The sequence below is a fragment of the Drosophila hydei genome, unplaced genomic scaffold, assembly GCF_003285905.1.
Source record: "Drosophila hydei strain 15085-1641.00,03,60 unplaced genomic scaffold, DhydRS2 tig00000149-arrow-pilon, whole genome shotgun sequence".
Taxonomy (NCBI): domain Eukaryota; kingdom Metazoa; phylum Arthropoda; class Insecta; order Diptera; family Drosophilidae; genus Drosophila; species Drosophila hydei.
Window position 1 is genome coordinate 4,458,918 of NW_022045678.1, and position 141,339 is coordinate 4,600,256.

Genomic DNA, 141,339 nt, shown 5'->3' on the forward strand with positions numbered 1-141,339 from the left:
TGCAGTTGCTCAACTCGCTTAGCATGCAAAATATTATTGTTGAATATTATAAAAGTTGGCATAACTAAGTTTAGCCTACCAATACATATGCCATTAAAGTTTAGCTTGAATTCAGACTGGAATTCTTACGTTTGCAGCTGCTGCAAGTATTTTGAGTTTAGTTTCTTTAATATTTCGCGTTTCGCTTGTGCAACTCTTGGCAACATTATTGGCACAAAAATATTTTTAATCTTAATTAAATTGCATTCTCTGGCAGTCTCATCCGAGTACAGCTCGACATTTGCCGCCCGGGGCTAACATCCCACTTGGAATTTCAGTTAATCAAACGCAGCGTTCTGCATGAAAATGCTTAATTGTATTATTACATAACTTTGCTTTGAGATGTCGGCTCTGAAGCTAGAGATGGGCGCAGACCAAATCAAGACTCACGAGCGTAGAGATGAACGTGCGTTCGTGCGCAAACAAATGGAGCTATTAATATTTGCTATCTATCTTTATCTCTCAATCAACTTAAAAGTTATTCATCTATTTTACACTAAATTGTATTCATAACGAGTCACAGTTCGATTTGAATTGGGCACAGTCCAAGCTAAGCTTAGATTTTATTATATGACTAGACAAATTAGTGGATAATTTAGGTGGATTTACTTCAGTATATGGTAAGCTGCTTTATAGTTGGAGATCTCTATTTAATTTAATTAAGGCACACAACAAATCAGACCTTAACACAAATAATTCCAATGCGACGCGGTCTCCGAGGATTTAACATTCAAAATTTAGCAAAAAATTAAGCTAATTAATCATAATCACATTTTAAGTAAAAATAAAGAAATTGAGAAATTTTTTTAAAAATGTATATATTTTATATTAACTAGTTTTTTATTCGTGTCACGCACACATCTCCAGAACCAAGTGAAGTCAAGTTCTCTGTCAGCATTTCCAACTGCCATAATTCATTTGGCACTCGATACAAAAGTCTTGAGCAATTAATTCACGCGCTCGCTATTGATAAATCAATGTGAGAATCGTTTTCAAAGGATAATTAATGCGTTGCACAGCAACGCGGCCTGCCTGTGACAGCATGTGTGTGCGAGTGTGCGCGAATGTGAGTGTGTGCGAGTGTGTGTATGTGCGTTGCCTAGTTTTGGGAGCACATAAACAACCAATTAACGTGTATAATATTTCTGTATAATATTTCATGGAAAACACTTTCCGTTTTAGCAAATATTTTAGCGGAGAAAATTACTTTTAAATCCATTATGCTTTCATTTGAAATATATAATATTATATAGAGAATGTAGTATTATGTGTATGCTTTATAGAGCATGTGCATTCTCATTTGTGCGCAGGCAAAGCCTTGAACAAATTTCGTTTGAGCGCATTAAGGATGTGCTCAAACAGAGGCATCCACATGTGGGCGGGGCGGTGCTGGGTGCTCGGTGGACATGTGGAGACAAGCTTTTGTAATTAAATTAGCATTAATGTTGTCGCTGGGATTGTGGACTGCCAGCACTGGCTCGTTACCATTGTCGTCATCAACGTCTGTTCTCCTTGTGCGACTTCATTAAAGATCGCTCATACGTCATGTGGCCCAAGTGTGCCTGTCCATGAACGTAGTTCAGCAAAGTAAGGACGCACCTCCTGTCTCGCTCTTCACTGTTATTACGTCTTTAATTTTATTTCGATAACAATTGAAAGAAAATTATTTACTCAATTGCCTACTGCAGAGTCAATTCAAAAATTTGACTATAAATAAACACCAACTACAGTAAAAACAGAAGCAGATGCACTCGAAGTGTCCATGAAACTTTTCCTCAACTGTGCTGCAAGACTTTATGTGCTGTTCGCAGCACGCAAAGAGGTATATTAGCTCTCCTCTCTGTGCGCCCATGTGAACATCAGCTAATCTATTTGGGATCAACTTTGAAGACATCTAAAGCAATATTTACTTTTTCAAAATAAATTTGTTTGAAAACTAAATTTGCAGGCTCCCCTAGTGAAGAGCTGAGAGCAGTGTATTGAGCAGTCGAATCATTTATTTTAGTTTTGTCGATGGCAAATGATAAAAGCAGTGAAGCAAAAAGTTGAAGCTTAAGTTAAACAAAGTTTTCTATATAACAACAAATGCAAAACGAAAATTAAGTCAAGTCAAATATGAATAAGCTTAACGCAAAAACTATTCATATTTCCTGTTTGAATTTTCAATACGTAAAAAAAAGATAAACAAGTTTTTACGCAAACATATTGAACAGGCAGAAAGGCAGCCAATACTAGATATATATATATATATATATATATATATATGTATATATGTACATACATATAGTGCAAAGCTTTGATGCTTGTTAGAGAGAAGATGTCCAAGTCTTGAAGTTTAGCTCTCGACTTACACAGGTCATGAATAGGAAAGAAGAGCAACCCTGCGTATAATCCATATGTGAAACGTGTTCATGTGTGAGTACAGAGTACCTTCTAGTCAGGCAGACTTAGCAATTTGATAAAATAGAAATGTTCCTCTTATTTATTTTATTTAACTATTTTCAAATTTACTTTTCTTTACAACTTCAAAATAACTGTAAAATATTTTTGCAATGTTTGTACATAAATAATACAAGCTAAACAAACCATTGCTGGATATCATTCAGAAATGTTTCTAAGCCAAAGGACCTAGTTAGAAAGCGAATCAGAGTCTGCAATGAAAATTCCAATAAAATGAAAATATGTTTTGGCTAATAAAGAAATTCGTGTTATTTGTTAAGGAAATAACATTTTGTACATTATTATTACAAGGTTCACATTACAAAATATATTTTATGTGCCAGCTGTTACACAGCAGAAGCGAAAGTGTCTGTTGGAGCCAAGCAAAAACTCAAGACACTTCCGCCGGATGTATGTAACTAGCGCCTAAGCAATACTTGTGTATGTATGTGTGTATCTATGTGTGTGCAGAAGGCTTGCCAGTCTTTATGTTGCTTAAAAACTTTGTGAGTGTTCTTTAAGCAAATTGCCAGTGTAAATATTGCAGCAACCAGCAGCAGCAGCATCAGCAGCAGCAACGGCCAGCAATAACAACAAATGCGACCCTTGTCGCAGCTGTGTAAACAGCGCCAACAACAATCTAATATTACTGACGTCAGAAGACGCACACACACACACGCACACACAACACACTAATACACAGCCAAACACAGTCAAACAAAATGCAGTTAGCTTGCCTCGGCTTCTGCCTAACTAACGCTCGCCCCTTGAACAACTCAGTCGGGCGCTTTTGCTGTTTTATGCAGACAGCTCAACGCAACTGAACCGAACTCAATGGCAGCAGGCGACTAACCAAAATGGCCGCACCGGAAGTAGCTGGTCGCCATTCGCTTTGCTGCTGCCGCACGCGCGATTCCATTTGATCTGATTTTATTGCTGTTGCTGTGGCCATTATTGCTGTTGCTATAGCCGTAGCTGTTGCTGCTGCTGCTGCTGCTGCCATTGTTGGCTGTATTTAGTGTAGTTTATATTTAAGTATTTAGTGTATGTATTTCGGTCTCGGTTTGTTTGTCTCTGGCAAACGATGCACACAAATCATTAGCTGCTCCATTAGAGAAACCAATGAGCGAAATGGCCAACAAGGATTTGCATTAGCCACTTTGCGCTTAATCTAGTTTCCTTATTCAATTTTATTGTGCTCTGTGGCTTTGCCAAACGAGAGTAATCCAGAAATAATTGTAAAAACAAAAAACGAATATGCCTATACTACGTATTAGCCACGCTAAGACATTGATACTTAAATTAAGACTTTTTTAAGCATAGACAAATTACACAATAATTTCATCGAATTCAGTAGTTGTCGTTACTTAGAAATCATAATCATGTGGCTTAGTAGCAAATCGATTGAGATGACAAAGGGGAAAGACTTAGATATTCGAAATATCAATTAATTGTCATTGAGAGTATATAACAGGCATGACTTTATAAGAATTTAACTACCCGATTGGAGTAGGTCTAAAAAGGTGTTTATTCATGTTAAGCTGAGTAACATTTGAAATCATCAGAGACAGTTTTGGTGATGAGAAGCGCAGTTAAGACATCTGATTCGTCTGCCTCTCACTCACTCAACAGTCAGTCAATTACTTTCAGCCCATCGCGTTTAATTTCAATTATCGATAGGTAGCAAAAACAGCACAGGTGCTTAAAGCATACCTAACACATAACTCATAAGTCTTGAAGTGCAAAAGTTGCAGACATTGAAGTTAGTTGCGTATCACAAACACATAAAAACTCTTCAATCATATATACATATAATCATTCAATACATTAATCTTCAGCTCTGCAGTGCAACTCGGATTAAGGTCCATTAATGATCCCCTTTGAAGAGAGACTTAGCTGCCTTAAGGGATTCTTATCACAAGTTGTGTTATTACGAGTTGTGTGTACCCTTCTGCACTTGCTTACTTCTATGCATATTCTCATTACTCTAATTGAAGCTGGGCGGCAGTAAGCTCTAAGAACTGTGATACTTTTGAAGACATTGCTTAGGAATTCATTAAAAAGACGTTGAATTGAAGCCAGCAGCTTTAGAAGTTGTCTGTTTGCATCAGGTAACTAATTCGAGGAATATTTGTATACTCAACAAGCGCCTGAAGTGGCAATTGAAAGCCACACGGCGTATACTTAATACCCGTCTAATTAGTGCCCTAATAGGCTGTCGCGTTGCTGCATACGCAGCTGGCGACGACATGTGAGCAGCACTTGACTTAGAGCCCGGTTTGTCACTTGTTCTACTTGCAGCTATAACTGGATTTGTAAGAGCGACAGAAACCGCAACCGCAGCAACAGATAGAGCTGAAGCAAACCGCAGCAACACTTGTTAAGTGTGGTAGGTGCGAGGCAAAGTAAACAGCAACGCCTTCACATTGGATTACGCGCAGTTTTACTTTAGACCGGAGCCAATTAGTGGCCAACAGCAACAACAGCGACTACAGCAGCAGCTAGCGCAACAACAGACGCAACAGACGCAACAACAGCTGCAGCTGCAGCGACAGCAACAGCAGCAAGTGCAGCAGCAATTGCTCGCCCAACAGCAGCAGCAACTGCAGATCCAACAACTTCAACAGCAACTGCTGCTGCAACGGCTAGAGCGTGAGTTGCAGCAGCAACACCACCAACAGCAGCTAGCCCAACAGCAGCAGCAAATCCTCTACCATCAGCGACAACACTACGGACGACATCGTTGGCTCTCAGGCGGCAACCACTACAATTACACGCCGCTACACCAACAACAGCACCACCACCACCAGCAGCAGCAGCAGCAGCAGCAGCAGCAACAACAACAGCAGCAACAACAGTACAGCTATTACTTCAGTCGAGGCAGCAGTAGCAGCAGCGGGCTGGGTCTAGGCCTGGGCTTGGGCTTGGGCTTCGGTTTGGGCAGCAGTAATCTAGCCAGCTGGTACCATCTACCATCGACGTCGGCTCACATCTACATTGGCAGCAGCAGCACTGGCGGCGCTCCATATCCCTATCGGCTAGGCTACAGCGGCGGGGGCTATCCAGCAGCAGCGTTGATTAACTTTGACACGTCGCCCACACCGCTGCTATCGTCTACAGGCAGCTCGCCTGGGTATTTGCCGCCACTGCCGGCTCCGGCATTGCCACCACCACCACCGGCGCCCAGCGTAGCGACCGATTACTACTTTAGCAGCAGCAGTAGCAGCCGGGCGCCCGCAATAGTTAGAGCCGAGCCGTTTCAGGAGTACGCAGCGGCGGCAGTTGCAGCGGCGGAAGAGGAGCTACAAGCTGGCGGCTATCGTTACAAGGCAACGCCACGCCGGCGCTACGACGCCTACGACAACTACGGCTATCTGCCGGGCCTTGCCAGCACCACCGAGGACGAGGACGATCTGCTTGAGGAGTGCCTCCCGGCGGCCTTGCTATCCACGGACTGCGAAAGTCTCGAGGACGTACGCTTTCTCGAATACAATAGCAACCACCACCCAGAGTACTACGACGACGACGACGAAGAGGCCCAGCTGGCGCACATACTCGATCTTGATCTGCCCGATTTTCTGCGCCCTTACAGCAGCAGCAGCGGCGGCGGCGGCGGTAGCAGAAACAGCCACAAAACGCCGCCACAACACGAATATCAAACGGAGCACGGCAGCGCAGCCGGAGCAGTGGCAAGCGGCGGCGGCAGCGGCGGTGGCGACGGCGGCGGAGGGAGAGGCAGCGCAGCAGCAGCTAGTGGCAATCAATCGCATCGCGAGACGGAACAGCAACGCTACCATCACTACCAGCAACAACAGCAGCAGCAGCAGCAGCAACACCAACAACAGCAACAGCAGCAGCAGCAGCAAAGCCAATATCCACACCAACATCAACATCAACACCAACAACAGCAGCAGCTGCAATCGCAGCAGCAACAGGCCTATCAGTCCTACCAATACCCCTCGCACGACAGCTGTGAGGGCTTCAATCAATTTGCCAACGACGCCAGCAGCTGCCTGGGCAATCAAAGAATGATGGTTAGCAAGTTGTGGAATAGCTGCTTTCCGGAGTTTACGCCGGATCACGTACATCGGCATAACTTTTATCTGTGCCAGGTGAGCGAAATGGCACCAACAGCCAAACTCAGCATGTAAAAGACCACAAGATACCCTGTAAATCTATTCAATTAAATAAAATTAGCTTACATACATTGTCAGTAGATACGACTGTTAGGCATATATATATTCAGTCTCAGGATCAGCACTCGACTCAAGCTGATCGTACCGATCGCTCGTCCTTCTGTCCTCTAAAGATAGGCTCTCTTTTAAACCTTGTACCTCTAATTTGGTATAAATTATAGCCAAATATCGACTAGGCCCTATGTCTCATGGCCGCTGTTCATCTTGACACAGGTCTCTGGATATCTGCTAGTCGGGAATGCCCAACTAGCGACAGCTGTAGTAAAGCTAATTTAATCAAATATTGTAATATGAAGCCAGGTGCTCTGGCAGGCAGGCAGGCAAAATTTCAGTTTCAGCGCCTATTTCAAGAGTTATTGAACAAATATTATTAAGACACTTCTCTACAGAGAACGAGTTAAAAGATAGACAGAACTTAAGAACTGGCCAAGCTGTATTTGTGGCTGTAGTGCTCTACGCGTTTCACACAAGACCTCAATTTAGAAAATATATTATCAAAAGGCTTAATTGAGTATTTAATTTAACACAATTTAACGTATTTTCATATACTTTCTTATCCCACAATGATCAACTCCGCAGTGGCAACGCAACACTCAGGTGCGCATTGTGTATCTGTTCTATCGCTGGATAACGGCGATAACCTGTTTGGCGGCCTTAGTGTGCTCGTTGCTGGATATTGGGCGCACCGATGAGCACTTCGAGCATCACTATGCCAAATGGTGGATCTATCTGACCCACTGGGGGCTGCTATTTTGCACTGTCCAGGCATGGCTGGCCGCCTGGATAGTCACCCAGGGCATGATGGTCGAGCGCGAGGATTTCGAGATTGTGCGCCAGGCGAAGAAGAGCCGCTTGCACCATCTCTACTGGGTGCTGTACACCTGTGCCACCGTCTACGCCTTTATTGTTACAATGTGCTACTGGCTGCTCGTCCACAATCCCGGTAAGTAAATAGTTATCCAAATCAATATAAACAGATAAATAAACAAAAATAGTAAGTGACAACTGTTTGATTCGACTGGACTCAATTCCCTGCTTCATATGTCAGACTAAGGGATTCCTTATCACAAAACACCAAAGACATGCATCTCTTAATCTCAATGGACTCGTGGGCGATGTGACTCACAACAACCAGACCGCCCACAGTGCAGCCAAAGGTGATAAACATTTTGGCCGCCTGCCTCAGGTAGCTGCATCTCCAGTAGCTGTCCCGGAGATCGCCGTGCAAATGAAACGCATTATACATGGTCCAGGGCCCGAAAAGCATTAGGCAAATGACCAGCGGAACATATAAGTGCATGGCGAGGCTAGTGACCAGAGCCACGGTACTTGTGACAAGCACACTGATGCTTAAGAATACCAGTATCCAGAGATTGACGGTAAGAAAGGCTGGCAGCCAGAGACCCAACAGCGTGTATATCAACAATATGACTACGCTGACCACAATGAAGTGCCAGGTCAGTTCCATGTCGTACGTGCAGATACACATGACAAGCAGAGTGAGACTCTCGAATATGCACACGAACACAATCCAGTTGATGGGCGATGTCATCTGTAGACGGCGAAAGCCGAAAAAGGCCAATGTCAGATTTAGCCAGATCAAGAACAACACCAGCACATGGAAATTACGCTCCGGGCCACTCATTCGCACTCGCATTCGATAGGTGGCCACCAGCCACTGGAGCGTGGACATGCCCACCTGGATGATCAGCAGCACATAGACCTGGGCGAGGTACCCGATGCGCGACGGCTTACTCCTGAAAATGTCCGACCCGGACTCGAACGGTGGTATATACTGAGTATTTGTGCTTGTGTCATGCGATATGGAAGTGTCCTCCACTAATATACTGGTGTTCGATTGCGGGGCCTTTGGTGTTTTCGTGTCTGTTTGCGTTTCCGCTGACCGTACGTAAAGTTCCGGCGCTGACGCATATTTGTTAGACAAGTTGCTTGTCAAATAACACAGCTCCATTTCCCAGACTTGACTGACAAATGGTTACAAAAATCTACACTTTGATGTAAATAAAATTAAAAAAAAAAAAAAAAAACAACAACAATAGCAGCATTAATCAGCTAAACACAATACATAACTTGATGAGCGATCCGCCGCGTGGATTGCCGCAGAGCTTGCTCAGCTTTTATCTGCAACTATTTGGAGCTGCTTCCGCATATATAGTATCGGCCGTATTAATGCTTCAAGTCGTTTACCTATCGTATTATCAGACCACCGAACGGAATGGACTAGTTGCATTACTCTTATACGTAACTGGTCTGATCTGCTTATGCATTTACGTGAACATACTTTGGCTCCGACGCAAGTATCCGCACAATTGGGTCATTTGCTCTACCATAGCCGCGTTGCTTGGCTTGGGCAATGCCTTTCTGTTGACCGGACAGGATTCGGAAAAATTACTCGGTGTGCTGGAAGTTATAGCTCTGATGTGCATCTACCTATCTATGGGAGTTTGGCTGCCGAAACGTTTAACTCCCGTTCGTTATGTTACTGCCGTGTTCGTCATGGTGGTAGTACTTACAGTCGGTGCTCTATTACTTCTGTGGAATTTTTCTGATCAACATACCGACCTAATATTGTACAGCGTACATGGCATACTGATAATAGTGATGTGTCCCTTAATGATATTCCAAATGCAAGTGTTCAGCGGCATAATTTGGGACTTCGCACCAATTCTGGACATACCGCTCTGCTCTGTTATCCTGCTGATTGACTTTTTGGCCTGTTATTCCTTTGTCGATGCTGACGTTGATATTGCGCGGACTTTAGAATTACTCTCCGAACGCAACCGTCGAATGTTTAATCAAATGTCCAATATGTAACCCCCTTAAGTACTTATTTTTGTAATGTAACGAAAACCAAATCACATAAAAGTAAATCGGGCACCAGAAATGAATTGTGTTAGTTACACTAAACTGCAAGAATGAGCTTGAGAACAAAGATAGGTAAGCAGACACCCAATGTTATGGATTAACTCATGCTTGTAGTCTTCCTTAGTACATACTCAATCGGCGGACTGATGCAATCAAAATTTATATCTAATCAATATGTCAACAAAATTATAAATTCAAACCATTTAAGAAAGGCAAACAGACGCTCAGTGATGTTTACAAAGCCTATATTTTTAGTAGATTGGGAAATGTCTTCTTTGGGCCTACTTATAAAAGCCTCCATGTTGGATGAGTGTAGAAAGCCTTTGTACTTATGGCTGAGATCTAATAGAAATGGTCAAGTTTGTGAAAGTGAGCAGAATGTTGGGCTTCTTACCTTTAAGATATTTACTCAATACAGACTCACCCTTTTAGACAAAAATGAATTTACTCCATTTCAGATTGACATTTTCGTATACTTTTGATTAATTTTGTATATTTGAATTTGTAAATGTTTTAATGAACGTATTTACATTTTACCTGCCATTCCGCCCGACTCTCTATAGATATCCACAAAATTGACGCCTTGAACATCATGGTCCACGTATTGAACACCATCATAATGCTCATCGATCTGGCTATTGTGGGACATCCGATTAAGATGAGTCACGCCTACTTTACCACTGGTATTGGCCTGGCATATGCCATTTTTACGGGCATTTACTTCTTGGCCGGCGGCACAGACAGGTAAGCGTATGAGAAATGCCAATTGCCAATATGTCTATAGAAATATTATTTGTTTGAAGGAAAAATCAAACTGCCATCTATCCGATGATGGACTGGACCAAGCCGGGCAAGGCCATCATTGTGACAGCGTGTGCCATAATTTTCACGTTCTTCGTGCACTTCTGCTGCTATCTGCTCTACCGTGGACGCGTCTGGCTGTTCACCAAGCTCTGCATACGCGGTCGCCATAATCGCGATGGTGAGATGGGCGAGGGCCTCAATGATGATTCTGGCTCGCGTATGGGTGGAGGCGGCGGTGGTGTTGGTGGTGCAGCTACTGTAGTTGGCGGCGGCGGCAGCAGCCAGGACTATGCACATCAGCAGCAGTATCCCATTGCGCACACGGAGCAGCCGCGGGCCATTTCACAGCAGCCGCCAGCCAGCTACCAGCTGCCTCCACAATATTCGGGCTATCTGCAACAGCCCGTTGTGGCCGGTGTCAATGTGGGCGTGGTCAGTGCTGATGGCGTCTATCAACCAATTGGCACTGATTCGGGCCGCACGAGCGGAGGCGGCGCTGTGGATGGCGCCAGCAAGCACAAGAGCTCTAACTCTGGTGCTGGCGTCGGCTCCGGTTCCGGCACTGGCTCGGCTTTGACACGTACGGTCGCCCATTTGGACGCGGCACAGCGGGAGCAGTTCCTCAATCCCAATAAGATCGTCGAGTATAAGATGTAAAGGCGTTGTACCCGGCACCGGTATACGTTCCGCTTGTCCATGAAGTTTCTGGAGAAGCACTGTGCACAATGCGAGGCGGCACGTCAGGCCGTCAGCGAGGAGCAGCGCCACCTGGCGGCGGCCGAAGCGCATGCGCACAGTGGTTAGTTTAAGATTTGCTTCTGCTGTTTAATTTCCAAGCCAGCCTGCCCAGCCAGGCAGGCGTTGGCATTGTGTAGCCTGTATTTGGTATTCTTAGACTGTAAATGTAGTTTCGTAATTTTGTAAAAGCTTTGCCAGTTTTAGTAAGCTGCAGCTACAGTAGTAATTCGTTTTGTGCGCCAGCGCCCACAACTGCGTTAGCTGGCTGCTAAAGAAACTTATATATATCTTTTAACTATAGATGTATGTAGTTGTCGTATCCTGTATAGAGTATAGACAGACTCATCGATTTAGAGCGATTTCAGATCTTTTCAATGGACTAAGTTGAACATTCTTATGTTCCAACTACACACACACGCACCCAAAAAGCCAAAGAAAAAAACACTTTCCCTAATTTAATTAAAAGCAAATTGTGTTCAGCAAATATGTAGGCGACTATATAAACACACAGCGTCCATTAATTAATAATTTTGTTGGCTAAGCTATTCACAGCAAAAAAAAAACAACGCATACTGCCTAAAGACCTGGCACACACACACTTACACACACACACACACACACACTCACACTCTCACACAACTTCAATTTTCTAAATTTTCTGGTAATTTTTTAGTTTCTGCTTGATTTGAAAAAATCTTATTTATGTATCGGTGCAGGAGTACAACAACAGCAAGCGCAAGCTGAGTGTTCCAAGTAGTTTTTCGTTTGGCATTTGCTCGCATTGAGGACACTGTGCGCGTGCCTAATAAGTTTTTATCATCAGTATTTCGTGGTGCATGGCAAAAAAAAAATAACTTTTTTATTATATAAACAAAAGTAAGCTTTAGGAGATGCTTGACACTGCTTAGGAGTTTACCAAAGAAAAGAGAGAATAAAAAAATAACAGAAAAGAAAAATATATATAAATTAATTACCGAGTAAAATTAAAACAAAAAGAAGAGTATTTCAAAGCAATCTCACATGCTGCATACAAAATATGAAAATATGAAAAGAAAAATAAATAAATGAGTAAAATCAAATGAATAATAAGTGCACGGTATTAAGAATTATAAACAGTTATCTAAATCAAATATTAAAAACCTTTCAAAATTGAAAAACTAGCTTGTACGATGTTAACCGTAAAACACACAAATTAAAACAGTATTAAACCGAGTTATAAATTGCTCAGAAAACCAAAAAAAAAAAAAAACAAAAACAAAATATGAATAAAATTAGAAAACATAGTTGTACGATAGACTTAAAATATTGAAATAATTAATGGGCCTACCTTGTACCACAATTCACAATGACCTGAACACCTGGACAACAATATGAAACACCTGCAAGAATAATAAATGAACTCAATAATACTTATACATATGTATTATAAATACTTACGTCTATGTAAATATTTGTGTTTCAATGCGTTCTATATATGCATATATGTACATATATGCTGTATATGTATATAAATATATATATATACATACCTATATTAAATCAATGTTGAGAATATAAATCAAAAAGCCTAGTAAATACTACGTGAAATGTTGCAATACAAAACAAAATTGAAAAACGACCGAAAAACCGAAGAAAACAAAAATCAAATGCAATGAATAAAACTCGTCAAGAGGAATGTGTTAACAAACAAATAGATACAAAAGATATTTAACTACACACACACACAGATACACAGACACATACACACATATACATAGTATATATATATACAATAAATGCAAATGAAAAATGAAAAATGAAAAACAATAAATAATGGCATAGTAGTATATCATACACAATGTCTCTTAGATATACGAAATATGTGTAATTTACAATTAATTTTCGATAGATTTACATAAAACCCACAATATAAATAGACGGCACATACATAAGCATACACAGCCTATAAAGCAAAAATAATAATAAAATATAAATAAAAAGAGAACAGTTGAAATACATTTTAAAAACATAGTAAGTGTATATGTTAGGAGTTTTAACGCAGTTTTTCGTTGAAATTTGTCTTCTTAAATACCCTGTGGATTTTGTAGCTGATATGTGAAGTGAATATTAAAGTGGTTTCTCGGCTAACATATAGTTCTACTGATTGTCCATCCGATTACAGCCTGAAGTCGTGTAAGTGACCTTCTCTCCTCGAATATCCTCAATATGCGAATGATTCTAGATTTTTCTTTTATTGACGGTATCAGCTCGAATCCCAATCCGATTTGAATCCGATTAGTACACACAATTAGCTTTGGCAGTTACTCTTTGAGTCTGCATGGGTATTGCATAATCTCGGTGCTCCGAAGATTTATTTTTTATGATTTGTATTTTTAATCATGTTCTTTTTTAGCATATATATATTCGATTGATTTTCTGTTTTTGTCGGGGTTTTAGCAGAACTGAAAATATGCTTCATATTTTTGCTTTGCGACCTTTAGCATATATGTATAAATGTATGTTTATATAGACTGAATATTATTAAAAAAAATATATAAATAAAAACATCAGAACAAAATATAAAGTAAATGAAATAAATTAACAAAATTTAAACCAGTTTTTCGGATATTAATACAAACAGTTTCGGATTGTGTAATATATATAAAGCAAATTGTATTAGCCACAGCAACAAACAAAAAAAAAAAAACAATAAGCACATATCAATAATTAAAAGGAAACAAAAATTATAAATGAAAAAAAAATTAAAAATAAAATATTAAAATTATATTCTTCAAAAGAAAACTCAAAGTTGCATATTCTAAAACCAAAAACCAAATCAATGTTGACCTCATCAAAACAAAAACAAACACATAACAGTAACTCTTAAAAACAAAAACCAAAAAACAAAAAAAAACATAATATATGTTAAACAATCATTATAATATGTATACACATGTATGTATAATATACGCAATTAAGTTTAAGAGAGGAAATTTAAATATTATATTTTGTAGATTTTTAGTAAAGTAGCCAAAATGTCAAGATATACTTATATATCTACTATATATACCTACTATAACCACGCATACATAACATACATTAATGATCATCTCATCTGGAGTCGAGATGCAGAATCTGTAATTGTATTTGAAATGAAATGTTCAAGCAACAAACGAGAAATGGCAAAGCTTTAAGATACTAGAACTGTTGGACGGAAACCTTTTACAACTGGATAAATGTGACAAATGTTTCAATTTTCAGTTTTCAGTTTTCACTTTTCAGTTAGTCAGTTTTTAGCAACAGTTGTTAGCTCATCTACTACATGTATTTGATAGTGTAGTACGCATATCCCATAAATTGCTCAGCAGGCGACATATTAGCAGTTAGTGACTAAATCTATAGTTAAAACCAACATCCAAAGCTTATTAAAGGAAACAAAAACAAAAATTAATTACAATTTTAAAGACCCAAAACTTGAAAGAAATGCATACGCGTATACACAGCTGCTATACGTTTAAAAATATATTTAATTGTGAAGTTTAACAAAAGCTACATACAAAGAAATAAATTAGATCTAAAGCCAAGTGTTTACCTTTAAAGTATTTCTCCGCATTTAAGCAAAACGAATAAAAAACTTTATGAAATTGAATGAATAATAAACAAGAAAACAAAACTGTTCAAAATTATAGCACCAATTGCAAACACCTCTCAATTGTGTTTAAAATTAAAAGAACAAAAATGAAAACAACTTACAAAGCATATTTCAAACAAAGGTTTTTAAAACAGAAACACTACACACGAAGAAGAAGAAGAAAAATAAATTTTGATTGTTGATTGATCATCGATGAATGAGAAACACACTAAGGATAAGCTTACCGAATGGAGAACTACATCTATTATTACAACAAGAAGAAGAATAACAACAATATATACACACATATATTACTATATATATGTATAAAAATAAACAAATGAACAAATAAACCCATACAAATACCCATATATATACTATATATATGAATATATATACTTTAATAATATAAAGTATGAATACCTATTATTATGTATTTGAAAGCAAACCATTGTGAATTAGTATTAAAACAACCAAACAACAAACAAGAAAGGTGGTAAATAAAGATTGTAAACGAAATCAATAAAAATGTGTAGAAATCATGTTTTTGCTATAAGCAATGATCTCCGACCCCATTGATTCTAATTTATTTTTACAGATCAAGCTCTATCAGAGCTCGGCGTACATGGATTCCACCTTCGGCCTATTTTGTGTGACATTTAATTTGGCAATGTAAGCCATCTTTGCTCTAGAGATCTGTAGAAACGGAAAGAGTTCCTTAGCCAAAATCAGTTTACTACTCATCATACTGATTATATTTAGAGGAAAGATGTTGAGGAGAAATTATTATATTAAATATTAAATAAATAATTTATATATATATACATAAATATATATATATATATATATATATATATATATATATATATATATATATATATATATATATATATATATATATATATATATATATATATATATATATATATTTTATATATATATACATACTTCACTTCTCTTTCAGTTTATCCTCTACATCTTTCCAAAACACCCGCTTACATAATAGTTTTATTACTCTCGTTCAAGAAGTGTAAGAAGTGTGCTGTCCGTCCGCCTCTCTGTACATAGAAGCATATACTCTTTAGAACTTTCGTCTTCAAATCTGTTAAGATTTCCTCCTCATGTCTTTTAGTTTATACGTCCATTTATTTATTTTATATATAGTTTATACGTCCATTGCATGCGTCATAAATCGGAAACGATACACTTTTAACATCCTTTATTGATTTACCAAGCATGATAATTGTCTTTTGGGAGCATGGCAAATCAGAAGAAAGAATTTTCTTTGTTAGAACTAGAGCTAGATCTAGAGCTAGAGCATTTGGGTTAATGAACCCATTTGAGATTTTCCAAAAACGATTGAACTGCAGTATTATTCAGTCGGTGCCACCCGACTATTACGTTCTATAAATCTGATCCATTCGGCCACCACTTTTAAATTTGATTTCGGATTTCATCAACTAGCAACAATGTCGATATATGTTTCTTAACTTCACCAGATATAAAGTTGTGGGAAGGAAATATTCCAATCTTTCTACGATTATTTTGTACATACATTACACATAACATATATACAGGCATGCATAACCGCGCGTCTGGGCGTATGGGCCTTACTATAGGAATTTAATTACTGGATAACTATTGTTCGATTCGAGATAGGATTTTTGCAAATTGTTGAATACGAGAGGAAGTTATCAAAAAGAAACCAGTTAAACCAGTTTCGACTCGCAAGGCGCATTAAATTGGTTCGATTCAGCGGCTTTTATTTTGTATATATCTGTTTCTTTTTCTTTATGCATCACGAGGTTTTTTTACCTTTTGTGTTTCCAGTTTTTACGTTTCGTCTTTGGTTTGATTAACAGTAGCATCCATATTGCTCATCACCTTTCCTTGACGAACAGAACGGCTAATTTTTTTACATATATATACTGAAAAATAGAAGCCATATGCACCCCAGGCAAGTATACCATTATAATTAACAGTAATTTCTGAATTTATACATTTAAAAAGCTTGCGGACCGCATTTAACTGATGTAATTTAACTGAAGTAAACTAAATCCTGCAATGTCGCCTCATGGTCTAGAAAAGTTGAGAAGTTTCAGAATTCTAGGTGGATTTAGTATTATTATATAATCAGTATCGTTTAAAATCTCGTATAAATTGTAGTTTTAGCTTACATTATTTAAATATAGTTCCAATCAACACAGAATTTAGTTTTCATCAAATTTATTAATATATGCGGGGTCTAATACTTAATACAAAATCTATTTGTCGTTTTCTTTATTTTCACACAGTTATAATTGATTTCGGTTTTAGTTATAGATACATTTAGTTTTACATTTACTTTTACTTTATTATTAAATAATTAGTAACATAATTTGGTTTACTGCGACTTAAACATTAATCATCGTTTAAATGTATACATAATCACTTTATTTTCCATTCACTTCGCTTTACTTTTGTGTAATGCAACAAATCGTAGAAACAAATACATATAGGGAGACTGCGAAAGTTAAGTTATTACACTTTATATCACGTATGGGGATGGGCCTTTCTCTTGTTGGCAGAACTTGGACAAAATAACAAAATCTTATGCGAAAACAATATAAAAGCCGTTTTAGTAAGTCATACAAAATAAGTGCAAATAATTTAAGAAAATTAATTTTGTAACTGAAAAATTCGTCGCTATCTCGGTGTTCTTCGTATCTAAGAGAGTTTCAAATAGGATGGCGGCGAGCACTTCTTGCGCAAGAATTTGATTATGTACAGGGGCAAGCAGGAGACAACTGTAATAAGTGATACCTTCCAGAGAAAATCGTAAGACCAAATGAATTCCCAATCTGAAAAAATAAACAAATAATATAAGAAAACGGTTATAACAGTTATAAATCATTAGTATGCTCACCGAAATAATCGTGTAGCACCGCCAGCGAGATGAGATATAAAGCCAAGCTGAATAGTTCCGCCAAGACCATGAGCCTACGACAAATCAGAAGATAAATAAAGCTTTCGAAAGTCATAAAAGTTTGAAGTGGTCTAACCTGTGCCAGGTGCGCACCGTCAATGCCACCATGATAAGCTCTGTCATAATAAGCGCTGAGAAACTGATTGCTACAATGTGTATAAACTCATCCACGAAGAGTATCAGCGCGCCATACATGATAACGCCACCCTGGTAGATGCTGATCAGCACCCAGATGAAGAATGTCTTATAGCTAAGACTGCGCCCCTTTGACAGATCCTTGTAGAGCTCCGGATATGTGACAGCTGTCTCTGATGTAATGTCCTGATCTAGAACCAGCGAGAACACAGGAAACATGGTGTACACCGTGGAATAGCCCACCATCAAAAAGCCCTGATACAGAGCCACAGAGCTCAAATAAAATACCGCCGAGAAAACAGCTTGCAGTGTGGTAATTATTAATCCACGATGAATGACGAACTGGGAAAGAGCTGCTGAGCGTTTATAACTGCGTCGCCCATGGATCAGCAGCAGCTTGGCAATGTGCGAGAATTGTGGAATGCTAAAGTCTCCAGCCAACGATGCCTGACGGCCTTCGCGTCCCTCGATTCCCACACCTGCATCCGCTTGCTGAATCATGCTTACATCGTTACCACCATCGCCCACGGCACACGTACGCTTGCGTGTGTGCTTCTGGATGAGAGACACCACCTGTGCCTTTTGGGTGGGCGAGCAGCGGCAACAGACGACCGCTGGCGAAGCGGTGGCCAGCTCCAAAAACTCTAGTCGATAATACTGTAGGCACACCTCCAGTGATTCGCCGGATATAACCAGTGCGTGCCCTTGCTTGCGCCGGAACTGATTTAGCTCCTGGTGCGCTTCCGTTCGTGTCTTGACAGAACGCAACACATGTAAGCCTTGATTACGGCCAATAAGCTGCGATGATTTTGCAATACAACATGCGGTCTCCAGCTTATCGCCCGTTAACATCCAGACACGTACGCCAGCATTGCGCAACAGTTCAAGCGTGGGACGCACGTTTTCTTGCAAGCGATCCTCGACTCCCGTGAGACACAGCAGCTCCATTTCACGTTCTAGAGACTCAGTAACGGCGGCCACCTTGGCAACACGATCCGTAATGCTAAGCCGTGCGGCATTGTAACGCATCTCAAAATCGTTATACTGCTCATCGCTCAACACTTTTTTTGCGACGACGAGCGTGCGTAGACCCTCACGCGCCATGTTGCCGGACTCTTCGCTGAGCCAGTCGTTGTACTGGACAATCGTGGACATGACCACATCGGCACCCTTCAAATAAAACGTTATCTGACCCGACTTGGTCTCACGTACAATGATACCCATACGCTTGCTTTCGCTCGTAAATGGAAACAGCTGCAATATCTGGTACTGCAATAGTATGTCATCTAAAAAATAATTAATGTTAGTTATGAAATCGTTATTGATATTGTTACGTTTGCGCTTACTCTCATCAGAGGCGGTCTTCACCTGAAGGGTCATGGTATTTAAATCTCGTGCGATCAGTGTTAGGCCCACCTGTTCGGTCCACTTGACCAAGGCTATCTCATCTGGTGAGGCGGCCTGATATTGATGCTCTGTGTCAGTGCTGCCTGGTGCCTCAATGTTTATCACAGATTTTGTGGGCGAATTATTTCCGCCAGTCACCGTCGATGCAGTGGATACCGAATGACTGTCGTCATCATCGCTCACCGGCGTCACATTGTGGCACAAGGCTAAAGCACGCACCGCTTCCCATTCGCGCCAACCTTCGGGACGACGCATACGATTACCAGCAAACATGATTGGTTTAATTGATTCGCCGGCGCTGCTGGAGCTGGAGAGGCTGCCTTGTTGCTGCTGTTGCTGCAGTATATTTCCCGACAGTTTCTGTATTATCTGACCAATGTGGTGGAAAGTATCCGCATCGTGTGATACTATTCCTAGATGTATCTTCTTAAAGACCATTTCGTTTTGGGTTAACGTGCCCGTCTTGTCGGTTAGCACATACGAGATGCGGCCAAGCTCCTCGGGTATGGTGGTGGAACGTACAACGGTACCTTTAATATTGTCATCATTTTGCATTTGCCACGAATAGAAGGCCTTGCCCATATCGAGATTCACGCGCAGACTGATCGGTATAATGTATGAGAAGAGCAGAACAAAACGGAACATATAACGATACCAAGGACCACCAAATCCCTTAAGCATCATCATAACCAAAGAGAGTCCCAGGACGGCACAAAATAGCACCTGTTAAATTGGAAAAAAAACGGTCATTATAAAAGTATTTAACAGTCATGCCAATATGTATCTACCTTGGTCAGCCCGTTTATCTCAGTGTCAAGCAGTCCCACTTTGGAACGAGGTTGAGAGTTATTCATCACACTGCGTGTCTCACAGCCTGTGTAGATGACAATTCCTGTGGCGGTGCCAGCGGCGACAACTGTATTAGCCCAGAGAGTGTTCTCCACGCTTAGGCCGGTGTCTTCACTGCCATCAGTCACACAAAAGGTGGCAATAAAACTGTGTATATCATTCTGCGGCTTCTCCACATAGAAACTTGCGTCGATATTGTACAGATCTGCGTCCCGACACAGTTTTTGGGTGTAGGGCACTGCTAAGCGTGGTTTCCAGTCTGTCTCACCGTCCAGTTGATCGGTGCGAACAAAAACGGAGCCGCTGCGATCGCTGGTGCGCAACAAGATAAGATCCGCAGGCACTCGCTCGTTCTTCTCCACAATGATCACATCGCCCACTTTAAGCTTAGAGCTGGGCACCATCTCGTAGCCATTACCATGCGCAGCCGAAAGACGTTTGTATTTCTGCGAGTTGACCTCACGATCGCGCTGATGCCGACGCAGATCATCCACCCCCTCCCTGCAAATGGTGACCATCAGCACAAAGCCAAGCGGACCCCAGTAGGTGTACGGATAGCCAATGCGGATGTCCGGATATAATTGCGAAAGCGCCATCAACAGAAAGTACAAGTTGAGAAAGAAACGAAACTGTTCGAACAACACCAGCGGCAGGAACGTGATGAAATTGTACTTCTGGTTGCGTATCTCATTTGGCGGAAACTTCTCTGTATTTGGCCTGCCCAAGTTGACCGTCCGGGCTCGTAGCTCTCGTGGCCTGAACCATTTCTTCCAGCAGCTGTAAGAAAATCACAATTTAATCAATATATAGATAAACGTAAAACCACCCAGTTAAATGTTAAGTTGTCCTCTTGCTAACAAATCTTATCTGATGCGTACGTTTTTTTGGGCCGGATCTGAGTTTGGCCCGAGCTTAAATCAAGCAAGCAAGGCGACGCTTGCATTCGGAGTTAACCAAATTGTGGCATTTATGAAGGCTTTTGTGGAAATTTTTGATTAACGTGAATCGGAAAATAATTCAAATGAGGCGAAAATACTTTGCTGTAAATAAACATTCTTTACTATTTTAAAATGTTAAAACTCTTTAAATTCTTTTTTAAATAAATATGTATTTAAAGGGAAATCTAAAGAAAATATTATTTGTAATTATAGGGTAAAAGACAGTAGCTATTGTGCTTGGTTTTTATAAGTTTAGTTGCATATATTTGCAGCAACATTAGAAAATTAATTCAAATCACATTTCAAATTATTTTGGAGGTAAACTTCAATGCCAACTAAACATTAGTTCAAGAGGTATCTCGAAAATTGGCATTATCTTATTCCAATAAATATTTGCTCACTGATGTGATATAACCCATAAAAATATCTTTAAATAATTTAAAAAATTGAAACAAATTAATTACAAAAAAAATGTATATATGAGTTTTAAAACATTATTTGTTTGATAAAAAAGAAAGAAAAAGCAAAACTAAAATTAACATCATACAATATTCGAAATGTGTAACGGTTTTTATTATTTTTTTTATCAGTTCCACTTAAGCAGTATAGGAACTCAGCTGATTCCGTCTAATCTTAGCTTTGAGCAAAATGAAAAATAACATGCAGTTCCGCAGAACTAGATAATACATTCATTGCTTTATAAACTGTGAACACAGCTTTAAATTTCAGAAAGAAAAGTGACCTTGGCAAAAAAAAATCAATAATATTAAATCTAATGTGCATGTGTATATGAAACCACAAAGAATAAAGTACACGCAACCAAATCATTCATATCTACATATATATACATGTATATATTAAAAACTGACATACAAATGCGTGGGGAGTCAGTAGATAGGTTGTCACAAAGAGAGTGACAAGCGGGAGAGTAAAGAACATTGCTATTAACTGCAACGGCGCTCTGCAACATGATTGTCTCTCATGCGGAGCGAAGGCGGGGAATCAAATGCTGATAAACCAGATTCGCCGTTAGGCGAAACTGGGGGTCATGGATGTTATGATGATTCACCTGAACGAATACCAACGATTGCGATGTCGGTTCAGCAGTGGAATATTCTCTCTGGTCATAGGTGCCGCAGCAGAAATTTGTGAAGTGCCGTCATCCATTTTACCCGATTTTTGTAAATAACAATTCTTTGCCGAATTTTTTATAGTTTTTATAAACGGGGGCTGAGCTGCCTTAGCGCTTTGTTCTGGCAGCAGCAGCAGCTGGGTAGTTGTTTGTTTTTGTTTTTGTATCGCTTTACACAATAATATGCATAGTGCATGGTACACGTTTCACAAAATGCATCTACATGCCAATCTAATTAAATCGAATCACACTTCAGTCGTTAAGTGCAGCCACTAAAAAATTCTTATGCACAAATTAACCCAAACGAAAAATTCCGTGTCAAAACTACGTTGTCTGGCATTTGTTTAACAACCCTGTTTCCTAACGAAAAGAGAAATCAATACAACGACCGTACACATGCGTGTGAGTGAATGCACACTATCTCCATGCGCGTGATTGGTGTTGAAAGAGCGCAGCTATGTTTTATGTCTTAAACAGTCTGGCAGCATTATTCTAATTATGGCGCGCATTTAAAGTGGCCTAACGTTATGAAATTGCATAACGTAAGCAATTCAGCTGATTGCGCACATCGCTGCGTTCGCATAGACATGTTAATTAAATAAGCTTCGTCAGGCTTTCGTTTCAGCAATATAAACAACTTAGAGCATACGACTCCGCTAACTGCTTATTTGCTTTTGCTCTCTGCGTAAACTTGTTTCTGACTTTATGGGGCAAATTATGGTGACTCGAGTAGCGGGCGTTGGGCGTGTCAACGTATTTGCCGTCTATACATATATTATTCATCTTAAAAAAATAAACTTTTGTCAATAGTGGCGTTGCGTTTATGGCTTATGATCTCATACTCAAAAGTTGTCCACGGTACAAAAAAAACCATAAAACTAAAGAACGAGAAATACCATCATGAATAACGACAACAAAAACAATTACCATTCAACATTGGCAATAAACCATCAAAAAGTGAAAAAGGTTCAATGACATCAACGTGCTTAATACTGTAAAAAATTCCAAAAATTGAGAAATGACCAAAGACAAAGATCTCGACCAGGCCAACACCGAGACAAAGGGTCTACCCTCTGTTGTAAAAGTCAACTGGAGAACGTTCACACAAATCTCTCTCTCTCTCTCTCTCTCTCTCTCTGTGTCTGAATCTATATCTCATTTGGGTCTGAGTCACAGACTGCAAATATCACTTCAAAACGCTGAGCCGCTATATTGTCACCGTTCCATTTCCTTAGCTCGTGCCCAGATAGTTTTATATATATAGTTTCTTATTTTCTGCTTCGTTGTGTTGCTGTTGTGCTTACTCACAATTGCTTAGCCAAGCCAAAAACGTAAACAACAATTATAAAACATGTTTTATTTGGCATTTCCTTACCCTCGACTAATTGCAAAATGCGAAATGCATTCGCTGCATTTTACTTTCAGAGATATTACAGCACGTCCCAGAATTACGAATACACATATCTCTATACGAAGATGTACATGTAGACAGATATATGCGAAACGTTTTCAGAACTGCTAACAATTAATATCATTGTTGTTGAAGCTCAAACATGAATTTTGCCGTTGTTAAATTGTTACACAATTGTATTTACTTTTCCCATTGATATGACTATAAAATATCCCACTGTTAAATATCATTACTGAGGCAACTTCATTTCTAGATCAGTCAATTCGATAAAAAGCTCGGCCCGATCTGTTGCACATTTTATAAATATATATCATAGGAATCATTAGTCTAATAGTAAATTATTTATATATCAATAGATTTAACATACGGCTACTAGGAGAAAAGCTGGTCAAGTTTGTTGAAATATTTTCTGCTTTATTTTATTGCGAAAAACATTTCTATTTTAGGTAATTGGGATTCGAAAAAAATAAATATTTTCTAATATTTTAAACGAGGTACTAAAGAAATTGGATAACAAATTCAGATACTTTAGCTGTGTTGTCGTAAAATGAATTTGTCTATCTATCTTAAAACACGGCTCAGATTCGGATTAGGCACTTTAAAGGCCTTTGGAAAAGTTTTCCATTCTGGGCTAATACATTTTATTACATGTTGTTTCGTCTATGTTGCATTATTTTTATAAAGATATATAAAGTTTGACTTCGCTAAGATAATATATACTTTCTTTTCTTTGATAATCTAATTGATTTTTTCATCGTCTTATAGGCCGGTTTATCTTTGGCTAAATATTGAACAACAAACTAGTTTAAATTTAATTTGAAGCTAAATCATTTGAAAGGCAGCGAGACTAAGCTGTCGAGACTAAGTTCTCGGGGCTTTAGTTTATATAACCAGATAAGGTAACTTTTTCACGTTTAATTGCATATTTTTGTGTATACTAGAGACCAAAGCGCAGCTAATGACATTTAAAAAGATATGAATTGGTGAGGTATATGGATTTCCAGCAACTACTAAAAGTCTTATGTATTATGTGTATATAAGCACTATGTGAGAAGTCGGCCAATTGTATGGCGATTGCCAGCTGGCAACATAGTTTTCCCAAGCTTTTTCTGTTTCTGTTTTCATTTTACTTTTGCTGTCGCCGGATCGCATGCAAAACAGCCCCCATGCCCAGTTGCAGGTACAGTTCCAGTGCCATTTCCAGGGCCCGTCAATGGCAACCGTTAATGTTATTATTTGTTGGCCACAACTTGGAAAAAGAGTTGGCAAAGAAACAACAATGGTTTCACCCACTGCTTGCAATGTGGGTTAATAAACAAGTCAACCAGCAGCGTACCTATTTATAGCGTCTAGTTCGTAGAACTTAACATCGCGCTACTTATCATGGCCGCTCGCCTATTTGCACAGAAATCAGCCGAGCGACTCGATTCCGGGCGTGTCGAGGCGGCCCAGAGCACCGCAGGCTAGCTGCCGGGCAGGCAGGCAGCCCGCTTGTTGACACACAAATTGAAAATTAGCCGGAGTGAGGAGTCCCTGCTTTCCCTCCCCGCTCCTAACGGTTGGTTAGTGGTTACCGACAGGTGGATAAGTGGCGCATAAATTATGTGCCACAGTCGAGCGGTCCATCAGTCAGCCAATAGCTCATTGTCTGCTCTGAAATTAATTCCTTTGACGCGACTCGCTTCTTTAGAAACATATAAAAACAAGTGAGACAACTCCAGTCGGACTTGCCCGACTAATAGATACCCTGTTTTCCATAGCTTGAATCGATCATTAAAAAAAGACAAATAAAAAATATATAACAAAAATTTGCATTGTATAAAATATACAATAAATACTACATTTGGCGACTCTAGCTCTTAAGCCGTACGAGGTATAAATTAATAATTGCATTTCCATGTTTTTAATCGATACCAATCAAACGGGAACAGTTATCGATTATTTGTCGACGCGTTCACGCGTACAGACAGACGGACAGAGCTAAACCCAAAAATATATATACTTTTTGGGGTCTGCCACGCCTCCTTCTGCCTGTTACATACATTTTAACAAAACCATTATACCCTGATATCTCATTTTTCAATGGGTTCAGGGTATAACAAGTGACAATGCTACCATAGGGTACAATCGACTGCAAGATAAACGGGCACCGTTTAAAAACATTAAAAAAAATTTAATTTGAACCATATTTTATATAGATCTAACTCTAACTGATCTCAAATTACGCGCGGTCTGGCTGTGGATACATACCTTTAAGTCGATTTATTGGGAAGCGCAACTTGTGAGGTATTTAAAACCGAGATACTCTCTTTCACTTCGTGAGCGAGTATAAATAGCAGCAAGAAAAAATTCTCCAGTGTCTCGACACTTTTGCGGTATTTACGAGTTTGTTGTGTTCGTGATTTCCAGCCAACAACAATTCTTACTTTCCATTTATCCATTGTTGTGTTTCACATAATATTTTCAGCGCAAAGAAATGCTGCTTATGTAGGCTAGGTGAATGCAGTATACAGAAACTCATAGTGAAAATGACAAAAGTAAATGATATGGAAACATATTTCTAGACAGATCAAATACGTCTCTATAAATACACTAAAAATCTAAATCAAAGCTAAGCAATTTAGAGATTAGCTGTTATATTCACCTCTTATTTACTGTGATTTTAGTTAATCTAAGAAATAGAATAACATTCTTTTTATACTTTTTATAAGTAATCCTCTGACTTTTCTAGCTGTCATAATTTTACATCTTTTTGTGAATGACAAAATATACAATAAGTAATAATGGTAATAGAGATTAAAAAGTAAGTTTTTAAGTAAGGAAGTCTTTATAGAACAGTATGAAATATATGTATAGATCAAAGGATTGCATATTTGTGCAATTGCCAAATAGTTTCCATTTATATATTACTATGAAGTAAATAAAATGACAAAAGATAAAGATATTCCAATCTTTTCCTTGCATGATTTTTAGACTGTAAATTTCTCCCAGAGACCAGTGCTTTTAGATATGATGCGTTGCTTTAAACGTGTATGGCCTTAGCCCTCACATACGCTTTAACCTAATCTTCAATAGAGCGGAAACTAAGCTCACAATTAAAACCGCGTCATGTCAAATATCTGAGCGTTATCGCTGAAAGCATTGCTTAGTTAGTTTTTGAGCTAATGGAAAATATTTCGACTAATGCCCGCAATTAGATCATTACCCCGTTTAACAAACAAAAAAAGAAAAAGCCAAACGGCAGGCAGCTAAGCGACACGTTGGTTACACAACGTTTGCTTTACCTGAAACCAAATTGCAATTCTAATCGGCCGAAATCTTTGAGACTCATATAACAGGCAACGCTTCGAGTTAAGCCGTAGACGAACAAAGAAAACAAAAGCCAAAGCGCTGTAGTTGTAGTTGGGCACCAACCAAAAGTGAGCCACAGCAACAAGACCTTCAAAGCCAACGCAAAGTGCGTTAGACTGTCGAAAAAGAGAGCTATTTCAGGCAAGGGAGCCATGGGCGCTACAAAAACTACGAAGCGCAAATAAAGTAAGCTCAGGGTCAGCAATTGAAGAGTTTGCTACAGTTTGAATACGACTTCATATTATATGAATTAAACAAAAAAAAAAGTTTCTTCATTGCAATTAAAGTTTTTAAAAAATATATTTCGAAAAGAAAATTTGGAAATTATTTTTTGCTACGATATTTTTAAATACGATCCACTTATGTAGATATAATAATAACGCCGCTATACTTCTCTTATAGGGTTTGTTTTAAAAATATCAGAGTATCGATCATCTCCCGGAAATGCGTCAAAATACCGCAAATACCACGAAGAATGAGTTATTTTTGGTCATTATTGAGTCTTTAAGTGTGCGGATCACACTGATCCAATGTTTGATTTTATAAAATGTATATGAATATTTCCAAGTTAGCAAGACTTTAAGACTTGTTAACAAAAAAGAGGGGATAAATAAATAAGTGTATATTGAAGTGGGGTATGTTTACTTAAATAATAAAAACTTCAATGTGAAGCTGAATTCCGGCACTTTTATTTGAAATTCGGTTTTTGAAATGAATTGCACTTTTAACTATATAGTTAATTAGGAACTAAGTTCAGTTGACAGCACAATTGCTGATAAGAGTTCAATTAGCTTAATGTTAGACAAGCCCCTTTAGCTTAATTTCTGATAAGAATTCAATTATTTTAATAATAGTTGATAACAGTGGTTTGATCACTTATGCAATTCTCAGACGCCACTCATTTCGGGCTTTACATAATGCAATCGCAGCAAATGCATATTACGAAGTCTGCCGCATAATATTTGTTCCACATGCCCGAACAATGGGGCTCCATTCTCAGGCCCAGGCCTCTTGGCTACAGTCAGAGAGTGTTATATATGCTTGGAAATGCATCTATCATGCGCTGTTTCATTTTGTGGGCAATACCCAATTTGAAATCTCTAGTCGAGCTATGCGACGCGTTGCGGCTTTTTGCATTCATTTTTGCCCTCTCAGACGGGGCAGCAGGCAGCCCGAACGCTTGACCTCCTTCTGATAAGCCACGAGGGCACATAACTTTCAATTTTTGGACATGAACAGAGCAAAGCATGAAGTCTAAGCGTGTGAGAGTCACCTAGCCGGGAGTGAACAACCAGATGATACTCCGTAACCAATGGCTATGGAATTGATAATTGTATACGAAGGATGCTTCCTGATCTCAAATAAGTCAACCAAATTTATTTACCAAACAAACATTTTATATGTACTCTGAGAGTTTTATGCAAATTGAAATAGATAGCACTGATGTCTATAATGTACACTGTTACGGGAGACATATGCACATATTCCTTATCAGTTTATGCCTAAGTGATTCGCATATTACAGAGATTGTTTAATTAATCATAGCTTTTACACCATCTGCCTGTTGCATATTTATCCAAAGAACCATCACACACTCTATATACGACATAAAAGAGTATAGGCTATAAAAAGCACACCAAAAAGAAATATAACTGGCTGGATGCGACTTTTGTTGCAGAACTCGTTTGTGTTTTAGAAACCTTGAAAAAAAAACCTATCTAAGCAAACTGGTTTCGAATTTCTGTAGTTCAGTGTTCGCTTCTTCTAAGTTGAGCAGCTGACGACACCAGAAAAACAAAACAAAAACAACAACAAAAGCGAGTTGCCTTTATTTCTTTTTTAGGAGGAGTTGCACGCCGAAAATCGATTACAAATGCAAATTCTGCGCTAGGGTCTGAGCTGTGCTACAATTGGAGTCTTGCGGCACGTGAAGGTCTCAGCATTTTTGTCACTGGTCGAAATATTGCACCACTTTGCTGTATGTGGGTGTTACACTTTGTTGTACGTTTCCATTTGGATTTCGATTTTCGCTTTTCGCTGGAATGAATGTCAGGCGGACATACGTACACACATACATACATAGACATACTGTGATGTACACTTTGGCATAAACAGAACCACTGACGCTTCCCGTACTTGTGGATCACGTTTATCGATTTCGATTTCGTCGCAAATGGCAAAAAAAAAAAAACAAAAAAAAATGTTTTGGTTCTTTATTTATTTTTGCCGGCGGCATTCTCTGTGCGCTCTTTCTCCATTTATTTTCGTCTTGTTTTTCTTCTAATTAAGCAAATTAAAAATATATTTTATGTCTACAAACATATGAGTATATATTTAGGTGTGTATCTGTGCTTTGTGCTATGTCGAAACTATATGTACATATAATAGACCTATATAGATACACATGTATATACATACATATATACTATATTCGTCTACAATTTTACTCGCGTTTCAAAACGCCAACTTTTCTTCGAAACGTCTCGACTATAATTTTGTCTGACTTTGCAATTTACTTTTTTGTATCTTTGTCTCATGAAGTTTACTATATATATATATAGTATATATATATGTACTCTCAGTCGGTCTGTCAGGTTCGAAGATCTACACAAACAGATTTATGTTTAAGCCAATTTAAACCACGCTGTTCAGAGATCGATAAATAACGATTTTTTGTTCTTTAACCTATCTCTGAGGTTTTCACTTATTGAAAGCTATCAAAGAACACGGCTTTTCCAGCTCAACTTTTCCAATATAAAATTGAAAAATTAACTCATAAGCACTCGAAGTATAGCTTGATAAAGCGATGAAATACTATAGTTTATACACTTCAAAGAGATCGTGACTTAAAGCCATAAACTGTCAAGAAATCATATATATATCAATATATATATATATATATATATATATATATAAATATGGTATAGAATTATAGGGCACTTGCTAGTCGAGCACTGTCTGCTAGATCCCCAACTTGCTTCTTGGTTGCTTTTGTGCTTTTTTCGCTTAGTTCGTTGTATTTCTGTTGAACATTTTGAAATGTTTCCATTTGGTAGTTTGAATTTCAACGATTTGTTGTTGCTGCCCAGCGCAGGCGTCATAAAAGCAAAAAAAAAAAGCGATAATAAATAAAGTCAGTGGAGCATAACTTGTTACCAAGAAAGGTTTCAAGATGCGAGCACCAAGTCTGAGATAAAAAAAAAACAATATTCCGTCATGTGGCAAACGGGAAGTTTAACCAAACGAGAGGAAGTTATTTCTCAGATCAAACAGAACCCAAATTGATTTCCATGATACTTAGATTTTGTATGTACACCTTGGCAGATAAATGCCAAATAAGCAATATAGCATATAGGGTACATCACTTATGCATATATATACCACAATATATACATATTGGATTTTTCAGTTACATTTTGAGATATTTTGATTGGCCAAATAATTTGTGAATTATTGCGCCGATCTGGCTGACTGCTACTGCTCGCAGGCTTTTGTGGGCAGGTGTCCAAATTAGAGAGACTCTAGTTTACTGTACTGTCAGAAGAGAACAACAGTACTATAGACATCTAGAATATATAATCTTTATAGATAATGTCTTCGACAATTAATTATATATGCCTTGACCCACATTGCTAGCAACAATTTGAATATTTGTTAGCATCTACACCCAGTTTGTCACCTGCAGTACGCACTGTACATACGTAAGCATTTCTGTTCGTGAATAATTGAAGAAGTATTCGAAGCGCGTTAATTTAGAAAAAATAAATAAATAACATTTATGAGAGAGCAGCTGTTTTTCATGTTTTTTTTTTGCTATTTTCTGTTTTTGGGAACACAAAAGTTTTAGTTGTTGTCTTCAATAGGCAACAGTTGGCGGGCTGTGATTATTGACAGCAAATTTTGAGACGTAGAACATCGCGTATACGCACCGATGGATAGACCAAAAAAAACAAATGTGTCGCCAAGCGATAAATATGTCAATACACATTTGAGTGACTGATGTATGTATATAATATATATGTGTACGCACCTACAGAAACACATTTTACAAACATTGCCGATGCTGCGACTTTTGCTGCGCCTGCGATTGTTTTGATAGAAGACCGTGGAGGAGCCGTTGTCCGGATCGATCACTGTGTGGGCGCCAATACCGTTAGCCGCATTGATGTCTGTGGCCACATGTGTGGCATGTGGCGCGGAACTATCGACGCCAGTGGCGCCCGTCTGTGTTAGTTGCGCCAGTTTCGCTGCACTAGCGCCAATTGTATGGTCGGACGTAAGGTCGCGCGAGGCGCTGCCGCTGCTGCTAATATTCGAGTGTTTGGCGCGCTCGCGGCTCCGCTCATTTCTATAACGTATCTGGCCGGCGGCTGAGCCAAGACTGAATAGATTGCCCAGAAAGCTGCCGCCGCCGACGCCGCCGCTGATGGGACTACCAATGCCGCCGATGCCGCCGTAACCAGTTGAGCTTTTGCGTCGCCTTTGCCCATTGTTGACGCTGCTGTTGCTTTTGCTTTTGCTTTTACTTTTGCTGTTGCTATTGACAATAGCTGCGTCAACGCTGCTGCCTGTGTGGCGTATGAGCAATTCTGTTTCCGAATCAGTCTCTTCGCTCTCTTCGTCAAAGTCACGTAGTGGCAGCTCGTTATCAGTCATGGCGTAAGAGAGCGTTCTATATATATATATAAATACGATTTATGTGTATTTGCTGGGTAAGAGAGAGAGCTAGTGAGCATGTGAGTGTGAAAGAGCGCTTTACAGGTGTGCCGTAGTTTGTATTTTGTCTAAACTTGTATAAAATCGCTCAGTGCAGTTTTGCAGCTGTTGTCTTGTATGTATTTCCGCTTTCCTTTTATGCGCTCCTTCATATGGAACTTTATCAAGCGTTTGCTTGCCACGTTTTCGGTGAACTTCACTGCAGCAGCTGCCGCATACGATTTCGATTGCGACTGCAGCCACAAATTTGACAGCAATTTTTTTCGAGCAAACAAAACGTGTGGCTGCTGGCTTATCAACGGTCTTTATTTGGGCGCGTAAATATTTATAGAACACTTAAGAGTATCAGAAGCCGGGAGAATTAGCAAACACGTCTATTTAAATTGAGCTCACACATACAAGCACACGGGCGTTCCCCGTCGACGTCATCTAGTGGATCCGTAAATCGAACGCCTCATGCTCACTTTTATAAATGCCAATTGATAATAATTGTTTATCAATTATGTCGGGTAGCAGTCTGATCGGTATCACAATATATACTATAAAAAATCAACAATAACAACGCGGCACTTGCAAGTTTTATTACCAATGGCCCGGACCTCACAATTACGCACACACACACGCACGGACGCACACACTAAACACTAAAACACATGCAATTATAATTTTCAACTCTTCACTATTTTGATTAAAAGCTCGATAATTTTTGCTGCACTTGTGTAGAAATATTGGAATAAAACTAGAAAATATTTATAAATAATTTAGCACATGTTTGAGCACGTTTCAGTGTATTTATGTTAAATGTGTTGCCAGTGGCCACTGGCCAATTGTATAAATTTAGCCAAACTGCCGAGCAGCTGTTTTTGCAGTGTTGGTAAAGGCTGAAATGCTTGCGTGTTACGATGCGTTGAGCGCCAACTTAAATTTTTTTAACAATTAATCTAATCATAACTAATTAAATAAAAAATAAATAAAATAAATTCTTGATAAGCAGTCAAATTGCGAAATCTATGTCCCGACGTCTGCACGGCTATTGATTTGCCTGGGCTTTTATGCCAATCCTTCGCAGAGTCGTCTCTGATTGTATAATTCCAATTGGGGCGAACATATGTATATTATAATATTCTAGTTTGATTTGTTTGTGACCTATTTTTAGTATGACACAAATGAAGTAAAAATGAATGAAGGTCTGTCGATTTTATTAGATTTAATTTTATTTTATAAAATTTTATATATGTATCATTGTTCTTTTATCTGTCTTAATAGTTTACGATATAAACATAGAACGGGAATTTACAACGAGATCTTAATCAAAGAAACAACTAAATATGCACACATTAAACCAGTTTGTTTTGTCGCTCATCAAAAGTGTCTATAATTTAAAAATACATACACGAGTGTTCCAAGTACATAATACGTTTAAAGCGGTCTAATGAAAATAAAATTTTGCTAAAACGCAACGCAACGCAACGGTTATATATGTTGCTTTGATTTTCTTGAGGGCTTTACGTTAGTTTACATAAATATATATATTTGCATTATTATGTATACGTATTATATTTATTATATGGTTATATTGCTCCGCAGCATAAACTGCGTATTCTATCTGCGCTCCGTTTGAAGTGTTATGTTTGAGTCTGAATTTGAATAGTTCTGTTCCAATCTGGGATGAAAATCTTCCTCGCCATCTGAATAGGAACCCACAGAGCGGCAGATGCTGTAAGTAGTAAACAGAATGGAATATAAATAGGCTAAATAATGTAAACATAGAGCATAAATATCTTAGTATTTGTTAATCACCCTATCAGCACTGACTCACAAAACGTTTTAAGTTAAAATATAAACTTGTTATTCTAGTTTCAAAATGCTAATGAACAATGTACAAATTGTAAATCTAAGCCAAAAATACGTTTCAACGCATATTTAATTTGTCATACCGCTGCGTTGACGCATATCCCTCGATAGCCAGAGCTTGACTCACGCCCGAAGGCAGCAAATGCTGTAGTAATGCTTCTTTGGCTGCATTTGCCGTTGTTGGCAGTGGAACATGATTCATGTCCACTGATGAATGCGATTGCGATAGCTGTGAGTTAGCCACAGCAGCGGTCAAGCCATTTACATGTCTACCCGCACTCGTGGATAGTTTCTCGCCGTTATCAATTTCATCGCGTTGGGTACGCTCAATGTGGCGCAGCGTATCGAATAGCTCCAGCAGATTACCAAATGTGTTGCGCATATCACAGCGGCCCGTAATATCATAGCACAGCTGTGAAATGTTCTGCCGCAGCAAATAGATGGCGTACTTGGTTTGTTGAGATGGCAGAATAGAACGCGTATACAAAGGAAATCTGCAATTGAAATAGAAAGCATTAATATATGCCTGGAATTATTCAGATATTTAATTGAACAGCTCACTCTCGAGTTGCATAGGTGAGCTCTTTGATTTCGTCGACAATGCGAGCACGCGACGGCTCATAAAATATGGGATTGCGTAGCGGGCGATCCATAATGAAGGCCAACATCTGTACTAGATGTGCCACATAGCCAAGCGCCGCGCTCACCGCCAGCGGTGAGGTATTGCCCAACAGTTGCGCATTGGCTGCCTGTCGGGATTCACTTATATACTGTTCCATGTGGGGGAAGGCAATACCACAAATGCTAAACTGTTGCACACCCAAGCTCTTGATATTATAGATCTCTTGTAGTTCTAGCACCAATGTGGACATGCGGCGCTCCACCTGTTTAATATATTAAGCGAAAATGAATACATTTTAAGTCTTGCTTTCCTATTATACTTGCCTGCAGTGTGACTTGACGCTTCTGCTCACGCTGGGTATGCTGCTGTGGCAGCTGTGTGCGGAACTCCAGACGCTCTTGCTCCAATCGTAGTCGCTGATTATGCAGCTTTCTCTGTAGTTCCTCTCGCTGCTCCCGCAGTAGCTGTAAGCTCTCTTGCTGTCCTGCATTGCGCTCTTTGCAGGAAGAGCGTTCAGTCTGTAGCAAACGGTGTTTGCAGCGCAATGTCTCGATCTGCTGCATCAGTTGCTGAGCACTGTAGAGCGTTATGGGCGATATCTCATGTTGCTCGGCCAGCAGCACGCTAAGCGCCCGCCCCATGGAATGATTATTATATTGCGAATGGAGACTGCCATACGACGAGCCGGAGATTGAAGTGGTACGTGGCTTCAGCCTTAGCTCGTTACGAGTTATACATCGTACGCTGAGCCGTGCGATTTCAGTGTTCAGTTCCGCCAAGTCACCCAGCTTCTTGAGCTGATCTCGCTGTCGCCGCTGCAGCATCAACAGATTCTCCAAATTATAACTGCGTCGCATGTTCGCCTGATGGCAGCCCAGCTGGACGTAGCGCATCGTGCTCATACGCAGCACAGGGCTGCTGCTGCGACTCACAGGCGGCGAATTAATGCCATCAGTGCTCGAACTCCGTTCATTATTGTCATAGTCGGCATAGCGTTGGTATTGCATATGCAGCTGAGCGTGCAGACCTTGCTCGCTAATCAGCGCTGGAGAGGTAAAGTGCTCGCCGTTAAGATAAAAAATCAAACAGTTGGCTTTGCAATTGGCAAACGCCAACGGGGCCAGCGGTATTAATCCGGAGAAGTAAACACCCCAGCTAAATAATAACTCCGGTGGTCGTGGCAGCGTGTGAGGCGTTAACTGCACATTGGCCAAGCGCTGCGTCAGCTGCGCACTGCAAAATTAGACATATTGAGATATAAACAATAAGCTAAATTCGACACAGCGATATATGATCCAATTCAACTCATTCATACCCTGGCGTCGACTCCGTTGTCTGCTCAGTCTCGTTTAGGCCATTTGGCCACTGGGCGGTCGGCTGATACTGTGCCCAGACTTTGACACAGACACATTGCGCATTGGATTTGCGCCAGACGGCGTCACCCGCACAGATTTCCGCCCACTTTTGCTGTTGGTGACGCTGCGGCAATGCCTCGCTGGTGTAGAACGCTTCAGTAGTCTTATCAGCATGCAGTGTGTAGTAGACAAGCAGTTCATAGTCCTCCGTGGCAATGTCCTCGCCGGCATCGAGGCTGCACTCAATGTTTACTCCTTGGATGCGCGCCAGGTTGCGGAGTCGCAATTGTTGCGTTGCCAGCGGCAGCCATTCGCGGCAACGCGGTCGCAAATGCATTGCGGCTTCCGTTGAGCGTTACGCTGCGTAATAGGCGTTGGACATAGTAAAACTACACTAAATTATTTTTAAATTTACTGCAAAAAATTTACTTTGAACAACACTTTGGGAAAAACAGCTGATTTTGTCTGAACAACGGCAAATGGTGTGACCGTATTCCATCAATTTACAACTAACTGGCAGCACCAACAGTGAATTGGGCTCTTAGTGATGCGTAATGGCGCATTGAAAAAACCTAGCTTTTTAAAATTCATTCAGTTTTAGCTGATGTACTATGTTAATGAAACTTAAAAACTGTTTTAACTTTTTCTTTTAATTCATTATGTATTTAACATTAAGTCGTTAGTGAGCACCATAGTTTTATTAAATCTGGCTAAGCTAGCCTTTAAATATAAATTTCGCAGAACTGTCGTTGATGGTTAAACTGCACCACACTGGCAACGCTGTCAAAAAAGTTTATATTCGTGCGCGTAAAAGGCAGCTTGTTGCAAGGTTTTTCCAAACAAAGTATTATTGTATTCGAATACTCGAAATCAAAGTGAAAAAAACTAACAAGCTTATTAATTTTAGATGCTTAACTACATTAAGGAAACAATTATGGCACCGTCCACACGCAGCAGCTGCAGCAAAGCGGACCAAGCTCTAGACAAGGATCCAGATAAACATAAAAACCTAAAAGCTCCTGCCAAAATGCTGGGCTATAAGATAACAGACAATGAACGCACACGAAAATACGGCATAGGTGCCAATTCATTAGAAATGCTGCTGGCGAAAGCACAGCTCAAATTTCCGGTAAGTGGTTTAAATTTTTTTGGCAAATTGCGTTGCTACACAATAAAAAAAAGTACTTCAGCCCACACCCACGCACATTTGACTCTGCCCCTCCCCTCGTCCCTGGCCATGAAATTTCAAGGCCAATGCTTCCTTTGGTTGGCTTCCGCCTTGTTTGGCGCTCTACACGCTTCAATGTCAGAAAATTCTCGTGCACACAATGCGCATGCCTCAAAAAAGGCAAACAAATCACAAGCAGGGCACCTGTTGCTACCACAAGTTCCCCTTAGGTCAGGGCCTAGTTTATTACAAGTCAAGGACAGCTTTTTCATGGCCTTTATGTTTGATTATATTGTAGCTGCAGGAGTTGCACGTTTATCTAGCCATTGATGGCTTTGAAGTCTCCGACGATGAGTATTTCAACAGCTTGCCAGCCCAAACTCTTTTCATTGTGGCTGGACCCGATGCAGTCATCACAACGGGTGACCTACTATACCATAAAATACATTGTTTCATTTAAATAACCTATATACTATTTGAAAACAGATGGAGATTTTGAATTCGAGAAAATGCGGCAACAGTCGCCGCTTTTGAAGGTCGCAGACATTTTCTACGACTTTATCGAGCAGCATCCGGACAAGTTTCGACGCATGATTACGGAATATGAGCAGCAAAAACAGCGACGAGCCTTGGACAATACCAAAGCGCATCTCAGCTTGAAGGCTGAGCACTTAGAATGGTTCGAGGGCAGCGAAGAACGCTTTCAATCCAAGGAAGAGGCCATGGCCGTTAGAGCTCAGACACGTGTGCGTGGCTACTATTACAAGACCAAGGAGGAACTAACGCGTAATCCGCTGTATAGACAGAACGCCAAGGCCAGGCAAATCATTAACTCTGTGCTAGAACAATTTCGATATCTTCTCATAGGCTGCGATTACTTTTCCATGATGTTCAATCGAAAGTGCGAGCTTAAGCATGAGGTGTTACAGCAGCATATAGAAGAGGAACATCCCGATGCGGCAAGCGTGCCCAATAAACGGCTGCGGCAAATCATAAAAGATTATGCGTCGCGACATGGCATACTTGATGAATGGTCCGTTTCGCTGTGTACGGACCTTGGTGACTTCTATTGCCAAGGCGCCTACTCGGACAATGGCAATTACTGTTCATTGCAGCACACTATAAATCCATATGCTTCACGGGAGAATCTCATATTGTTTCAAGTATGGAATCTTGATCATCAAATCGAGCTGTGCCGCACCATTTTGCCGGCGTTGGTGGCCAATGTTCAAGAGCTGGTGACACAGCCCCAGCGCAAATGTGCATTGCATAACAAACGCATTGTGGACATCTCTGTGCTAGAATATTTTCTAGAGATATTCTCGCTAAAGAACCTCAAATTGGTCCACATTGTATGCCATGAGAAAGTGCAACGCTCCAATCAGTCCAATGGCCGCCTCCTATGCGCTGATTGTCACGAATATCGCATTGTACAAGAGCTCATGGATTTGCAAACGTCGGACAAAACTTCCTAGGAACATAATGCTTCAAATAGCTATATACTAAAGCAATATAATATACAATAATTATATACTTTTATCTTATATATAATATTGCGAACTGCTTAATCAAGGCTTCGGACTTTAAAATATGTGCCAAGCTAAGCTGTGTATATATCAACATATGATTTTAACAGTTGTTAACTGGGTTAACTCAATGTCAAATTGTACAAATCTCAAGTATCTCAAAGTTAACTATCAAAGTTTAGTGTTATAATAATTGACGTATTTATGCATTTAATACGAGGAAAAGTTGATCTGCATGCCCTATATACAATTTACATATATGTATATATTTATATACATGTATGAGTTAGCTTTAAATGTTGTTAATTGTAGTCTGCGTGTAGATGAGTTTTGAGCAGGTATATTGCCCGTTGCTTTGTTCAACACGTCCATTTTAAGATAATGTTAACTCAAAATATATCAAACCAACTGCATAACTGGATAAATATATATATACAATTATAATTGCATAAATAATATAATTGGTCCTATCTTAACAGCGTATAATAAAGTAGTGGATTTACTGAGTATATGTTATTGTTTAAGTGCAATATGAATACAACTTAAATATACATATAAATACACTATGAACACATACATATACATAAATGTAATATAAAATAACCTAGAATAAATTGAAGCTCATGTACCTAAATACATTTGTAACTACATACAAGTATAACAGTTTTGCTACGCTCGGCTTCTCTGTACCTCTGAAGATTAAAATAAAAATGAAATGTATCTATTGAAATATATATATATCTTTATTCCAAATTGAAAATTGAAGGTTTATTATAATATATGATGTGTGATGATATTAAATAAGTTATTGGTACCATATTTGACTGCCTCATATAAAAATCAATAATTTACAATAATGTAAATTAGATGAACTTAGAGGTCAAAAACATTTATACTGAACCCTAAATTAAATAGAAGCCAAGGGACATCAACATGCTGCATCCGCAAAGAAACAGCTATGAAGTTCAAGCAATTAAAGTTTTAAGGACCTTAACAATGGAATGTGATGTGCACAGTCCAATCACTTCTTTATGGGCGACGAGGGAAAATATTGTGGAAGCTTAGGCGAAGGTATATAGCTTAAGGCCTGTTTTATAATGAAAGGTGGGCTGAAGATTATATTTCTGGTTGATGGCCTAAAGCAATTAAATGAATGCTCTGGTAAATATGCAAAAGATAATCACATATTTTTTATTTTAAGTTTTCTGAATTCGAAATATAACTGACAGTGCCTATTTAACCAACGATGGGTAATAACAGGAATATTAGTTAAATTTATTCAAATGATAATCAAAAATTGCATCCTGAAATAGTATTAAATTTCTTAATGATTCAGCATTATCATATGTACAGATAAACATTTTCGGCCTTCACTACTAACTTCTTTAACAGTGTCTGTTTAGAGAGTGCTGTTAAATAGTATGATCAAATAGCGGCTGTTAATACTATGTTAATAATAATTTCATACTCAACGAAAAAGTTTAGCGTATTAAAAGACCTTTCCCACCCAAACATTTGGTCAATTTATTTTTTAAATATTTTTTTATTTACTTAAATGTCACTGCATAAAAAATTATACAACACAAAAATAGATATGAGTATAAAATAATAATAGTAGTCAAATAGATTTGATAACACACTCGTATGCATACGAATACCATATGTATGTATATATCTTTTGTATAAAAAGCTATGACATTGACAAGGAGTCTGTTGTTAAAATGAAAGAAATGAGAAACTATTCAAATCAAATTGCTGCTGGGTGAAGGCGACACACAGAAAGAAACTCTTAGACTGAAGTATTTATTTTTCATTTTATTATTATTAATATTATGAATCGTTTTCAGGATGCGCTTTCGTATTATCCGGATACATTTTGATGATTTGTCGATTGCGTTGATTTTCTTTTCGTTTCGTTTTGTTATCTCAGGATTAATTCATTCTCTCGGCTTAAGAGTTAGGGTTAGTAATGATTCGCTTCGCTTCGCTAATAGAGTTCGTAAGTTGTGTTAGAGATTATTTTGTTTTTTAGTGCTGCTACCAAATCGCGTTTAACAATTGAAAAAAATATTTAAAAATACGTTTTCATCTCAACTACAATGCTAAAGTTAGTTTTAAGAAATTTCACTAATAAAAACTGTTCCCAAGTTAAACATCTTTTTGATTTGTTTACTTTGCCGTTCCTAAGTATTTGCTGGTACTTAAGCTAGGGACAAGTGCATTAAATTGCATCGTTTGCTGTAGTCTGTTGTCAGCTATAATTGATTTCTATGGCTATGAGAAATAATTATAGATCCGATTGTCCCGGTCCTGAAATACAAAGTAAAACAGATAATTAATGAAAATTGTTAATTTTAATTACATAAAAACATATACGAATAAAGCTAACAATACGTTGTGGAAAGTTCTTTGTCTGCGTCTTTTTGCTTAGTTTGTTAAACTTTTATGATATATATAATTATATATCCGCAGGCCAGACATGGGAGAAAATAAAACAAAACAGTTACATATAAATGAAGCGGAAAAATAAAAATTTGTAACTTGCAGCAGTGCAAACCAAAAATAAAATAAATAGCAAAAAAAAACAAAAGCAGCCAACAGAACTTTGAGAGGAAACTTCACCTTAATTGTTTTAAATATTTTCTTTTATAAATTTTGTTTGTTTTTTTTTGTGGAATTTTTAGGTAAAAAGCCATTCATACTCATTGTCATCATAATAAACGATTAATTATTTTGTTAAGAATATATATTTTTTAATTGTGTGTAAAAGAAAAAAACAAGTTAATCAAGTATAAGAAAAGAAACATTCAATTATGTATTGTAAACTCATGAATGGTTAATATTACGAACGACTTTTTATTTTGTACAATTTTCAATAGTTGATGTTTTTATTTTTAATGGTTTTTCATTGTTACACTAAAAATCTTCATTCGTTGTTCAGCATCTTGTTCAAGGTGGAGTTTGCTCTCCAAAATTCGTTAAATCAAAAAATTTGTTTTTGGAAAGACACAAAAAAATATTTGCGATAAGACATTTTGTCCATGTTTATTTTTTTCCTTTTTGGGCTTAGTTAAAGTTGGATTTAGAAATGTTTCGAATGCTACGTAACATCTAGATGAGGTTAATGTATTGGGCAGCTCTACTGAATATTTAGATGGGTGTTAATTGTGTAACATTATTTATATACAAACCTGGTTAATTGGGTTTCATTTTCAATATTACTTTTGTATTTTATTTAGCTATACTTAGATTCAGGTACAAAATGTGACTATCGCAAATATTTGTCGCAAATAATTAGGAAATACGGCACACATAATTAAAAAAAGAATCAAATAGCGGCAAAAATAAAAGAAATACATATAGAATAGATAGTGGGCAAATTTCAAATATATAGTATATAATGAGAAAAAAACATTAAAGAAAAAATTAGTTTAAATTTTGGGATAGGATATACATTTTAATTGAATTTTTTAGGTACCTTAGGATTTTGAACGAGTTTTACAAAATCATTGAGTTGATGAAATTGTTTTTTTTTTTTTTTGATTATTGTTGTGGCGATTTGATAGATTTTGATTGATTTAATTTACTTCTTGTTTTGTTGTTGTTGTTATTGGTTTTGATTTCGATTTTTAAATACATAAGTATGTATATGCAGTCGAATTTAGAAATGACTTTGGCGAAGAGTTTGCGCTTTTAATTGAGATAACAAACGAACGAGCGAACGGGCGAACGAACGAATGAACGATTTTCTTTTTCTTTGGTTTCAGTTTGTTTATATACATTATAGATTATATATATTATTCTTTATTAGATATTTAGTTATTAGTCTGTCATATTGTACAATGTGCTGTAGGATTGTGATCTGATCTGATGTGAAGTGATGTGATGTGATGTGATGAGAAATGCAACGATTGGCTCTCCTGTGAGGGCAGTGACTAGTGCCTGTTGCTTGATCTTAGCAAGTATCAAGACTCAAATGCAAATACTAAAATCTATATACATATATATTTCTATACATATGTATTTATGACCCCCTTCCCAGCTAACCCGATAGACTAATCCGACTAGACCTTACGCCAGCTGCTAACAGAGCGTTCCCTTGACTGTTGCCTAAAGCACTCGGGACTTTTGCTGCCGCGACCGCTGAGGATTTCGGGTGATTCGGTGACCCGTGCCAAGTCTCGATTGATTGTCTTAGAGCTGAGCACACGGGGGCAGCGCACCGTCCAGGGGCTACGGCGGGGATCCTGTAGCGCTCGGAAAGCCTTCGAGGGCACAATCTCCTCGCCACCGCTCGCCTCCGTCCAGCTGTTATAGTAATCTGTATATTCCTTGTCCTGCTTGGGTGTTATAGCGGGCGTACTGTCCAGCGAACTGTTCTCCACGGAGTCCATTTCCTCAACTAGGGCACGCTTTGCAGCCGCCTGGAGACGTTCCATGGGCAGCTGGCGCAGATGCATGCTGTCGCTCTTGAGCAGCAGACTCTGGACTAGCTCGTTTACCAGTTTATCGCTAACCACACGCTGTTTGCTTGGCGATGGCCCAACAATGGGCGAGGCGGGACTGTTCGGCGTGGAAGGATTGTCCGCATCGATGCTTGTATTCTTGCGCAGAGGCAATGAGAGACGTTCGCGTCGCTGTGTCATTGTCTCAGCCTCGCTAAGCGCATTCGGATTTTGGCGTCGTGTGATGGATACATTGTGAACAATCTTGCGTCTGCTCGGCTTGAACTGTAATTCGTCCGCCTGTCCAGCTTCAGACGCTTCGGGCAGATCGTTTTCGTCCTGCAGCAGCTTAAAGAGTCTGGAATGTGTCGCGGCGCGCTGGTAACTCGTCATTTTGCGCAGCTCCGGGAAGCTTTCGGATTCGGTGTCCGTTTCAGACAGCTGTCGATTCATATCCGTCACGCCTGAGTCATCCTCCTCGATCTCGGACTCAGAACGCTGCGTGCTGCTATTGCGGGACAGCTGTCCCTTGCCACGACCACTGTCCACGGACAAGGATTGAATGGTCATGGCCTTGTTGGACGTTGGCGTTGGAGGCGTTGCCTCAAATACATTGATGCGATCGCGCACCGTAATTTTGGGTTCGTCGGGCTTTGTCACACCAAGATCGGGCAGGCCATTACTAAGCAATTTTTTTTGATATTTTGATTCCGTTTTGGGTTCCGGTAGGGATTCAGGTTCTGGTTCTGGTTCTGGTTCCACGTAAACCTCTGGCAGTTGGTTAGTTGGTGTGGTCGCACCCCGTTCCTCGTCTTCTGTGTGCGCAATTGGCATTGTATATTGCTCCATTACGACACCATCTTCGCCCACAATTTCGTATGCACCGGGCGCACCTAGATTGAGTTCGGTGGGCTCCTCGGATTCTAGAATGACACTGCTTCGATTAGGTTGCGCCTTCTGTTGCACTTTCTGCTCATCAATCGAGGTACTGAAGAAGGCCATAGCTTGACGATAGTTCTGACGTTTCTGCTCAGCCTCTTCCAACTGGTCGGTCTTTGCACGTTCCTCTTCGATGTCCGCCCAGAAGTCTGGCTCGTCGTTGTCCTGCGGCGCTTCGGCGTTATACGAATAGGGCATCCAAGTATGTACAGTAGCTGGCTCATGCATGGAGGCCAGCGACATAGTGTCAACCATGTTGAGATTGGTATGGGGAGCTTCCTGTGTTGGTTGCTCGATTTGTTTCGGTGAGTCCAACTTATCTTTGCTGTCATGTTCCAGCTCGTCGTATTGGACGGCCAGCATTTGCTCCTCTTCAGCAGCTGGATCAACGATCACTGGCTCCTCTCCACGAGCTCCCTCTAGTGTTGCCCACACATCGATTTCCACGGCTGGTTCGTCGGGCAGCTTGGCACGAAATGCTTTTGTTTCCACTGGTTTGTAGGGTGGTTCTTCCACCGAGTTCTGGCGCTCTTTGCGAGCCCAGAAGGTTGCTGATTTATGGAAAGTAACATCCTCATCATCGGACTTACGATTCGCTTCGATTTCCGTCCAAAAGTCAATTTCTTCATCGGTGTCTACCTCGCGCGGCTCTTCAGGATACTTTGTAGGATCAAATTGAATATTGTTTATTTTTCGATCATTGACATCTTCTTTAGATTTTATATTGGCCCAGAAATCTATTTCCTCTTCTTCCTCTTCTTCTTCCTCTTCCTCTTGCTCTTCTTCTTCCTCTTCTTCTTCCACTTCCTCTGCTTTTTCTTGGCTAATTTGCTCTATTGTAGTTTCGACCGAGTTTTCTAGCTGAGCACCCGCAGCTTGATCTGCCCAAAAGTCAACATTTTCTGTGGATGGGTTCGCTTGAGCATTGGACTTGTTCATATTCTTCTCGGAATTCGCTTTGTCTACTGATGCCCAGAAGTCCTCCTCCGGCTCAGACGCTTCTTTGATCTCTGGCAATTCTTCAACCACGAAATGCACCTCGGCACACTGTGATTGGGGCATGAATTCTACTTTGGCGTTTAGGGTAGTCGTCCAATGCTCCACCTTGGTCACCGTCTCTTTTTGTAGTGGGGTATACGTAACAGTCTTTTGTTTTTTTACCCATTGATTTTCCTCTTTATTATTTTCAACGCTTGTCCAGAAGTCGATTTCTTCCGCTGGCTGCTCTGGCTCACGAATCGGTTCAGGCTCCTTGGCAGCAGTTGCAAATGTTGACCAAAAGCTGTTCTTGGCCGCCTCCAAAGAGGCCTGAGTCTTGGTTAAGTCACATGATTTAGGTCTGGACGATTGGACCTGCTCACTGCTTTGCTTCACCCGTAGCTGTACGTTTTCCTTTTCCGGGGGTTCCTTCACCTGTGCATCTGCGTTTGCCTCTGTCGTTTTCCAGTAGTTCTTAGATTGCTCCATCATTTTCTGCGCTTGCATTTTGGTAGCCAAGAGCGTGGCAAAGAAATCAAATTCCTCTTTAGGTGCTTCAGCTTCCTCCGTGGGCTCCAATTTCGCTATGTTATTTGTTAGCTCTCCAGCTTGGGTCTCCGCTAAAAACTTGTTGCGGCTGCCCAGCGAGATGGAGGCAGATACATCTTCATTGCTCAGCTTGCGAGCACTCGTGAGTATTTTGTCCGGGTTGCAGCTGTATTGGTGCTCCAAGGACTTGTCGACGGAATTGGAACGTGATGAGCTGGACAAGCTTATGGTGACACTAACTTCGCAATCGTTGTCCTCCTCGTTATCGCTCTCTAACTTGGCAATGCTAAAGGAATTGCGTTTGCTCTCCAAGCTCTGACGCCTCTCCTCAATCTGCGTGGTGCTGCCCACCTCCAAGGTGGCTATGTTTTCGTCATTCGAACTGCGACTGAAGGAGAAGCGCAATGGCAAACGCACAGTCACCGAACTGGACTCATCATCGTCGTCATTTGCATTTGCATTTGCTTCGTCCTTATCATTGTCCTCGATTTGTTGCTCCAAATCGTCCTCTTGACGATCTCCTATAGTAGCATTGCTAGCACTGGATCCATTTCGATTAACTACCGTCCTGGCATAGTTGCTGCTGCGTTCTAGTTCGCTTTCCTCCTCGTAAATGGTGCTCAGATCCTCCTCGACGACATAGTCTTCGTCAAGTTCCTCAATCACACACTCCTGCTCTTCCTCTACTTGCTCCTCCTCGTCGACCATTTCATCAGCCGTCGTCACATCCTCATCCTCACTCTCGGACTCCAGCTGCTGAACGGGCATTTTACCCAATCCCTTGTAGACCTGTATATTAGTGACCGACTTGATGGCCTGTAGCGGCGCGTGCTTGGGGGTGTCGCTATCTTCTTCGTCCTCATCCTCATCCTCATCGCTGCTATCCTCCGTGTCACTGTCATTATCGTCCAGCATAACTGTAATCTGAACCAGCGAAGCATTCTCGCTAGGCGAGCATGCGCCCAACTCCTTGAGCTGCTCGCCCGCATAGTCCTTCTGGAGCTGCTTCGATAAGTTGGCTTGAGTATTGCCACCGGCAATTTTATTGATGTTAGCCAGACGCTGGCTAAGCAGATCGATGACCTGCTCATTGTTGTTGCAGATGTTGCGAGTCTTTGGCCGGCTTACCAGTTCCTCAATTTCAACAGAGTGCGCACGCTTGGGCGGCTCACGTGGCTCCACCTTGATGTGGTGCTGCATTATGACCTTCGAGGGCGTATCGTCAGTGCTGGGGGTTATAATAATATCGGGCAATACACTACTAGCGCGACTTTCAGTTGAGCTTTGGCTAAAACTTGGCGCTACCGGATAGGGGTAGGGGCCATAGGGCGGCACAAACTGTGCGAGCTGTGGATCACTGGGCATGCCTGGCTGGCCATAGACTGGCGGCGGGGGTAGATAGTAAGGATAGTAATATGGATAGGCTTGATTCACGTCTGGCTGCTTGCCATCTACCGATGATGGCATAGGCGGTGGTGGATAGGGATAGGGGTAGGGCCAGTTGAAGACTTGAGGTGGTTCCCCATTTGCTTGCCCTGGGACCTGGTGGGGTGGCGGTGGCATATACCAAGGGAAGGGATAACCATAAGCATAGGGATATTGCGGAGGCACGGATTGCGAGCGCTCCGGTTGCTTAGCTGCTGAATACGAACTATCTGAATTAAGGGATGAGTTGGATGAATATGCGCCATGAGAAATGCTTGTGTTTGTGTCTGTGCTGGGTGGTGGAGTGGGTGTGGCAGATGTATAACTGTGACGTTTATTGATTTTATTGTTAATTTCTCGGTTATGGTTACTTTTACTGACATTATCATTATTCTCATTATTATGATTAATATTATTATTATTATTATTATTATTATTATTATTATTATTATTATTATTTTTGGCTTCGTTCAATTCAATATTTTCCAAATCCGAGTCCAGCTCGGTGTGAATTTTATGTTCTGAGGTCGGTTTGGTGCACGGTTATCAAAAATAAATAAAAAAAAAAGAAAGAAGAAAAGATATAGACACGGTGAGAGTGCATATTATGATCAATACACCAACAATTTGGACTGTGAATGTTACATAGATTAAACGATCGAGCAAAGCTTCTAATTATGTACAAGTTTCAGTAATCGCTTATGGCTGTGTGTGCTTATGACAGGTGTACATAAAGCTCAGATATGAAACACTGAATGGGTCGGTGTCAGATGTTCATATGATGGATATGTTCGGATTGGTGATTCAGACTGGAATTCAACATGCTTCAAGCCTTCAATACCTTCCCAAGTGAAGGATCCAACAACTTGTATAGTTAAGAGTCGATGCAAACAAAATGATTTTCAAGAAAGGTGAAATCTCTCAATAGATAGAATGCAATCAAGAACACTGTGAAAAATAACATGATGCAAGGTATACGTATAAATGTGAATATACATACGTGTACTCAATGTGCGTGTGTGCGTGTGTGTGTGTGTGTGTGCGTTTGTTAGTGAATGGCTAAAATGGCATATATACAGGTTGGTCTAGCCTTGAGGCTAAATGTTGATTGTTGATCATGTGTGTGCGTGTGTGTGAAATACAATAGAAAAGAAAACATGTAGCCCCCATTTCTCGCAGTGTATAACTGTGTGAAGTACTTACCGGCGTTCTCTGGTGTTGTCATTGCCTGTAAAATCTTAAAAGATCGACTTGGTATTGCGCTTCCCGTATATTTTTTCGGTTCCGGCACCTGTTGCTCACTGGGCGGCACATATTGCTGTTGTTGGGGTGTATCTAAAGGGGCGGAATAGAGCTTTAATAAGGTCACGTCCACAGACTTTTCCCACCTACCGTATAGAGAACGCTGTGGTGTAAAGCGGTTCTGTGTGGTTGGGCCGTTACCTGAAATCAAATAAAACCAGTTCGCATCGCTTTAGTCTACGGCTTAGTGGTATTTTCTCGTCTGTTTCGACTTTGTAACCAATCAATTCAGTTTAGTAGTGCTGGCAATTTTGATTCGAACTCTAAGGCATTACCATATGTTCATGGTGGACTACACAGGAAGCGTATTAGTTTCTTTTGTTCCGAATGGTTTTGTTGTGGCTTAAAGCGTTGAATTAGTAAAATTAACCAGTTTAGGGTTAGACTGAGACTAAGGCCAAGACCCAGCCCAATGGACACCGAATCGACGAAACCTTACAACTCTCTCTCGCGCCGGTCTAAGCGGCCAACCTTACCCGTCCGGCTTGCTGTGGAAATGGGACGATAGAGCTCACCTTGCGGGGACCAGGCTTGCGGTATACCCGACTGCTGATCCTGTGCGATTTGCAGGCGTCTCATTTGCTCAATAGTCGGACTATTGCGCGCCTGCTGGGCGCTCATCTGGCGAGCGAATTGTGGCCGCTGCAGCTGCGGCGTCTCCACATCCACGTGTGGCTGTTGCACTGGCCGAGACTCGGCGTTGCCATCGTCCACCGTATCGGTTATCTTTTGCAATATTCTAAACGATTTCGATTGTATGGGCGGTGAGCGTGGATCGCTGCAAGTAGATATAGGCGTATGTTAGGTTATGTTGTTGGTTAGCATGCACTCGATATTAAATGTCTGAAAACCAAATTACATCATTTCTATGGATTGTGGAAGCGTGGGGTTAGCTATGGCAAGTGATTTGACCGGAAGATAATGGCATCCGAGATCGAGAATTTTGTAAGATCACTCAGATACTGAAAGATGAGCTCATGACGAGGACAATGACTGGCAAATTACAAATGAATTATGCTATGCAAATAAAAGAGACGCGCACACAACATTTAAGAACAGAACCAACAGGATCTGGAGCAGAGCGATGCTACTCCAAGTCCCATTTGACAGCACTAACAGTTATATAGCTTGGTTATCGGGCTGCGACGACGACGACGACGACGTCGATTGTGACCGTGACTGTGACTGTACTACCTGAGTCGATTCTTTCTGTAGTTTATCTCAGCCTCGAGCGGACATTGATGCACAAACAAATTGTAATTGCCACTGAAAGTCGGTAAGTCGGTAAGTCGTTAGGTTTTGTAAAGAAGCACAAAATTTATATGCATTAGTGCTGGGTAGTGGTGCATTACTAGTTGTTTATAGTGTTGGTCAAGCACACAAAATTTAGTATTGTAAATATGGCTTTGGCCTACACTTACTTTTGTAGCACGACTGGTGACTGAGACACTGGACCACCGCGACCTCCTTCAATGGCAATGGGTATGATCCGTGTTGAATTGTTGCTGTTGTTGCTGTTGTTGCTGTTGCTGTGATTAGAGACAACAAAGTGTTGCTGCTGCTGCTGCTGCTGCTGTAGGGTGGGCGACACTCCAGATGCTGGATAGTTGTTGTAACCTTGATCGACAAATTGATTAGCTGAGCGTATTATGTGGCCAGCAGGCGCTTTCGTAGGAAAGAAAGAGTATACATAGACACATATTGATATCGAGATGGAAAGTTACACAGTGGGACACTAGATTGGAGCATTCGGGTACAATCGTGGAGAGTGCAAGGGTTCGCATTCGGGGTAGAAGGGGAGCACTACAGGGCACAGGGCTTGTTTAGTGACGAACATTTAGAGTGTTTAGGAAAGCGCCAGACAGGGTATTAGAAAAACACATAAAACACACACACAAACACTAGGCTAGAATTACAGCCTTTAAGACTTACCACCGAAGTTGGGCTGGGCGGCGGCATATGTTGGTGTTTGCTCCAGTGTAATGGGTATTATGCGCTCCTGCAAATAGTGCAATTAGCAGTTATAGATGTGTTAGATACCCTGTAATTAGGGGAGTTACCCTGGGACCACTCTGGTTGGCATTGCTGTTGTTGATCTGCAATCGCAAGCCGCTCTGCGGAGCTGTTGACCCAAAGTTCTGCTGGGCTGCAGGACCGGGAGACGAGGCTGTTTCATAGCCATTGCCCTGCATCTGCATCTGCATCTGGGGCTGATAGAACGTGCTTGTGGGCTGTGATTGCGTTGGCGCCGACGGCGATGCTGTCTGTCGCAGCGACGAGGGCATCACATTGCCATTCTCCTCGGGACGTGCCCAGGGCGCCTGCTCCTTGGCCGCAGGCTGCGAGCTAAGCCAGCGCAGTGGCTGGCCACCCACCTGTTGCGGCGCTGATTGTGGCTGCGGCTGCTGCTGCTGCGGCACTTGTCGCATGGGCGAATCACGAGCGCCCGACAACTGTTGCTGCTGCTGCTGCAGCAAAAGACGCTGGGCCTGAGGCTCTGTGGGCTGTGCCAGCGGAGCAATGTAAAGTGAGCCAACGTTGGTCTGTCAAAATGAAAATAAAGTAAAGTTTTAGTTAAGAAGTAGCTAATATAAGTCTTTATAACTGTCTATAAAATATATTCAATCTACTGCCTACAGATTTCGTATATAAATAAACAATATAAGACTTCTAGCCAGGCAAGCCTATGCCTAGTCTTAACTATACTACTGCATGCTAAGGTATGCTTAAATATGAGCTCGAAGTAATGTCTTTTGATACCCTGTACTTGCTTAGACCAGGGCATACTAGCTACAAACTTATGTAACAGTTGTGATTGTTTGTTCTTTAATAACAATTTGACTTTAGAGAAAAGGGTATAAACTAGTCGGATATATCCAAAAAAGAATAAATAAGATATCTACCTCTCGCCTTCTCTCTGTATTCCGCAAATGTTTCAAAATTAGATTTTCCTAAGATATAATTTCTTGATTTATATTTATATATATATATTTGCTTGATTTCTGTTCTCTCTGGCATATAGATGCTCAGTTTTTTAATGCAGAAATAGCTGAGTATATATATATTTCTTGCTTTGCTTGAACAATATAGTGAAAAATGAGTTTAGGGTATAAACTATGCAATGCAAAGTATTCTTATCATAGACCTCTGAACTGACTCTACTTCCAAGGACGCCATTCATTATGTAAATATATATATAAATATATATACATGAAGTCCTTGTAGTTTTGAAGAAATTAACTTTTATGCAAGTAGCTAATGATTCGAATCGTGTGGGCTTACTTGCTATGGCAATGCGTTTGCCTCAAGTTCAAAATTCGTGTTTGGCCTTTGGCAATATTTAATTTTAGATGCTGCATTTACGAATGGCGTTCAATGTACAATTCGCAGAGCGAATCTGTGGCTGTTGATGATTATTTAAAAATAAAACCGAATGCTTCCGTGAATGCGCTAGAACAAATCACATCCATTCAAATGCAGTCCATTTAGCATGAATTTGTTGTAAATTATATTACTCATACGCCCCGAAAATGAATTGCTCAATATTTAATAGAGTGAGTCAGCGTCTGGAAAGGTCAAAGTATTATGGGCATGGCAGAAGTGTTAACTACTCACCGGCTTAACACCTTGATATGGTGTCTGCTGTTGCTGTTGCTGCTGTGCATTGAAAGCTGCTGCTGCTGGCTCGACTCTGGCGGGGCTGAAGACATCGCGAGTTCTTTGCTGCTGTTGCACGTTGTTGTAAATGGGCTGTGAATGCGTTGGCTGCTGTTGCGGTTGTTGTTGTTGTTGTTGTGCAACGGGCTGGGCGCGTTGCGTACGCCAAGGCACAGTTTGAGCTGCCTGCTGCTGCTGTGGCTGAGCCAGCGGCGAGATGGCTGGCGATGGACGTGGCTGCTGCTGCTGTTGCTGTTGAGCCAGCGGAGAAATGGCCGTTGGTGAACGCGGCTGCTGTTGCTGTTGCTGCTGTGCAAAGCGAAAGGGACTCTCCGTGGCACGTTGCTGTTGCTGCTGCTGCTGCTGCTCGAAGGGCGACCGCGGACTCTCTGTTTGCCGCGTGTACACATTAACAGCCGGCGACTGTGGCATGGGCACACTGCGGAACTCCTGACGCTGCTGTTGAGGCGGTGTTGCCGGCGGCGACGGTTGTTGCAACTGTTGCTGCAGTGGCGGTGTTTTGGGTGACGGTTGCTGTTGCTGCTGCTGCTGTGTTGTTGGTGTGTAAGGACTATAGCTGTTGCTGTTGCCATTGCCATTGCCGTTGCTGTTGCTGTAGTTGCCATTGCTGTAGTTGTTGCCAGCTGGCTTGAAGGCTGCGGGAATAGAGAAGCAGAGATTAGACTTGCTGCAGATGAACTCTGAGAAGTGATTTAGTTTTTAGTGCCGTTAGTGGGGAAATGCCAATAAGAGATGCCGTTTTATGTCTGGGATTAGTCAAATGTGGGTTTTAAAGCACCAGATACCGCTTAGTAATTAGCCGGCGAGCGACATGAGGCGAGCCGCGGGCCAAGAACTGTACCAAGAGAACTTTGGCCCACTCGATAGTGGAGTTAGAGTGTACCCAAAACCAAAACCAAAACCAAAAGCCAGCGAAATGATGCGATATCCGAGTTTCTCCCTTTCTCTTTCTCTCACTCTGCTCACCATCAACGGCGTCTTGGCTGTTGTTGTTGTTGCTGCTGTTGTAGACAGCATTGCCGTTTTGAGCTGGCTCCGGCAGTGGGCTCTTGGAGCGCTCCTTGCAATACTCATCCTTCCAGAAGGTGTTCTTCTCCACAGGTGGCGGCACCTTGCGCAGCGCTGCCATCGGATTGGTCGGTATTTTGATCTCTGGACGGAAGCCCAGCGGTGGCGGCTCAAAACGTTGCGGCGTTGGTGATTTGCGCGCCGCTGCCGGCGAGCCGGGAGCACTGCCCCGGCCCGTTGGTGGTGCTAATGTGCTTTGTTGTGGGGGTGGCGGTGGGGGTGCAGCTTGGTTACCGTTCTTACCCGTCTGTAACTGCGGCTGCGGCTGCGGCGGTGGTGGCGGTGGCAACACCTGAAACGGCATGCCCATTGCCGCGGCACCCATCGAACTGGCTGCGCTGCCAGCTGTGCCACCCGGCGACGATTGAGGCGATGGTCTGTTCTGTTGAGAAGCGCCCGTGGCACCCTCGGCCTGAGCATTGCGCGCCAAACGCTTGGCCATGCGCTCCGATCGAATTTGGGAGAGATCTATGCCGCCAGGCGTGTAGGTGAAGGGCTTCTTGTCTTTTGTCATCATAGCGTTTTGCACACAGGCGGGCGCCTCATAGCCGCCGCCTCCAGCGGCGCCTCCGCCGCGCTGTCCATACCTGTGAAGCGAGAGAAAGAGAAGAGAAAGAAACACTCATTAGCATTTTGCGATTGTTTTTGGTCACCGAACGGTTTCATTTTCATGTAAATTTCGTGACTCTTGTTAAGTATCTTGATTTGCTTTATACGCCTCTTCGTTTTCTGGCTATTTATCATATATTTGGCTTAATCTTTTGTTATTAACTGTTTCATTTTGAAGCTCCATGCCAAAGAGCCCCCATTTGTCTGACCACACTTCAAGATCTTTCTTTTTTTGCATTTTGTGTATTTCAAGCTGCTTGACTAATGACTCGCCCATCGACAGTTCAATGAGCCAATTTTTCCTTAGCAATTTGATTTTTTTTTTTTTTCATTTTATATATATTTTTGTCGCTGTTGAAGAGCGGGGGAAAGTGAGCTGAAGATGCTGCCAATGGCATTTGTAGCCACTTATTAGTCGAAGTGCTGCGCCTAGGGCCATAACGGCCAGCTGTTGAAAGTGAGAGCTTGAAAGATGGATGAATCTCGAGCAAAAAGGCAATTAAGAAAATTATTAAAAAAAAAACATAAAAAGTAAAACTGCCCCAAAGAACACTTATTATACTCATTTATACTCATTTGTGTTTTCATCTCTACAAACTAAGTACATATATTTGTGTGTGGGGGCAGCAGCTATTAGACTAACATTAAGAAAAATGAAAACAATCATAATAAATCATTGGATCTTTTATTTATATATACATGTAAAGCAAATAGCTAGACAAAGAAGGCAAGACAAATATTGCTAGCTATTTTCTTATTAACTTAGAAGTGCTTTCGCAACTTTTCCTATGTCGCTCTCTCTCACTCTCTCTCTCTTGAAATAGAGCCGTTAAGTAGCCAGTAAGCGCTTACTTCTACTTCACATTCTACTTCCAATTACCCTTTCCTAAATAGTATACTTCAACTATTTGTCAATGTTGATACAGCAGTCAATTACACTTCAAATAATCACATTCTGTCAATGTGAAAGAAAATTCAAACTTGAAAGTTACTTAAGGCAATGTTGTTTTTTTATATTACTTTAAAAGTATAATATATATAAATAATACAACGTAGTTAAAAAATAGAAACTATTCACCTAACCATCATTTGGCGGTAGTCATATGTGCTGCATTACACATATTTGAGCGAATGTGTATTTGTATGCGTGTTTGCTTAAAATTGGAATGCTTACTAATATGAAGGTTGTTACGAAATAAATCTGCGCATGACGTCATCGTAATAATTGGCGTACTCAATTTTCTATATACGATAAAAAACCCAACAGAAAATATAACGTCACAGGGTCTGTGGCGGACGCACTCAATTGCGAACCTTTATTGCAAGCAAATATTCCAATTGCTTTTGCAGTTATAATAACTGTCTCTTCTCTTTTGCAGGTCTTAAGTTCAAAGCGAAAGACGAATTGAGACATTTGCAATAATTCTCACTCTCTCTCTTACTTCTTTTATAACGGAGTTCTCTTTGCGAGAGGCTTGCGATCTCCCTGTTGTGTATGTGCCATGCATGTATAGAAATGCTACACACACACTTGTGCATTTAAATATATGCATATGCGCATTAATATTTTATTAATATTAAAAATTAAAATGAGATAATTTATAAAAATTGTTATTTTTTTCTAAATTTGTATATGTTTGCTACGATTTGTTATAAACAGTGCTAACTCTTAAGCAGTTGAACTTTATATAAGATTAATAAGCTGCATGTTAAGTAACAGAGCGCTGTATTTGAACAGTGTAATACATTTTAACAGAAGTCTATGTTAAATCCTAACTAACAGTTGATTTTTATTGAAATTGTTTCAAAGCAGCAATACCTCAATAATAAAATATTGAGTGCAGAAATTTTTTATTAAATAAAATATAATTAAGTATATATTAAAGAAAAATTCAATAAAAATACATTTCTTAATTCTTCAATATGAAATTCTCATAAATTTAATGACAAAACTATGGATGCTTTACATATAAGTTTACAATAAGTTTATTTTTGAATCAGCTATACATATGTATGTATATTCATATACATTCATTGATAGCTAGCCCATATATTGCACGAAGTTCAGTTAGGAGGAAATGCGCACTGCATTGCACAACAATTCGAATCTGGCAGCTTTCTAGGCTTGTCAGGCTTTAATAATAATACTCATAAATGCGCTGCTCCCCCTTAAATGGCCAGGTCTACAAGCATATTGACAAGCAAAAGCAGTTAACAGTTTAGTCAAGCTGCGCAAAATGAATTTCCTAGCTAGCCATAAACGCCAGGTGCAATGGACGTGAGTGGGGAAAAATAGTCAAGCAAACAACGACCTGAACGACCTTACAATTTTGGCCTAGCCTGCAAAATGATGGAGCGTTAAACTTCGGCTAAGCTAAACAACTAGCTAACAACTGAACAAAGACTAATCAATGGCAAGTTCAAGTTTTTGATGTCTTCCACTTGCTTCACATAGCTCACCATAATTTCAGATGAATTTATATGGTCATTCCGCATATCACAGATGACATTTCTGCAATACTCAATACAAATACAGCTATTAGCCATGTGTGTGTGCATCGCCTCGTATGGACTCAATTAGCGCCGACTTTGTTTGTCATCGACCGCAAGCAGTTACGTCACAATACGACTGAGACTTGGATTTGCATTTGACATTGATGCACTCGCTCCAATTTGTATGTAAAGCGGATTGCGGATTGCGGATTGTGGGATTGTGGGATTGCCGCACTCGTGAGTTGTGGGTGCTTGGCTTTTGCAATTTGCTGTCTGTGTGTGGTTTGCCTTCGCATTTGCGGTTTGAGTGCTCGGAACGGGCACATGGAAAAGTGCTGGCAACACTTTTGCTATGGCTACCACAAGCAAACACTTGGAACTTGGCACTTGGCACTTGGCTCTTGGACAGCGCAACACCTGTTCCTGTTCGCCTGACCCACTTAGCCAAACTGTTAAAAGCGAATCATTCACGCACCGTTCATGCGTATTCTATGCCATGCTCTGACTGTATGTATCTTGCTGTATGTGCACATAAAAACTAATGAAGCTGACAGGCGACAGGCGAACAGACCAGCAGACCAGCAGACCAGTGGACCAACAAGCCAACAAGCCAACCAGCCAACTGGCCAACTGGCCAACAGGCCCGACAACTTTTCAGAACCCCAATACCAGCCAGCGAGAGAGATGCACTCGCCTGGCCAACAAAGCAGCTGCCCATCACTTTCTTTTGGCCACAACTGGCTGGCTGCCTGGCTGGCCATGTGATGCTTTCTGGGCCTATGCTAACTACAGCCGACGACAACGTCTTTAGCATTCGGTTTTAATTAGCAAAATGTCAACATTAAGCGCGTCTAAATTAAGTAAATTATGCGCAGAAAAGTCGAAAACAAATAACTAGGCGAAATCTTAGTATTTATGCTGCAAATCGAAAAGTAAATATTTTCAAAAATCCTGCTTAAAATACTCAATTCAAATAAAACTTTAACTTTACAGCGCTTAAAATGAAAGTTTTCAAGTTTTGGAAAATGTGAAAAGATTTTCTTTCAATTGAGGCAGTTAAAATTCTTTCAAGAGATGTATTAGTTAGTTCTAGATAAATAACAGTTTATACAGCTTATGGCCTAGAAGAGTGTATATTTCAAAATTCAACTCTCGAGCGCTTCTAGTTGTCAAAATTGATGAGTTTTTACAGACGGATGTCGACTCGACTTTCAGCTCGGTTCCAGAACGGAAGCGTCTACGTTAGTTTGTCTGATAGATTACACTCTTAGACTATTTCTATGAGTTTAAAATAATTTAAAGAAAGCAGCTTGCAAGTTAATAGCTTTGGTTGTCCTTCCATAGAGTTGACGTCATAGTCTGCTATTTTATTTTACTTTATTTTTCGACTCGCACGTGTGTTAAACAAATCGAGACAAGTCAATTCTTAAAAGAAAATAAAAAACTTTGTTTTCGGTTCCTCGGCACTAGATGTGAAAATATTGAGAACAAAGATCGGACGACAGCGCCGTCTGATGACGTCAATCTGTCAGGAAAATGGACCAAAGAGCTGAAGCCACTAAGTTCTAGACAAGTTCAGGAAAGCAACTAGATCAGCAGCTGATTTTGACAGCGTCGGCAATTAAGATGTCAGCCTGGCAGCAGCCCCAGGCAGAGTCAACAAAGTGCAAAGTCAGTGTGGAATGGACCCAAACAAATAATAAGCTGCACGTTTCATATAATCTACTTGAAACATTTGCATATGAATCACTGAACCATTTCTGTGACATTTGCAATTTGCATTTGTTTAAAATAGAAGCTGTTATACAGATATATATATATAGATATATAATATGTATGTATATATAGGAGGTGAGAAATATAGCCCAAAAATAATACCGCATGGCATTTGGCACTTGGCATGCAGCGGCCGTTAGCAGCTGGCAAAAATAGCTGAAAGCCAAATGCAAAACGTAAAAAAGAAGAAAATTATAGAAAAACATCTGTAGAATTTACATTTTCACTTTTTGCTCGCATGCAAATGAGCGTGAAAAAATGTACGATCCAAAAAGAAAAAAGAAAAATGAAACAAAAACTGGATCTGTGGGATCAGCTCCAGTGGCAGTGGCCAGTTCTGTGCATATTTCAAGATCAAGGGCAACCAACACACACACACACACTCACACAGAGACAGACAGACACAACTTGAAAGCTGCCACATGCAACATGACATAATGATAGTCATTGTCCGCCTGCCAGCCAGCCAGCCAGCCAGCGACTGGGTCTATAAATAGAGTTAGAGCGCTACAGGGTGCCTCGAGTGAGTTGCACATTCCACGCAGCTAATCTCGCCTCGACAACAAAATATTTACATAGAAATTGTTTCAGTTTTTTGCGCACTTAAACCAAAAAAAAAAACAAAAAGAGAAATTCTTATCTCGCTCCTCTGTCATAAATTGCTGTAGATTCAGTGCAGCCTCCTGCTAGGCCCCGTGATAGCCTACTTACGTGTCCAGGCAGCTTTTGTCGGGGCCACTCTCTTGAAGCTGCGGCAGTTCCAGCTGAAATCCCCGATCCTCGCGCACCATATAGGCGGGCAGCGTCTCGATAATGGCATTGGCCTTATCGTTATACGAGCCCAGCAGCTCCCGATACTTGGAGTAGACGACGCGTTTCAGTTGCGGGTTCTTGATCGCAGCTGGACTCGTAGAGGCAGTGGCACTTAGCGTGGAGGTGGCCATTGTCTTGATTTGTTTCTAATTTAAATTATTATTATGATAATGCTTGTGGGAGAACAGTCTCAGACACTTTGCATAGCTCGCTGGGCTCTGTACGAATGCATCAAACAGCGATGTCAATCAAACAATACTTTTCCTTAATGATTTCTTAACGTCTTGACTAACGAATGAAGTTTGAGCAGAGAAGATAGTAAAGAATAGTTAAGCATAGATCGGCGAATCGGATATATTTAGTTATATACTATATACGGCATTTACTTTTGATATATGTGAATTCCGTGTATTCTGTTGCCTAGAGATTAACTGTCAGATATAGTGAAATAATACTTATAATTTTTTGTTTATTGTTTTTTGATTGTGCAACCCATTTACATGCCTAATACCCGTGCAATTATTGACTTTGTCACACAAAGGCGTCGAGGCAAAGCAATAAGTCAGAGACCCAAGCAATGGGCAGGAACTGACTCAGAGACTCGGGCGATCGGTCGATCGGTCGATCGACTGGCACCGATCTAGGCAATAGCAAGACCTTTGCCGCTGCCATACAGAATGATGACTCACAATCATAACAACAACAGCAACATCATTGTGAGCATCTTTATCAACATAAAGCATGCCGGGCAGCTGTTTTGTATCTGAAAGATATATGTGCGCTCAAATTCGCTCACGCTCGACTCATATTATATTTAGTCATGAGCCAAAAGTTCGTCGTCATAAGCAAGCAAAATGATTGTTTGATTGAACATCCGTGAGATACAACAGTTAGAAAGAGCTTACAGCAGTCGTTGTCAATTAACACTCAAATGCTTGGGGCACACACACACACAGCAACACCATTCGATGGTCTTAAGACACTACGCGGCGCAAAAGTATCTACAAGTTTCGATCGGAAGTATCTATAACTGAAGCGCACCGGGCGACTGCACACAGCGAAGTCTCGAAGCAATTTGAAGCCGAGTTCGTTCGACTCGCAACTTCGATGCCGACCTCAGCATCGCCGTCGACGTCGACGTCGACGTCGCCGTCGAGGTTGGCGTTAGCAACTTGTTGCAGATACATTTGTGGTAGAGGCTGTTGTTGTAACTGCTGCCGCAAAAGGAAAACCGAGTGCATGACAAACGTTCGGCTGGCACGCGGCGGCAGCGACGGCTGCTACTGCTGTATCTCCAAGATACAAGTTACATGGCTAGCTGGCTAGCTGGCTAGCTGGCTGACTGCCTGGCTGTGGAGCAATTTATATGTCTGTCAATTCGCTGGCAAGTTGTTGGACAGACGATCGCCGCGACTGGCATTTCAAACGTGGCGACAAATTTAAAGCTAAACGCCAAACGGCAAACAGCAAACGGCAAACGGCAAACGCTTTCGACTTTTGGCGAATATCTTGTCTTTTGTATCTTGTATCTCGGATCTTGTATCTGCGTCTGTTATCGTGCGGCTAATTGTTTACGTTTTGGTAGTCATGTCGTCTGCTTATTACTTTTGTAGCTTTTCATAATTAAAACGACATTTATCTCGGCTACCCAGCTTTTGTTTTTCCCATTTCGTTATCTTCCCACATTCGTGGAAGTTTTTGGGGCGTGTTTTAGCCAAAAACAAAAAGAACGTAGCCCTAAGTGAACGCACAAGCTGCGGAAATATAACATGCCTAGCCTTGAGATACAAATGTATTTGGCGACTGATAGCGCCGTAATTATTATCACTCTGCTCTTCAGCCAAAAACACACTAACTGCTTAGAAAGTACAATAAAAAGATTACAGCGACCTTAAAAATGGATTCGAAAGGGATTCCCATACACAAAAAAACTTGACTTTAGTGTTATTATATTTTCACAATATATATGTTAAATAAGAACTCACAGCTAAACTCGTGCAAGTCTATTAGAAAGTTTATACAACGATTTCGATTCATAACCATTTATTGTCTTGTGTTATATTCTTAAAAAATATAAATATTTAATTTCAGATAAATGTAGATTGCCGAAAAAAAATGCAAACTGAGCTGGCCAAATAAGAGCGAGAGCAAAAGCAAACCAGGATATTAAGATATTTATGTGTTTCATGTGTTTTAAAAAGCTAAAGCCATGTCATATATTATGTTTAAAATTGTACATCAGCTTTACTGCCATTCTATTTCAATTTTAATTTCAATAAAAAACTAAATCAAATTTTATGAGTATTTTTCAAACCGATTTTTAAGCATTTATATCTTAACAATCTCTGTATGTAAAGCCTGCTTTTGTCTATACTGAAGGTATAATCGCGCTTCAGACCTAGCCCTAGTAGATTTATAAATGTTGTCAATGATTTAAATATAGTTATTTAAAAATCTTAATATATATAGATATAAAAGAGTTAATGTCCTAACAACCTTTCTATATTCAAAATTTCAAATAATCGATTTTAAATCATGTTTTAGGGCTGCATCAAATGTCAAAAATCCTTCGATTCTGCTGTCAAATGGACTCAAGTCAAGTTATCAATTTGGCTACAAGAAACCAAAAAATTGAAAGTCATTAACTTTTCACAATTTATGAATATTGAATTTAAAGGCGTCCCATAATTATGGTAAGTTACAATTATGGCAAGCAAACCATTTAGTTGAGTGTCTAATTGTAGAATGCGTTTGCACACTTGGACCTCTTTGACGGCATACCTGCAAAATGTCCTGTGAAAGGCTGTCATTCTCAGTTGACGCCTCAGGAGCTGCTGGCACATTTGCTAATGCGCCATCGGCCCGAGGACTCGATGTTGGAGATTGGCTCCGAGTGGCACACGGTGTACGACCTGGACTTAGCCAAGCTGACGCCTGGCTGCAATCACGTCGTGGGTGTCATTGCGTATGCCGGCTCCAACAATGCCAACCGCAGCCGTCCCATTGGACCGGAGCTGCAGCTCGTCCATCATCTGCCCATAATACTTATGCTCTACGTCAGTCCACCGGCTCCCAATCTGGAGCAGATGTACGTGCTCTATCTGATAAGTCCTGTGGCCTCTCGTAAGGTGAGCGCCCATGTAAGCTTGCTGCATGGCGTGGAGGGACGTGAGGTGCGGGGCTTGCGTTGTCTGCGTAATTTCTTGGACGCGCCGTTGCTGGACAGCGAGGAGCTGCTCCACAGCAACATGGACTACTTGATCTACACGGCAACGGACGTGTGGGAGCACTGCACCACCGGCGATCGCTGCAAGCTTCAGTTCAAGGTGGTGCTGCACGGTGAGCCGAATCTGTTCGAAGTGGAGGATGATCCGCAAGAGGAGGCTCTGTGGCAGGCCACTCAGTGACTCATCGCAGTTGGATGCCAAACAGCTGGCCCACAGCCCCCAAAAAAAAAAACAAAAACTATCGAATCCATTGACGCACTCGTGTGGCCTGAGTGCCTGTCAATAATTCGTTGATGTTGTTGTTGTTGTTATTGAATGGAACGTTGCTCAGCTGTCAGAAAACGGTTTCAACTTATTCATTCAATAATTTCTTGGCCCGCCGAAAAGTGGGTCACACAGCCAGACACCAGATAGATACCAAACACTTCCAACTGCAACACGCCTCTGGACAACTGGCTCAACAATCAATCAACAAAGGCCACCTAATTGAATGGCCATTGATATTGACTGTGGTCGGAGTAAATCTTGTAATTAGGTGAAAATAATTTTTCTCTCTTTCCCAACAGTTTTTCCCCAACAAATTTTGCTACTTATTATTGTACTTGATTCATTTTTAAATTTATAATGAGGTTGAATGAATTCTTGCCAACTTGGTAACTGCAACTGGCACATAAAAATAAATATGTTGTGTAACTCTTCGTAACTTGAAAATAAACAAACATAAAAGAAAACAAATTTTATTATGTACGTAAGAAGAAATCGCTTAGTATTTACCTAAGAGACATACAAAGTTTCTACAGATACTCTGTGATGAACGTCTATATTTCAAACGGGCTGAGTCCAATGGGTAAACTTGAACGTCATTATATAAAATATATCTTTTTTGCTATATATATTTTTGGCAGATAATATTTAATAATCTTTTCAAACTGACATATTAATCGTTGAAAAATATGTAAGATGCTTGTGAGGGGAACATTATATCATTAAAGATTATAAATTGGCAGTTTTTGATGCTTAAGTGAATACATATTTACCAATGTAATGTCCTAAAGTAAATCAATGTATTTTGTCTATGAATAGATACAGAGTAAGCAGCCGTTGTTCTGGATATCTCCCAGTCAGGCACTCCCCACTAGTGATTTCTTAGTTGTTTTACATAATTTTAATATGTAATATTAATTAATAATATTAAAAATTTAATATGTAACAAACATACATACATATGTACATTATACATCATTTTAGTTGAAAGTCTAATGTCAAATCTATAGCTGAGATAAATATAAAGAGTCTCAAATCCAAAATAATTCGTTACTTATATATAAACATAATAAAAGGTTTATTTATATTAAATATATATATATATATATATATATATATATATATATATATATATATATATATATATATATATATATATATATATATATATATAATATCAAATATTCAATAGTTCCAATCACAACTTACATAAATACTAAATACATAAATAAACATTCAATTTTATGACAACTAATTAATTAGCAAAAAAACAAAACAAAAAAATAAAACGAAATTAAAATTTATGCGCCATTTGCCAAAAATACAACAGAAAGAAAAAGCCTTAGGAAAAAGCAAAAAGTGAAAAACTGCGTTGAATGGAAGGCGATAAAAAACTGTTTAAATAGACGCCCCCGCAAGCATTCAGAGCAGGAGAAGGGGAGGAAAACTAATAAAAACAACACGAGCAAATTTTAAGAGTTGAGCTTAGGGCCAATGCCCAGCGCATTGTAATTTGTTATGTGAATCATGTGCGACCTTGAAATGAAATATTCCATTATATATTAAATATAAAAGCAAAACAGTAAAAGACAATTTGAAAATCGGCAATTGAATGCGACGCACAGGAGCCATTCATCATGTGGCATATGGTCGCTTTCTTTGGCTGCGTCGGCCTCTGTGGCGTGGAACCCGTTTTTCATTTGTCATTGGAGCCTGGTCTGGACTCTGCGTTGATTGCATGACACGAGCACATCAGACAGCCCGGTTGCCCGGCTGGAATCATAATTATTTATATTAATCTGTCGGGTCACCAGCGGCGCGACTCAAGTGAAAGTAAACTCTGCGCCCAGCTCCAGCTCCAACTTCGAGTCCAACTTCAACTCCAAGTGCAAGTCCAAGTCCAAGTTGAAGCCGAAGTTGCAGTTGTAAGCCTGTTGCACAATAAAATGCGCTTATATTTCTTCTTCAACTCCGATACGAACGCTTTTTGTGTTTTCAAATAAATTTCCCAACATTGGCCACATGCGGCCGGGGCACGCAAGAGGCGGACAGTCAGCCAAGTAGCTGGCCCCGCCTCGCCAGCGCCTTTTCATTTCTCAGTCGTAAACAAATTGTTCAGCTCTGTGAAAAATTGTAGCAATATTTGGAAAAATGCAAATACTAGATTAATTATGAAAGAAAGCTGAAATCAAATCACGGAAAATTATTTCACGCAAAACCTGAGCTACAGAGTAGAAATCAAATACATTTATCTGATCAAATTGAAATAAAAATATGGTATTTATAGGAAATTCGGATTGTTTTATATGAACCCAGCCACCAGCAAAGACTTCGTGCAAATTGTAACTTAGGTCAGCAACAAATTTTTCTTTTACTTTTGGGAATTTTGCAGCCCTGATGTTTGCCTTTTTCGATTATATTTGCCTTCTGTTTATTTTTACATTTTGTGGATACATAATTCACGGTCATTTCACAAACTCTTGAACTCAGGTGCAAATCCACAACAACAGCGAGAAATCCCACTTAAAATTTTGTATGCAAAAATGCGTAAAGTAAATAAATTCACACCCGATTTACGTAACTCACAATAGCAGCGAGCGAGCGAAAGAAGTGTCAAAATAATTGTCGCCGACAGAAATCAAAGCAATGCATCAAAAACATCATCGTAAAAAACACCTTCGAAAACATAAAAACATACACGGATCAAGTACACTTATCGCGAGCTTCGTATATAATATATCGACTTAGTTCAAGTTCGCACGAATTGATGAATTTTTACGCGTTTCCCATTTTGTGTTTACGACGTTTACAAGTTCAAATATGAAAGTCATGGCTAAGACGAAGAGCTTAAAATATATGCAAATCTTTCGCTAACCATTATAATTGCTTACAAGATGATTTTGATTAATGAAAGTTCGACTATAATATGTGTATAAATTATAATTATGGTATAATGAAATTGAAGTCATGCTAAATAATGCTAAGAGAAATTCTACACATTTTAAATATTAAGTTAGACTCTCTCTCTCGAATCTAGATATCTGAAAATTAGTATATAAGTACATTATTGTGTATGTATGTATATATATATATATATGTGTATATAATATTTTGTAGTGCAAGCTAGTCTATAGACCGAGAGTTAACTAAGCTATCATATAGTAATTGCATTTTCTGATTAGACATTTCAACATTTTAACATAATAAATATAATTAATATTCATTATTTGCTTTTATTGTATTAAAATTATAGCAAACATAAACAATATTTGGACAGGTTTTTAGGGAATTTAAAAATGTATAAATATATTATATTTTTACATTAGCTAGAAACCAATGAAAAAATATTGTCAACTATAGCGATTTTTTAAAATATTTTTTATTTAATTATTATTTTATTTTTATTATTATTTTTGATTAATTTTTTTTAAATATATATATAATATATACTTAAGTTTTTTTAGTTGTTATTTTCGTTGCACCTTTAGTTCAGATTTTTCGACATTTTCATTTTTCATTCTTTTGCAAAAAGTGTTTTTCTAGTACACGAATTTGACCCAATTTTCATAATATATGTATATATATATTCAACTTTTTGTTGTTATTTTTCGCAAAACAATTTCTTGACGGTCGTCGAGAATTTATGTGCGGGACATCAACATCAACATCAGAGAAATGCAGAAAATAAATTTCGACTCTTTCACAAAAACCTCTAAAAAATTAAATAAAAATAAATGCATTTTTATGCCAAATTCTTGGCTATCTCAAAAGTTTTCCTTTCGTATTTTTTTTTTGAGAATTTTTTATGTGCGTGGCACGAAACTTCCGCTGCTGTTGCTGCTGCTGCTGCTGCTGCTGACAGCTAAATTTTCAACACGTGTGCTAAATTTAATAGTACGCAGAGCATTCGAATAAATAGAAATAGGAAAATTAATTAATTAATTCGCGTGAGGGAAAAAAGCTCGAAATGAAAATGTCGCCTGCCAGAAAGCGCGTGCGGTCCCGAGGGCTGCCAAAATAAGAGCTGGCGGCGCAAGCGACGACAACGGCAACAGCAACGGCGACGGCAACAGTATCACCGCCCCCTCAACCATGGGCGTAGGCGTGGGCGTGGGTGTGCACCATTGATGGCCTTCAAAACTCATATGAACCTTAATTGTATGGCTCATTCGTGTATATATTTCACATGTATATAGAGATACTATGTATTTATTTATGAGCGTGCATATAGAAATGCGTGCACATATGCTTTATACATATATGTTTCAGCAAAATACAAAAGAAACACAAGTTTTTACATTTTATGCCGGTTTTTTTGTATAATATTAGTTGGGCAAAGGCAGCAGCAGCTGCTCTCATCTGTATGACTCTTGCGCCTCAGACAAGAAGAAGTTGAGAAATCTTTAAACATTTTCAAATTAGCTAAATATAAATAAAATAAAATAAAATGAATTTGAAATCTTTCTATGAACCAAAGAGAAGAACAATAATAATTTCATATCACCATATGACAAAATATTAAAAATTCGGAGAAAAGGTAAATTTAAAATTTAAAATTTTAATTTAAATAAGCAGAATTATTTGACTTATTTAAAATACATAAATCTATCAACAAAAAATTTTCTAAATCAATTATCAACGCATGAATTATGTTTGAATCGAATCAATTTGTCAATATTAAAAAAAATCTTTATCTTTGTTTACGACTTTTTATTCATATTACTGTCGACTATATAATTAAAAAAAAACTTGCCTTTATTCTTATAATTCTCAGTACTAATTTTATTATATTCGGAAAGACCCAAACAAATATTTATTTTTCGCAGCTGAAATGATATTTAACTTCTCTAAAAGTTTTAAATTTATACAAATTTTTGTACATGAAAGTCATATTCCACAAAATATATATTTATAATTGTGCTTAAAAATTAAAAAAAAAATATTAGTAATTTATAATAGCTAATAAAATCTTAACTCAAACATTTCTGATTTTTGTAAACTCTATTCAAAGAGGAGAAACTAAGAATGCGTACTGAGAACATTAAAAAATATTCAAAAAAAACTATTTTCAAATTGCTTTAAACTTACCCAGAACTCATAGTGATTTTTATTTGTTTCCTGTTTTGTTTTTATTTTACTTTTTAAACTAAAATTTTAGTTTTCACTTCGCACAGAGGCAGCAGTAAATCGTTGTCGCGGTCGTTGTTGTTGCCTAATTGCACGATTTCTCAGCGAAAATGCAATCTATGCACATAAAAACACTGAAAATGTATGAAAAAACTTTAACAATTGTTTTTCATTTTATATAATTTTTAGATACATATAAATTTTTAATTTCTATAATTTTTTGGGTTTTTTGTTTTTTTTTTTTTTGCACAAAGATCACGCTTTCTTATGTAACATTAAATGGAAAAGCATTAGCGCGCATTCACACGCGCACACATACACGCACACTCGCACACACACACACACACACACGCACACTCATACTCAGCAAATAGTTTTTATAGCATATTAAGTATACACATATAGAAGAGGTCTCAGAGGACTGGTCTTTGGGGTTTTAGCAGAGTCAGTGAAGAAAAACCTTTTTCACAATTTTCGCGCAAGAATTTTGTAATTTTCTATTAATAAAACGCGGCACGACGACGCATTGCTCACTTTTGCCCGTGCTGCAGACTCAGCAAATAGATCTATATATACCGCACTCGGCTATATAGACAGCTAGCTAGATAGATGGATAGATATATGTATATATATATATACAAATATATATATGTGTGTATGTTAGTTTATAGTTGAAGATTTCTATTTCGAATGTTTTTCTCGTTTGCAACGCGTTCAAGTTAGCAGCCCAAGTCGCACTGAATTCGCACACGAAATTTTCTTGGCCGAAAAGCCGAAAAAATCACATTTCGAAATGGTTTTCCTTTATGTACATATATATATGTATAGATGTGTATTTCGGCCATTCTCGGACAGCTGTGTGTGTAAAGTGCGTCTGCTTGGAAAATTCTATGAATTTTGAGTTTATTTAAAAGAAAAATTGAGCAAGCGGCAACCAGTGGGCGATCGCTGCTCGCTTGTTTGTACTTTTCTTTTTATTTATTTATTTTTTTATTCATGTGTACTTATGTTGCATACAGAGAACCGCAAATGTTTGCCAGAGCCACAGGAACTATGCTAGACTCGGATATAGCTTCTCGCCGAACGTGCAATGCATTCATGAGGCCCAAGTATTCCCTTTTGATCTGAAATTTGTGGCGAGTCGCAGTTATGAATCAATTCCCAACTGTTTGTTCAGATTGTATTTATAAAGATGACCGCGACTGTGTCCATTTGCTGCTCAAGTTGTACATAGGCAATATGTTTTAGTTTTTTGTCAAATTGATCGGGTGCCAAAAAAGCGAGAAGCCAAAAAGAAAACATGTAAACAAATAGGCGCATGCAGCTCGTGCCTGTTTGAACATTCAGTACATAGACAAAGCGTCAAATCAGTATATATGTATTGAGCCCATTTGTGTGCGTGTGCTATATGTAAAGGAAAGCTTTAGACCAACAGCCGCCAAATATCATGCACACAGCGCTGGCAATCAAGTATCAAAGCCAAGTGAATGATACCAAATGGTTGGGCCAGTCAAGGGTTTCTGCAAGGCGGCCACATGCTTGGATATATCATAATAAATCACCCATAAATTAAGAGGAAACTAGAAGATGTTTAAGCATCAGCTCTATATACATACTATAAGATCGAAGCAAACATAAGCCCAGCCAGCAGACAAGCCAACACAATAGATGGCAGATGGAGAATATGCAACGTCTGCGGCATTCATCTTAGTTTAAAAATGTATACATCTGCTCATAGATATATCTTATATACATAGTATATAGTATATGAGCTATACGATTAGATTAACTGTAGTTAGTGTCTAGACCACCTGCCTAAGACTCTAATTGGCTTTTCATATTGCGCACTTTCCTCGATGAATAATGCTAATGCGTTGATTATAGATTATATATACATATATATATTTATATATCTTTTGCATATGTGTATTCAAATTGGCTTGTACTTTATTTTTGTGCAAAATGCGCCATTAAATCGTATAAATAGATTGTGGAAAAGCGCACAGCGACTGGGTCTGAGTCAACGAGCTTCGAACATTAACCTCATTAGACGAGCGTAAAACGATTTGTTTGAATTACGAGTTTAGTGTATTTGAAATACTTGAGGCTTTCAAGTGGCCGACAGATTGTCTATAAAATGGGCGCGGTTGTCCAAACATTGAACAATAACAAGTAGAAGAAGAAGAAGACATTCATTGAAGTGACAGCTACTTAAGACTCATAATTGTGCCCATTGCATTCTTCATATGTAAATACTATTTTTATATCCTGAGCCCATTGACAATTGTAATAAGGGTCTTAATGGCTTTGCGAATATGTATGTCAAAGGTAAAAGGAGGCGTGGCCGACTCTGAGCTGAGTCGATCTGGCCATGTGCAGCGCTTCATCTGTCTGCCTCGCTGAAGCTAGCGACTTGAATATATTCTCCACAGTTTTAGAACTTCGAGAGCTAAATCTGGCGCGTAAGTTACTCCTGCCATCTTCTACAGATCAACGCAAAAATATATGCCCACACCCACTAAGGGCATGGCAAACCAACGTTGACTACATAATGCTTTGGAAAAATTATATTTAGTTTTAACGCTAACAGTGCTAGGGACCTTAAATTGTGAATATATATAGTTGGTAGTACAACCCACATTAAATAAGATTTAGATTACATATCGATGCCCAAAGGGGCACTGCACACCTCATAATGAATAAAAGCAATGTATATTTTTTTTACTCTATGAACGAGTATAAAAAATTAAATTTAGAAAGCATTAATTAGTTGACTCTTAAGCTATACCTTCCACAATATATTATTTAGAAATATATATTAAACATTGTATATAACATATTTATACTAAATATTCAATTTATCCAAATTTAAAAAATATATCAAACTTTTTATGTTTTTAATACACATACAGCAATTGCTCCTGAGCTCATAATCATAATCATTTCTTGTGGCTGCCAAAGCAATAACTTTAAACTATTTTTAATATATATAATTCAATCAAAGTTATAGTGGAAACAAATTCAGAAATTAGGAAAAGCTCTGAGATTTTTCTTTATAAAATATATGATTTAATTCTTTAATTTTTATCAGGCAGAGTCGATCTAGCCATGTCCGTCTGTACGTTATTGATAAATTTTGATCAATGTTAATTTAATTTTTAGCTTACAGAAAGCCACACTTGAATTAAGGAAAACAAATACAAATCATGTTTACGCAGAATCTATCGAATGAAAACACATTAAAGAAAAAGCAATTAAGCCCAGAAAATCACATAAGTTCAATGCACTCGTCACTAACAGATACAGCAACAGCAGCAACAACAAAATGTTTAAACAAATCGCTTGGACGGGAGAAAACTAAATACATGTCATGAACATTATTAGTACACACAAAGCAGACACTGAAAGAAATTTCTGGTATAATTTGATGCGTTTGAAGTTGCGCGAATTATAAAAATCATTTGCGCGTGTTTTGAACATGCAAATTGTCGGCTGTGCGTCGAATATATAAAGAAAAGCAAAGGAAAAAATAGAAAAAACATTTGCAATAAAAATGTAGCCAATAAAAAAAAGCGTAGCATGGGCCTTGGCCATTGAAACGGACGCGTCGCAAGTGTTTCAATGATTTCTTATTTTATTTTTGTATTTGCAATTAAATTTGTTAAGCATAAAAAACCGCGTAAGTATCTCTACATTTTAGCTACACACAAATACAAATAAATATATATATACATATATATATATATATACATATATATACATATATATATACACATATATTGATACATCTAAGATTTGTAGTTTAGTTCTTGTGCGTCAGCGGAAATTTAAATATAGCGCAATTGAATATTTTACTTAATTAGTCGAACCTCGAGGAGTGAATGGCAAAAGCAGAGCGAGAGAGACAAAAGCTAATAACAATCATATGCCGCCCTCGACACGCCCTAATTGTAGTCATCGTCGCTTTCCTCGTCGCTGGGCAGGTGCACCGCCTGCCTGCTGGCATGCAGCAAAGACGTCTGCTGCACGTCTATGGCCAGTGGCTTCCGCATATCGTAGGCATCCTCGTCGGGATCGCCCGGATAGTACTCTAGCAAGACACGGCGCAGACAGTAGCCCAGAGAGCAGTAGAGCTTGTAGGCACTCTCATTACTGCACCGCAAATACAGATCCACATACCAGGCATTCTTGTAGTCCAGCATTTGTGCAAAGTGGTTCATGAGGAGCGAGGCGACACCTAAGCGACGAAAGTGCATTTCGACGGTCAATGCACACACGTGGCCATGCATGTCAGTGTCATCCATGCCGGGCTGGAACTTGCCAAAAATGAAACCAGCCAACTGGCCATGGGGTGTTATGGCAGCCACCGCCAGTTCGGGCCACTGGGCGAGATGGCGCATAAAGAAGCTGAGGCGATAGACCTCTGTGAATGGATCGAAGACTAACGTATTAAATTTAAACAGATCATCGAGATGCATCTCCCGCAGACAACTCATGATGATATCGGAATAAGGTAATCTGTATCTTAAACAAATAGATTTAGATCATGGCAAGTGAGTGTTGTTTACTAACTATTTATGCTTATGGCTCACATTCAAAACGATTTGACAACATTCTCAAAGCATGTTCATAATGGCATTCTTTAGCCGATCCATCACCACTCTCACCAGCTGCAACATCTCCTGCCCAGCGCTATAAAATCCCTCGATAACATTGACCTTCCTCTTGAGGCAGACACCCTCAACATCCTGTGAGAGCGGCAAGCGCATTTCATACCCATAATCATCGACATAGTATTTGGATAGAAAGCAATACTTTACATAGCCCAGTAGCTCATAAAACTTAATGGCGTTCTGATTCTTGCAGCGCACGAATAGATCGACATACCAGTCCCCGTCTACCTCCATTTTGGCTTTCAAGCCGTCCATCAATAACGTGCCGAGACCTAATCGTCGGAAATCGCTGTCAATGGACACGACGCTGACGTGACCATGGCTGCCCATCACACGTGAGTCGTTACCATCTCCAACAACATCCTCATTGATGATGCGAGTTCCCATTGCAAAACCCATCAACTGCTCGTTGGGAGCAACGGCGACTTTAGCCAGCATGGGAAACTCAATTAGTCTGGACACAAAGAAAGAGATTGAATAGACTTCGGTCAGAGGATCAAAGATAATCCTGTTGAATTTGAACAGATCATCGAATGCAAGTTCACGTACTGCAGTCATATTGCCAGCATCTGCTTTTTATCTAAATTCGAAGAGTTGTTTCTATACTAAAAATGTGTCGCAAAATTAACTGATGAGTGTTTGTTCGTAGCCAGTTATGCTTGCTCAAGGGAAACCAAAATCAGGATTCAAATAGCAGAAAGTAATACATTGCTCAACTAATAATAGAAAAGTGCATTATAAGCCCCCTCTGCTATCAGTATTCGAGACTCGGATACCGCGAAAAAAAATGATTTAAGAGAAGTGCGGCTTGCTTCTATATCAAATCTATATATTCAAAGAGCTATGGCTTATTCTATTGATATTCCAGTCAAGACTAGTAAGTAGGAAAGTGGAGAATAGGCCTCTTTAAAGAGAACTGCTTATATTTGTAATATGAATTGTTAGATGCGATTTAAATAAATTTAAATGAAAATATGTTATATATTTTACAACAATTTGAACGAAACCAATATATTCTTGCAACTCGTAAATGTGTATAATTATTATATTATAATATATATAATATATAATATATATAATTATTATATTATATTATTATATTATGTCCGATATATACTATAGAGTCAGTTCACATTGACGGCAAGGAGGATAATGGATAGACGGAGATTGTACCAAAAAATTGCATTCTGGCTTATGGCTGAACGCTTTTGGACTTTACTAACTAACTGAGAGTGCAAAAGAACGTCCTGCAGAAGTTAACAGTCGAATTAATTGGAATTCACTTAAATTAGAGTAATGCATATTTCTTTGGTTTTCATATATAGTGGATGTAAGTGTTTGTTAGTTGAACGTTATTTGAAGAACTCCGTTTTTATTGATATGCTATTATGAATGAAGTAAACTTTTTCAAACAGCAAATCACTGCTACTTCTTTTTATCAGCTTCAAATATATATTTAATTCAGAAACACAATTTATGCTTACATATCTGACAATGCACGGCTCATATGAAAGCGTCTACATATATATCGTATTTTACATAACATTTACTTGCCGAAAAATAAAGATTAAGCTGAACAACCATTTTCGGCACCCAACGAGCTTACCGCTATTTTAAACGGAATTGAAGTTGGCTGCGCCTGTATACAGAGCCCAGGCAAGCAGTTGCTTATGCTAGCAGACAAAAGCTTACTGCTATCTACTCTACAAGCAGACGCCTTTTAAATTTTCAATTAGTTACATTAAAATAATATAAAATTTTAAGTAAGGACACACGATCACCAAAAAATGTTATATTAATTCAATATTTAACTAATCAGCCAAAAAATGTGTTTTCGACAATTGAAATCGAGTCAAAACAACTTTCTTCATCTTTCTTTAGCTTTGCGCAGTAGTGTACACTTAGTATATTAGCTCCTATCGATAGCTGTCTAATAAGCATAATTGTTTTGTTACTTAATATTTCTGATATCGATATATGCCAGTTCGATAGTGTCGAGCCGCATGTATTTGTACTGCTTAGCACACAATACACCATAACACAAAAATGTTACGACATTTTAGCCGAATTGGATTTCAAAATATTAGACCAAATTTTAATGACGTCCAGTCCGTACGTCGCATGGCTGGACATTCAAAATGGGCCAATATTAAGCATATTAAAGCGCAGAAAGATGGATTACGAGCAGCTCTTTTCACAAAGATTTCCAGACAACTGCGGCTGGCTGTACAGGAAGGAAAATCGGCCGATCCTGCTGTGAATACACTTTTACGATCGGAAATAGAAAATGCATTGAAGAGAAATATGCCAATGGGAACAATTCAAAATACAATTAAGAAATGCCAGCTTAGCAAAGCACAGCTGAAAAAACATCGCTTTGATATAAGATTTAGAAGAAAAGTTTACATGGTTTGCAGCATATATAGCGATAATCTGCCTATGGTTAAAATGGATGTTACACCAATGATTAAAAAATCTGGGTAAGTGTATTAACTGATATAAAGAAGAGTTTAATATAAATATAAAACCTTACTTAAGTCAGAAATCTATTGCAGAGCTGAATTCATAGATGTGAGCCATATGTTTGAAGACTTTGGACTTATAGAAGCTCGTTATACGTCACCGTTATCCACTACTGAAAACAGCTTAGAGGAGAAGGTCACTGAAGACGCAATCCAATTAGGTGCTGAAGATGTTGAAATTGTGGATGTTACCACTGCTGCAGTAAATGTTAGTAGTCAAGGCAGATAACTAATCAGCACGTAGATGGGATATCTGATCGAAGCTAATTGCGACAGGTTCTAATTCCCATCTACAGGTTGTAGGGTTCGGGCTTATATCTAGAAATAATCTTAATTAATTAATAATAGATAAATAGATAATATTAATAGATAAATCTGATTAGTTCATTTGCAGTCCGATTCATTTGACTGGCCTCAGCAAGACTTTAGAGCAAAATGGTTATTCGATCGAAAACAGCGAGCATGTATTCACACCACATGTAAGTAGACTCTCGCACATCTTTTATGATATATGATAATAATTTGAGTGATATTTCAGAGTCTTGTACAGCTGGATGCAGACGAAAAGAAGGCATACACTGTATTTGTACAGAAACTACGAGATGTTCCTGGTCTAGAAGACATCTATGATAACGTTGAATAAAGTAATGTATTTAGCAATATATTTATATAGTAATATTTATTGTACATAACTTGCAAATAATCTATGTTTCAAATTACATGTATGTAAAGATGTGAATAAATATTTTATAAAATTACAAACTATTTCAAATGTGCTCGGCCTACTGGTTACAATGGAACAACATTTATACTACGAAATCTCTTATATCAAATGCTCTTTACAATGCGGTAATGGGAGTCTTTCCTTGCTTGTCTCTCATTAACAGTTATTTAACTTGAAGTTCCCTGAATAAGATCCAACCTATTTCAAAAATTAGAAATTAGTTGTTTGCATTTGATTTCGATACGAATATGGTTTTGCGTAGACTTACAATTTGTAGAGGTTCAGCAGCTGAAAGCCTAGATTGTCTAACCGAAAACGCGAATTAGAAAAATCTATATAGCCGACAAAAATATTTAAATACTACTACAAAATGTTTAACACTCGTTTGAAAATTCCTAAAAGAGTTTAATTATTTGTAAATAATTTAAATGAACTGGTTGTAAATCATATAATTAATGCAGCAATACTTTTACAACATTACGATTAATTGCATTTAAAAAACTTCTTTAACTTAATTAGAAATCTTGCATATAATCATAACGGGTTTTTCTTACAATTTTTATTTTGGATTCTCACTGCTCAAACATCATGCAGGCAGGCTTTACAATTTGGGATTGTCGAACAGAGGACCACGCGTTACCGTTATATCGGCATATGGCGCGGATTGCGTTATATGCAGAGCTTTGAACTTTTTCAATACCAGCAGCGAGTAGAACTTCTGAGCAGCCTGTTTCCTTGAGTTTCGTACTGTTAGCTGCGAGAGTGTTAGATGATCATTGTTATTAAAGTGAACTCTGACATCAAGGAAAAGCTGCGCGGCTCGTTTGTTCAGGACTCGCTCCTCGAATTGCTCATCTGTTTCATTTTCCATTTGTTCCTCGGCTGTGGCATTCGGAATGCCCACTGAAGGTGGAAAATCGTAGTCATTCCAATCTGTTGAAATATCGCATGACTTATTGAAGTTGTTGCCAGCGGAGATATTTCTTCCTTCTGTCTCATTGAATATCGAGCTGACTTGGTCCGGTGGCAGGTTTGGCATACAATCAATGTCTCCAATTCCTCCATGGTGTGGTGTCATCTGGCCATGCTCTAATCCAGCAGGTGTTAGGTCGCCGTGATGGAAATCATCTCCCATATCTTGGTGACCATCACGCGGTGTCAAGGGTAGTTCATTGAGATTTGAGAAGTTCTCCATGTCATTGAATGATAGCAGAGCAGGACTACGCATATTCTCAAAGATCGCTGCCTCATTTTGTGGTCCAATGCTTTCGTGCTCTTTTGTGGTAATATCTAACGATACAGCCGAAACGCCCAGCGATTTCTCCTGCTCACGAATCATTTCGGGCGCTGCCAAGCTCTGAGTCAGTGTATTATTATCTGCACTTTGATCAGCAGCTAAACTTGCAGAGGCATCATTCTTACGCTTACGTCCCTTTTTGTTTACAATTATAACTGAGCTCTCGCCTTCCTGTGCGTACAATTCCAAGGCCAGAACGTCCATGGGGGCAATAGCTGAGAAGTCCTCCAGGGGCGTTGAGTGTGAAAGTAATTGCCGATTATAGTTATTAAGTAGTACTCTGGCGGGGATTGTCCGAGAGGGCAGAGCAAACAACTTTTCCACACCACCCGTTTCTTTCCAATACATCAATCTCTTTGTGGGTGGGGCCAGATCGAGTGTCGTTAGTATATCGGATGTATCTGCAAGTTGAGCTTTCATTTCCTCTCCCGATATATTTTTGATTTCATCAATAATAAGCTTCCGCTTGCGCTTGGCTTTTGTGGCACCCTTATAAGTAGTTGCATCAATGGGCGCTAGAGCAAATCCCTCGTCGTCATTTTGTACCAGAGTAAGATCATTTAATGCTGCATCCCCACTAGCTGCATTGACGTCTTCATTAAAACTATGATCTTTTGCCTGAAAGTTATCCTCTTTGTCGTCGTGAACCGAGTCGGCACAGGAAGATGCCGGCGATGGAGGGTTGTTAAAATTGTCGATACCATCATCATCCGAATAATCTGGCGGATTGTTGGGTTCATTAATTGCTGTATTAATGCCAACTGTTTGCGGGGGCTCGCCAAATAGATCATCTTCGAATAATGCTGGTTGTCCAAAGGAGTCGCCAAAGCCATCGCCATCCAGTCGATCACTTGGCATTTCGGACTGTGTTAACGTAATGTTTGGATCATTTGGTTCAACGACATTTGTGAGAACATCGTCATCGAAAAGCTGATCATTTATATTTGCTGACAATGGGCCACGCATCATTTCAGGTGTGTCCGCCTCAAATCCAATGTCACCAAAGCCGTCGTCCTGCAGGGACAGCGACAAACTTCCATAATCTTCTCGCATAGTTATTTCATCTGCTCGAGACTGGTTGACAGAGAACTGGGCCTCAATATCAATATCATTAAGTTCGGGTAAAGCTGTGTCAAAATCGTGGAACACTTCGGGCAGCGTAATGGCATTAACATTAGCTTCTCTATGGCCTTCAGGTAAGTCCACCATTCCTGGCCTGAATGCCATTTTGATTTTAACAAATGCCTCATTGCAATCCGCCAATAGATATTTTGCTTTCCTTGAGTATATTCGCACAACTCCAAGCAGTAAATGGCCTGAGGTACGTAGCGCCAATTTTACTTTTGGCTGTAAAATACCTTCCACAGATTTTTCTATATTTGTTTCGAATACGTGAGCTTTTGTAATTTTCTTATCCCAATGAGCTGCTAACCAAATTCTGGCTAGCGGCCCTTTTTTGGCCAATATTATGTGTTCGTAGAACATTTTTTTACTTTTGTTTTAATCTTTCAATCGTCTTAATACACAAACAAAACAGAGACGCACAAATTACTAAACAACATGGCGACCTAAATGCTGGTATAAATTTCCGATAAGAAATATCGATAGTTGCATATACTTGAAAATGTGGAATAAATAACTTTGTGTACATTTTTTGTGCATAATAATAGTTATTTCTATTGTTCTTAAATTAATTAAAAAATAATATAACTAATAAACACATGAAAAATGAAATAATAAAAATACCGATTAATCTAGATTTTTTTAAGACATTTAATGTTCCGTTCGTTGACACACTGAATTTAATTTTCTTTTAATTTTCTGTAGTGTGGTATTCTTAATTCGAATAAATTATTTTCTTCACTCAACAAGATAAATATGTAATTTTATTAAATAATTATTTTTGACATACTGTTAATTAACATATAAGGATGTTCTTTTAGTATTTTTTATATTTTAAAGTGGGTCACATTGTTTCAACATATGTTTTGTTGAGGTAAAGTGTTCTTATAATTAGATATAATATATAAAAATAAATAAAAGCCAACCGCAAAATGGCCCTTAACGGGTTTTTGGACTTCTTTCAAAAGGGAAAGGTATGTCAATGTATATATGCTTGATAGATTATTATAATATGTACAAGGCAACAATCTTAACAGCAATGTTGATGGACTTATTAATATAAAAATGCTTTTTTTGGTTTGCAGACTTTTAGGCCAAATAAAAGATTTACCGCCGGTACCATTCGCTATTCACTTCATAAACAGGCGCAAGCTAGTTTGAACTCTGGAATTAATTTACGTCAAGTTGTACGATTGCCGGAAGGCGAGAAAATGAATGACTGGTTAGCAGTGCACGGTACAGTACATTCATATGTAGATGAGACATCAAGAACGAAGTTTTTCACACAAAGCATTTGGACGGCAGCTCACGCTCAACATCGTAGTTACTCAGGTTCTTTACTCTCTAGAGCTGCCAATTATTAGTGCTGGACAGCCATTAGATAAGGTGTGATCGTTCGGGAACCCCGATGCTCCTGTTTATTTATGTTTGCATGGTAATAACGTACGGAGAAGAGTATCCGCGCACCCTTATACCCGTTGTATATGTATTAGCATTTACCTGATGTTGTGCGGAAGAGTTTATTCTAGATGTCCCATCTTTGTATTGCATGACTGGCTCTTCTTTCAATAATATATTGCTCTTCTTTTACAGTTGTTGACTTCTTCAATCGCATCAATCTCATTTATGGTACGGTGTCTGAATTCTGCAATGAGACTACGTGTCCGACAATGTCAGGTGGCTCTAAATATGAATATTTATGGGTGGATGGAGATATGTAAGCAAATAATAGATGTATAATATAGATAATTACATTTCATTATTAAATTATAGATACAAAAAACCCACTGCGCTGCCTGCACAAAAATATATTGAGCTGCTGATGGAGTGGATTGAGACTCAGATAAACAATGAAGCAATATTTCCCGTTTCCACAGGTACAAATTGATTAAAGTCCAATTAAACAATATTATTTTATCCATGCTTTTGTTTTCTTTTATTGTAGATGTTCCTTTTCCGAAGTCATTTAGCTCACTAAGTCGAAAGATTTTAACACGATTATTTCGCGTCTTTGTACATGTTTATATTCACCATTTTGATAGGATAGTTACAATCGGAGCGGTAAGTGAAAGGCAATGATTAATAACACTAATGAACATGAAATATTATTGAAGTAATTGCATAATTTGCATCTTTTTTACTTGCAGGAAGCACACGTGAATGCGTGCTATAAGCATTTTTATTATTTTGTTCAGGAATTCGAACTGATATCTGCCAAGGAATTAGAACCACTGCAGGAAATGACATCCAGAATTTGTAAAGATAAAGAGCAATAGTTTCGCAAGCCTAAAGCTAACTATTATATATATTTATATATATATATAACTTTTAATCTCAAGTCATAATTTTATGTTGCTTTTACATTTAGTTGATATATATGTATATGATTGTATGTTAGCTGTAAGTCTGTTATGTCAAAAACTATACAATAAAATAGATCAGAAGGTGTTTTGCCAAACAATTTCTATTTTCGATGAATTTAAAAGTTTCATCGATCTAAAAAGCTAAATAATGAATACTATTATTGTCTAATATGATTGGAAACTAAGGTTGGTGGAACGATGTATGATAGCTTTTTAGCTGTGATTTATTGTGTTAATAGATTATATATGTATTTATATATAAATATATTCTTATAAGCAATCGTAGAGATGCTCTGAATTGATTGCATTAAAGTACACGAGGGTCAGAAAAGGACTAGGAGAAGTTCGATCCTGGCCCGTTTAACTGCCTCTTCCTCTTCAACATGCTCCACTACCTAAGCTCTGCTACAATAGTCACTGTTCCTTAAGGGAAGTTAAGACCACCCATCAAATGTTGAGCGTAAACTAGCGCAGGTGACTCTGCCAATCTCAGTCACACGGCTGCGACACTGTTGAACCAGCCGACTAGGAGAGCTCCCACAGACAAGTATTGGCTTGGAATATAATTATTTATTCATTTAATGTTTTGCATTGCAATGATTTGCTAGCAACTAATTAAGCTTAAATATCATTATTATGTATCAAAACTGTAAGGATTCACGCCTTTTTGGCAAACACTAAAATTTGTAAACTTTGGATTTGGTTCACTTAGATTCTCCTGAGTAGAACTTGGTAGTTTATAAAAAATAAGGCAAAACTGTTTATTTGACAAAGAATTGCTTGCAGAGTCTTTAAGCAACTTCAAACCTTTCAAGCCGGCGGTCTTGACGTTGACTTCTCATATGCCAAAGGCAAGATACGAGAATTTAAGCATTTCTAATCCCACATTATACATGCAAGTCGAGCAATTATATACTTTTAGTTGAAATGCAATTATAAACTTAAGTGATACATATTTTGCCGAATGCTTAAGAGATATCTTCATCAATTTAATCCAGGGATAAACTGCGAACAACGTGAAACTCCACCCACAGAGGCGATTGCAAAGAAAATTATTAGGTGTTTTATACACAGTTAATGTGTATACAGGATAAAGCGGCTATAACCAATAACAGTAAAGTTGGGTTGAGCCAAGCAACCTACAACCACTTTACAACAACAACAAAAACAACCAACACAACACGTAAAGACCAATGAGAATAAATTGAATATACATATACGTGTCGGACAGGGAGCGACACCTTCTACGACTCTGCGGCGCGACGAGCCGTTGGCTCTTTAGGGGTTGCTCTGAATGGTCGACAAAGAGCGCGGCCAAAAGGGAGCGAGTCGATTTACTCAATGAGAGCTGCAGAAAAAACTTAACTTAACTATAAAATATATGAATTATTTTTATTTAATTTATTTAATTAAAAATTAAACAATAAAATAAAAGTTAAAATTTCGGTAGTTTTTATGCTTAACTTTCAGCTGCTTAAATGCTATTATTACTATGTATTTATTTACCTAATGTATTGGTTATAATTCTATATAATATATACGAAACTAGCATAAAAATATTAAATTTTATTAATTAAATTACAATTATCTAAATATTTAAATATGTGCCAAATGTCAATTGCTTGTTGATCCAAGGAATCTCAGCGTATTTGTGCGTGTTTTACTCTCTCCCAGTGGGGGCAGCAGAATGGCATGCGCAGCAGTTAAGAGCAACAAAAAAAAGACGTAGAGAGAGATTTTAGCTCTATGTAAGTTTTTTTATATTTGAATTGGAATGGAACTGTATGGGGACCTGTAATGCTATTGGCGTTCCTTGTGAAGTAGTCGAGCGTTTTATTTTGTAAGAGCAACTATGGTGCATCGGAGTGAAAGTGCTGTGAAGAAGAATATTAAAAAAGCTTAATATCTAATTGTACTGAGGCGAGATGGAGCAATTAGCACAGTTTGTAAATAAATCATTCGAGTTTAATTTAACAAATAATCGAGTCAACCATTTGTTCAACTCGATGACAAGTGCGCGCATCCATAAACTAGCCGACGCAACGACATCGGCCACAAAGTCAATATTAGTGAGCCCGAACCGACTGGGCAGAATATCTGTTGATGATTGTGCTAACGGTGAAGAGTCCATGGACATTGATATAACCGATATTTCGGTAGCCGAAGAGAATAGCTCCGAGGATGACGCGAGTTTGCCTAAGCCCCTGTCCCTGGTCAAAATTCGTACGCTTCAACAGCAATCGGTTGCAACTGTTTCGGATAGTGAAGAGTTTCGTAAGACTGATCCTGCCCCAAAGCCAAAAAACTGGTTAATTTCCGACCTATTGGTAACGGATGCACAATCAGAAGGTAATTCTGTTAATCAGTTAGAAATAGCAATTATAACTATTTTGATAAGACCATTTATATTAGGAGTTATAAATAATTATAATTTAGAAGTTATACAAACATATTGAGCTTCTCTTGTTTGATCGTGGAACTATTTTTGTTATACGTTAGCCAAAATATAAGTATATTTAAACACATAAAGTATATGGTTATGGCATATATATCCCTATCAAATCATATCTCAAGTGGGTTTTTTAGTTTTTTTTTTTAAATTTCAATTCGTTTTATATAATTTTAGATGAAAAATGTGAAAAGAGATCCTCCCGTTTCGATGACTCGACTACATGTATCTCAAGCACAGCGAATGGTTCGAAGCTGAATGGTGACCTGATCGTGAAATTTCAAGATGCAGATTGTAAAACCAGCAGCAAGTGCATAAATAATATGCAAGTTCCTGAGATCGAGAGCTCGTCAAGTAAATATAAAAAAAAAAAACAATAAAATAAAAAAGAATACAACGAACGAAAAGTAGATAAATTGAACAATACGAGTAAGAGTGCTGTAAAGGGACTCTTTAAAGGATATACTAGTTGTCAAATGCTGTAGAAGTTGGCTTTAACACTATGAATTATATACGGCGTTAGAATTGCATGCTATGTATAATTTATAGGCTTATCTGTATAAAAAATCTGTAAAAACTGAACTGTAAAACTTAATGATCAAAATTTTCTAACTTCAAACATCATTCGGCATGTCACGCAAGCAAGCTGTATTTATATTTGATTTTTAGTGAATATTCATAACACTAATTGCTATGTGTCCTACTTGAAAAACTGTTGAAACATGCCCTCAAATAAGCGTAGCCACATAACTCGTCTAATCCCATTTGGGTCTGACATATATTTTAAATACGAAGAGTGATAGTGTGATAGAATAAAAGAATAAAAAAGAATAGTTAGCGATCTGATTATCTGATTGAAAATATAATATAATCGTAAATATTTACTGCCTTTCACATTTAGAACGGATTTATTTTTGCAGCTTGCCCGATCTATTTTGCTTTTAAGACCTATTAAGACACACGCCTTTTTCACATTATATATAAATTGTTGGCCTGTGTTATACAGTTTTAAAAATAGAGTTATACAAAATAGTATAACAGTATTAACAATAAGCGTATTACTGTTCAACCGTAAATAACAATTTGTGTCATGTTGCTATACAAATCTGTTGTGCAGCAGATTAAAAAGTGTTATACAAATTCCATGTCTATGATATTAGGAATGTTTGTGATTTTCCACAGTGTTATTTGGAATATAAGAGCTATACAAAATAATAAGACAATATAAACAAGTGTTGTGAATTTAATTTAATTAATTTAAAAAAAAACAGAAGTGTTATACAAAACTATTGTGTAGGAGCGGAAGTTTAAAAAGGTGTTATACTAACCGATTCAGCATAAAATTAAAAATGTTGGCTTATAACACTGATGTGTTTTACAAATTTTTTGTATATGAATTTTGGTATAAATGAATTTTACAAAATGGCTGAATTTCATGGATAAGAGTAGTGTAATACTCCATTATATACTGAACAAAAGTGTTATACAATCAAAATATGTGTATTAAATGAAAACTATATGTGTTATACAATACGATTGTGCATGAGATTGGTGACCAATGGTTTTATATAGTGTTAGAGGTACTGAAGCAGAGTGTTATACATAACAGTTATACATAACTATGCAACTATGTGTTATACAATTAAGTCTTGTGTATCAAATTGAGAATATACATATGTGTTAAACGGAATAAAATTGTTTATGAGTATATAAAAGTGGTATACTTTACTTTAAGTGCTAAGAAAATGTGTTATATAAAACCTTTGAGTATGAAATTGTGTTATACAAAGGTGTAATCACAATTAGGAATATCTAGCAGAGCACACATATGCATGCATCAGTATTAGTTTAAGCCTTACTTAGATTCATATTCATTTAATATATATACTTAGATACTAGATAACAACTAAATCGGTATTTGCCATTTGATTTGATCACAACAGAAACGAAAACGCCTGCAACGATTACTATAAACATCAATGAATGCTCGGAGGATAGTAATTCCCCAGAGTTGTCATTGCACAAGGTGGTGAATTCTGAAAAGTCTATATCTATATCGCCGGAGCCACAATCAAGCGTAGGAGATACCAATATAGGCCGCATGGAACACTCAGGACTCAGCAGCAAACAGCGAAGATCGCGCACAAACTTCACGCTTGAGCAGCTGAACGAACTGGAGCGACTCTTCGAGGAGACCCATTACCCAGATGCCTTTATGCGTGAGGAGTTGAGTCAGCGCCTGGGACTGAGTGAAGCACGAGTGCAGGTAAGAAAAGCAGTCGGGTGTAACCAACTACCTAATACTCGGCTTATAAACAAAATCAATGATATTCTATGCCATGGCTCAAAGGGCAGACCACGTCTATCTGTAGAGAAGATCGAGTGTTAACTACCCGAAAATTGTGGCTGACATGTTTTAGTTCTTCCTGATCAATTACGCTTCAGTGGGCATGGATATATGTAGAGTTTTGGATCAGTCAATGGGAGATTACCCAATTTCCTTAATATACACAATACATATATACTATATATTACAATTGACTTTGAGACACTCCAACTGAATATACGATATGTTCTCATAGGAAGGTTATATAAAGACAAAAAAATTCCAAATCTGTAGCCCAATTCCTATGGAATACTATGAGTATACGCATTTCAAGTGCCAACATATTGATATACATCGCACAAAACCAATAAACTCCCTTCATCTCAAGAGCGAGAGTATTAAGAACTGTCGTCAAATATTTTTGGACTGACAAATAGATAATGATAAATATGCAGAAGTTAGCCAAAGGCCAGGGCACAAATTGAAAATCAATTGATATTCATTATAACTGTTCTTTCCATTCTACACCAAAAGAAAGTTGTGTAACTAAATTTGGCTTTGCAACCACCAGAGCTACGCAGCGCGCTACGAAAAAAGAGATATGGGGTGTTAAGTGGTTTACGCCGCCCTTCGTTGCAATTATACTGAAGTAAGAGAATCGTCGAAACAACAGGGGGCCGATTACAAGTTAAATGCTCAATCAGGGCGACTCTTAATGGACCGCTATGTGGTAATCTATGAACAACCTACTGGTTCTTCCTGCAACTACTATAAATTACAAGTCCCGTCCTACACTCGACTATTTACAATCAATTTATTGTAAGTAATGGAAATGAGCAATGCTTACACTTAGAGCTCCAAAAGTTTTGTTGCATATTCCACAAATGGACTTTCGATATATGTTTGGCTAGTCAAGGATTATTTAGCCACATTCGGGTGAAAGCTCTTAAATCATGTGACGAACCTTCCTGCATTAAGATTTTGATATATGGTGCAAAATTCAAAACATTTAGTTCGAGGTGTTTAACTAAATTAATAGGTATACGGTTCTAGTTCAAAATATAAATTTTTAACTGAAATCGAATTTTTAAATATTTTTTATTCTGAAAATGTTTTCTTCACTTCTGTAATGAAATAACCTCTCCAAATTAAATTATAAATCTTGAATTTAATTTGACCTTTTTTACAGGTTTGGTTTCAAAATCGAAGAGCGAAATGTCGCAAACATGAAAATCAAATGCATAAGGGTAAGTAATACTACTCATGTAGAGCAACTACTTTCATTATTATTGTTAACGAGTATTTTTGGTTCTCTTCAGATAGCTCAGCAAAAGAATTTATTATTTATCAAATATCTTATAGAATACATTTTTAATTAATGAACATGCTTCGAATTTGTACTAGGAAACAAGAATCCAAACACAATACTCGTTGCAATAAAAACCTATCAGGAAGTTGGGTGTAACCGACTGCATTATGCTTGCTTGCATTCCAAAATCAACTAAATTGAATGCAAAATAGGCCTTGACTTAACTCATTTATAATGTTGAATGCACAGTTTATATTATTTATACTACTTATTTATAATATTTATAAAAAACTTGATGAACTTCGCTTTAAGTGTGGCACGTGGAGTACATAGCACTTATCCCTTGGCCTAGTATATGTATATCAATAAAAATATAACATAACTTAATCAATCCTAAATTAATTGTAATTTAGTTAAGTCTTGGAGTCCGTGTATCAATGGCAGATTTTACCCGATTTTTCTTCGCTTGCCTGCACAGTCACTAGGCAGACAGCAGGACACTCTGCAAAACGAATATACTCTTTTCACTTCAAAAACGAGCATGACAATTTAATAAATTTGTATCAAGGTTAATAATAAAAAAATTATTGCTCAACATTTGAAATTCGCATCTGCTGTGATTTTTCGAAAATCGCAAGAAAATTTCCCCTTTCTATATCTGCCATATCTGTGTATATATAACAGCGGCCTGGTGACAGCGACACAAATCATTGCCAACTTAATCAAATTAAATATTCCAGCCGTAAAAGTGGAAAATAAAAATGTTATCCGCTGAGCTGAGGCCGAGCTGGGGGCGGAGCGCTGAGGGGGCGTTGATGAATGAACGGGAAGGAAGCAATCAGAGAGAAGAGGGTGAAGGTTTTGCTATATTAATGATGATACATTTGAATATACTGCGAAACCATGACATATTGCGTTAAACAGTTGGCTAAATATTTTCATAGAGGGTACAGGCATTAAGGCAACACAGTTAAGCTGTAAACTTTCAACATTTACTTAACTAATTGCCGTGTTCTTTTAAATTTGCATAAATTCAAATCAACTCCGTGTTCAATATAACGACGAGGAAGGATTGTGGCTTAGGATGGCATTAACAAACGTAAGAAGGGTGCAAATAGAAATTAAAGAGGAAACGTAAAAGTAGAAACTTTTTGGTGAACGCGGCTAGCGGTTTGCCAGCTTCTTGATATAGACAATCCCTACACTTATAATTATTAAATACATGTAAATTAAATTGATATGTTGCTATCTCGCTCTTGTTCTCAACCTTACTAGTATCCAGCTGCTCTGGCAGTATGATATCTATTAATTATGACTTTGTGATTCTGGCTACAGAGCACGACGGGGACTCCGTTTTGAGACTCACAGTCAAAGTCAAAGTTGGATGCAACATAACAATTATTTGTAACGTAATAACGTTTTAAGTCTTTAAACATGTTGAACTTGGGGTGCAAAAGTGTTCTTATAGATGTGCATGAGGAAAATTTTCAGTCACTTTAAGCTTTAACGAAACAAGTCACAAGAAAAATTCTCTTTTAAAATGGATTGTAAAATACTTGGTTATTTCAAGATATCTGTTAACTTATCTCACATATGTTCTGAATTTGGTCTCTTTAATGCAAGTTACACAATTTGCTAATTGTTTTTAAATTTTAAGCGTTTATATAAATTAATCATAAATGATCCAATATTCACAATAATTGTGTAATTAAACTTGCCATTTTATGTACAGGAATATCATGCCGATATACTGCTTAGATTTGCTTTCAGTTTCAATTCAAACAGTGGGCTCCATTGACGGTATATATTTGCTATTATGCATTATGCAAGCCTAATTGCACATATTAAATACGTTTACAATTTGGCAAAAATCATGTTGTTCTTATTATTCGCGTTATCTAATAGAATGCGCGCCAAAATTCAAATATTTTAATAGATAGTGAGTGTTAACAGAGAGTGAGTTTTAGCAGAAAGTGAGTGTTAACAGAGTGACATCGCACTGTGATCTTTCTCGTTGAAGCTGAAACTAAAAGAAGTGCACTTAAAGCAGTCTACTGTAATTTAACAGTGTGTAAATGATTAACAGTGGGTTCCCCTTTCGGTAAAACTTAACTTAAGAGACCAGCTAACCATTAAACAACACAAAGTTGTGGGAAGCAGTATGTTAAATTGCCAGGCACTTTATAAAATAAATAAAATTAAGTTACATTGTCTCTGTTATCTGTTTAAATAAAATGCAAAATAACAGTGATTCGCGAATACTACTGTGATCGCACTCGTGACCAAGTTAACAGAGCTTATGTTGATATTGGGAAATTTTATTGGGACATTTTACTGTTAAAACTAAAAGTAACAAGAGTACTCAATGCACAAACTCTTCTTTAAGTAAAAGTTATTAACTGTAATATAGAGAATATGTAATATTATTATTTACATCCAATTACCTTTATTTTTTTTATCATGTTTGTAGCTATATTTCATAGCAACAGGAAAAAATTGCATACATACGGTGCGATAAGAAATAGCATTAGGGACTACAATATATCAATGATTCAGTTTACTCGAGTTTAACTAAAGTGCATGGGCTTGCACATAAATTGTTGAATGAAGTGTATTTGTGGAGGGGAAAGCGTGGCGGAGAGACGGTCGTGGAAGCAAAAATAAAGTAATCAAATTAAAATTCGAATAAAAAAACACACACACAACCTTTTTCATACAGAGTAAGGAATCGTTTTATGGACTTATATCAATTCTCAGACTTTTTATCGCCCCAAAAGCAAAACACTGCATAAATGACGAGGCTAACCTGGTCTTGGCCTTGTACTCCCTGGAGTGTCATTTTGATATGTGTCCGTCTGGCCTTGGTCGAGTGCTGGGGTCGCCCCCAGCATCACCAGCAGCAGATTGTGGCAGTAAGTGCGAGAGAATCCAGCGAATCCAGTGAATCCAGCCCTCAACTCAACTCGAGGGTGTTTTCATGGCAATAAATTAGAAAATGAATTCAATTACTTGTCACGAATTTTTGTACCGATTTGCCAAATTGGGATGTTCATTTGTATTTATGTACTTGTATTAAGGTATGTCCTTGTGTAAATTATTTACACATGGAAACAAACTTACTCAAGCAGAGGAGGGAAATAGGAAGCACAATTTTGGACCGCGTTTCAGTAAACGAAAAACATATTGTGCGGAATTTTAAGCATCATTGGAAGGCAGACAACTCATATATCAGATATATTTATCTGATATTACCTTTAACTTTATTTCAATGTTACTAGAAGTACTTTAAAATATTCAGTTGTCTTATAAATGTTAAGCTATGTTACTAAAGGTACTTTGAAGTACAATGTTATCTTAAGTATGTTAACTTATATGACTAAAGGTACTTTAAAGGACCAAGCTATGCCTTATTTATTAATGTATAAATAAATATACTGCAGAAAGTACCTAAATTACAAGCTTCCCTTTTTTTTTTGCTTTTATAGAAAATTGTTTTTAAAAATATTAAAGTCGAATTATCGTAAAATATCCATAAGGAATTTTAAATATATTTTTTTTTTTTTTTTTAAATTATTTTTACTAAGTTGACGGGTAGGCAGAACCTTATTATTATTATTATTTGTTTAATTTATGTGAATAATTTATGTGAACGCTCGGATTACAATTTTTTCTTTTTTCTTTCTTTTTTTTGTTATCATATACAAATGATTTCGATTAATCTATATTGAGTCCTGTGATAATATGTCTAAAGCCTTTGAAGCTCTTATTAGTTTAGCCATTCACAAAGCGAAAAGAATATATTGGTTTGACAGAGTCTGCATTTGTCCACATGAAAGTAAAGAATTTCGGTGCTAATAATACTAGAAGTTTACCTACAGGTCGGAACTATATATTGAACAACTTATGATTAGAGCAAGCATTTAGAATCTGAAATATATACACACATATTATTACCATTGGCCTAAGGATTACTGTTGACATCTCTATATGTCAAATAAAAAGACGTGATGAATTAGGAAAAATCTTAATGAGGTCATCCACTGATGGAGTTATAAATTATTTGACCTGTCACTTGGAGTTTTTTTGTACTGTGAAGATGAATTTTGCCGTCGGTTGCCTGACTAAAATGTTCTTCATTGTTTATATTGAATATTTTTTATGTGTTAAAATAATAATAAAATGTTATTTACAAAAGCTACAGGTTTCTTATTTTGTTAAATAATTTTAAAGTTTTTATTTATTATGTAATTATTTAACAAATATATATAATATTAATATATATAATTATATAAAATATTAATATATAATAATTATATATTAATATTTAACTTTATTTACTATATACATAAGTGCAATTGTTTATATAAAGTTCAAAAAGAATTTTTAAAAATTCTTATTAATTGTTAGATAAAAGAAATAAATTGTAACGCATTGATTATATTGAAATTTTAGCTGACAATACTGAATATTTACCTATCTAAAGTTTGTTTAATTTCTCATTCAAAATATTTGCAATATTTCAGGGATTTTATTGAGCAGTCGAAGTCCGCCGGTGTCGACGCCGCTTGAGCCGTGTCGTGTTGCACCTTATGTTAACTTGGCGAATATCCGAAATACAAACACGGCGATGATTCCCTCAACCAATGGACTATGTAGTGTACAGCAGCAAGCAGGAAAGAACGCCGTCAACATAATTAATAAACGGCCTCCATCTCCGATATCCGTTGTAACGGCTGCAGCCGAACATTTTTCAGGCAGCGTTGCAGCAGCGGCTGCATTTTCCGCCTTCGATCCAGCTATACTCTCAGCTGCCGCTCATCAGGTGAATTGAGCATACGCGTAATTATATGTCTTTTTCATATATTTCAATATATTTTTAGTATGCGGCCGCAATAAGTAATAGGAGTAGACCCGCTGGACTTTTTCCATTGCCGCAATATCCGCTTCACTTGGCCGCCTTTGCTGCAGCACACAAGAATTCTAGCATAGCGGATTTACGTATGAAAGCGAAAAAGCACTCGGAATCATTGGGGCTTGAAGCAGATATAGTTATTTAGTACATAATTTACGTATTTTAATTAGGTTTAGATTAGTATAGAGTTGTCTATTTTAAGACAATTACTATTTACATATAAATATTGATATTTGAAAGAAAAATTACAATAATTATATTTAACACTATTAACATATATTTACTATCTATATGTTTCAATAAATAAATGCTTAGTTGTCTTGTTTTTTAAATTGTTTAATGTGTTCAATTCGATTCAACTCAAAAAGTATAACAAAAATACCAGCATTTCATCAATATAACAAAATAATACCAAATAACAACTGTATTCATAAAATACTTTTTTAACAGAAAACCGTTCGTTATCGTGAGGAGCAGTCGTAACTTATACGAATTTTCTGTAATGCCTCGAAGCTTTCGAAGAAAATAAACAAACTTAAACATAGAACTTTAATAACAACAAAATAAAGCAAATAATTATTAATCTACCCACCAGTTTAAGAAAAAATTCAAATTACCAAACAAAACAAATTAAAAACAAAACGCATAATATCTAATGTTAGGCATTTTTAAATCGTATTTAAATTTTGCGGACTACCCCGACCTGCATATTTGAGCGATGGCTTAGATGAATTGGTATTTTTTCTGGCAAATATTTTCGTAGCTAAATCGTACATCAGTATTTCAGTTTCGGAGGATACGGTCGCACTGCAACTTTCGCAGCGAAATTTTTTTATTTTTATTTAATATTTCTTTTCTTTGAAATAAAGTTATTTAATTTAAAATACAATATCAATTCAATTAACAACCGTAAACGTCAACAACTGAATAAAGAAAAATTACAATGAACGGGAAGTGATAAAATCGAGCCAACAGGCCGCCTAATCGGCCACCAAGATCCGATCTCCACCTAAAGTAATGAAACGAACATAGAGTGAAAATAAAGAAGTGACGTTTGCAGTGTCTAAAATCTGAAGGTTGTTTTTTACGTATTTTTTATATTTGTGATTTCTAATTTATTTTTCGAGATGATTTTCATCAACATATGTTATCTGTGTATGTGTGTGTGTGTGGGCAATGCAAATACATTTTTTTCTTTCGGAGTTTGACCTTTAATCTATTTTATGTCCTGACTGTTGTTGGATTACAATTATAAAATATATAAAAACAACAGTAAAAGGTAAACTTGCCAGTTGCGCATTCGCATCCTCAACGTTAAATGAAGCACAGGGGCTGAAATGGGGTGTAGTCGTTCGCTTTCATTCATTTGTTGCGTTTGCGTATGCGGCTGTGTGTGTGTTCCAACATACATACATACATGTACAAGAGAACGCATATTCATATATACATACACACATTAACACATACATATATGTATGTCCATATGTTTTATTCCATAACGCTCACTCCAATTGGCAAAATTTCCTGATGTTTGTCTCCGTCTCTCTTACTCTCTCTCATATTTTTCCCTTTTTCTATAATACGTCAACTTTTTCTCTTCGATTGGGAATGCACGAAGTGCGTTTAATTTACACTTTCTGCTTGGCTGACTCAATTAATTCTTTTAGTTTGTTAGTTAGTTACTGTCGCCGCTCTCCCACTTTTTGTGCTTACTTATGAGATACACCGTGCATTCAATTTGCGCAACAATAACAACAACAAAAGTTAGCGATATTAGAGTCATTAGCCTTTTAAAAGCTTAACTAGCTTTATAGCTAGTTTAAAGCTTCTGCTACTCTATTAAGTCTTCATTCCGCCTTGTCTTAAGCTTTTTATTGCCCGTTGCAACCGGAAATTTAATTGTTTTATAATTTTAATATATTATACAGAAATAAAATTTGACAAAAATACTTTTCCATCCACAAGCTAAAATTAATTATTAAAATGATAAATATTAATATAAAATAATATAATTAAATAAATATAAATGTAGTATAGAAATTAGGTGGACAGGATAATGAGGATCAGTACGCATTGAAATCAAAAAAAGAAATATTTTACGCTATAGATTTTAAAATCGCATCTCGAAATCTGGTTTAACATTTGCAATTTATTGTTTTAGCTTAACTTCATATTATTGCATATTGGAAGAAAAAAATGATTATGATATCGTGATGGCGAAAATGGCATCTGGTGACCTTTCGTTGACCAGCACAAGCAGTCAAGAGGGTGAGTTTAAAGCACAGCGCAGAGGCGTCAATTGTACAAGATTATTTTAAAAAATTCGTTCATCCTTTTATTATAATTGCAGAAGAAAGTTCGGAATATGTGGGCTATGATAATACATTGCGCCCGCCTTCGAACTCGAGTGGTAGCACAACGGCCGCCAATATGGCCAACAACAATGGACCAACAAAGGTGGTCAACAGTGTAGGAGGCGGTGGGGGAGTTGGTGGCAATGGAAAGAAATATGAACTACTGCAATCACAGTACGAGTCGGCGATGTGTGACCTCACCACGCTTCGACATCAGCATTCAAACTCGGAGCGACGTTGTGATGAGCTCGCGACGCAACTAAATCTGTATCAAGAGCACTACATGGCCGATCGAAACAAGTATACGGACATTGTGGCTGAGAGCGCGCGCCTAAAACATAAATTGATGTTGCTTGAGAATCAAAATCAAAACAACGGAAATCCTTCAGCTGCGCAGCCATCGACTCCCGGCAATAATGCGTTTTACTATGGTAAAATGCAAACGCCTTGCGATGGCAGTTGTAACAGCAGCGAGAAGTTAGCAGAAATGAAGAAGGAACGCAATTTGATAGCTATGGAACGTGAGAAATACAAGAAATCCTACATTGAATTGGAAAAGGAGCGAAACTTTTATCGTGAACGTGGCGACGAGAATCAAACCTTAAAAGTTCTCTTGTCTAAGGAGACAAAACACGTAGTTTCCCTGACAGAGGAACTAAATCAGCTGCTCTCTGAGAAAGATAATGTGTTGCAGGAGCATCAAAAAATGTCGGACGACCTGGCGTTGGCCAACAAGGAAATCGATCGTCTCAAAAAAGATGAGCTTGTATACAAGTCCGAATTGAAATCGCTACAATTAGCAAATGCCGAGCACAAGAAACGCGATCTGCTCAAATCGCGCGAAAGCAGTTGGTCTAAGGAGTTCAGCAACGACAGCAAAGAGGAGTTGGAAAAGCTACGCAAGAGCCTTGACAAGGCTCAATCTGAAGTGGAGCGCGCATTGCAAGACGCCGAAGAGGCGAAGCGTGTGCGAGACTGGGCAATCTCACAGCGTGAGAAAATCGTACAGGAGCGTGACTCGGTGAAGACGCTCTGTGACAATTTGCGCAAGGAACGTGACAAGGCGATATCCGACTTGTTAATGGCCATACGCGACAGTGAGAAAATTAAGAAGCAAAAGGATGAGGCACAGAAGAAAATTGATGCGCTCAAGGAGCAGCTGGAGAGTCAGACAATATCGACAACAGCAACGCCCTTCGACACTGCATCGCGTCGTAGCTTTCGCTTGAGCAGCTATGAAAGCGGCGAAGATCTCCTGGAAATTGAATTGTGCAACTACCATGACTCAGATCTGGGCATTATCCTTGATGACAGCAACAAGCGTCAGCTGGTTTGCGGGGTCACCAACAGCTCGTCAGCGTTTGGCAAACTCAAAATTAACGATGTTATTTGCAAGGTGAACAATCTGGAATGTCAGGGACTGTCTAAACGCATGGTCCTCGACGAGATACGTGCTTGTGCGCCACGCTGCCTCTTGCTCGTTTCCCGCACTCGTCACAGCAAAAGACACTCGTATGCCGTGCAACTCAAGACAAATAGCCGCGATGCCATCGGACTGCAGCTGGATATGGGCGTTTTTATAGCAAAGATAGAGCCCAATTCGCTGGCCTTCTACGAGCCGGAGCTGGACGTGGGGGATCGCGTGCTGAGTATTAACAACAAATCAATGGATTCATTGCAGTCCATCGATGAGGTGATGCAGCTGCTTAACACTGATACTGTGAACATATTTGCTTTGAAGTATGTGCCTGAACAGCAGTCGGATTCCCATTGTCGCATGACCAGTTCATCAGCGCAAACCGATAGCTCCATTGATTCCATGCAACAGTTGAATAGTAGCAGCGGTGTTGCTAGCGGCAGCAGTAGCGCTGCTAAACATCCGTCCAAATTTGCGGACTTTCTCCGTAAACTGAAGTTCAGTAAACCGGGTACGGCCGATGACAGCTTCGAGCAGGAGCACGATGTTGCTATTGCGGCGCTAGATTCGGTGCTAAGCGAAAATAGCTCAGAGAAGAGCAAAGAGAATCTCTTCAAGCGTCACAAGCGCGGCAAAAAGGGAGAAAAGGAGGCTAAAAGTATGGGTACTTGGCCTCGCACTAATATCTCACACGACAATCCAACAGGCACCATAGTCCAACGTGGTGGCGAAAAGAAACGTGCGCTTATGTCGCTCTTCACTGCCGGTCCCATCAATGTGGATAAGGACGATGATGTTGTTGAGCAGGTTGAGCCAAAGCCACAAATGCAACTTCAGGAGCTGCCGCCGCCGCCGCTGCCTCCGCAGTTGTCTAAGCCGCGTAATATTAATGGTGGCGCGATCAAAACACATCCCAATCGCAATTCAAACCCTGTTAGCAATGTGGCCTCTACACTCTTCCAGCCCGGCAATGTCGGCGTAACCTATCCGCGTCACTCATTGTATGGGGGTGTCGTCACCGCATCGACTGAGGACAAGCAACTAATGCAGCGACCCGCACCGCTAATGGGTGCAAATGCACGCGTTAAGCTACACGGGCAAGAACGTTCCATCCGTTCACACAACCCCCATCGTTTTTCACTGAATATACCACCCAGTGGTGGTGATTTCTATCAGCCGAAAACCAGCGGTCAACAGGCACAGCAGCAGGTCGTCCCAGCAGTTGCTGCTGGTGAGTTTCCAACTCGCAAGCAACAAATGTTTGATATGTTCCAGCAGCCAGCGCCACCTCTTCCCCTGCCACTGCCTAAAGTGAACACCACATTTATGCCGCTCCATCCGCCGCCTCGTGTTTCTGGCGGCAGCGGCTCGGCTGGCTCTAGTTCGGGCGGACCAGTGGATATTATATCGCTCAAGTCACAAAACTCTATTGAGTCCATGCTGTCGGCTAAGAGTCCACCAATAAGTGAGTGCAGTGTCTACAGGAAACGAAATGTGCCGCCGATGCCACCAAAGCACGTGCCCAAATATCCCAGCGACAGTGAGAGCATTGGCTCTGGCATTTTGGTCACAGGAGGGCACAATTACTTGCCGCCGCATCAGGCCCACTTGGGGACAGTGGGCAATCGGCATACGCAACTCTTTCCCAGTTTTCAGCCCAGCAGTCATGGTGCACGTTACATGCGCCGCTCCAGTCCCTTAACGTTGCCCTCACCGCCGCCGCCAACCATGGCATCGATACCGCAGGCGCCGCAGGCGGCACAGCTAGAAAATACTAGTAATAACAGCACCATTGGCATACCCACTGATCTGGATTTTGTGGCAGGTCAGCACACGCAGCAGCATCCACATACACATCAGCACAGCCAGCACCCGCCGTATATCGACTATAGTCAACCGCAGACAAATTATCCGTATAGTCTCGCTGGCGTAGTGGGGTCGGGGAATGGTGTTATTTATGAAGGCGGAACCTTTCCGCGAAAAAAAGACAATCAACGCCTACGCATTCCGTCGAATCCCAGCGTGGCCAGCAACAGACAGAACAGCAGCAGCCTGGTCAAGAACAGCTCCGGATCCATTGATCATCACTATGGTACCAGCAGCAACGCCGGTGTGCCCGTTTCGTTAATGAACTCAGCGCTGCACACGAACTATGCCGCCAATGTGAATAGCATTAATGGAGGTGGGGGTGGCGGTGGCGGCGGAGGCAGTGGAAGGGGCTCGCCGATGCCTCAGGTACATGTGGAGGTACTAAGCCATGGCGGGCCAAGTGGCAGTGGCAAACGCAATTCGAATGTTGCCACGGATTTTTTATGCCCTGGAGACCTTAGAAGAGTCACGATCGATAAGCGCGATAAGTCGCTAGGTATTACCATACAGTGCAACAAAAATGCCGGTGGTATTTTTGTATCAACAGTTGCCGACAAGAGTACCGCAATGCGTGCCGGTCTTCAGGTGGGCGATCAACTCTTGGAAGTATGTGGCATCAATATGCGTGCAGCTACTAATGAAATAGCAGCAAATGTGCTGAGACAGTGCGGTGATTCCTTTACAATGCTGGTGCAGTATAATCCAGAGAGTAAGTAAATATCAAATGCCAGCATTAGTTTATCTATTGTTATTAATTATCTATTTCTCCTGTAGAGTTTCACACAACTGAGTACGAAGGCATACACAATTTGGAACCAGAATCTCCTCTTAATCATTCAGGCTCGCCAACTCCTAGAAATTCTCCGCGGCCGCCGGCTCGTAGTGTGCAAACGACATTGCCGATGCAGCCGCTGTCTTTGCTTCCGTCCGCGGTATCCGTTACACGTGCGCCGCTCTCTCATCAATCCATTAAGGATCAGAGTTTTACAGACAGCTTGGAAAATCAGTCGGACATTAGCAGTAGCCAAGATATGCCGTCATCGGCGGCCACAACAACCACGACAACCGCATCGGCTACTTCAACCGTTTACGACGAGGATACTAAGCTCAGTCTGACCTCAGCTCCGACATCAGTGTCGACAGAAGGTTAGTTAATAGTCAATTAAAATATTCGAACTGTACTTAACTGTTGAAAGTGAACTGTCTTAACAGTTATTGGCCATAGAACTTAGATATTTCAGCTTCGTTGACCAACTTTAATGTATATATGAACATTTGTATCATTATATTCAGCTCTGCGTTTTGTGACGCTACACATGGATAAGTCTAAGAATCTGGGCATTAAACTTTTTGGTGGCAACAAAGTAGGAATCTATGTGCACGATGTGGCACCCGGTTCCCCATCAGATCACGCCGGTATACGTAAGGGGGACCTCATATTGGAGTACAATGGGGTCGATTTAAGCGGAGTTACTGCCGAACAGGCTGCGAATGAGATCTCGAAGCTTACGGACACTGTTACAATGCTCGTGCAGAACAAATTGCAAAGTAAGTTGCCTTTTGCCAAGCAAACTCTGCAATTTTCATAAATGATTTCCTTTTATTTGAAGCACTCAAGCAAATCAAGGATAAACCAGGCGATTCGTTCTATATACGAGTGGGGTTTGATCGCATTGGGGAACTTAATGAGGAGGATTTGCGTTTTATAAAGGATGAGGTGCTTTATGTGGATAATACGGTTTTCAATGGAACGTTCGGTCTATGGCGCGCATGGAAATTAGATGCAATGGGGCATCGCAAGGAATGCGGCGTTATTCCCAGTCAAATGAAGTAAGTAGTGTATTAAACTGTTCGAGTCATTTATTAACTTTTTCCTTTCCTCTGTGAAGGGTGGAGGAGGAGTTGCGTTCGGGCGAAGTAGTGGATTGTGATACAGGCACTGCGCGACGCGGCAGCACGTCAGCACGTCGATCTTTTTTTCGTCGCAAAAAAAACCAGCGAAGCTCTTCGCGCGACTCAACGGAGATAGCAAGTTTTAGCAACACACAGCTTAGTTTTTTTCCTGACTCAGGCATTCTAAATGATGATGGTGGCGTCCTTAGCTATCAGCGGGTAGAGCTTCTAGACTGTACGTCAACTGTCTTGTTAATGCTTGTTTATTTATTTAATGAATTGTATTTCGAATACAGCACCAATACGTCGACCAGTGCTAATCATTGGACCACTGTCGGAGTGCTTGATAGATCGTTTGAAGATCGACTTTTCAAATTTGTTTAAATTGTGCGAAGTAACGACAATGGACTGTTCACAGGAAGCGATGGAGGAGGGTCTCAAGGAGAATATATTCGTAGACTATCGTCGACGTGGCAATAAATTCGAATGCACCACCGTGGAAGCTATCAGTAATGCGTGCAAAATTGTAAGTATTTAGTCAACGGAAGTTAAAAAAATATACAAAAAATCTTTTAAAGGATCGGCGCCATTGCATTTTGGATGTGTCGATCTCAGCGGTGGAGCGTCTGCAACGCTTGCAAATTTATCCGATTGTTTTGTTGCTACGCTTTAAGTCGGCCAAACAAATTCGCGATATCCGGGACTTTGGCACCGACAAAATATCAGCCAAGGCAGCTAAGGAGATGTACGAACGGGCATTGAAATTGGAGTTTGACTACAAACAGTATATATCCGGTGAGTTATTGTTCTTAAACTGCAACGGCTATCTAAGAGACATTCAAAGCTACCTTGGCTATTATACTAATATTTTATTATATTTATTTAGCCGTAATTCCTGGAGTCAGCATTAAACACATGTGCACACAGATCAAGGATGCTGTTGATAAGGAACAGGACAAACTTCTCTGGGTCCCTATTACAAATGGCTAGCACAACTTACCGAGTTGTAAAGTTTTCTAAGATTTAAGTATATGCATATATATATATGATGATAGTATTGGAGTGCGTATTAATATTATACAAAATTTTTGTATTCGTTTCGCTCAACATAGAGTATTCAATGTCGTCTATGCTAAACGCATATTTTGCCCACATATTACGTTTGCATTAAGGGCGCCGTATTTCTGTATGTTTTTCCATGTCTGATCTAGTTTATGTAACTCTTAAATACTTGTGAAATAATTGTTGTTTGTCTGGACGAGAGTTTTAAAAATTCTCACTGTAAGGTTTTGAATCAAATTTTGTTTAAACCTTACTCAACTATTTCTATTGTTTAAATTATAAATATGCATATTATATTTAATTGTGTGGCAATCGAAAAATTGACTTTGTATTATTTTAACTATGAAGTCTTACTTAATCCAAATACTTTTCTTGCAATATAAAAAACTTTCCAAATTCACAATGGGCCTTAAAAGAAAACGAAAAGAAATCAAGTAACAATATAATTAGTTGTAATTATTCAGATTTAAATTCTTTATTCGATGAACAAAGTGGATATTGATAAAATGCTATTACTATTATTAAATCACTTAAAATGTAATTGTAAAAAACTGATACAGAAAATGCCTTTAGCGAAAATTAAATGCTACATAATTCAAATATACCTAAACAAGTATATTATATAAACGTATTAAATACATTATAAACGATTTTATTCATAATATACTTACATATTTGCGTAAGAATGTTATTACGCGTATATCTATTTTTGCAATAAATATTTTTTCAAAATTGTCTATTTTGTTTGCTTTATTTACAGTTGAAAATATATTTATTTATATATTATGGCCACACTTATAATAAAATGCAATACTATTAAACGAGCGATGCGCTTTCGTTTAATAAATATTTCTAGGTACACTTGCTCTGTAAATGTTCGCTGGGAAAGACATTATGTAGACTATATATACAATAACATAATGACTTGCTTAGATTAAACATAATTCATATTCAATGATTAAAGAGACAACTATTTTAGATACTTAAATCATAACGAGATTTAGCGTAAGTTAGTTACAGCTTCATTTATTTCAACTAGCGTGTGAAGAAGTCACATCTTTCAGTTATATCTGGGGTTACACTACTGTACATTTAGAGGGACTAGGTTGAAAAGCAATATACTCAGTCGAAGACATTATTCTGATGGGCAATTCGATAGGATTGCAATTCTGAAGGAATCAACGTATCGTATCTAACCCTCAAAGAAATCGTATTCTTCGCGTGGCCGATACCATTGATCGGTAGCATGCTCATAGATGGCTCGCTGGACCTCGGTCTCGGCAGCATCAATTGGATCTAGCTGAGGCTGAGGCAGTGCCTGTGACTGTGACTGAGACTGCGTTGCATCGAAGCTGCTATCGGATCGAGGACTGCGCGAGGTGGCACGAAAATCCATTGGTATATTATAGCACTTGCATATGCAGCTGGAGGGGAAGCGAAACCAGTCAGAGAAGATGCCGCGGCACTCGTTGTGTGGGTCGTAGGCCAGCAGACGATGTAGTCGGTACTGTTGCTCGCAGCGACAGCCGTCACGGCAAAACATCTGCTTGAACTCTTGGGTGCATTTCTCCCAGTGTACGTACTGCTCAAAGGGGTACAGATTTAGCAGAGCCAGAACCTCGCCGCGTGTGTTATTCGCCCAAAACGGAGCAACCACCTCGTCCTTGACAGGACACGCATTGCTGTAAAAGAGTTAAACATTAATAACGAAACGTTGACTGGGAAATTATGATCGATAACAGTAATCGATCGCACTTACACTCCACGCATGTTGCTCGTGACAGCCATCGGTTCCTGCTTCATGGCATCCTGAAACAGCTGGCCTCCCTCTCGCAGAAGTCCAGATTTTGTAGAGCTAGTAGGTGTCGATGTTGTACTACTTCCCGTCACTGGCTTGCGCTGCTTGTCCGAAATCAAAGACGTGAATGTGGGCGAGAAGAGCGATGCAAAGTTGGCGGGTGTTGTAGCTCCTAATATCGTTTTAGTTACATTTCTGCGTGGGATTAAGCTGGTGCTGTTGCTGTTGCTGTTGCTGTTGTGGTTGCTGCTGAGTGTTGCAGTCGTTGCTGACGCTATTGGAGTCGGTGTTGCTGACGTCGTCTTCATTTGTGTTGTTGTGCTGTTAGCAGATGCAGCTCCCATAGACGAACTTGTCGTTGTTGCACTTTCATTAACTTTTTGCTTATGACTGGGCATCGCTGTCGCAGTTACTTTTAAAGCTGTGGCAGGTGTCACAGGTAGAGGGTTGATGCTAAAATTGCGTAGGCCCTGATCGACTTCCAACTGTAAGTTGTCAATATTATTCATGCTGTCATGTGTAAGTTCTTCTGGGATCGTTTGTTCTGGCCGCGCTGTAGTTGTCGTGGTTGCACTTGCTCCAGTGGTGTTGGCCAGCTCGTAGACACTGTTCGATTCGACACTGGGCTGCTCATCACCCAGAGGCACAACTGCAGCTACTGTCGGTTCAGTCGAGGAGAAACTTGTTGTGGTTGGTGTCGATGGGGTCGTCGCTGTCGTTGTTGTCGTCGGACTGACTGTGGACACTGGCCGGAAATGTGGCTCCATAAGCACATCGTTGCCCTTGTAGTTGCTGAACTCATCTCGATCCGTATCTCTGCCATGCAACATATATTTGGCCCCACGCGGCATCTTGGAGTAGCGCTGGGCTGCCTCGTCCATGCTGTCCATATCGACCACCTCATTATTCTGAATCTCATCACGTAATATGGAAATGTGCCGTACATCCCCATACATGCGCTTCATCAGACCCTGATTCTCGTGCACAAACCGGCGGACGGCATGCCACGGATAAATTGAGCCCGGCAGATGACAGAACGGTTGTTTGGCCAAGTCGCATGGTATTGCCGCAAGCATCTGGGCACGCCCACGCCGCGATACCTTACTGTTCGGGCTGCAAGAATTGGCCGAGTCAAATCCAAAGCTGTTGCTACTATGCGAGGGGCTCACAATACTTATGAGCAGCAGCAGCAGCAGAACATCGCACTGCAAGTGACAGTGAAACAAGAATGTTATTATTACTTATGTTCAGTCGTTCCCCAACCAAATTTGTCAAGCCCCAAAGACTTTACAATTAATGGTCTGCATGCTGAGTAGGTAAACAGTGATTCAACTGGTGATCATTACGATCCTAACTCTAATACTGTGGAGAATACGGGCTTTTCCTGATTGCTCATGCTCACAGCTCGATCTATCAAGTTCCATCAACAATAATTCACGTCATAAATTTTTTATATAAGAGATATCTAACCTTGATATAATTATATCAGACTCCGATTGGTACATATAGTTTTCCGAAAAACATTAGGACTAATACTTGACGAAATAGCTGCATCGATCTATAGAAGATATCAATTAGCAACTCTTACTCTCCAACTGTATATACTATTTGTAAGACTATAAAAGAATCAGATTTTCACGATTTAAGCTTATGCATTCTTTTCACGCCGTAAACCTAAGAAATATTCAGTCTTAAATTTTAAGAAACTAAACTTTTTAATATTCCATTATTTTAACTTTTTTTTTGTTTTGAGCCAATGCACTTAGCTGGCTCTCACTCTGGCAAACAATTCATGGTTAACATGACGAAAAACTTAAAAGCGGAACGAACAAAACAAGCTTCTCTGCCTCTGTCTTTCTGTCTTTCTCTTTGGCTCAGTCTCATCAAATTTTACTTTCACGCAGTCATAAGACGATGATCGATGTGCATTTGCATTTGCATATGCGGGCAGCCTGCAGTGGCCAAGCATAGAGAATGCCTGCAATTACCTTGATTTACAGATGGTGGACGGTCAGTAAGCGAAGTGGAGAAAGAGACAGAGTGAGATGGAAAAAGAAAAAGAGAGCGCAATTAACAATCAAGTAAAAGTAAAAAATCATCTTCGTCTACAGCCAACCAATTGATCCCTTTCAACTTTCCCTTTCCCTTTCAGGAGCACATGCCGAACTATATTTAACATTTCTGATCAACTATTGCTCAGGTGTTGAGCTCAATCTTAAACTGGTTTGTCGCCTGGCACCGTATATTTGTTATCCAGTTAGTTTTACTTAAACTGACTCGCATGAATCACCTCTATTGCGTTTGCCGAATAGAAAGTGTCATATGTTGCCCAAAAATTTTAACACGTAAATATGTCTGTGCAACGCTTTTATCAACTGGTTAGGTAATGTTGAACCAATATGGACTTACTTAATCGTTATTGCCGCTTGCAACTACATTTATTTAAATAATTATGAGACAACTTAAAAAATAAAAATAAAATAAAATAATAAAAATAATAAAAAAAATAAAAAAAAATAATAATAATAAAAAACACCTAAAAAATATATAAACTTAAAAAAACACTTAACATTATAAACAATTAAAATTGATTCACCTGAAAAATGTTTATCTTTATGCTTAATATTTATATTTCATCAATTTCAGAATTTGGCGTAGTCATAACAAAAGACTTAAGGAACAAACTCGTTTTGAAACTAATTTTAAGTACAGCAGTGAATTGGGTCAAAGCCTCTGAGCAGAAATGGAAAGCAAAAGCAAAAATTGCTTTCGCTAGAGGTTTATATTTATATACATAAATCTAAGCGATTGAATTTAACTCTCTTACAAAAATCATTGTCAAATGGCCAAGAAAGTCGAGAAAAAGTCATATGAAAATTGGAGCAATAGTCAGGTGAACAGCTGGGCAGCTGTCAGCGTAGTCTAACAAATCAATATGTTCAATTGGCCATTAAGTCAAGTCGCATTGAGGAAGACATTTGTCACTCCATGACTCGATTGCAGCTACTTTAATGTGTCAGTGCGATTAGGATTGCGACTTTCTAAGAAGACGCTGCCAAAGGCAGCCTCCATCAGCACGCTGACCGCCTGATAGATGGCTGGCTAGATGGAGAGTCCAGCTGAGCTAGTAGAGAAGTCGAAAGACGTTTGCCGTTTATGTCTTCATTTCCCAAAGTTGTTGTTGCCAACATACAAACATACAAACATACATTGCAGTATATACTGCGGCTAAGAATGAATTATTTATCAATTCAGAATGCCAACTGCAAATGAAGTTGATGTTACATTTAACCAAATTTGGTTTCGGTTATTGCCGTTTCTGTGCTTACTAATTGCCATTTGCCAGCGATCAAGTGAACGCAGCATCAGCAGCATCTGGTGAAACTCGAAGCTAACCAAAAACTAAGGCCTCTTCAAGCCTTCTTTAATTTCCAAATGCTAATTAAAAATGCTACGCCAATTCGAACGCTTTATCTGTATCTATAATAATAGCTATTGCTAAATCGAAATGTCATAAATTTCACTTAACTGCCTAACCGGAAAAGCAGGCCATTATCAAAACAGTTTGTATTCAAATTTGGTAATAGTCTATTTCATTTGTTTTCTTCTTGCTGTTTTGGTACGTTCAAAATTCAAATGACGTACAAAAAATTCATATACTGCCTAACTAAGAAATCGCCCCAAACCGTCAACGCTCGAAGAAAGTGAAATTTTGTTGATTTTTTTTGTTGTTTTTTTGTTTTTTTGATTTTCATGTCTCCCAACCGGTAACGCAATAAACGAAACCACAAAGGCAGCAGCAGTTTTTTCATTTTGGTGTGTAATGCTTTTTAATACTCTGACCCTATTGAAATTTAATAAAAAGGGTGTACGGTTTTTCAGTTGATGTAGACCTGTCCATCAGATCATCTGTCCATTTACCAAAACTCAAACGTAAATACTGACGAATCTATTTACCCTACGCTTTAAAAGGTAGTGATCCTTTTCCTAAAACTCGATACAAACCCAAATTGTCATTTCGACTTGGTTTATCAAGAGTTGCTGGAAGGACATAAAACCTCAAGGCACACTTGCTCTAAACATATGCATATTTATACAGATTATAAATATTTTTGATTTTAAATATAGTTCATTATCCATCAAAAATTAAAAACAAAAAATACATTTTTAAGACCCTTTCATTAAGACCGTCCGCCAAAATCTCAAATTATTCATTCATTTATTTTCCGCACTGTGAAACTGGGCATGAGCAAGCGCTGCTATTGCACGTTCCTAATTATTTAATTTGAATTTGCATTGAGAGTATCTCCTAGTCGAGCACACTCGACAATACTTTACTTGTTTTATGTATTCATATTTATAAGCAATATTATATTCCTAACTAAAAATAAAATTAAACAGTCATATCCATGTACATACATCAAAGACAATTACAAACTATGAATGAAACTTCTATTCGAGCTATCAGCTGATCAATATTAACTTCCCAAAGTCTGATCTCTACGCTAAACATGATATGGATGTGTCTGGTTACTCATTAATTAATATTTACCGTTATTAGTTTTGTAACTTGCAATCCTTTATCCATTTTCGTAACATCCATTGCTTACTTTCACTCTATTTCACGCACTTCACGCACAATCAACGGCTTTTTGAAATTGCTTTAAAGGATTTTCGCAAAGGTTATACACTTGCCTTCGTTTTTAGGGCCTGGGCCCAATAGGTTCGCGGCTTGGATTTATCGCCAGTGTGCAGAGTCACAGGATTTTAGCACACGCACTCGTATATAGCTTTCGATTTGGCTCGAGATTTGTGTGAACATAATTAATATTCGTAATATTCATAACTAAATTAGTTATTTTCAGTCACTCTCGTATGTATTGTTTTTTTACTTCAGCTTTCAGCGACTTTTTCAGCTATCTGTCCCGCTGGATTAACAGGCGCGCATAAACCTCAGAGCGCTTTGATAGCTGAAGCTTAAAACCAAATCACGTTTACACGCTTCGCACTCACGTTTGCAACTGCGCCAAGAGCTAAGGCGAAAGAGCCATCGCAAAGCGGAGTCGGCAAATGACGACGGCGACGGCGGCATCGGCAGTGCCGACCCCGCCACCCGTAAAATCGGAACCCGACTCACGACAGAGCCAGAGAGACGGCCAAACCGCGACGCAAGCGAAAACGCTTTCTATACCCTAAGCGTATCAACTCAAAATGGGCATAATAAAGCTGTAACAAAAACTGGCAAACCAGATCATCTACTTAAGCGGTAATATTATTTGTCATAATTCTTATTTATTTTTTAACTTTAAAGACATGTATAAGCACACCCAGCAATGACTGTTATGTAAGTCAGAGTTTTAAGCGGTAGTTTTAAGTCACTGTACATTTCACTATTACAGGGTGTAGTTCGGCTCATACTATTGAAAACATTGTTGTTATTTTTACAGCTTTGTATGGTTCTTTTGCGACTGCAGGAAAACTTTTTCTTATTTATTATTCGAAACGTTAGCGTCGGGCGGGCGCAGCAAAACACAACAAACATTGAAAAACAAGCGAGCGGAGCAGCAGCAACGCAAAAAAAAATAAAATAACAACAACAAGCCACAGGCACACAAAGAGCCACACGCAATGACAAAGCTACGACACGACGAGAGAGCAAAGCGCAAACCCCGAAGTTACACAGATGGTCGACTCCGAGACGAAACGAAGGCACGACCGACCGACCGACCGACCGACCAATTGCTACCGCGGCTTACGCCGGCTTTGCTGTTATTTGTTGTTGTTGCTGTTAGTTTTGAGTGTTGATGGTACTGGTAGTGGTGCTGGTGCCGAGCTTTGCCGAGTAACGAAGACGATGACGCTGCTTAGTAGGTCAGTAGTGGCCTTTAACTTTGTTGGTGCTGGTGCTGCTTGTTGTTGTTGCTGTTAATATTGTTATTGCTATATTTTGTTGCGTTGCATGTTTGTTACTATTCAAATACAAAGCTTGCCGGTCTTACAGCTGCTAAAAACTGTTGATGTTGTTAGTTGTTTTAAGATATTCACATGATCTGCCGTGAAAATAATTTTATTCAAGCAAGTTGCGTGTTAATTTAATGTGCACACGTAAGATAGCTATCTTCGATTATCTTGTCTCACTAAAACAGAAATTAATGTACTACAAACTAAGATATAATCGCATTTTTGTCTGTATTCAATTCCAATATTGATTAACTTTAACAACCATATTCAAAATCTCGTGCGATTAATATTGTTTAATTTATCCTCGTGAGGAAACACGACGTTTGCATATACACACCACTAAAAGTAAAAAGAAGTAAAGTGCATATTAAAGTCAGTTAGGCCTAGGAGGAAAGAGCGGAATAGAAGGCAGACAGATGAAGAGAGAGTGTGACATAGCAAATTAGAGTAAGAGTATGACCAGAGATAAGTTTCCTAGATTACTATAATCGGAAAGATAGAAATAAAATTCGATAAAGAAAGAGAGAGGAAAGGAGAGAGCGAGAGTGATAAATGGTCAACTAGAGTAAGAGGAAATTCAATGCATTTGCTAAGCTTTATAATTAAATCAGCAATCACAAAAAATCACAATAACAACTATTATTATTAAACAATAATTTTAAGGGTTTCCCTCTAGTGTCTTTATTTACACATATATTAAGTAAAATTTCAAAATCAACTTTATTTTTTCCATTAATAATTTCCACTGAACAAGCATCTGTACATATAAAAAGAGTAACTTACTGTCGAGCTTAATAATTGTTTCTATATTTTTCTCTTCACACAATGATTTCACATTTACTTCACACACACACGCACCTTCAGCGTGTATATGCGAATGTATTTGTTTGTGTACCCACACTTCATTATATTTGGAGTAAAGTGAAAGTGTAGAAATAAAGACACGGCTTAGCCACCTTTCAAAAGTATAATCAACAAAATTATAAAATGTATTTTTATTTAATGCTGTTGCCATCAGATAAAAAATATAATTTTCGGCGCAAAATAGCGAAAATCCTTATTTTAATAATATTTAAATAAAACCTTATCTGTTTTATCTCGTTTTGGTAACGAAACCGGTGGAGTGGTTATAATTTACGATTACAACGACATTAACGTCTCCTTTACTATGTACGCCGCGTCGTACGACGCCAAAATGTCTCAGCTAAAGCTAATTCTGATTCTGGTTCTGACGAGATGAAAGTGCGCGACTGACTGGTTGGTTTGCTTCCCATGCAACTACAACTCAGTTCATTAGCGTCATCGTTGCGACGTTGTACTTACGAGATGCTGTGTAGACGGTGTAGACTGTCTAACATACAGATTATGTTTTAAATTTTTAGCAAATAGACAAATAAATGTTCTACTTTCACCAATGCATCAATGGTGCAGTAGACGCATGATAAACCATAAAGAGAAATTTTTTCAACATAGAACACACACGTGAACTGTGAACATAAAATGTATCACATCAGCTATTAGTTACTTTTAATAAAAACCTTTTTAAAATAATAACACTAAATGCTCGTTTTTTGTTCGAACCGTTGTAAAAAATTTAAATATATGTATTATAGCAGAAACAAATTGATTGCTTAGAAATCTGACAAGTTATATATCGTTGAGCTTGTGTTGCTGCTATGATATATCAGTTAGCTTCTGTCCTTCACAACGAATTTCTATCGATAGTTTGCAGCTATTGTTGTCATCTTGTGGGTTATCGATATTAAATTGTACACAAGTAAAAATAAATAGCAAAACAATTTGATTTACAATGGAATTTTCAGAAAGTATGGATTTGGAAAATGAACGAGTGTTGAAGTTAATATTCCCAAATGGAATTCCAGGTAAGTATTCTAATTTCATCCAAATACACGCCCAGAAAGCAGTTTGGCCTTCCTTTCCAAGATAATCTGCGTGGCAATCCGGAGCTGGATAATTATTTGGCAAAATTGGGAACCTGCAAAGTGGAGCAACTGAAGAAGGAGCAAACGAGGCTCGCCGATGAGACAAAACGCATATTAGAACAAACCCAAGAGCTGGCCATATCGAATTACAAAACATTTATCACAACAGCTGAGAACTCTCGTTCGATATTCCATGAGTTTCAAAAAGCCGAAGATCAGGTTGACACGCTAATTGGCAAACTACCTGCGTTCAGCGCCAAGTGCGAGGAATTTCTGGCAGAGTCAGCCGAACTAGCCGAGCAGCGTCGTCTGAACAGCACAACATTGCACAAAAATGCTCAACTGCTGGAGATACTCGAGCTGCCGCAGCTAATGGAACGTTGCATACGCGAGAGCCGCTACGAAGAGGCCCTAGAGCTAGCTAGCTACGTCCAACGTGTAGGCCAGCATCAAGGACATCTTATACCCGTTGTCAATGTTAGTAACAATACCTCTATTCACTCCTTTTTCATTGGAGTAACGATTTAATGTTCAACTGCACACACACAGAGGAAGAGATTTCTGATCCTATACTTAATATGCATATGCTTGCTCAGATTGAGCTGACTTGGTGTCGCCTTGCCTGTCTGACCATCCGTGATTTCGACACTGAAGTCTGATTCTAGACACTCGAAATATTTATTTTTGTTTATAATTTTTTTTTTTTTTTAATTTTTTGTTATGTATGTATGCGTTAAGAGGTACAGTGTATCTATTTATCAAATACTCCCATCAATAACATTCTTGCTTATATTCTTGTGCAGAGTATTGTGCGTTCCGTGGAGGCATTGTGGCATACGATGCTCGCGCAGTTAGTTGCACAGCTACGGATGGATCTGCAGCTGCCCAAGTGTTTGCAAATCGTTGGGTATTTGAGACGCATGCAGGCCTTTGGCGACAACGAGTTGAAATTGAAGTTTCTACAAGCGCGTGACGCTTGGTTGACATCGTGTTTAGATGCCATACCAAAAGCAGATGGTATGCATTAACTATATATTAATTAGAGGCAACTATAAAGACAACCAAATGTAATTTTTTAGCTCAGCAGCACTTGACGAAGACGATCGAAATAACACGAATCAATCTATTCAATATTATAACGCAATATCGCGCCATCTTTCCGGAGACGGAGCTCGTAAACAAGTCGACGCCATTGAAGCAGCTTCAAGGTGTTACCTGCAATGGCAATAGACTGTTTGAGGCCTGGCTGCATAATAAGGTAAGCCAATTTGTTTTAGAACGCGGATTCCATAACTTCCTATCCTTTTATATTCTAGATAAATACTTTTCTGCTAACGCTTGAGGAAGATCTGGAACGAGGTGTTAGTTCAATCGAAACAGTTCTGGGGCAATGCATGTATTTCGGACTATCCTTTAGTCGCGTCGGTGCTGATTTCCGTGCACTAATTGCGCCCATTTTTGTGCGCGTGGTGCGTAATAAGTTCGAGTCGAGCATTATGCAAGTCAATGAGAACTTTGAAAAGGAACTGGACAAGTTTACGCTGATTAACAAAGTTAGCTTACACACACGCAAGCAGCTCGATACGGCAGCTTTGTCTGGCAGCGAACGGGATTTGGAATCGTATGCGCCGCCTGAGACCTTGCTTGACTTTTATCCACTTGCCGTGCTGTGCAATGGATATTTGAATGCCCTAAATGAGCTACGTCTTTGTGCACCCTTTGCCGTGGCCACAGATGTCACCTGTTGCTTGCAAAGTTCACTACAATTGGTTGCACAACGAGTGCTCGCATTCTACCGCCAAGAGCAACAGGCCTTTACACCCAATGAACGAGAGACGTTTGTAAAGCTCTGTTCGTGTTTTGCCTACGATCTAGTGCCCTATGTTCAGCGCTGCATTCACGGTGTCTTCCCACCTCAGTCCATAACTGTGCATCTTGGCATAAGCCTGTTGCAGCTGGAGCAACAGCAGCTAACGTTTTTACTGCAACCGCAGATCATGGAACCCCTAAAGCATTTGCTGCCCAGCAAAGTGCTAATTCAGCCAGCTGCACTGACTGCTACAGAGCTCACGCCGATCGCAGCAGAGGGCTAAACCATATGCGTAGCGATACATGTTTATTATATAACTTATAAATTAAGAAACACTTGGCTTGGTTCCAAAATTATTTAATTGGCTGTAATTTGTTTAATGAATGTCGAGTGAATCATTATTTAATGTACATTATGAATTATGAGTATCTTTTATATAAATGTCAACAATTAAAACTACTTTGAAATCAATTCATTTTATACTCGGTCACAAAATGAGAATTGTGATACGCAAATGCTGCGGTTCCTCAACCTGTAATTCCGTTTAGGGGAAGTAATGTATGGTTTAGAGTTTAATTATTTGATTTACATTTGTACTGTCGTGTATAAGTGTCCTGCAGATGTAAATATATTAATAAAAATACAAAGAAACATGGCAAATTGCAAGTAATTTTATCTTTCACTATTTATCCTAAGTGAACTGGCGCCTGTCTAAATTCTAAAATTAAGCCCAATTGAAATGGCTAAAAGCCGTGGATTACGCTGCTAATTTGTAGCTAGTCTTGGTTTTGCACTAGGCGAAGATAAACGCTATGAAACGCATTGCGAATTTTAGTTGGAAAATGTGTGAAGCCCGCAAGAGTGGAATAATATTTGGATGCCACTTCCTGAACAATCAGAAAGAGGGCGCCATTCAACTGCCAAATCCGAAAGGCGGGTGGGCTGGTGGGCCGTAGGTGGTGCGTGAAGCGCCGACATGGCCGTTCATGGCAGATTGAGTGCGGTTAGGCGACCGGGAAACGTTTATAAGCAAATTTCGCGTACAATGACTAAATTTGGAGAAAGCCGTGCGAGTATTTTTCTTTGTTGTTGCTCTCGGACGAATCCGACGCGAATGCGAATGCGAATGCGTGTGCGAATGCACTGTGCTGAAAATTGGAAAACATGGCAACTGAATGCAAGGACATGGACGCAGATGTGGATGTGGATGTGAATGTGGAAATGAACACGGTTGCGGCTTATCGTTGAACGTCAGAGGCCGGACGGCCGAACGGACGGTTTGACGACCACGGCCTTTGTGGGTGCACGGACGTTTCTGTATTTTTAAGTCCACCACTAAATACAAACGAAAGCACTCAAGCACAAGTTGGTCACGATTGGGCAACCGGGTAACAGACAACAGAGAGTGCCACCTTTTTGGCTGGACAAAACAAAAAGCGGCCTACAGCCTACTGCCTACTGCCTAGTGACTAGTGGCAGTGCCTACTGCAAATGGAAGTTGCGATTTTGATTGCGAATCGAAATAGATTTTGTGGTATTTGCAAAGCAGTGCCAACCAGCTAGCGATTGTGAGAGTGTTTGGAATGGGTGGATGAGTGGACGGCTGGACGGGTGGATGGGTGGGTCTCATTTGTTACATTTGCCGCTGCAACCACGTACAACATTGCGTATACGCGTTTTGTTCATTTATTGATTGATTGAATTGAAAGGGGTTGGTGTGGGTATTTGGGGTAGAGTTGAATGTTTCTTTTACACGCTTGCTCGCTTCGTTTTGAAAAGCGTTCGTTTATTTTGCAATTTGTGTGGCCGTGTCTCTTAGTTTTTGGGTACAGAGACCCCATTCAATCGCATATCCAGGTTGATTTTTGCCAAAAAAAACTTGTATAGTGGTAAATTCCTTCGCATATGAAGTGAATTCGTTTTTTTTACGCTTTTGGTATCTCAGTAAGAAATTAAATTTAGTACTTAGCGGAACTTAAGTGGAAAAGGCACTTCGGGGCTTTTTATTTGCGTCAATTCAATTTGGCTACGTTTTCCTATTCAGTATGCAAAAATTATTACCGCAACGTATTGGAATCTTAGCGAGCAGTGACGACTTTTGGGTCTGTTCAACGAGTTGGAAAACACCCAGGGATTTCGATTTCAATAGGTTGTTTTTTTTCTTTGGCGGAACCTCGCTGCATATGTAAATTCGCATACAAATCACTTGCGCGCTCGCCAAACGCCCTTAGGGGAATCCTTTAGTTATCCTTTAGCGATTTTTCAAATAAACACGAAACATAGACGGATTTTTTTCCTCTTCTTTCGGTATATTGCCTGCGGCAAGGAAAACTTTGACGCGCTTCTTGTCTGGGCGAAGGGCCATCAAGTATCTGATTTCCTCAAACTCCTTTCGGTTTCGGTGGAAATTGATAAATTTAGTTATTTTTTTTTATTTTTTTTCTTATCTGTCACTGATTCGGGTTTATTGTCGTTGTCAGCAGATATTACGACAATGCCAATCTGCGCCTGCAGGGCATTCAATGTGACATATGAGCAGCTTCCTGTGTCCGCATTTATTTGATGTGTTCAGGATTCTGATATCTTCAATCTGAGTCTTATTGAATATTCATAATTAACAGATCGAAAACCCACAACTGTTAGCAAGCGGACACTGGCTTTCCTCGATTGTGCTCCATGAGCGTAGAATTCTCAACTGGTTATTGTTCAGTAACTTTTAAAAGTTATGCAGACAACTTGCTCACTGTTTGTATGTGACCTTAGTTATTTTTTAATGAAAACTTACTTTTATTAATTCATGCATAATTAATATATAATGATTTCTGCTGAGACTCGCAGACAATTGTTTGATATACGAAGGGAAATTAATGCTTTCAAGGCTACATCTGAGCTAAAGAAATAAACTTAATTAAAAAAATATATTAGAGATGATTAAACTGCATATATAAAGGCCCTACAAAGTTCCTGCCTAAAATGCAAATTATATAATTATAATATATATAATTATATAATTATATTTAAGCGCATGCTTGTTAACAAACGCATCTGATATGTTTAATTTTATGTCGAATCTATCTTTATATATAAGTAAGAATAAATTAAAACTTAACATATTTTTTTCTCTAAAAGAAATTGCAATTAATATTCAATTGTCATTATGACAATAGTTAGTCCGCCTTCTCTTCTCTTCTCTGACTTCTTCTACATCTCCAGCATCTAATTTATTCTTCATTCTATGTAACCGCCGAACGGAATGGAATGGAATGAAAAAAAATGAATGAAAAAAAAACGTCACGTTGCAACAAAGTTGAGCAAAAATGTATTCACCATTCCATTTTTCTTGCATAGCAGTGATCCCCTTCTCTCCCCTCCCTCATTTTACCACTTCGGGCAGCACAATTTCTTCTTCTTTTTTGCACGTTCATTTGACAGCAAACCTTTTTCTCGATATACCCTGTAACCATTGAGGAGCTACATACAAAAGCAGTTGCACTGTGCAAATCAAAAATAGGTAAATTATTCAGATCTTTGAAGCATAACACTTGGTTGATTCTAAGATCTAGATATATATTCATATACTTATGTATCCATATAAAAATGCATTCTGCAGGGTATTTCTAAACATACTTAGCCGGAGCATCATTAATTTTTTTTCTTAGTTTTTTTCCCCTGTGATATTTTTTATATTCTCAATTTTTATATTCTATATAAGTATGTGGCAATGTCTATGTGTGAGTGTATGTGTGTGTGTGTGTGCATTTGTGTGTATATTATATTATTGCGACGCGAACCAATAACCATCGACCGGGCAGCGTGTTTCAGCTTGCCATTGGCTTGTCCTCGTTCTCGTTCTTCTGTGGCAGCGGCTCAAGCCCAGACTCAAAGCTACATCTCAGTCTCAGCTTTTTTTCCCACAACTACTGCGAAGTGTGTGTGTGTAGGTAGAATGACTGACCGTTAGGTGCTGCTGCTGCCGTCTCTGACCCGATTCACCTGTCCGCCATGCGAATTTTGCTCTGTTATTTCTCTTCTTCGTCTCCTTTGTATTGTTGCCATGAGATAGTAAAGGTGCCAGCCAGTCGAGCTACAGCTTGGATGAAACACTCGTACTCCCAGCCCCCACGTTGAGGTCACCTCCATTTTTTTACGATTCGCTTGGGTTTGGTTCTGGCCAAAGCAATATAATTTATTGAAGTTCTAGCATTTTTCAAAATGAATTTTTTTTATCAGCGATGATTGAACAAAGTATGTGTGTGTGAGTGTGTATGTGTACGTGTGTGAGAACTGTATGCTGCAGATACCGTTGTAATTGTGTCTGTAAGCTTGGTGGCAGCCATTGTTACGAGTCCGGGTTGCGCACGTTTGGCCTGTCCATTGAACGCCATATTATTGGTCGATTGAAAAGTAAAACATTTTTTATTATCCGCACGTGTGCAGGCAGCCTCCCATAGCAGAGTCAGTCCAGAGTTACACACACTTACATACAATGTACCGTTTTATGACTACGAAAAAAGAAGACGAAGTTACATTGGAATGGTTGGTTTTCGGTTGGGTTAGTTGGATCACTTTGACCGCCTACCTGTTCGTTGACCATAAAACTTTGGACTTAACTACCCTTAGGTGCGGTCGGCAAGGTGAGCTCATGGCTTTTATGATGCCCACCCACACCGAGCGACAAAAGCGATTCGCTTTTGTGTGTGCTCCTTCATATTTGATAAGCAAGTTTTCCTTTTTTACTTTTACTGTTGCACGCCATCAATATCCTTCGGCCGCTCTTTATCTCTCCTCTCTTCTCTATCTTACTGTCTCTCTCTGCACTCAATCTCTCTATCTTTTGCTCTCGCTCTCTCCCGCTGTGTGTCTTTCTCTTCCTTTCTCCTGGTTATAAAAATATTTCATTCAATTTTTTATTCCTGCCGACATTCGGTGGCTCTCGCTCTGTTGCACGTACATCATTCGAGGGGCGGGGGCTAACTTCCCTTTTGCTGATTTTCTGTTTCGCTTGCGCTCGGTTTTTATGTCCAGCTATTTATTTGCCCAGCCAGCGGACCACATGGTTTCTCATTTTTTTCCTTCTTCTTCTTCTTCTTTTTTTTTCCAGCGGCCACAGGTCGGCGACGCCATTGCCATTGCCATCACCATCGTCATCGTTTTCTTCGTCTTCTTCGCTTTCGTTGCCGTGCTGCGTCGTGCTTTAGCTTCATAATTTTTTCGCCGTGTTCGCCGTTGCTCTCTCTCTCGCTCGCGCTACCATCGAGTGCCTGCCTGGGCAGTGGTATTCAGCTGCTGCTCTTCGTGTGTGCCTGATGCTCTGTCTCAAGTCTTTTGGGCGTCGTGGTTTCAGCATGAGTCCAAGTCCAAGCGAAGTTAATTTCGTTTCATTTCGCTGCCTCACTCCCCCTCGCCTGCGACCTCTGCTGGCCATGTGTTTGTTTGCACTTTTATAACAATGTTAGCGGATTGTGGGTGGGTCAAATGTACTACCCACCCCGGCCATTATCCTCTCGCAGCCGCTGATAAAATTGAGTCTGCGGTTACTTGCAAAATATGATGTCATACTCTGAATAGTTCTTTGGCAATATATATATATATATCTATAAATGGATATGGTCATAGCATACATACATATATACTTAATTCTATTTTCTGCTTTATTTTCCATTTTCTGAAAGCCTTCAAATGTGTTGCATACTTTTAAGGGCTCAAAAGCAATTCCTAATACTTTTGATATCTTTTTCTGGATATCGGAGCAATATTATTTTACAGCTTAATTAGTTCATGTATCAATGAATTGCAGAACAGACTACCTTATATCATTTCCTCCCCTTTTAGTAAACTCATTTGATATATTGTGAGTGATTGTGCTTGGCAATTTTGCTCTTGGCTAGTTTTGACCAATTTATTTGGGCCATTAAAAATGTATGATAAACCACTGGCCATTAATTGTGTGCTGCTTAATTTTCTTTTTAACGCATTTCATATCAAGACGGAGCCGCATGAGGTTGACTCTTAGGGGCTACCTTCCATGCTGTCTAAGAAGGGCGCATTTCCAGTTGTTTGTACAGCCCCGATTAGTGTTCTATATATATATATATGTACATATATATAGTTTATTTTGTCTAATGTGTTTCTATTCGAAGTAAATGTGCAAAAAATCGATAGATAAACTTGGGTGCTGACCATTTCACTGGTCAAGGGGCGCTAACATACATATATTGCCCATTATTTGTTGCTGTGTAATTGCGATGGCTTAAGTGTCTCGCATATTAAGGGGGAATATCTTATGTACATATGTATGTATATATAATATATGTGTATCATATATTTATATGACTATACATATATAGACCGATACATGGCAAGAAAACTCGATTTCTTAAATTGAAAGCAATATGAACTATGCAAAATTTTCATTTTCTAAATGAGTTCTTTAAGTGAAAATAGTATATTGGCTTAGTTAATTGCGCGTTCTGCTGTTTCTTCGTACATGTGATCCATTTAGTCATTTATCCGTTTGTATGAACTGAGAGCATTTCTCTTCCATTGAGTTTTGAATTTTGTAATTTTAATTTTTTTTAATTATGATTTTTTACTGGATTCAACTAATAAGAAAGTGTGACTTCAGTATAAATTATATCTATATATAGAGTTTTGTAACTTTGTCATAGATATATAAATCATATAGCCGCTTTGTCATTATGGTTTCTGAACGAGCATTAGGCATTCAGTCAGTTTTCTGCCTATGATCTTTCGAATTACTAAATGAATGAGTGAAAAGTAAAAAATGAATAAGAAACAAAGGAAAGCATAATAGAAGAGAAAAATACTAAAACATATACAGTCATATATATGCGCATAAGAATAAGGAACGATATTGGTACGTAGGAAAAGGTAAATATCGTTCGTTCAGGAAAGAAACTATCACAGAGTATATATGTACATATACATTAATATATATATATATGGGCATGCATGATTTTTATCGTTATTGTTTTGTGCCTTTTATATATAGATTCGCTCGTTTATACACACATACACAAGCTGTATTTGGTGGAAAAATTGAAGAAGGAAAAAATGAAACAATAATAATAAAAGGTCGAGCGCGTTAGATGGACAAGCAGACATTGGGAAACAGACGCAATCCGACTGGAAATCTATTTTCAAATGAGCTCTATCTGACAAACACCCACACGCACACACAGACACAGACACACACGTACAAGTATATATACAGCTATAATTGGGTGGCATTGACTTGGTTAGGGTGCTGCTTAGGGTGGCACTCGCCGCGTTTGCCACAGCGTTGAATTTCACCCCCAAAGCGCGTTGCATTTATCATTGCCTTCTTCTTTTGTTGATTTAAGCGCCCCCATACATACCTACGTTGTGTGCGTGTGTGTGTGTGTTGATTTTAAGGGGCTGCTCTCGCTTCTCATGATGTTTCTTTTCCTGTAGCCCCCACCCACCCATTGGCACTAAAGGCCTGGCCTTCAATTCACTTATGCGTGTGAGTGTGGGTGTTTGTGTGTGTGTGCGGTCGTAATTTGTAGCCAGATAACAAAACACAAACACGTATTAGCTTGTACATATGTGCGCCAGTTCGTTATATAAAGTTATAGATATTGATATACATAACTTTATGTAACCCGGGCCCACCACGTTTGCCTTTGCTTTCGTTTCCGTCTCTCGTATTGGTCACAATTTCATATTTTTGTGGTTAGTTACGAAATTTGATACGCTTAAAGCCCGGACAATCAAAATGGTGTTCATAACAACTCTGCCGGATTCCTACTTCCGTTAACTTTTTTTGTAGAGCTCGATGCATGTGAGGGGTAAACAGGGTATTTTGTTTATGCAACTGCACTGAAAGGGATGGGGAATATCTTAATAGATGAGTTAAGCTTGACTCAGCTTGGAAAGTATTAGATTTGGATATTTGTAATTATAGGCGTACATCTAATTCTATGATTATGAGTATAAGTAAACAATGGCTAGTTAGAGTTATATTATATTTTGGGATATTTATTATAATATTTTGCCAATAAAATATATGATTGTGAATATTATGAGTATAAGTAAACAATAGTTAGTGTTATATTATATTTTGGGGAATTTATTATATTAATATATTGCCAATAAAATATAATTACCAATAAAAGTCCAAATTTAAATTTGCTTTAATATTTTATTTCCAAGTAGAATAATCTTTGCAGTTTACTAAATAAATTATTATATATAAATAAGTATAGATTTTAGTGCTATTTATTGATATCAAACACTGAAAACAACATTATCAATTTATAGTTGGCTCAGTCTAAACTTTTTGTTTATTTATATATATATATAAATACTGTTATTTCACTGCCTGTTTTTTATACTAGAAATACGAACTTTTCTGTGGTTGAATAATCTGCATAATGCTAAACCTCTAATTTCAGATTTAGAACGGCAGCGTAAAGGTCTACTTTTTACCTCAATCAGCACTTTGCTCATTTCGACTTTATTCATTTTCTTAATTTAGCTAAGCGTGTCTCATTTTGGAAAAGCCGCTGGCTGCCGCTTCGTCGCCTTTTGACGCCTACCACTTGAACCCTTTTAGATTGATAAGCACAAGTCTCAGCAGCCCTTCCTTCGGCACTTGACAGGAGAGCCCTATCGCGACATAGACATCTATTAAAAGCAGCCAGGAGGCATTTTTTGGCAAATGCCAAAATTACATCAAAAAGAGATATAAGAATGTGAAAGCGAGGCGGGCGAGCCACTCACAGGCAGTGCCAAGGAGCAGTTCAGCGTCTCTAGACAGATGAGCAACAATGCAAAGCGGAAAAGCGAATGGAAGATTCCTGCGCGTCTATCGTCTGCGTCGACGTTGACGTCTCCGTCTTGTATGCATAAATATCTAAATTCCACTTTAATTGCCGGGACATTTCTTCGTATTTTGTGGGTGGGTGTGAGTGGAAATTTAACTGAGCAGTTGCTATCTTCATAATGACTTTGATGTGTCACATAATTATTAATAAGACAAGCAAGAGTGGTTTTGCTGGGATGTGCCCGACTTGGAAATACCCAGTACTCAATTCGATAGTTGATTTTATTTGGGTGTGCTGAGAATTGTAAAAGCGAGTAAATAGCGAAAATGAAGAGAATGTATAAGTGATAAGAGAGAAAGCAGAAAGTAGAAATCTGAAGTGAAAACATAGAGACAGAAACATTATGGACGCAAACGACGGAGATGAGAAATGAGAGATGAAAAATTATATGCGGAAGATAAAATAGAAAAGAGAGAAGACGCAGAGAGAAGACACACATGTGAGGGAGGGAATGAGGGAATCAACAACTGAGATCTGGGAAGATAGACAGAGCAGATAGACAGAGAAAAGATAGAAGATGAAGATACAGAGAGAAGAGAGACCATAGAAAAGAGAAAAGATTAGAGAATCAATAAATAAACAATAAGCAATGAAGAAAAGAGAGAAACAAGAAAAAGACAAAATAAATAGAAACGAGATAGAGATAAATAATAAAAAAATAGGAAGATAACATAGAGAATAGAGAAGAAAGAAATGAAAGCAAAAGAGAGAAAGGAAGAAAGCAGAGTAAAACAATTAGACAGAGAGAGAGAGAGAAGAGAGTGAATTAATATCGATTTCTATCGATTTAATACAGGAGGCAAAAGTTATCTCTGATGCGTGTTCTTATAGACAGAAGGACGGACGGAGCTATATGGCTGCGGGTATTGGATTTGCTTAATATAATCTTATACGATCTATGTGGTCTTCTGTCTGTCACATACACTTGTATGCAGCCATTAGACCCTTCGACAAAAGTGTTTCAGGGTATAAACCTATCAACGGATGGATTCAATGATATGAGAAGTGTAAAGTAGTATGAAAAGGCAATTTGTGAGCAAACTAAAAAGAAATCATAAAACTTTATCAATGTCCGAGGAAAATCAATTTATTTTCATGTATGTCTCAAAGCCTTTGCTGCTTGTCCGATGCTCAAAAATTTCACTTAAGTGACTTTGAACTTTTGCAAAAAGAATGCGTAAAAGTTAGTTACGAACTTATTGGGCTTTTGGCTCCTGGGAGTAGCAGGGTAAATATACTTAGAAAGGATATATTTACATGTGTGCCAGCCGTGTGATGTGGCTTACGCCTTGGGTCTTACCTCAACTGGCACCAGAGACAGCCAGCTAGCCAGCCACTTGTCTTGAGTTGTGGGCGGAAATTCGCTCCTATGTGAAATGTTCGAAAATCAATTTTATGTGTTTATGTGACCCTATTAGATTGGCTCCTCTGAAATAAAAATAGGGAGGTGCTGCATTCCTGTTCCGCCAAGACAAAAGCAATCTCAGACTTTGCATAAATCTCATATACAACTTTTAGTGTGGTGCAACGCGGGGGCCAAATGGAACGTCTCGAGCAGTCCAATGGGTCTGTCAATGTGTGTGAATATCTAGTGAACACTTACATGACAAGACAATAACTTTGACTTGACCATTCGACCGTTGCTCATATCTAGCCCATGTCCATCTGCCTTACTGGCTGCTTGCTTGTTTGTACTGGGGGCCAGGTGTCATTTTTTTTTTGGCTAGTGCAGAGCCGAACAGGTACGGCTGGTATAATGTGCATGTATCCATCTTTCATTTCAGCCTGGACTAAACAAAGAGAAATATTTATGTGCTGACCAGTTCCAAGCAGACGCCTGCAGGCAGAAATGTGCTTGAAAGCCGAATTCCAAATTCAAATCCAATTTGAAATCAAAGTCGAGCAGCAGCCCAACACTTTATGATGAAAAATGTTCAAGATTCCAGCTACGGTCAGTGTACAATTGGCCTTACTGTACTGCCTCACAGTCTCTATGCATGTCTGACTGACTGTGACATGCACACACAAACACACACACACTCAGACACACACTCATGTTGACCTTTTTGTACCAACAGCAAAGGGTCAGTGCGAGACAGGTCGACTTGAGCTCTGGCATTAATATTTAATAATACGAATTGCTGATTGAAGCATTTCCAAGCCTTTTCTATGGCCAACAGCAGCATAAAGTATCTGTTTGTCCATGTCCATATATAAAACAGCAGCTACTATGATTGAAAAACTTTACATGAAAATAACGAGTTCTGGGGGAATTAATAAGAAACTTGTAAGGCTCGAATAGTTGAGTCCATTTCTATTTTTATGACTGATTTTTATTCCTTGGCCGGCAAAAAGGGCTTCAAGCTAAGTTATTTATTGTCTTAAGATGCAGAGTCTTATGGAAGAGTTACTATTTGACTGAATGAATTTAAAGTTTATATAACGCCAAGTGAATGAATTGTAACATAAATTCTTAAAATTAATAGAAAGCAGATTCAAGGATATATAGTTCTGTGAGTGTGGAAGGTTGCATGTATGTTGCCACTCGATTAGATTGCTAAATTTGTAATCGACAAAAGAAAATTTTTTAGAAGTAAAATTATTTAAAAAAAAAGATTAGAAATATACAGAACTTAGGTCATTTTATTTATTTTTATTTTATTTTTTTTTTGTATTTTAAGCGCTTTTGTGTTTCAGTATTTTTTAACATACAATTTGGCTAAATTCTTAGCTTGGACCTTAAACTTTATGATATCCTATAACATTCCCAAATATCATTTATAAGACTTTTCATTGTAGAATGAGACATTTCATTTAAAATTCATTATTTGCTTTTTCAGTTTTCTTCGATTTTTAAGGCATAGAAATAATAAAAAAAATATGAAAGTCGATTCACAATTCTATAACTTGACTTTAGTGCTATAGAAATATTAATATAAAGTGGAAGTCAGAAATATCCTATAAATGTAGTCAAAAGTAATTCCAGGGTATATATATATATATATATATATATATATATATATATATTAACCTAAAATAAATAATTATAATTTACTAATAACGGACATTAACTTTGCTCAGTTATGCTAACTATTCATAATGAAAATTAATGAATAATTACTGATCAACAGGTTTAACTAAACTAAAATCAGACTTAATAAATATAATCGATTCGAGTGGATAAAAACAGGTGAACGGGTCTTTTAATACACTGTGGCAGAATATTTACTGAGTCTTACTAAATTTCATAAAATTTCATTCCAGATTCTACTGACTTTTCTCTAAAATATTTGAAGTAATCATGCGAGACTCCAGGGACAGATAAGTCGATGTCTTTTATTGCACTGCGCAGCACTCAAAAGTATGCTACACATTTTAGGTTGGTCAAGCTCAGAAATTCCATAACTAGGTGGGTTTCAGTACAGTATAAACTGCTCGGTCTGGACTCCAAATTAAGCAACGAGCGATATTTTATTATATTTGTGAACTTCCGGCTCCTTCTCTTTGGGCATATTACGGGCTTTCCTGGAGCGGAGAACGAGGACCGTAGGACAATGCTTGACGCTTATTTTAATAACGTGCATGCTGTGTGCATTTAGGATAACATCTGAATTTATGTAACAACGCAACACAAACAAAGATGGCAGCAGGCACGTCGCAAAACAGGACGTGGTCGTGGACGTGGATGGAGGCAAAAAGAAAAAAACAAAAGGAAAAGGACAACAACGAAGCGATGTCGATGTCCTGGGGTTGCCGGCAGGACGAGCGCCACGACAGCGAGTGCCCCAACACTAAGATTCAAATGAAAACTGATGCGGATTAGTATTTAAAATAATGTCCTGCAGGGATATAATTTTTTTCTGTAGCACATTTGTGTCGCATTCACTTGGCGTTTTTGTTTTTTATTTTCTTATTTTGTATTTTTTTTGTTTCCTTCTCACTTTATTTATTTATTTTACATTCTTTTCATTGTCGCGTTGTTTTAATTCCTTCGCTCTTCTGGGGCGGGAGAATGTTTCATAAAATTTATATTTGCAGCTTGCTCTTGTTCTTGCTCTTGGTTCTTGGCTTTTGGTCTTGGAAATTTTATTACAAGACAATTTACATATTTCACTTGTGAAAATTCCGTTCATATGAATGTTTCTCTGAGCATTTCCTTGTTTTCAAATTAATGTTAATTTTTATTATATTCCCATTGCTTCGGATCTATCCAATTGAAATTCAAGTTTGTCTTCGCCGCTTGCTCAACGTCAATAAAGCTGACACAAAATGTTAAAATAAGAGAAGAAAAAACGAGAAAAACAAAAAAATTGTAAATTAATTCACTGCCAATCGGAAAATAATAAAAATAGAATCCTGTCGCTCTGCCACCTGCGTCGTCTAACGGTATCCCAGCTCCCATTATGTATTCTCTAAGCAAATGCCATTAATTATTGTTATGTCCTTTTGATGGCAGGATTGGAATGTTTCCCGCTGTTCCCTAAGCTCGCCAGTCCTTGGCTGCTCTTTTCTATTAAATAAATTTGCATGACGCTAGTGAATTGACTTTCTTATACAAACACAAATGAAAACATGAAGTTCAATTGAACATGGCTAAATATATATCAAGTGGGACTCATAAACAAATTTCTTGTGTGAAACTTTATATGTATCTCAAAAATATGATGCGATTGAGATAAATAATTTTCAAATTTCGAAATATGAGTTTACTCTAATGTCGAACAGTTTTATATAATTATCAAAATTTAATTAATTTAATTATCAAAAACGCATATATGAGTGTCAGCCTTCCACCTTTGTCTATTGACATTGTACTGAGGCTTGACAAATTTATTTAATATATAACTTTCAAATTCCAAATTAAAATCCCTCAACAAAAGTTATTGCATTTCATTTTAAACTCGTTGCACAACTTAGGCACATCATAATTAATCCCCATCCTGCCCTATCTTCCTCTCCCTCTCCCACTGCTACTATTTACATTCAGCTGTGTGTGTGTGCGAGAGCGTGCATGTGTGCTTGTGTGTGTGTATGTTTGCCAGCTGCCATTGTCATATAAATTCCATAATACGACGTAATTAAATTTCCCTCGAACTAACGTCATGCGAGGCAAAACGACGTAAACGACATAACGACGTAAAGCTCTCAATAATTGAGCGACGCATATGAGGAACAAACCTCGGTGAGCTTTTTGTGGATGTTCACCAGCATTTCGAATGGTATATTAAGTCATAAACTAAGTGCGTAATTAAGCTAGAAGAGGCTGCACACATATACATACAAATACATATACACACTATAAAATAAAATGACTGGCCAAACATACATACGCACTCGTCGAAAGCGAGTGTAATGCAATTTATCACAGCTACTTCTTATTAAATGTTATTAAAATTTAATTGCCATGCGATGCAGAGCCCAGCAACAAATTCCTAACATGTCAGAGATGAAATTGAACAAAGCAGCCCTTTTTTTGCAGGAGGCGTCGCCAAGCGAATAGCTTGACCAGTCGAGACGGATCTCATTACAAAATGTTGCAGCCAACGAAAGTTGTCAGTTACACATGAAAATTGCAAAAAGCGAAAAAATGTTCAGAGCAGAATTCTTTGGACCACGTTAAGCCCTGTTGTAGCTGCCTTATTATACACTAGCAAAAGATCTTATGAATTGAGCGTGCTTTGTGTAACACTTCAATTGAATGATATATATAAATACTGAAATGAAAGGAAATTTTCATTTGAAATATCAAGATTATACAAAACTATGTTTTGATTATATAAAATCGAGATCGATAAATTAAGAGTGTCACTAGAAATATTATGTTTACACGAAAGCGAGATCATGATATTTGAATACGAAATATCATGAAATGGGACATCTCATAATTGATTAGATCTCAAATATCGATATTAAGAGATTGTCATTCATTGGATAGTTATAAATGAATAAATTACACAAGATCGAAATCAATAAAGTTTTATTAAAAATACCATAACTAGACCATAACTAGATATTGAGATCCCACAATTTTCTTTCAAAACGCTGTCATTTGAAATATCGAGTTTGAAATCGATATAATATCATAACTTAACGAGATTATTTAAAGTACTATAAGTTTTAAGGCATCCAGAATACACCCAAAATCTGATAGACACAATTATATAAAGTAGCAGAAATAGGTGCCTGCATGACATTTGTGCAGAAGGGCATATCAGCTTCTGCATTGGGAAGGTAATATCCTGTTTTTCATTGTTCGTTTCATTTGAATTTTTTTGCTTCGCTTTTCTCATTTTCTTTTATTCTAATTAAATTTTTTGGCCGTGAAAGGCCTCCAGCACAGTCTCGAGCTTGGTCGGCATTGTTTTGGGTGCCAACGGAAAACAAGGCAAATTTATTCTTATGTAAAAACAAGAAAAATTACGCAAAATAAATAAATTTACATAAGCTCGTTGGAAGAAAAAAAAAATAAACAGCTACATAACAATAAATAAAATTGCATTTTCATTCCTTTTTTCTTACTTTGGGTCCAGCTTGTAAACATTTCGTTTTGTTTTTTCCTTCAGCGAAAAAAAGAAGAAAAATGAGAACGGCAAGAAGGTTCCTAAATAAAATTGCCTGGTATTTGTTTGCTATTTGAAAGTAATTAAAAAAAGTAAACCTTTAAACCTTCAGCTCCCAACAATATTCACATTTCCGTATAATTAACTAATCTTGTGCTGACGAGCAGGCGCAATTCCACATTTCAGACAATACCGAACCGAGACCATCTCTTCCAATGTTGCTTCCCTTGGAGAGGACTGACTTATGGAATTTGTGATAATAGAACTGCACTTGTATGGCTATTCCATTTGTTATTTGTATTCAACATTGTACTGAGTATTGCTATCGATAACATTATCGATAAGCAAGAGCTTTAAAGTAATTGAATTTTAATATGGGCAATTTTTTGTCACGATTCGTACATAAAGAATCTCGTTTAAATGACTCTCGATCTGCTTAAGTTACCCGATTCATAAGTTATACAAATTTTTATATTATTATTACATATTATACAAATGTATACATAAAATTAGTATGCATTGCTTAAGGGTTGCCCACTAAACTCTTATAGATTTGAGTCCGATATTTAAACGTTTTCAAGCTGGGAATGTTACAGCAGCAAAATAAATTTGTACCTGTATGAATTTATACTCTTCATTAAGAATCAATAAGACAATATCTAATTTTGCAATAATATTGGCAAATAAGTCAACGATTTTTAAGTAGTTTTCATTGATCAAATGGAAATTCAATATATCGATCACAACTTTTTAATAGACTTGTTTGCTGATTCAAAACTGTTGCAAAGTAACGCTATCAGCAAATATCATTTCATATATAGGAATTAAAATATGAGGTGATGGTAGCTTAAGGTAGTTAGTTTCCTTGAATCGGTTATAAGCGAAGAATGTCTTATTTGAGATCTATCAATATATTTGAAAAGGGGATTTTCTTTAATTAGATTGCTCCACACACACTTTTCCATCGGCCCAAGTCATTGTTCATTGCCGACTGAATTTGTGCGGGTAACTAATGAATAAGGAATACAAATAGAGGCACATTTCTAGTTGAGTTCAGCAATAAATGGCATAATGAAGGAATTAATGAACAGACGAACTGGCGAGTGGCAAAACTTATGCAAATGCAAATGAAAATTAATTTAATCCGCAGTTCGACTAAATTTTTCCATTTTAATTTAATTACATGGACGCTGCCTACGTGAGCGACAGCTAACCAAAAATAAAAAAAGACAAAAAACGAGAAAAAAAACAATAGAAATGACCATTTTTTGCTACTTCTGTTACAGCTGCTTGAAGCTGGCAGTTGGCAGTTGGAAATTGGGTTTGGGCTTGGGTTTTTGTTTTGTCAAAGGACATGACAGCCTCAAACGCGGCACTTACTATGTGATTCACTTTAAGAGCCTTTTAAGCCAACTTGGCAATTATTTTTAGCCGCATTCGTAATTATTCCATTCCAAATTATGAAGGTTTTCTGCGGTTGCTGTGTGTTTGCTCTAATGAGTCCACTGGTCAGAGCTCGCAATTAGTTTGGCCAGCTTACAGACTCTAATACGGCGCCTCCCTCTAGCAGTCGTTTATGAAATTAAAATGCAATTTTCATTAAAAAAGAAAGGGGATTTACTTTCATTTGCATCCCTCGGTTCTTACGGCTGCCTTATTTAATTATACATCTTGCGCCTAGGCGTTGATGGCGGGGCAAAAGGGAAAAAATTAAATCAGTCCGAAGACAAAGCTCGTCAGCTGAAAACGACTAAGACTGAGTCAAAACAACAAATTAATTAGCAAAAAGCAATTATTCGCTTCGTGCTTTGTCTCAGCTTTCGACCGATTCAAATTGATTGAACAACAAATTGAAATTTATTTTTCAATATAAAACACCAATTTATTGGAATCGTTTCAATTTGTCTAAAATATATTTAAGTATATATGTTTTAAAATTATTTTTTCATATATATAAAGCTTACATTAAGCGGACACAGTTACTTTATAAGCCTCTCACGTTTCCAACCCTATGTCGTGTATGTAGAAAATTTGGATTTTGAAACTCAGCACGGGTTTGCGCAGAGTCACACCAATTGCAAAGTGGCAGAGGCTAAATGATATAACAACAAGTAAGAGTGCTCTAGTCGACAGAGCACGACTAGAAAATACCCTGGATTGGAAGAGATAAACATAAGTAAGTGATATCTATATTCAAAATACAGTTTTAAGAAAATGAAATTCAATAATTTGTCTGGAAATTTTCAGAGTCGACATACCATACTTAATAGCTTTAGCTTTTAGAACGTGCCAGCTCAATTAAATTTTAGTTTTTTTTCTTTTTTTTATTGGCATTTTAAATTGCCTTTTGTCTTATACTAGACAATATAAAATTTTTTAACAATAAATGAATATTTAATTTTTACGTTGATCGAATTATGGAATAAGAAAAAAGTTAACGAAAAACTTAACATCCGCGCTCTGACTGGAATGGCCACATATAGAGACGAGTTATATATGTATTCATATAGTTAAATATTTATTTTTAAATATAGAAAAATAAATATTCCAAATGTAAACTCTTTAGCACTTGTATATGCTGAGGTCTATGAGACAGATAGACAGAAAAGCCTGCTCAACTCAGCTCATTCTCCTGGTTCATGCATTCGGCTACGCCTCCAACAGCCTGTTACAAACACTTAGAGGAAAACAATACAGCCTGTATTTTTAATTTTCGCTGGGCTGCAGGGTATAAAAATGCTAAATAAGCGCTTAATGCATAATCTGTTCGAGGCAGTACACACAAAGTGGGGAAGAAGCGTTCACATTTGTCCCAGCCCCCAAGGCGTACAGCGGACACAATGGACAAAATGGACAAAGGACAAAGGACAACGGCCGGCGGCCGGCGGGCAGATATGGGCATAATGTATGACTGCCATTTTATATGCTCCTTTTGAAAAATGTGCTGACACTTCGAGGCCGGAATATAAACGTGGGGCGGCAGCCAGTAGTCGGTGCAGAATGATGGCGTTCGTGCGAAAGGGTTGACCCCAAACGCAATTGACCACGTGTGCTTTACCGTTTTGGGGTGGTCAGCGTGTAACTCCTAACTGTGTCTGTGTGTGTGTCTGAATGTGTGGGGAACGTTAAAATCCTTTTATCATTTAAATGGCATATGGCAAAAGGCAGGTTTTATTTTTATAACCCTCCTACCGAACGAACGACGAAGACGCCACACGGAAGTTGCGGATACAAAAACTCAGCGAAACATATAGCACGAAATTTGTAAATGTCTATTGTCAAGCGGTTTCCTTTTTCTACTTCTTCTCGTCCTTTTCCGTCTATTTATTAATTTGCCTAGAGCCAGTTCTCCTCCGTCTGTGTCCAGCAAGAACGCATTGTCATGTACTGCTTGGCCAAGCTCGCAGCCGTAAACCTAATCCCCCTATATATGTTCAGTTCACTCCTGGCCAATGCTTGATCCTAGTCGGTGAATGGTGCGTTTATCCATGTGCCACACACACACATTTATACAATTTACTGCACAGCAGGTGAAACTGAAACATAGGTCTATATAAAATGAGGGGAGTAGGCCGAACGGGTGCTGGTCACTGTGTGACATAACGTAATTTTCGACTACGCCGTGATTGGCGGCCATTAAAAATTTTGTGAGTGCCTCGACCGGGCTTGTGATTGATGACGTGGACTTAATTCGCTTACAGCATTTAGATAAAGTCACAGTATATATATATGTAAGCCTATATTGAGGGTTAAAGGGCATTTTTTAAATTTTAATTTATATTTAAATCTGTTGCACTTTTTAAGGCATACTCATCCAGAGTCAATTTATTTTTTATAAATTTCTTCTTGTACAAAGAGTATTCCAAAACACTGCAGTAAGACTAAGACAATCTTAATCAACTAACTATAATATTTACATTATCTAAATAATAAATTCACGGTTTTTAATAATAGCAAAATGGTATAAAAAATTAGAGTCTTTCAATATCCCTCAACTTCAATGAGGTGACAATGAAAGACAAAGATGAATCAGTAATTTAAGAATGCCCAGTCTAGGCTAGTTGAGGTGGAGTGAATAAGTTGAGAGATGCATCCTGAGACATCTATCATCTATCGGAATTAAATATTTAAATTTGACTGTGGTACACACGAAGATATATACTTAAGATTGAAAGTTTCTCTATCTGCGCCATTTAAGTTTTAAAATAAATACTTATTTCCGATTTGCTGCTCGAGCATATAATGCAAAATTCATTGAAAAGGTGGTCAGACAGCAGAGGACACATTGTAATGTCTCTTTTGTTAAATGTTTGTTTTTTTTTTCAATCAACCGATACTCAATTTTGTAAAAATAAATCAAAATGATTAAAGTACACGCCCACTCAAATCGATTGTAAGTTGTTTGCCAGTATATTTCTAAAATGTCCTCTTCCCTGCGAGTTTCTCAGAATATACTCAGCCAAAAAGAGTTCTTCGGCCTCAAATATCAGAACAGATGCTTATAGAGACGCCCATGCACCTTACCATCATGCCCTAATGTCAATGACTAATGATGTGCCAACAAATTTAACGCAACCGGCTAGACTTCACCCGTTCACAAACCCCCCTGAAGCTCGTAACCAGACGAAGTGGACGAGTTGACTCTGTGCCCAGCGCAACTCAATAAAATGGTAAAACGCCTAATTCGCTTAACGGCAACAACAACAACTCGAACATGAACAAATTTGACAATGGAAATCATATGTCATCATTATTAACAGCGAAATGATTTCATTTCCTTACAATAGTCGGCACATATGGCTGGCTTCCACACCGTGAAACTAAGCGGATAATTTCGAAATAATATCATAATCATAAGCATAGCATCTTCTCCATTTCAACCCTCTAAAGAGGGTTGCTACCCTACCCACAGAACCGGCGAGAAGTCAACCTGTCGACTGCGTTTGAAATTGCGCACTTGAGGGTCCAGGGACCACCCTCGAGGCAGGTTTTAAAATCTCCACAATGAAAAGGGAAATTATGGTAAGTGAAGAAATGAAAATGAAAATGAAAATATGTCAAAATGTCTGTTAACCCTCGTGACGTGCCCTTTTCTGTTTTTCTTTTTGCATATTAAATTAATATAATGAATGCAATTTTGAAAGTCTCGTTGTTTACATTGTACGACCATAAGCGAACGGAACGGAAAGGAACATCCCCAAAAAAGTCACAAATAAAACAAAGCAATTGGAAAATTATGCACTTGTTCGCCTTGGAGCATGCTTTTAATAATCCGATGAAGTGTTGGCAAAGTGTTTAGGGTGCTAGTGGGCGTGGTCGCAATGCTTGGGGGTAGAAATTTAAATAATGCTCAAATGCTTATGAACTGTATACTGACTGAACACATTTTTTGTTTTATACATATTGACTTGAAGGCAATTGAAGAAAAGAAAATAATATATGAAATAGTCGAGGATAGAAAGGACTTTTATGCTGACGATTTATCGTATTACACAGAAAATTCTGATTTGATTAATACTGCATTTTTTTAATTTTGAGCACATATCTAGGCGTAAAAATCTATAAAATCAGTATTTTTTCAGTATAACAATTAGCCATTCTTCATTCTCGTCTATAATTGAAGAAAACGAAATCAACTTGCGGAAGGTTTTTTGATTGGTATAGACAATTTGATTTGATTTATGCACATAATCCTTAAGTAATACGAATACAATTGATGAAAGGGAAAATTATGAAATTAATATACAAATCAGACTAGTTGTAAACTTCACCGATGAGGTTAATCCGCTTTCAGAATAAGTTCAACAGTAAAATAATTGAGAGCTGATTTTAAATTAATCAATTTCTGTATATTTATTTAAAGCAAATGGAATAGTTAAAATGAAAAAAGGCAATTGCATGACAAGATGAGGAAAGCAATTACATTATAATTGTAAGAGCGTATTTTGATTTAAAAGTTGTGCTTTAAATTAATACCGAAGTGGTATTTATATTTAAAAGAACTTAAAGGATTTAAGAACAACTGAAAAAAAAAAAACAAATTTATGAATGTGATAGAGAAATCGTGCTAGTTATGTTATTCCAAGAGTCGCTAACCATTATGTCTAATAAGTAATCTGTTCCGTATGATACACTAGATGTGTAAGAACGTATTTTTATATAAAAACGTATTTTATAAATATGTATTTTTATATAAAATTCCACAGGGCTGTATTAACTACCACTTTTTAAGGCAATACACAACTCTGCTTAGTACATAACGCCCACAATTGACGATTCAATATTCCTTTCAACGTTATTTACGTATTCAAAGTGTCATCAATGATAGCTGTAAAAATTATGCCCGGCTCGCATTGTGTTCTTTTATTTGATTAACTTAATACCTAAATTATTCCATTAGGGCAAGCCCTGCGGCATAAAGCATAAGGCTAGAAATGCTACTGAAATGAAAACCCGCCCCAGCTGAGGACCACATTTTACAGAAACTGCACTTGTCGAAATTCCCAAATGTCTACTTTGAAATTGCTTGCGATTTTTAAGCTGCTTTTAATAAGTTCGACACAAAATTGAATTTTCATAACGGCTTGTCCTAACACTTGTCCTTTTAACACCACCTCGGGCCTTGCGCACGGTCCAGACTATTATGGAATGGGTCACTTAAAAAGCAATCCATGTGCAGAGTCACCCTAAGAGACGGCGTTCGCTCGGGTGTTTCGCTTTCAGCTGTTTGTTTATTTTCCTATGGCTGCGCGGGGTGTAAACACATTGTAGAGCTACATATCAAAACTTTTGGAAAAATAGAATGGCAAAATGCTTGACTTAACAAAAATATCAATCTATATATGTTAATCTTTTGTATTTAAGACACGGTTAAAATATTTTAGTTTATATTAATTTAGTGATTATTATTTTTGTTTTCTTCTGCTTTTAGCTTCATGTGATAATTGTACGTATTTTGATTATATAATTAATTTTGAATATGTCGAAGCTCAAAGTTTTTAGATTCTTAACATGATTATTATTATTATTAAAAAATAATTATTTTAAAAATATTTTAATATTTTCATTAACAATACTACTCTAGACTAGGGTCAAAAATCTAATTTCACAAGCTCAATGCACAAGATTGTACAAATTTTGATATTCTTTTTATAATCATGTTTCAGATGCATGATTTTCAGAGACAGCAACAACAACAATAACAAGAATATTTCAATAATAATCTAAATAAATGAATTACAATTTTTCTTTTTTCTCGACCAATCTCCAGACTAACGTCGCAATTATTTGATAGCAACCCTAAACATTTAGTATATATTTGCAATTGACATTTTATAATTATAATAATTTCTTCAAGTTTACTTAGGTTTGCCATAAAACATCAAACATCATTGAGGTAAGCCCTGCATAAATTGGAGCCCCAACTCTTTGGCATATTCTCATATCCTTTGTACTTCATCTGATACTCTTAGGCAATCTCACAAAAAATTAATGGCTATGAGTAACTGTTACGCTTATAATGATTTCGACCCCAATTTATCAAGCTATTTTCTAACAAACAAAAAAATGAGCTCAATGAAAATGAAAAGTCGCTGTGTAGCTCTCCGCCCAGAGAGAAGCGAAACAAAACGAATAAGCAATGGACGGGAAGGGAGTGGGAAAGGAAGAAAGTTTGAAATACATAAGGGAATGGGAAAGGAAGAAAGCTTGAAATATATATAAGAATAAAGCACGAGTAATCAAACAATGATGATGCGCAAGAATTCACATTTTCAAAATGGATGAACGGGCAAATGAATGAATTATATGTAAATATGCGTCAAATACACCCCCAGTCACAGAATACCCTGCAAGTGGGTGGCAGCAAGGGTGGGGCGTGGCGTCGACTGCTGCGCAGCGCGGCATGTCAAAAAGTTTCTGACTTCAAGACTTGAGGCCTGTTTGTTATCATTATCATTAGCCCAGCAAGGCAAGGCACATTTTTCACAGCGCCAGTCGCTGTAGCCAGTTGCTGTTGCCGTTGCTGTTGCTGTCTAACGGCGTCCTTCCTTCCAGACATCCATGAATTATCGCTTACAGTGTTTGGCTAAGGTGGTTCTTGCCCTGCCGGAAATAAGCACTTTCATTAGCTTTAATTTTCTGGAAATATTTTTCAGCCCGAGCTCCCTTTTTTGTTGGGGTCGCCCGTCTCTTTTGGTTGGTGTTTTTTCTGCTGAACGCGCTCTTAAGTTCTTTTTAATTTGGTTTACAGATTATTAGCTGCTCATCGCTTAATGCAAATTCGATTAGGGAATCTAGTCTAGGTGTTGACTTTTCCTCTCTACTGCATTCATGTTATTTCATTTTAATTTTTGTTATTGCCTGAACGTAACGACTCGTTAATGCTGGGCCCCAAGCTAGCTGCGAGCTACGTGATGATCTTCAAAAGGCGCGATAGGTCTGTTTGTCATTTTTTGTATGACAAACGGAGTTCGAAGTGCCTCGCGCGTGCTGGGCTGTTATTCTCGGAATCATTGACAACAGCTCCAAACAGCTACGACACGAAACGTGTTCAGGTCCAGTTGCTCAAACCCAACTGCAACTGGGAACTAAGTTGCGCTTATGACAAGTTACATGTACATTTAGCGCGCTCCACATACGAGACATGCGACACATGGCTAAATATGTATTGAGGTTTTTTTATCATACTCGTTCACGAACAAAGGGAGTATATTGGTTTTCGTCTTGCTGGACTTCTGTCTGTACTTCTTAAGTCCGACACTTGAGATGGGCGAACCGATTAAACACTCTATAAATGTTTGCAGTTGGACAAGTTGTGGTATCTGCATGAGCAAGTATCACGCAGTCAGCTGCACCCTACTGCAACTTTCTTACTTGTTTTCTGTCGAGGTACGCACACGCACAAAGTCGTTAAAATTTTCATAATTTTATCGCTATTTCTTGTAAAAGTCGTTGAATTTTTATATGACGAACGTTCCTGAGCTCAGTTCACCCGCGCGTATGTGAAATTATAATGTGAAGTAGCTATAAAAAAACGTAAGCCTTATCTGCTCACTTGGATTTGTTTTTTATGACTTGAATGCATAAATTTGTGGGCAACTACGACTATTTGACCCGACAACTCGACCGTGTTGATAACTGCGGCAAGGTGAAACCACGCATAGTTGTCATTCTTTGTATGCCCAGTGGTAACAATTTTATATGGAATCGTAGTGAAACACACAAGTGTAAGTGTTACTATATAGAACTAAACAGGCAGTGTGCAGATAAGCTATTCTACATTTAACTTATTATACGAACTACTTTCTGACATTAAGTATACCTGCATATGAAGCGAAGACTAGGCAGCTACTCATATATTTTGCAATAATATTTTGCAATAATAATTCCTATATACTAAATACTGTACACAAAATACTAAACTATATACTAGATACAGTACTAAATACTATAGTATATACTAGATACTATACCAGATAGTAATATACTGTGTTCCAAATATTGTACTATACAAGTTAACACGTCTGGGTTAATATAGGAATATTTTGTAGTTTTTGATTTCAGTATCGATTTTGTACTCTAGCTTTCAGTATGGATTGAAATACAAACTTTACTTATTACTTTTTTACTTTTTATTTAATATAATAGTATATTTATTTATTTAATATATAGTATATATATATGTGAGCCACAAGGCCAGTGATTGGAATTAATTCCCAACATTATCTTCCCTGAAGTCCGCCAACCACTGTGAGACACAGAGGACGTAGGATCTTCAGGAGGAAACTATAAACTTACACAAGCTACTAAACTAAACTAAGCTCTATTCTTTACTAGAAATATTATATTTTATATATGAAATACTAAAATATATAGCAGATACTATACTATATACAAAATTATATACTTAAAATTACTAAATTAATTATAAATATATACTTGATACTGTATTAAATATTATGTTATTACTTTGTTATAAAATATACTAAAAATAGTAAATTTATGATAAATATTACACTAAACATAAAATATTAAAATACATGCCAAATACAACACAATATAATGTGCTTCCCTAAAGTTTTTGATAGGCATCGGAATGTGAACGCAGCAAAGCCGTATCATGCCAATATCCAATCCAATCGAATTTAAGCTGCATTTCAATATCTAGAAAAAATGTTTTTTAAAAAGTTTCTGAACCTGTACTTCAAAGGATTAAGTGCGGCTAAAAAAATGTGTCTCCACAAAATGGGGCAAGGGAATATACCGAGTGGATGTATAGGGTAGCAGCTTAACATTAATTCCTTGACAAATCAAACATTTTATGAGATTTTTATATAGCGAAAGTATAATTTACATACATACATGATTATTCTTATGTTGCAGGACCTATCGAAATACCAACACCTCTTACATTATGTGGGTTTTCTGATTCGAGATTCTATTTCATTATGTAGAAATTCGTTGTAAATCGAAACTCTTTTTCGTGGTTACTAAATTTCATTAAATTAAATTAAACTTTGTTGAGGTGTTAGGATTTTTTCAATATTAGTTTTTATTACTTTTTTAAGTTTATTTTTAGAATTGTAAGTAATTGAGCCAATAAGTTCAAGCAGTTGATACCTGCTGCTGGCTTCATTAATCGACAAACCACATTAAAAAAAGATACAAAATTAATAAAAGTGACAAGTCTCCAATTACAAAGTGACGCAATGATTCTCACGCGAATCGTTAGCCCAGGGGACTTGGCTGCAATATCCAAATTGAATCTTAACAGGGACAACAATCAGTCGCTTTACCACGCACAGAACGAAGCATCAGTTTGATTAGCCAATTTATATGGCACGTTCCTCTCGGTACGATTTGCGGCTCGCTTCGGTCAGGAGCTGGTTGCCTCAAGAATTTGGAGCGAGTCGGCACAACGCATGACCATAAAGTGCAAAACAGCAACTGGCGGCAAATTGTGGCAAAAATGCCAGCGCAGGCCAAGTTAGAAATTATTTCATACTCGTTGCAAGCTGCAGCTCAGAGTCCCCCGCCGCAGCCCCTAAACCGCAGCTCAATGCTTGGCCGCCTGTGCCCGGCGCATGTCAACATGGTTTTCATAAATGGCAGCAGCGTTCGGCGTTCAGCGTTCAGCGTTTTGTCAACGCTTTATGTTCTCTATTGTGGTTGCTGTTGTTGTTGTTGCTGCTGTTGTTGTCGCTTATGCCTTTTTTGCGTCATTTCGGTATTCAGTTCATTTTTTTTGCTCAATTTTATTTTATTTAATTTCTGTTTCTTTTTTTGTGTTTTTGCTGTGCCATTTTTGGCAACTGGTTATGAAGTCTCATTTTCGTATTTCTCTAATTAAAAACTGCACTAATTTTAATTAGACGTATTTATATAATGAAAAGCTGTTTGTCATGCACTGCCTTTGACGTTGTGGCCATTATGACTTTAATTATTTTTATAATAACTAACATATTTGTGCAGTCGGACAAGTTTGATCAGCTTTGACTTGAATGGCAGTTAATCTCTTAGCTTAGATCATACGTAATAATTCCATAATTATGAGCAGATCAGAGAATGGGGCTTCGATCTCAGAATCTTTAGCGTAATCAGCTGAACTTACTTAATAGGTGTGTTTATTTGAACTTAATCGAAATGCAATTCTTACCTATTTGGTCGCAACACGGCGCGTATGCGCAATGCCGATGGGGCGACGATACATATAAATCATGTTTCCATAAATACCGAAAACAGCAAATGCGATTTCCCTAATAATAGTCAAATGTGCTCAATAAAATGATCACGTACGTAAACGATTGCTATGCTGTTGTCGCCAATTTCCAGCGATCGATTGCTGATCAGAGGTGACACAAATTTTTGTAACTTGTTTTTGATTTACTGCCAAGCTAGCCCAAATTGGACACCGGGTTTTGCAAACTGTTCAATTTATTAAAGTCAAATCGATGCATCAACAGCACCAGCAGCAGCTGCGGATACACAGATTGACATACAGCCCCAGCTCAGTAAGCTGTTGTGGTTTTTTATAGTTATCTCAGCTTGTGCATCCATCCCCGTATTGTCACGCCGGCCGCACCCAGCACGTCTGTCGAAATCATTGACAGTGCCAGAGTATCTATATCTCTCTCTGTATATGTGACTGCCTATGTATGTGTGTATATAGCTGCATATGTTAATGCAATGTAATTTAGATATCTATATTTGCATCTGTATCTGTATCTGTATCTGTATCTGTATCTGTATCTGCATCTGCATCTGCATCTGCATCTGCATCTGCATCTGTATCTGTATCTGTATCTGTATCTGTATCTGTATCTGTATCTGTATCTGTATCTGTATCTGTATCTGTATCTGTATCTGTATCTGTATCTGTATCTGTATCTGTATCTGTATCTGTATCTGTATCTGTATCTGTATCTGTATCTGTATCTGTATCTGTATCTGTATCTGTATCTGTATCTGTATCTGTATCTGTATCTGTATCTGTATCTGTACCTGTACCTGTATCTGTATCTGTATCTGTATCTGTATCTGTATCGTATCTGTATCTGTATCTGTATCTGTATCTGTATCTGTATCTGTATCTGTATCTGTATCTGTATCTGTATCTGTATCTGTATCTGTATCTGTATCTGTATCTGTATCTGTATCTGTATCTGTATCTGTATCTGTATCTGTATCTGTATCTGTATCTGTATCTGTATCTGTATCTGTATCTGTATCTGTATCTGTATCTGTATCTGTATCTGTATCTGTATCTGTATCTGTATCTGTATCTGTATCTGTATCTGTATCTGTATCTGTATCTGTATCTGTATCTGTATCTGTATCTGTATCTGTATCTGTATCTGTATCTGTATCTGTATCTGTATCTGTATCTGTATCTGTATCTGTATCTGTATCTGTATCTGTATCTGTATCTGTATCTGTATCTGTATCTGTATCTGTATCTGTATCTGTATCTGTATCTGTATCTGTATCTGTATCTGTATCTGTATCTGTATCTGTATCTGTATCTGTATCTGTATCTGTATCTGTATCTGTATCTGTATCTGTATCTGTATCTGTATCTGTATCTGTATCTGTATCTGTATCTGTATCTGTATCTGTATCTGTATCTGTATCTGTATCTGTATCTGTATCTGTATCTGTGGCAGTGCCATTTACTGTGTCGTTTCCATTTGAGAACGACAGCCGTCAATCAATTTGTTAGCTTCGTCATCACATAGCGCATTGTAGATTGTCATTAAACAAATGACGGCTGATTTCCAAATTTGTTTGAGTAATTTTACTTAATTTGTAATATTCCTTGTCTAAAGTGTGACGCTTGCTATGAAATCATGCGTGCTCAACACGTATATAAGAATAATGCTGCTTTTGTAACAATTGAATAGTTTATCTAAATAATGTGCAATAATTGAGTTGTCAGTTTTGATTTTCGATAGTACGGCACAATATCATTAAGCTGCCCTAGGAACCATCGGACACTAAAGAAAACTCTTCTTCCTCTTAACCTTTTAGCTTTGTGAAAAAGTGATTGCTCTGTAATTTTGTAATTTGATTGCTTCTGAGCCAGACAATGACGTCTGTGAAAGAAAATTAATTTTAATTTCAGGAGCCCAGCGTGAACAGTGTAATAATTGTCAAAGGACGAATGAAGAGCTCTCACACGACAATTGCTTTAGACAATGGAAGATGACACTTGAGACGGCGCACATAAATCGCAAGAAAAAACTTTGTTGAAGGATTCTCAAAAGTTTTCTGCACTCATTGCACGGGGCTGGGGTCCAGGGTCAGCACATCATCAAAACAAGTGTCAAAGCGGAACCGGAAGTGCTGCCGCACGCCAACAGGCAGAAGGATCTTTGTATAAGAATTTGATTTGTCTAAAGCCAGGCCGCAGTAAAGACAGGAGCAAAGCGTTTCAACTGGATTCGGGATACTGAGCAACTGGGATCTCCAACCACAAGGTTTTTCAAACTTTACTCATTTTCAAAATTACAATGTAGCCACAAGCATGCGCTTACCGCAGCAGCAAAGGCAGCACTGGCAGAAGGAGCAGCACCACATTGGAGCTAGAAAAATCTAAACGTAAGCAAAGTCAATCGGAAAAGTTGTCGACGCCAACAGCACCGACAGCACCAACAGCACCAGCAAAAGACGGCCAAGAGCTGGCGGCGTCAGAGCAGGCAGTTAAGACGACTGGCAAAGGATGCTGCGAGGCCGGTATCTCTTATCCGCAAGATGTTTTTTTGCCCAGCTGCTTCGTCTTCAGTAGACATTTTTCTGCTTTACGAAACTTTTTGTTGGCCCAACCACTTGACGCTCGGTTATCTACCCATCACACCTCTTTCCCTCTGCTTTCAGCTTCAGCTACAGCTACAGCAGAAATAATGCACGCATCTGCCAGCCACGCAACTTGTGCAGAGAACGCGCTGAGGTTGATGCGGTAAATCAATTTCTGCAAATGAGATTTTTCAATTATAAATCAATTTTCGATTAAAATTACTTTTACGCATTTTGCTTTATGCCCGGATAGATCCGGAGCCTTCTTTATGTGCGGTTAAAAGTTTCTGCGGAAATTAAGACCAGATACGACGTAGATACGAAAAGTTTCAAAGTTAAATTGGAAGTCGAGTCCTAAGAGACCTTTGTTATTAGACGCAAACTACAATTTAACATCAAATAACTCTTATCGAGATGTTTTCAATCAACATTTTTATTAACATGCCTGAAAATAACAAAAACTATATTTGATGCATCAGCAGCAAGTTCGATATCGTTCGGCATCTGACGTATGGGACACTGCGATAAAGCTGATGAAAACATGTACTACGCTTTATATACGGCTCTTAATTAAATTGTGAATTATGGCCTTCGATTTGCCAAACGCCATAAAGGCCACGAAAATATGAGTCGATGCCAAGCGACAGAGAGCGAGAGAGTTGGAACTGCAACTCTTGCGGCCCATAAACCTGGCAACGAGGCAAACATAAAGTTTTACGATTCCCAAGTGTCCCAGCAGTGCAGTGCAGCATCCAGAGGTCCACACATCTCATCTCATCTCATCTCATCCAAGAGACTGCCATCCATCAGAGCTTGAACGATACCGACACCGGCCGTTATTAAATTATAAATGAATGAATGCAGTCTCAGTATATGACACAGCGTGCTCCAACAGTGCTCCACATAAGTATGTGAGTCTGTGAGCGGGAACAGGTAGATAGATCTGTGGACAGACGAGGAATTGCAATTCCTAAACGTT

The 141,339-nt window shown here is 38.4% G+C and overlaps 17 protein-coding genes and 1 long non-coding RNA gene across 24 annotated transcripts; 9 read left to right on the forward strand and 9 right to left on the reverse strand.

Moving 5' to 3' along the window:
* The first annotated feature begins 381 nt into the window (after positions 1-381).
* LOC111592662 lies at positions 382-11,250 on the forward strand. Its single transcript, XM_023305014.2, has 5 exons — positions 382-453; positions 4,872-6,590; positions 7,254-7,617; positions 10,124-10,304; positions 10,364-11,250. The coding sequence occupies exons 1-5, from the start codon at positions 382-384 to the stop codon at positions 11,019-11,021; spliced, it is 2,994 nt and encodes a 997-aa protein (XP_023160782.2). The 3' UTR covers positions 11,022-11,250.
* LOC111592588 lies at positions 7,626-8,654 on the reverse strand. Its single transcript, XM_023304904.2, has one exon. The coding sequence runs from the start codon at positions 8,644-8,646 to the stop codon at positions 7,699-7,701; it is 948 nt and encodes a 315-aa protein (XP_023160672.2). The 5' UTR covers positions 8,647-8,654; the 3' UTR covers positions 7,626-7,698.
* Positions 8,686-9,596, forward strand: LOC111592589. The gene has a single exon (XM_023304905.2). It carries the CDS (start codon positions 8,769-8,771, stop codon positions 9,507-9,509), a length of 741 nt encoding a protein of 246 aa, XP_023160673.2. The 5' UTR covers positions 8,686-8,768; the 3' UTR covers positions 9,510-9,596.
* A 5,872-nt stretch (positions 11,251-17,122) lies between the features above and the next one.
* LOC111592550 (probable phospholipid-transporting ATPase IIB) lies at positions 17,123-32,426 on the reverse strand. 3 transcript variants are annotated; one of them, XM_023304837.2, is made up of 6 exons: positions 30,931-32,426; positions 20,008-20,845; positions 19,159-19,942; positions 17,754-19,098; positions 17,618-17,691; positions 17,123-17,552 (listed from the first exon to the last, which is right to left on the reverse strand). In XM_023304837.2, the coding sequence occupies exons 1-6, from the start codon at positions 31,554-31,556 to the stop codon at positions 17,419-17,421; spliced, it is 3,801 nt and encodes a 1,266-aa protein (XP_023160605.2). In that variant the 5' UTR covers positions 31,557-32,426; the 3' UTR covers positions 17,123-17,418. The 3 variants fall into 3 exon arrangements, with proteins under 3 accessions (XP_023160605.2, XP_030079044.1, XP_023160606.2); XM_030223184.1 differs by lacking the exon at positions 30,931-32,426 and adding an exon at positions 22,076-22,492 and having other exon boundaries at positions 17,419-17,552; XM_023304838.2 differs by lacking the exon at positions 30,931-32,426 and adding an exon at positions 20,947-21,082 and having other exon boundaries at positions 17,419-17,552.
* A 467-nt stretch (positions 32,427-32,893) lies between these two features.
* On the reverse strand, positions 32,894-35,926 carry LOC111592560 (UV radiation resistance-associated gene protein). Its single transcript, XM_023304858.2, has 5 exons — positions 35,408-35,926; positions 34,416-35,325; positions 34,032-34,354; positions 33,554-33,964; positions 32,894-33,333 (listed from the first exon to the last, which is right to left on the reverse strand). The coding sequence occupies exons 1-5, from the start codon at positions 35,782-35,784 to the stop codon at positions 33,219-33,221; spliced, it is 2,136 nt and encodes a 711-aa protein (XP_023160626.2). The 5' UTR covers positions 35,785-35,926; the 3' UTR covers positions 32,894-33,218.
* A 275-nt stretch (positions 35,927-36,201) lies between these two features.
* LOC111592600 (DNA fragmentation factor subunit beta) lies at positions 36,202-38,267 on the forward strand. 2 transcript variants are annotated; one of them, XM_023304924.2, is made up of 4 exons: positions 36,202-36,291; positions 36,355-36,576; positions 36,914-37,037; positions 37,102-38,254. In XM_023304924.2, the coding sequence occupies exons 2-4, from the start codon at positions 36,355-36,357 to the stop codon at positions 38,088-38,090; spliced, it is 1,335 nt and encodes a 444-aa protein (XP_023160692.2). In that variant the 5' UTR covers positions 36,202-36,291; the 3' UTR covers positions 38,091-38,254. The 2 variants fall into 2 exon arrangements, with proteins under 2 accessions (XP_023160692.2, XP_023160693.2); XM_023304925.2 differs by having other exon boundaries at positions 36,246-36,299; positions 37,102-38,267.
* Positions 38,268-41,971: 3,704 nt separating this feature from the next.
* Positions 41,972-59,279, reverse strand: LOC111592643 (FK506-binding protein 5). Its single transcript, XM_030223270.1, has 10 exons — positions 59,122-59,279; positions 58,115-58,434; positions 52,420-53,112; positions 51,673-52,043; positions 51,395-51,633; positions 49,840-50,322; positions 49,712-49,778; positions 47,870-47,920; positions 47,681-47,812; positions 41,972-46,998 (listed from the first exon to the last, which is right to left on the reverse strand). The coding sequence occupies exons 2-10, from the start codon at positions 58,345-58,347 to the stop codon at positions 42,206-42,208; spliced, it is 7,062 nt and encodes a 2,353-aa protein (XP_030079130.1). The 5' UTR covers positions 58,348-58,434; positions 59,122-59,279; the 3' UTR covers positions 41,972-42,205.
* A 1,532-nt stretch (positions 59,280-60,811) lies between these two features.
* LOC111592642 lies at positions 60,812-62,130 on the forward strand. The gene is made up of 2 exons (XM_023304988.2): positions 60,812-60,909; positions 60,961-62,130. The coding sequence occupies exons 1-2, from the start codon at positions 60,907-60,909 to the stop codon at positions 61,621-61,623; spliced, it is 666 nt and encodes a 221-aa protein (XP_023160756.1). The 5' UTR covers positions 60,812-60,906; the 3' UTR covers positions 61,624-62,130.
* Positions 62,131-70,778: 8,648 nt separating this feature from the next.
* LOC111592661 (N-alpha-acetyltransferase 20) lies at positions 70,779-71,330 on the reverse strand. Its single transcript, XM_023305013.2, has one exon. The coding sequence runs from the start codon at positions 71,328-71,330 to the stop codon at positions 70,779-70,781; it is 552 nt and encodes a 183-aa protein (XP_023160781.1).
* Positions 71,331-71,379: 49 nt separating this feature from the next.
* LOC111592616 (N-alpha-acetyltransferase 20) lies at positions 71,380-72,155 on the reverse strand. The gene has a single exon (XM_023304951.2). The coding sequence runs from the start codon at positions 72,063-72,065 to the stop codon at positions 71,451-71,453; it is 615 nt and encodes a 204-aa protein (XP_023160719.1). The 5' UTR covers positions 72,066-72,155; the 3' UTR covers positions 71,380-71,450.
* A 1,276-nt stretch (positions 72,156-73,431) lies between these two features.
* LOC111592631 (probable transcriptional regulatory protein Pmob_0807) lies at positions 73,432-74,687 on the forward strand. Of its 2 annotated transcripts, none has more exons than XM_023304970.2 (4): positions 73,432-73,987; positions 74,063-74,237; positions 74,424-74,508; positions 74,568-74,648. In XM_023304970.2, coding segments are annotated over exons 1-4 (696 nt in total). In that variant the 5' UTR covers positions 73,432-73,553; the 3' UTR covers positions 74,570-74,648. The 2 variants fall into 2 exon arrangements, with proteins under 2 accessions (XP_023160738.2, XP_023160736.2); XM_023304968.2 differs by having other exon boundaries at positions 73,436-73,987; positions 74,413-74,508; positions 74,568-74,687.
* A 70-nt stretch (positions 74,688-74,757) lies between these two features.
* Positions 74,758-77,622, reverse strand: LOC111592630 (double-strand-break repair protein rad21 homolog). 2 transcript variants are annotated; one of them, XR_003944157.1, is made up of 2 exons: positions 75,022-77,622; positions 74,758-74,951 (listed from the first exon to the last, which is right to left on the reverse strand). XR_003944157.1 is itself a non-coding variant. In XM_030223242.1 (1 exon), exon 1 carries the CDS (start codon positions 77,533-77,535, stop codon positions 75,355-75,357), a length of 2,181 nt encoding a protein of 726 aa, XP_030079102.1. In that variant the 5' UTR covers positions 77,536-77,622; the 3' UTR covers positions 74,993-75,354. The 2 variants fall into 2 exon arrangements, 1 of the variants encoding a protein (XP_030079102.1); XM_030223242.1 differs by lacking the exon at positions 74,758-74,951 and having other exon boundaries at positions 74,993-77,622.
* Positions 77,623-78,017: 395 nt separating this feature from the next.
* On the forward strand, positions 78,018-79,591 carry LOC111592619 (MOB kinase activator-like 3). The gene is made up of 6 exons (XM_023304955.2): positions 78,018-78,146; positions 78,258-78,408; positions 78,766-78,889; positions 78,946-79,049; positions 79,118-79,233; positions 79,320-79,591. The coding sequence occupies exons 1-6, from the start codon at positions 78,105-78,107 to the stop codon at positions 79,446-79,448; spliced, it is 666 nt and encodes a 221-aa protein (XP_023160723.1). The 5' UTR covers positions 78,018-78,104; the 3' UTR covers positions 79,449-79,591.
* LOC111592620 lies at positions 78,419-79,025 on the reverse strand. Of its 2 annotated transcripts, none has more exons than XR_002750973.2 (3): positions 78,926-79,025; positions 78,673-78,828; positions 78,419-78,586 (listed from the first exon to the last, which is right to left on the reverse strand). It is a non-coding gene; the product is annotated as an uncharacterized LOC111592620 (long non-coding RNA). The 2 variants fall into 2 exon arrangements; XR_002750972.2 differs by having other exon boundaries at positions 78,673-78,855.
* A 1,950-nt stretch (positions 79,592-81,541) lies between the features above and the next one.
* Positions 81,542-90,676, forward strand: LOC111592660 (ALX homeobox protein 1). The gene is made up of 6 exons (XM_023305012.2): positions 81,542-81,884; positions 82,162-82,338; positions 83,928-84,250; positions 85,500-85,557; positions 90,143-90,441; positions 90,500-90,676. Exons 1-6 carry the CDS (start codon positions 81,542-81,544, stop codon positions 90,674-90,676), a joined length of 1,377 nt encoding a protein of 458 aa, XP_023160780.2.
* A 647-nt stretch (positions 90,677-91,323) lies between these two features.
* On the forward strand, positions 91,324-99,320 carry LOC111592561 (disks large homolog 5). The gene is made up of 10 exons (XM_023304859.2): positions 91,324-91,607; positions 92,693-92,799; positions 92,882-96,880; positions 96,946-97,317; positions 97,465-97,719; positions 97,782-98,001; positions 98,061-98,299; positions 98,361-98,590; positions 98,643-98,859; positions 98,951-99,320. Exons 2-10 carry the CDS (start codon positions 92,745-92,747, stop codon positions 99,052-99,054), a joined length of 5,691 nt encoding a protein of 1,896 aa, XP_023160627.2. The 5' UTR covers positions 91,324-91,607; positions 92,693-92,744; the 3' UTR covers positions 99,055-99,320.
* A 795-nt stretch (positions 99,321-100,115) lies between these two features.
* Positions 100,116-105,613, reverse strand: LOC111592610 (protein spaetzle 4). The gene is made up of 3 exons (XM_023304942.2): positions 105,477-105,613; positions 100,886-102,129; positions 100,116-100,808 (listed from the first exon to the last, which is right to left on the reverse strand). The coding sequence occupies exons 1-3, from the start codon at positions 105,525-105,527 to the stop codon at positions 100,319-100,321; spliced, it is 1,785 nt and encodes a 594-aa protein (XP_023160710.2). The 5' UTR covers positions 105,528-105,613; the 3' UTR covers positions 100,116-100,318.
* A 3,007-nt stretch (positions 105,614-108,620) lies between these two features.
* Positions 108,621-110,936, forward strand: LOC111592585 (conserved oligomeric Golgi complex subunit 8). The gene is made up of 5 exons (XM_023304900.2): positions 108,621-108,768; positions 108,830-109,305; positions 109,632-109,845; positions 109,908-110,086; positions 110,145-110,936. Exons 1-5 carry the CDS (start codon positions 108,696-108,698, stop codon positions 110,919-110,921), a joined length of 1,719 nt encoding a protein of 572 aa, XP_023160668.2. The 5' UTR covers positions 108,621-108,695; the 3' UTR covers positions 110,922-110,936.
* Positions 110,937-141,339: the final 30,403 nt, after the last annotated feature.

Excerpts from the sequence above, each read along its gene's own strand:
- LOC111592550 (XM_023304837.2), bottom strand. The coding sequence starts at position 31,556 with ATGACTGATAACGAGCTGCCACTACGTGACTTTGACGAAGAGAGCGAA. Across the intron at positions 19,943-20,007 it reads AGATAAACGGGCTGACCAAG|GTGCTATTTTGTGCCGTCCT; the intron begins GTAGATACATAT and ends CCAATTTAACAG. Across the intron at positions 17,692-17,753 it reads ACGGTGCGCACCTGGCACAG|GCTCATGGTCTTGGCGGAAC; the intron begins GTTAGACCACTT and ends GATTTGTCGTAG.
- LOC111592631 (XM_023304968.2), top strand. The coding sequence starts at position 73,554 with ATGTTACGACATTTTAGCCGAATTGGATTTCAAAATATTAGACCAAAT. Across the intron at positions 73,988-74,062 it reads CCAATGATTAAAAAATCTGG|AGCTGAATTCATAGATGTGA; the intron begins GTAAGTGTATTA and ends AATCTATTGCAG. Across the intron at positions 74,238-74,412 it reads TTACCACTGCTGCAGTAAAT|TTCATTTGCAGTCCGATTCA; the intron begins GTTAGTAGTCAA and ends AAATCTGATTAG.
- LOC111592560 (XM_023304858.2), bottom strand. The coding sequence starts at position 35,784 with ATGCATTTGCGACCGCGTTGCCGCGAATGGCTGCCGCTGGCAACGCAA. Across the intron at positions 34,355-34,415 it reads AGCGTCAAGTCACACTGCAG|GTGGAGCGCCGCATGTCCAC; the intron begins GCAAGTATAATA and ends TATATTAAACAG. Across the intron at positions 33,965-34,031 it reads CTCACCTATGCAACTCGAGA|ATTTCCTTTGTATACGCGTT; the intron begins GTGAGCTGTTCA and ends TTTCAATTGCAG.
- LOC111592610 (XM_023304942.2), bottom strand. The coding sequence starts at position 105,527 with ATGGATGTTACGAAAATGGATAAAGGATTGCAAGTTACAAAACTAATA. Across the intron at positions 102,130-105,476 it reads AAGTTACAAAACTAATAACG|TGCGATGTTCTGCTGCTGCT; the intron begins GTAAATATTAAT and ends TGTCACTTGCAG. Across the intron at positions 100,809-100,885 it reads ACGAGCAACATGCGTGGAGT|CAATGCGTGTCCTGTCAAGG; the intron begins GTAAGTGCGATC and ends ACTCTTTTACAG.
- LOC111592589 (XM_023304905.2), top strand. The coding sequence starts at position 8,769 with ATGAGCGATCCGCCGCGTGGATTGCCGCAGAGCTTGCTCAGCTTTTAT.
- LOC111592585 (XM_023304900.2), top strand. The coding sequence starts at position 108,696 with ATGGAATTTTCAGAAAGTATGGATTTGGAAAATGAACGAGTGTTGAAG. Across the intron at positions 109,306-109,631 it reads ATCTTATACCCGTTGTCAAT|AGTATTGTGCGTTCCGTGGA; the intron begins GTTAGTAACAAT and ends ATTCTTGTGCAG. Across the intron at positions 110,087-110,144 it reads AGGCCTGGCTGCATAATAAG|ATAAATACTTTTCTGCTAAC; the intron begins GTAAGCCAATTT and ends TTTATATTCTAG.
- LOC111592619 (XM_023304955.2), top strand. The coding sequence starts at position 78,105 with ATGGCCCTTAACGGGTTTTTGGACTTCTTTCAAAAGGGAAAG. Across the intron at positions 78,147-78,257 it reads ACTTCTTTCAAAAGGGAAAG|ACTTTTAGGCCAAATAAAAG; the intron begins GTATGTCAATGT and ends TTTGGTTTGCAG. Across the intron at positions 78,409-78,765 it reads TGACTGGTTAGCAGTGCACG|TTGTTGACTTCTTCAATCGC; the intron begins GTACAGTACATT and ends CTTCTTTTACAG.
- LOC111592630 (XM_030223242.1), bottom strand. The coding sequence starts at position 77,535 with ATGTTCTACGAACACATAATATTGGCCAAAAAAGGGCCGCTAGCCAGA.
- LOC111592661 (XM_023305013.2), bottom strand. The coding sequence starts at position 71,330 with ATGAGTTGTCTGCGGGAGATGCATCTCGATGATCTGTTTAAATTTAAT.
- LOC111592588 (XM_023304904.2), bottom strand. The coding sequence starts at position 8,646 with ATGGAGCTGTGTTATTTGACAAGCAACTTGTCTAACAAATATGCGTCA.
- LOC111592660 (XM_023305012.2), top strand. The coding sequence starts at position 81,542 with ATGACAAGTGCGCGCATCCATAAACTAGCCGACGCAACGACATCGGCC. Across the intron at positions 84,251-85,499 it reads TGAGTGAAGCACGAGTGCAG|GTTTGGTTTCAAAATCGAAG; the intron begins GTAAGAAAAGCA and ends CCTTTTTTACAG. Across the intron at positions 90,442-90,499 it reads TCTCAGCTGCCGCTCATCAG|TATGCGGCCGCAATAAGTAA; the intron begins GTGAATTGAGCA and ends ATATATTTTTAG.
- LOC111592643 (XM_030223270.1), bottom strand. The coding sequence starts at position 58,347 with ATGGCCACCTCCACGCTAAGTGCCACTGCCTCTACGAGTCCAGCTGCG. Across the intron at positions 52,044-52,419 it reads CAAGACGCCGTTGATGGTGA|CAACGGCAATGGCAATGGCA; the intron begins GCAGAGTGAGAG and ends CTACAGCAACAG. Across the intron at positions 47,813-47,869 it reads ACCACAGCGTTCTCTATACG|ATACACCCCAACAACAGCAA; the intron begins GTAGGTGGGAAA and ends CCGCCCCTTTAG.
- LOC111592662 (XM_023305014.2), top strand. The coding sequence starts at position 382 with ATGTCGGCTCTGAAGCTAGAGATGGGCGCAGACCAAATCAAGACTCAC. Across the intron at positions 454-4,871 it reads GTAGAGATGAACGTGCGTTC|GTGCGAGGCAAAGTAAACAG; the intron begins GTGCGCAAACAA and ends TAAGTGTGGTAG. Across the intron at positions 6,591-7,253 it reads ATAACTTTTATCTGTGCCAG|TGGCAACGCAACACTCAGGT; the intron begins GTGAGCGAAATG and ends TCAACTCCGCAG.
- LOC111592600 (XM_023304924.2), top strand. The coding sequence starts at position 36,355 with ATGCTTAACTACATTAAGGAAACAATTATGGCACCGTCCACACGCAGC. Across the intron at positions 36,577-36,913 it reads AAGCACAGCTCAAATTTCCG|CTGCAGGAGTTGCACGTTTA; the intron begins GTAAGTGGTTTA and ends ATTATATTGTAG. Across the intron at positions 37,038-37,101 it reads CGATGCAGTCATCACAACGG|ATGGAGATTTTGAATTCGAG; the intron begins GTGACCTACTAT and ends ATTTGAAAACAG.
- LOC111592561 (XM_023304859.2), top strand. The coding sequence starts at position 92,745 with ATGGCGAAAATGGCATCTGGTGACCTTTCGTTGACCAGCACAAGCAGT. Across the intron at positions 92,800-92,881 it reads CAGCACAAGCAGTCAAGAGG|AAGAAAGTTCGGAATATGTG; the intron begins GTGAGTTTAAAG and ends TTATAATTGCAG. Across the intron at positions 98,860-98,950 it reads CTACAAACAGTATATATCCG|CCGTAATTCCTGGAGTCAGC; the intron begins GTGAGTTATTGT and ends ATATTTATTTAG.
- LOC111592616 (XM_023304951.2), bottom strand. The coding sequence starts at position 72,065 with ATGACTGCAGTACGTGAACTTGCATTCGATGATCTGTTCAAATTCAAC.